The sequence below is a fragment of the Nerophis lumbriciformis genome, linkage group LG22, assembly GCF_033978685.3.
Source record: "Nerophis lumbriciformis linkage group LG22, RoL_Nlum_v2.1, whole genome shotgun sequence".
NCBI classification, from domain to species: domain Eukaryota; kingdom Metazoa; phylum Chordata; class Actinopteri; order Syngnathiformes; family Syngnathidae; genus Nerophis; species Nerophis lumbriciformis.
Window position 1 is genome coordinate 39,509,959 of NC_084569.2, and position 140,000 is coordinate 39,649,958.

A 140,000-nucleotide genomic window follows, 5' to 3' on the forward strand; every position below is an offset into this window, starting at 1 on the left:
ATTTATATATATATATATATATATATATATATATATATGTATATATATATATATATATATATATATATATATATATATATATATATATATATACATACATACAGTATATAGTGGTATCAAAAAATGTATGAATCACGATTCTTTTTTGTAACAATTCTTAATCAATTCAAAGAAATCAATAAATGCAAAATATAAATAAATATTTATAAATAGGTTTTCAAATGAATCACAATTCCTATTAGATATATATATGTATTTTATTTATATATACATACATATATTTATTTTATATATGTATATATCTATATATACATATTTATGTCATATATATACATATATATATATATATACACATATATAAGCAAATAAAAGTATAAATAAATACAATAAAATACTTTTTTTAAATGTATAATTATAAATAATGAAAATAATATAAATATGAATATAAATAAATAAAAGAAAACAATTTTAAATGTATATACTGTACATAAATAAAATACAATATTTTTTAAATGTTTATAAGTATAAATGAATAAGATAATAAAATTAATTTTCAAAAATGTATAAATATTGATAAATAAAATTAATATGCTTTAAATATATAAATATAAATAAATAAAATACATTTAAAAATGCATAAATATAAATAAATACAATTATAATAAAAATCACAAAATAGGTCAAATCAGTAAAATAGATAAAACAATAAAAGACACAGGAGACCACAGGACTCAAAAATATCTAAAACCACATAAAAAAAAAAATTGTTGGTGATTTGTCATTTTTGTTATAACCTTTGTTATTTTCTTTTTCTTGTTCTTTCTGAAACGCTACAAATTTGGTCAACATTATTATTTTTGCATGCATCATCATTGCATTGACGTCTTTCACTCGGCACCAATCCAAACTTTTACTTGGCACACCACCAAATATTCCAACGTCCATTTTTTGTTGTTGTTTTATTTTTGTTCTGTGAATCTCCAACCCGACAAAAGAGGAAAAGTCCCGCGGGAGTAACATGGAGTAATCTATTACAATCCCAGCCCAAGACGTTCCCCGCTCGAAGTAAACGTCACGTTGGCTCGCACTGACCCGTTTCCATGGTTACCAGCCAGCGGGTTGTCATTCTTAGTTCACTTCCTCGCACCCCCCCAACCACCACGTCGTCATGACGACATTCAATTCCACTTTTCTTCTCACGTGATCGCGCAACCCTTTTTTTTTTTTTTTTTGTATTCTCGCTTCGACTCGAAACAAAACAACTCGGAGCTGTAGCTAGGCAACTCTAAAATGTGAGTCATCCAGCTGCCGCACCCATGTCACACACACACACACACACACACACACACACACACACACACACACACACACATACACACACACAACCGCAGACTGACACGTTAGTTCACCCAAACTACAAAAAAGTGTGTTTTGTTACTAGTTTGAATCACAGGATGACAGCAAAGCAATAATAATAATAATAATAATAATAATTTAGTACAATAATATTGATAGAGATCGACAAAACAGAAGGACATTCCACAGACGGCGGACACAGAACAGTCGAGCGCCCTCCAGTGGACACAAAGGGATGTTTTTCTCTTGCTTGGCTCACTTCCGGTGTTGTAAAAAAAAAATAAACACCCCCCAAAAAAACAGCAGAGGTTGTAAAATATGAACTCAAAGTTGTTTTTTGTTTGAAAAAAAAGAAAAAGGAATTAAATAGTCAGAAAAATGTGCATATTGTGTTTGTTTCTGACAATATCGGGCTAAGAATGACGTAAATAAATAAATAAAGACTGACTAACAATGTTTGTTTTTTGCAGCGTTACATTTGAAATAAGTCTCTTTTTTGTTTGTGAAATGATTTAATTAATTCAATTATATTTTTTCATTGTATTGATATTATTATCTATTATTATTATTAGCATTGTCATTATTATGATACTGTTTTTATCATTACTAATATTTGTATTTTTTATTCATTCAGTCCATTTTTAACATTTTTATTATTTATTATTAGCATTATCATTATGATACTGTTCATTACTAATATTTGTATATTTTTTATTCACTAAGTCCATTTTTTAAAATGTTATTATGCATTATTATTATTAGCATTAGCATTATTATGATACTGTTTTTATCGTTACTAATATTTGTAAATTTTTGATTAATTCAATCCATTTTTTAAATGTTATTATTATTATTATTATTAACATTATCGTTGTTATATTGTTTTTATCATTACTAATATTTGTATATTTTTATTCATTCAGTGCATTTTTTCAAATGTTATTATTATTATTTATTTTTTATTATTAGCATTATTGTTTTTATGACATTGTTTTTATCATTACTAATATTTGTATATTTTTGATTCATTCAGTCCATTTTTTTAAATGTTACTATTATTATTGTTACTTATTATTATTATTATTATTAGCATTATCGTTCTTATGATATTGTTTTTATCATTACAAATATTTGTATATTTTTTATTCATTCAGTTCATTTTTTATGTTATTATTATGTATTATTATTAGCATTATTATTAGGCAACTGTTAATATTATTACTAATATTTGTAAATTTTTGATTAATTCAATCCATTTTTTAAATGTTATTATTATTATTATTATTATTATTAACATTATCGTTATTATATTGTTTTTATTATTACTAATATTTGTATATTTTTATTAATTCAGTCCATTTTTTCAAATGTTATTATTATTATTTATTATTTTTTATTATTAACATTATTGTTATTATGATATTGTTTTTATCATTACTAATATTTGTATATTTTTTATTAATTCAGTCAATGTTTTTTAAAGTTACTATTATTATTGTTATTTATTATTATTATTATTATTATTAATATTAGCATTATCGTTCTTATTATATTGTTTTTATCATTACAAATATTTGTATATTTTTTATTCATTCAGTTCATTTTTTATGTTATTATTATGTGTTATTATTAGCATTATCATTAGGCTACTGTTAATATCATTACTAATATTTGTATATTTTTTGATTAATTCAGTAAATTTTTTAAATTTTTATTATTATTATTTATTATTATTATCATTATTGTTGTTATGATTCTGTTTTTATCATCACTAATATTTGTATATTTTTGATTTATTCAGTCCATTTTTTATATGTTATTATAATTATGTTGTCGTTTTGATGACAAATAAAAATAAAAATATAATGAAATGCAACAATATAAAAATCCCTCCACCCCTTAAAAACAAATAAAGAAAAAATAATTGAAAAGTATCGATTTCACCACGCTGGTATCGACTCGATACAGACATGATATAGAGATCGATATTGTAGGTGATCCACCACTATCAGTTACTAAACAAGTGTGTTTTTTTAGTTTTTGTTTCTTTTTTCTTTTGATTTTGTAGTATTTACAATTTTAATAATTCTTATTTTTATATAAAGTCTGAAAGAGAGTATATTATTTGATTCTTTAGGTCTTTTTTTACATTATTATTATTATTATTACTATCATTATATTATTATTATTATTTATCATTTTTGATTCATTTAGTTATGTTCTAAAAGTTATTATTATTGTTAATATTATAATTATCGTTGTTGTTACACAATGTGACGACAAATAAATATGAAAGTATAATAAAATGCAACAACATGAAAATATGAACGTCCCTCCAACCCCGAGAAAGAACTGAAAAATATCGATTTTACCACACTAGTATCAACCCAATAGCGATATTGCCTTGGTATCAATATAGTGGTCGATGTTGGAATCGGTCCACCCTACAAATTACTAAACAGGTGTGCTGTTTTTTTAAAAAAGTAATTGTTTGAACATTTTATTTAGACTTTAATAATTGTAATTTTGTACCTGAAGTCTGTGATATTAAATGCATGAAAGACAGTTAATTATTTAATTCATTTGTTTATTTAACTTGTACTATTATTTTTTATTAGCATTATAGTTATTATTATTGTTATATTATCATCATTATTTTTGTACTGTTACTAATCTTAATATTTACATATTTTTTTTAGTTAATCAGTATTTTTAAATGTTGCTATTATTATTGTTGTTGTTGTTGCTGCACAATATGACAGTAAATAAATATGAAAATATAATAAAATGCAGCAAAGTAAAAGTATGGACACCCCTAAAAAAACATGTGTAACAAATACCGTAAAAAGAACTTAGAAATATCGATTTCACCATGCTAGTATCGACCCGATACCGATACTAACTTTGGTATCGATATAGTGATCGCTATTGAAATTGATTTTCCCCTACAAATTACTATTTAATTACTACAAATTAGGTGTGTTTTAAAAAAGGTCATTTTTATATTTTAAATATATTTTATTTATATGTATTTACATTTCAAATCATTGTTAGTTGTATCTAAAGTCTGTGATTTTAAATACGTAAAAGAGGGTTATTTATTTAATTAATTTGTTTAATTTAATGTTTATTATTATTATCAGAGTTATTATTATTATCAACATAATAATAATAATGTTGATAATAATAATAATCTGAATATTTACATGTATTTTTTATTTAATCCCTTTTTTTTAAATGTTATTATTATTATTATTAATATTATCGTTGTTGCTACACAACAAAATAATAAAAGAATATGTAAATATTATGAAATGCAACAAAGTGAAGGGATAAAAAAAAAACATGGATAACAAAGAAACTAAAAAGAAGAGAAAAACATCGATTTCACCTTTTTAGTATCGACCTGATACTGATACTAACCTTGGTATTGATATAGTGGTCGATATTGGAATCGATCTTCCCTACAAATTACTGAACAGGTGTGTTTTAAAAAAGATCAAAAGCCTTTTTCATATATATTTTATTTAGATGTATTTACATAAAAGGGGGTTATTTTATAATTGATTTGTTTAATTAAAATATTATTATGATTTTTTTATTATCAACATTATTATTATTATTATTATTATTATACTGGTAATGATAATAATATTGACATGTTTTTTTTTAATGTAATCCCTATTTTTTAAATGTTATTATTATAATTAATAATAAATAATAATGTAAATAATAAATACATATGTAAATGTAATTAAATGCAACAATATGAAAGATTAAAAAAAAAAACATGGATAACAAAGAAACTAAAAAGAAAAGAAAAATATTAATTTCATCTCTTTAGTATTGACCTGATACCGATACTAACCTCGGTGATCGATATTGGAATCGATCTTCCCTACAATTTACTGAACACGTGTGTTTTAAAATAGATCAAAAGCCTTTTTCAAATATATTTTATTTAGATGTATTTACATAAAAGATGGTTAATTTTATAATTGATTTGTTTTATTAAAATATTATTATAATTTTTTATTATCAACATTATTATTATTATTATTATTATACTGGTAATGATAATAAAATTGACGTGTTTTTTTAATTTAATCCCTATTTTTTAAATATTATTATAAATAATAATAAATAATAATGTAAATAATAAATACATATGTAAATATAATTAAATGCAACAATATGAAAGATTTAAAAAAAAGAAACTAAAAAGAAGAACTGATACCGATACCAACCTCGGTATCGATATAGTGATCGATATTGGAATCGATCTTCCCTACAATTTACTGAACAGGTGTGTTTTAAAAAAGCATTTTTCAAATATGTTTTATTTAGATGTATTTACATTTCAATGTTAGTTGTGTCTATAGTCTGTGCTTTTAAATACATAAAATAGGGTTAATTATTTAATTAATTTGTTTAATTAAAACATTATTATTATTATTATAGTTATTAGTATTATCAACATTATTATTGATATTATACTGGGAACCATTTTAATATTTACATGCTTTTTTTTTTAATTTAATCCCTATTTTTTAAATGTTATTATTATAATTAATAATAAATAATAATGTAAATAATAAATACATATGTAAATATAATTAAATGCAACAATGTGAAAGATTAAAAAAAAAAAACATGGATAACAAAGAAACTAAAAAGAAGAGAAAAATATTAATTTCATCTCTTTAGTATTGACCTGATACCGATACTAACCTCGGTATGGATATAGTGATCGATATTGGAATCGATCTTCCCTACAATTTACTGAACAGGTGTGTTTTAAAAAAGCATTTTTCAAATATGTTTTATTTAGATGTATTTACATTTCAATGTTAGTTGTGTCTATAGTCTGTGCTTTTAAATACATAAAATAGGGTTAATTATTTAATTAATTTGTTTAATTAAAACATTATTATTATTATTATAGTTATTAGTATTATCAACATTATTATTGATATTATACTGGGAATCATTTTAATATTTACATGCTTTTTTTAATTTAATCCCTATTTTTTAAATGTTATTATTATAATTAATAATAAATAATAATGTAAATAATAAATACATATGTAAATATAATTAAATGCAACAATGTGAAAGATTTAAAAAAAAAAACCATGGATAACAAAGAAACTAAAAAGAAGAGAAAAATATTAATTTCATCTCTTTAGCATTGACCTGATACCGATACTAACCTCGGTATCGATATAGTGATCGATATTGGAATCGATCTTCCCTACAATTTACTGAACAGGTGTTTTAAAAAAGATCAAAAGCCTTTTTCAAATATATTTTATTTAGATGTATTTACATAAAAGATGGTTAATTTTATAATTGATTTGTTTAATTAAAATATTATTATAATTTTTTATTATCAACATTATTATTATTATTATTATTATTATTATTATACTGGTAATGATAATAAAATTGACATCTTTTTTTAATTTAATCCCAATTTTTTAAATGTTATTATTATAAATAATAATAAATAATAATGTAAATAATAAATACATATGTAAATATAATTAAATGCAACAATATGAAAGATTAAAAAAAAAAAAAAACTAAAAAAACTAAAAAGAAGAGAAAAATATTAATTTCATCTCTTTAGTATCGACCTGATACCGATACTAACCTCGGTATCGATATAGTGATCGATATTGGAATCGATCTTCCCTACAATTTACTGAACAGGTGTGTTTTAAAAAAAGCATTTTTCAAATATGTTTTATTTAGATGTATTTACATTTCAATGTTAGTTGTATCTATAGTCTGTGCTTTTAAATACATAAAATAGGGTTAATTATTTAATTAATTTGTTTAATTAAAACATTATTATTATTATAGTTATTAGTATTATCAACATTATTATTGATATTGTACTGGGAATCATTGTAATATTTACATGCTTTTTTTAATTTAATCCCTATTTTTTAAATGTTATTATTATAATTAATAATAAATAATAATGTAAATAATAAATACATATGTAAATATAATTAAATGCAACAATGTGAAAGATTTAAAAAAAAAAAAAACATGGATAACAAAGAAACTAAAAAGAAGAGAAAAATATTAATTTCATCTCTTTAGTATTGACCTGATACCGATACTAACCTCGGTATCGATATAGTGATCGATATTGGAATCGATCTTCCCTACAATTTACTGAACAGGTGTGTTTTAAAAAAGCATTTTTCAAATATGTTTTATTCATATGTATTTACATTTCAATATTAGTTGTGTCTATAGTCTGTGCTTTTAAATACATAAAATAGGGTTAATTATTTAATTAATTTGTTTAATTAAAACATTATTATTATTATAGTTATTAGTATTATCAACATTATCATTGATATTATACTGGGAATCATTGTAATATTTACATGCTTTTTTTAATTTAATCCCTATTTTTTAAATGTTATTATTATAATTAATAATAAATAATAATGTAAATAATAAATACATATGTAAATATAATTAAATGCAACAATGTGAAAGATTTAAAAAAAACAAAAAAACATGGATAACAAAGAAACTAAAAAGAAGAGAAAAATATTAATTTCATCTCTTTAGTATTGACCTGATACCGATACTAACCTCGGTATCGATATAGTGATCGATATTGGAATCGATCTTCCCTACAATTTACTGAACAGGTGTGTTTTAAAAAAGCATTTTTCAAATATGTTCTATTCAGATGTATTTACATTTCAATATTAGTTTTATCTATAGTCTGTGCTTTTAAATACATAAAATAGGGTTAATTATTTAATTAATTTGTTTAATTAAAACATTATTATTATTATTATAGTTATTAGTATTATCAACATTATTATTGATATTACACTGGGAATCATTTTAATATTTACATGCTTTTTTTAATTTAATCCCTATTTTTTAAATGTTATTATTATAATTAATAATAAATAATAATGTAAATAATAAATACATATGTAAATATAATTAAATGCAACAATGTGAAAGATTAAAAAAAAAAAAAAACATGGATAACAAAGAAACTAAAAAGAAGAGAAAAATATTAATTTCATCTCTTTAGTATTGACCTGATACCGATACTAACCTCGGTATCGATATAGTGATCGATATTGGAATCGATCTTCCCTACAATTTACTGAACAGGTGTGTTTTAAAAAAGCATTTTTCAAATATATTTTATTTAGATGTATTTACATTTCAATGTTAGTTGTGTCTATAGTCTGTGCTTTTAAATACATAAAATAGGGTTGATTATTTAATTAATTTGTTTAATTAAAACATTATTATTATTATAGTTATTAGTATTATCAACATTATTATTGATATTATACTGGGAACCATTTTAATATTTACATGCTTTTTTTTATTTAATCCCTATTTTTTAAATGTTATTATTATAATTAATAATAAATAATAATGTAAATAATAAATACATATGTAAATATAATTAAATGCAACAATGTGAAAGATTTAAAAAAAAAAAAAACATGGATAACAAAGAAACTAAAAAGAAGAGAAAAATATTAATTTCATCTCTTTAGTATTGACCTGATACCGATACTAACCTCGGTATCGATATAGTGATCGATATTGGAATCAATCTTCCCTACAATTTACTGTGAACAGGTGTGTTTTAAAAAAGCATTTTTCAAATATATTTTATTTAGATGTATTTACATTTCAATATTAGTTTTATCTATAGTCTGTGCTTTTAAATACATAACATAGGGTTAATTATTTAATTAATTTGTTTAATTAAAACATTATCATTATTATAGTTATTAGTATTATCAACATTATTATTGATATTATACTGGGAATCATTTTAATATTTACATGCTTTTTTTAATTTAATCCCTATTTTTTAAATGTTATTATTATAATTAATAATAAATAATAATGTAAATAATAAATACATATGTAAATATAATTAAATGCAACAATGTGAAAGATTTTTAAAAAAACAAAAAAAACATGGATAACAAAGAAACTAAAAAGAAGAGAAAAATATTAATTTCATCTCTTTAGTATTGACCTGATACCGATACTAACCTCGGTATCGATAAAGTGATCGATATTAGAATCGATCTTCCCTACAATTTACTGAACAGGTGTGTTTTAAAAAAGATCAAAAGCCTTTTTCAAATATATTTTATTTAGATGTATTTACATAAAAGATGGTTAATTTTATAATTGATTTGTTTAATTAAAATATTATTATAATTTTTTATTATCAACATTATTATTATTATTATTATTATTATTATTATACTGGTAATGATAATAAAATTGACATCTTTTTTTAATTTAATCCCAATTTTTTAAATGTTATTATTATAAATAATAATAAATAATAATGTAAATAATAAATACATATGTAAATATAATTAAATGCAACAATATGAAAGATTTAAAAAAAATAAATAAATAAAAACTAAAAAGAAGAGAAAAATATTAATTTCATCTCTTTAGTATTGACCTGATACCGATACGAACCTCGGTATCGATAAAGTGATCGATATTGGAATCGATCTTCCCTACAATTTACTGAACAGGTGTGTTTTAAAAAAGCATTTTTCAAATATATTTTATTTAGATGTATTTACATTTCAATGTTAGTTGTGTCTATAGTCTGTGCTTTTAAATACATAAAATAGGGTTAATTATTTAATTAATTTGTTTAATTAAAACATTATTATTATTATTATAGTTATTAGTATTATCAACATTATTATTGATATTATACTGGGAATCATTTTAATATTTACATTCTTTTTTTAATTTAATCCTTATTTTTTCAAATGTTATTAATATAATAATATTTTATAAATAAATATGTAAATATAATGAAATGCAACAATGTGAAAAGATTAAAAAAAAACTAAAACAAAGAAATTAAAAAGAAGAGACAAATATCGATTACCTTGGTATCGATATAGTGATCGATATTGGAATCGATTCTCCCCTACAAATGACTGAACAGGTGTGTCTAAAAAAATGTTTGGAAATATTTTGTCTTATTGTCATTTATATTATGCACTATTACATTTCTAATAATTGGTATTTGTATGTCGAGTCTGTGATTTTAAATTGAAATTATTACCGAGAAGACGTTCACTTCCTGTCAAAGGTCAGGTGGTCAATTAACAACCAATCACTGGAGGGCTTTTCTTTAAAGAGTTAGAAGAAGAAAAAATGATACTGCACATTTTAATATCCGATACCAAGTCAAGGACAGCATTGGGAAAGAACTAAACAAATATCGATTTCACCACACAAGTATCGACCCTTGGTAGTGGATAGGAGTGGAATGGCTCCGCCCACCTCCACCAATTACCCAACAGGTGTGTCTTTAAAAAAAAAAAAATCGCCGTTTTTGTGTCCTCTTTGTCGTTTGGAGCAAAGAAAGTCGACTTGGCGATGGATTTCAATTTAAACTTTGTCGCTCTTTTCCTCGTCGCCGTGCCGACGATTACGCCGCCACACCTGAGCTGGTGTCTCCCCGCCTCCTCGCCGCACCTGGACCGCCACAAAAACTGCACGCTTGGTGAAATCCGGAATATCATACCTGGGAAGTTTTTCATGGCCGGTCCCCAGGGGGGCTGGGACCCCCCCGTCACAGGTGAGATCCTACCTGTCCAAATATTACCCAAAAGTTGAATAAAAGAGAAAAGTAAGTGTTTTTTTTTTTCAACTTCCTGTTGCTTTCAGATGATTGTTTTTTTCTTATTTTTACTAAAAACTCCACACTTGTTTTTTTTCTTGCACATTTTTTGTTATAGCTTTATTTTTGTTTGTGTAAATTCACTTTGCTGCTGTAATCAATGTCCTTGTTTTATTATATTATAAACCCCTAACTTCTTTATAAATATAATATGTAGTTTTTTTTAAATTTAATGTTTATTGGAGTTTTTCAGAATAGACTTGATTGGAAAAATATCTATATTTGAAATAATTTAAATTGAGATAATTCATTTAAATAATCTAATAAAATTATTTAGATAAATTAAATAAGCGGTAGAAAATGGATGGATTTAAAAAAATAATATTTTAAATAAATTTAAAATATATATATATATATATATATGTACCACCAAAATGGTCGACATTAAAATACAGTAGTAGGCCTAAATATTCATTAAGTACCACCATAATGACATTAAAATACAGTAGTGTAGTAGGCCTAAGTATTCATTAAGTACCACCATAATGACATTAAAATACAGTATTGTAGTAGACCTAAGTATTCATTAAGTACCACCAAAATGGTCGACATTAAAATAAAGTAGTAGGCCTAAGTACTCATTAAGTACCACCATAATTACATTAAAATACAGTAGTGTAGTAGGCCTAAGTATTCATTAAGTACCACCATAATGACATTAAAATACAGTATTGTAGTAGACCTAAGTATTCATTAAGTACCACCAAAATGGTCGACATTAAAATAAAGTAGTAGGCCTAAGTACTCATTAAGTACCACCATAATGACAACATTAAATACAGTAGTGTAGTAGACCTAAGTATTCATTAAGTACCACCATCATGACAACATTAAAATACAGTAGTGTAGTAGACCTAAGTATTCATTAAGTACCACCATAATGACATTAAAATACAGTACTGTAGTAGACCTAAGTATTCATTAAGTACCACCAAAATGGTCGACATTAAAATAAAGTAGTAGGCCTAAGTATTCATTAAGTACCACCATAATGACAACATTAAAATACAGGAGTGTAGTAGGCCTAAGTATTCATTAAGTACCACCATAATGACAACATTAAATACAGTAGTGTAGTAGACCTAAGTATTCATTAAGTATCACTATAATGACATTAAAATACAGTAGTGTAGTAGACCTAAGTATTTATTAAGTACCACCATAATGACAACATTAAATACAGTAGTGTAGTAGACCTAAGTATTCAAAAGTACCACCATAATGACATTAAAATACAGTAGTGTAGTAGGCCTAAGTATTCATTAAGTACCACCATAATGACATTAAAATACAGTAGTGTAGTAGACCTAAGTATTCATTAAGTACCACCATAATGACAACATTAAAATACAGTAGGGTAGTAGACCTAAGTATTCATTAAGTACCACCAAAATGGTCGACATTAAAATACAGTAGTGTAGTAGACCTAAGTATTCATTAAGTACCACCATAATGACAACATTAAATACAGTAGTGTAGTAGACATAAGTATTCATTAAGTATCACTATAATGACATTAAAATACAGTAGTGTAGTAGACCGAAGTATTCATTAAGTACCGCCATAATGACATTAAAATACAGTAGTGTAGTATACCTAAGTATTCATTAAGTACCACCATAATGACATTAAAATACAGTAGTGTAGTAGACCTAAGTATTCATTAAGTACCACCATAATTACAACATTAAATACAGTAGTGTAGTAGACATAAGTATTCATTAAGTATCACTATAATGACATAAAAATACAGTAGTGTAGTAGACCTAAGTATTCATTAAGTACCACCATAATGACAACATTAAAATACAGTAGTGTAGTAGACCTAAGTATTCATCAAGTACCACCATAATGACATTAAAATACAGTAGTGTAGTAGGCCTAAGTATTCATTAAGTACCACCATAATGACAACATTAAAATACAGGAGTGTAGTAGGCCTAAGTATTCATTAAGTACCACCATAATGACAACATTAAATACAGTAGTGTAGTAGACCTAAGTATTCATTAAGTACCACTATAATGACATTAAAATACAGTAGTGTAGTAGACCTAAGTATTCATTAAGTACCACTATAATGACATTAAAATACAGTAGTGTAGTAGACCTAAGTATTCATTAAGTACCACCATAATGACAACATTAAAATACAGTAGTGTAGTAGACCTAAGTATTCATTAAGTACCACCATAATAACATTAAATACAGTAGTGTAGTAGACCTAAGTATTCATTAAGTACCACCATAATGACAACATTAAATACAGTAGTGTAGTAGATCTAAGTATTCATTAAGTACCACCATAATGACATTAAAATACAGTAGTGTAGTAGACCTAAGTATTCATTAAGTATCACTATAATGACATTAAAATACACTAGTGTAGTAGACCTAAGTATTCATTAAGTACCACCATAATGACAACATTAAATACTGTAGTGTAGTAGACCTAAGTATTCATTAAGTACCACCATAATGACATTAAAATACAGTAGTGTAGTAGACCTAGGTATTCATTAAAAACAAGGCAGAGGTTCTAAGTGCATTTTTAGCAGTTTTAACAATCCACAACTTTAGTATTTATCACATGAAAGTAATCATATCACTGGAACGAGACCAAAAATCCAATCATCTTTTAAAGTGTTTGTTTACAACGGGCTCAGGGTCCTTTTTTTTAGCACGACTAAAAGAAAAGGGAGCGCTTGATTTGCACACCCAGACGCACCTACATATGTGCAAATCATTTTTAAAATCTATTTATTATTTATCGGTGTGACGTCACGATTCCGCGTTTATTATAATCATCACTCCATTTATCATTTGGGCTAAAAATCCAATTAGAAAACAAGTTGGATAAAAGATGAAATGGAAAGTAACGGGAAAAAGTTTAAATGTCATCGCTAAAAAAATACTTATTTTTTTGCTCGGCGTTCAAAACCCTTTCATGTGGGGGCTAAGGTTTGATGTGTTGAAGTGTGATGGGTTTTTTTTTTTGCCCTCCACGCAGAATCATTTAATTTTCCTTTCTTTTAACCAGGTAAAAACTCATTGAGATAAAAATCTTTCACAAGAGTGTCCTGGCCAAGAGTGCTGCAAAAAACCGGTTTCATGAATGCAACATTACGAAAATATCGATTTTACCACACTAGTATCAACCCAATAGCGATACTACCTTGGTATCGATATAGTGGTCGATATTGGAATCGGTCCACCCCTACAATTTACTGAACAGGTGTTTTAAAAAAAAAAAAAAAAGGAATTCTTTTAATATTTTATTTAGACTTATAATAATTTTTTATGTAAAGTGTGTGATTTTAAATGCATAAAAGAGGGTTAATTATTTAATTTGTTTTTTTAAACTTATTAGTATTAGCAATTGTGTTTATTATTTTTATATTATCATTATTTTACTGTTACTAATCTTAATATTTACATATTGTTGATTTAATCAGTTTTTTTAATTTTTGCTATTGTTGTTCTTGCTACACAATATAATAAATAAATATGAAAATATAATAAAATGCCGCAAAGTAAAAGTATGAACACCCCTAAAAAAAACCGTGTAACAAATACAGTAAAAAGAACTGAAAAATATCGATTTCACCACGCAAGTATCGACCTGATACCGATACCAACCTTGGTATCGATATAGTGGTCGATATTGGAATCAATCCTCTCTACAAATGACTGAACAGGTGTGTTTAAAAAAAAAAAAAAAAAAAAAAAAAAAAAAAAAAGGTCAAAAGCATTTTAAAATATATGTTGGTATTATCTTGGTAGACTTTCAAAACACCGTTGGAGCTATACTGCACTTTCATGTGGGGGCTAAGGTTTGATGTGTTGAAGTGTGATGTTTTTTTCCCCTCCGCGCAGAATCATTTAATTGTCCTTTCTTTTAACCAGGTAAAAACTTATTGAGATTAAAATCTTGCACAAGAGTGTCCTGGCCAAGAGTGCAGCGAAAACCAGGTTTAGTGAATGCAACATTATGAAATTATGAACGTCTCTCTACACCCCTAAAAAGAACTGAAAAACATTGATTTTACCACACTAGTATCAACCCAATAGCAATACTACCTTGGTATCGATATAGTGGTCGATATTGGAATCGGTCCACCCCTACAATTTACTGGACAGGTGTTTTTAAGAAGAAGAAAAAAGCAATTCTTTTAATATTTTATTTAGACTTTTTTTTTTTTTTTTTAAATCTAAAGTGTGTGATTTTAAATGCATAAAAGGTTAATTAATTAATTTGTTTTTTTTATAACTTTTATTAGTATTATTAGCAATTTTATTATTTTTTATATTATCATCAATATTATTGTACTGTTACTAATCTTAACATTTACATATTGTTGATTTAATCAGTTTTTTATATTTTTGCTATTGTTCTTGCTACACAATATGACAATAAATAAATATGAAAATATAATAAAATGCAGCAAAGTAAAAGTATGAACACCCCTAAAAAACCACGTATAACAAATACAGTAAAAAGAACTGAAAAATATCGATTTCACCACGCAAGTATCGACCGGATACCAATACTAACCTTGGTATCGACATAGTGGTCGATATTGGAATCGATCCTCCCTACAAATGACTGAACAGGTGTGTTTATAAAAAAAAAAAGAAGAAAAAAAAAAGGTCAAAAGCATTTTAAAATATATGTTGGTATTATCTTGGTAGACTTTCAAAACACCGTTGGAGCTATGCTGCACTTTCATGTGGGGGCTAAGGTTTGATGTGTTGAAGTGTGATGTTTTTTTTCCCTCCACGCAGAATCATTTCATTATCCTTTCTTTTAACCAGGTAAAAACTTATTGAGATTAAAATCTTGCACAAGAGTGTCCTGGCCAAGAGTGCAGCGAAAACCAGGTTTATTGAATGCAACATTATGAAATTATGAACGTCTCTCTACGCCCCTAAAAGGAACTGAAAAACATTGATTTTACCACACTAGTATCAACCCAATAGCGATACTACCTTGGTATCGATATAGTGGTCGATATTGGAATCGGTCCACCCCTACAATTTACTGAACAGGTGTTTTTAAGAAAAAAAAAGCAATTCTTTTAATATTTTATTTAGACTTATATTTTTTTTTTAAATCTAAAGTGTGTGATTTTAAATGCATAAAAGGTTAATTAATTAATTTGGTTTTTTTTAAACTTTTATTAGTATTATTAGCAATTTTATTATTTTTTTATATTATCAATATTATTGTACTGTTACTAATCTTAATATTTACCTATTGCTGATTTAATCAGTTTTTTATATTTTTGCTATTGTTCTTGCTACACAATATGACAATAAATAAATGTGAAAATATAATAAAATGCAGCAAAGTAAAAGTATGAACACCCCTAAAAAACCACGTATAACAAATACAGTAAAAAGAACTGAAAAATATCGATTTCACCACGCAAGTATCGACCGGATACCGATACTAACCTTGGTATCGATATAGTGGTCGATATTGGAATCGATCCTCCCTACAAATGACTGAACAGGTGTGTTTAAAAAAAAAAGGTCAAAAGCATTTTTAAAATATATTTTGGTATTATCTTGGTAGACTTTGAAAACACCGTTGGAGCTTTGCTGCACTTTCATGTGGGGGCTAAGGTTTGATGTGTTGAAGTGTGATGTTTTTTTTCCCCTCCACGCAGAATCATTTAATTTTCCTTTCTTTTAACCAGGTAAAAACTTATTGAGATAAAAATATTTCACAAGAGTGTCCTGGCCAAGATGGCAGCAAAAACCAGGTTTCATGAATGCAACATTATGAAAATATGAACGTCTCTCTACCCCCCTAAAAGGAACTGAAAATCATTGGTTTTACCACACTAGTATCAACCCAATAGCAATACTACCTTGGTATCGATATAGTGGTCGATATTGGAATCGGTCCACCCCTACAATTTACTGGACAGGTGTTTTTAAGAAGAAAAAAAAGCAATTCTTTTAATATTTTATTTAGACTTTTTTTTTTTTTTTTTTTTAAATCTAAAGTGTGTGATTTTAAATGCATAAAAGGTTAATTAATTAATTTGGTTTTTTTTAAACTTTTATTAGTATTATTATCAATTTTATTATTTTTTATATTATCATCAATATTATTGTACTGTTACTAATCTTAATATTTACATATTGTTGATTTAATCAGTTTTTTATATTTTTGCTATTGTTGTTCTTGCTACACAATATGACAATAAATAAATATGAAAATATAATAAAATGCAGCAAAGTAAAAGTAAAAGTATGAACACCCCTAAAAAACCACGTATAACAAATACAGTTAAAAAGAACTGAAAAATATCGATTTCACAACGCAAGTATCGACCTGATACCGATACTAACCTTGGTATCGATATAGTGGTCGATATTGGAATCGATCCTCCCTACAAATGACTGAACAGGTGTGTTTAAAAAAAAAAAAGGTCAAAAGCATTTTTAAAATATATTTTGGTATTATCTTGGTAGACTTTGAAAACACCGTTGGAGCTATGCTGCACTTTCATGTGGGGGCTAAGGTTTGATGTGTTGAAGTGTGATGTTTTTTCCCCCCTCCACGCAGAATCATTTCATTTTCCTTTCTTTTAACCAGGTAAAAACTTATTGAGATAAAAAATATTTCACAAGAGTGTCCTGGCCAAGATGGCACAAAAACCAGGTTTCATGAATGCAACATTATGAAAATATGAACGTCTCTCTACCCCCCTAAAAGGAACTGAAAATCATTGGTTTTACCACACTAGTATCAACCCAATAGCGATACTACCTTGGTATCGATATAGTGGTCGATATTGGAATCGGTCCACCCCTACAATTTACTGGACAGGTGTTTTTAAGAAGAAAAAAAAGCAATTCTTTTAATATTTTATTTACTTTTTTTTTTTTTTTTTTAAATCTAAAGTGTGTGATTTTAAATGCATAAAAGGTTAATTAATTAATTTGTTTGTTTTTTTAACTTTTATTAGTATTATTAGCAATTTTATTATTTTTTATATTATCATCAATATTATTGTACTGTTACTAATCTTAATATTTACATATTGCTGATTTAATCAGTTTTTTATATTTTTGCTATTGTTCTTGCTACACAATATGACAATAAATAAATGTGAAAATATAATAAAATGCAGCAAAGTAAAAGTATGAACACCCCTAAAAAACCACGTATAACAAATACAGTAAAAAGAACTGAAAAATATCGATTTCACCACGCAAGTATCGACCTGATACCGATACTAACCTTGGTATCGATATAGTGGTCAATATTGGAATCGATCCTCCTTACAAATGACTGAACAGGTGTGTTTTTAAAAAAAGGTCAAAAGCATTTTTAAAATTTATTTTGGTATTATCTTGGTAGACTTTCAAAACACCGTTGGAGCTATGCTGCACTTTCATGTGGGGGCTAAGGTTTGATGTGTTGAAGTGTGATGTTTTTTTCCCCCTCCACGCAGAATCATTTAATTTTCCTTTCTTTTAACCAGGTAAAAACTCATTGAGATTAAAATCTTTCACAAGTGTCCTGGCTAAGAGTGCAGCAAAAACCAGGTTTCATGAATGCAACATTATGAAATTATGAACGTCTCTCTACACCCCTAAAAAGAACTGAAAAACATTGATTTTACCACACTAGTATCAACCCAATAGCGATACTACCTTGGTATCGATATAGTGGTCGATATTGGAATCGGTCCACCCCTACAATTTACTGGACAGGTGTTTTTAAGAAGAAAAAAAAAGCAATTCTTTTAATATTTTATTTAGACTTTTTTTTTTTTTTTTTAATCTAAAGTGTGTGATTTTAAAAGCATGAAAGGTTAATTAATTAATTTGTTTGTTTTTTTAACTTTTATTAGTATTATTAGCAATTTTATTATTTTTTATATTATCAATATTATTGTACTGTTACTAATCTTAATATTTACATATTGTTGATTTAATCAGTTTTTTATATTTTTGCTATTGTTCTTGCTACACAATATGACAATAAATAAATGTGAAAATATAATAAAATGCAGCAAAGTAAAAGTATGAACACCCCTAAAAAACCACGTATAACAAATATAGTAAAAAGAACTGAAAAATATCGATTTCACCGCGCAAGTATCGACCGGATACCAATACTAACCTCGGTATCGATATAGTGGTCGATATTGGAATCGATCCTCCCTACAAATGACTGAACAGGTGTGTTTAAAAAAAAAAAAAAAAGGTCAAAAGCATTTTTAAAATATATTTTGGTATTATCTTGGTAGACTTTGAAAACACCGTTGGAGCTTTGCTGCACTTTCATGTGGGGGCTAAGGTTTGATGTGTTGAAGTGTGATGTTTTTTTTCCCCTCCACGCAGAATCATTTAATTTTCCTTTCTTTTAACCAGGTAAAAACTCATTGAGATTAAAATCTTTCACAAGTGTCCTGGCTAAGAGTGCAGCAAAAACCAGGTTTCATGAATGCAACATTATGAAATTATGAACGTCTCTCTACACCCCTAAAAAGAACTGAAAAACATTGATTTTACCACACTAGTATCAACCCAATAGCGATACTACCTTGGTATCGATATAGTGGTCGATATTGGAATCGGTCCACCCCTACAATTTACTGGACACGTGTTTTTAAGAAGAAAAAAAAGCAATTCTTTTAATATTTTATTTAGACTTATATTTTTTTTTTTAAATCTAAAGTGTGATTTTAAAAGCATAAAAGGTTAATTAATTAATTTGTTTTTTTTAAACTTTTATTAGTATTATTAGCAATTTTATTATTTTTTATATTATCATCAATATTATTGTACTGTTACTAATCTTAATATTTACCTATTGCTGATTTAATCAGTTTTTTATATTTTTGCTATTGTTCTTGCTACACAATATGACAATAAATAAATGTGAAAATATAATAAAATGCAGCAAAGTAAAAGTAAGAACACCCCTAAAAAACCACGTATAACAAATATAGTAAAAAGAACTGAAAAATATCGATTTCACCACGCAAGTATCGACCTGATACCGATACTAACCTTGGTATCGATATAGTGGTCGATATTGGAATCGATCCTCCCTACAAATGACTGAACAGGTGTGTTTAAAAAAAAAAAAAGGTCAAAAGCATTTTTAAAATATATTTTGGTATTATCTTGGTAGACTTTGAAAACACCGTTGGAGCTTTGCTGCACTTTCATGTGGGGGCTAAGGTTTGATGTGTTGAAGTGTGATGTTTTTTTTTCCCCTCCACGCAGAATCATTTCATTTTCCTTTCTTTTAACCAGGTAAAAACTCATTGAGATCAAAATCTTTCACAAGCGTCCTGGCCAAGAATGCAGCAAAAACCAGGTTTCATGAATGCAACATTATGAAAATATGAACGTCCCTCTACCCCCCTAAAAAGAACTGAAAAATATCAATTTTACCACACTGGTATCAACCCAATAGCGATACTACCTTGGTATCGATATAGTGGTCGATATTGGAATCGGTCCACCCCTACAATTTACTGAACAGGTGTTTTAAAAAAAAAAAAATGTTTAAAAAAGCAATTCTTTTAATATTTTATTTAGACTTATAATATTTTTTTATGTAAAGTGTGATTTTAAATGCATAAAAGACGGTTAATTATTTAATTCATTTGTTTTTTTAAATGTATTATTAGTATTAGCAATTTTGTTTATTATTTCTATATTATTATTTTACTGTTACTAATCTTAATATTTACATATTGTTGATTTAATCTTTTTTTTTTTTTTTTTTTGCTATTCTTGCTGCACAATATAATAAAAACTCATTGAGATAAAAATCTTTCACAAGTGTCCTGGCCAAAAGGGCTAGCAAAAACCAGGTTTCATGAATGCAACATTATGAAAATATGAACGTCCCTCTACCCCCCTAAAAAGAACTGAAAAATATCGATTTTACCACACTAGTATCAACCCAATAGCGATACTACCTTGGTATCGATATAGTGGTCGATATTGGAATCGGTCCACCCCTACAATTTACTGAACAGGTGTTTTAAAAAAAAAAATTTTTTTTTAAAAAGCAATTCTTTTAATATTTTATTTAGACTTATAATATTTTTTTTATGTGAAGTGTGTGATTTTAAATGCATAAAAGAGGGTTAATTATTTAATTCATTTGTTTTTTTAAATGTATTATTAGTATTAGCAATTTTGTTTATTATTTTTATATTATCATCATTATTTTACTGTTACTAATCTTAATATTTACATATTGTTGATTTAATCAGTTTTTTTTTTTTTTTTTGCTATTGTTCTTGCTACACAATATAATAAAAACTCATTGAGATAAAAATCTTTCACAAGTGTCCTGGCCAAAAGGGCTAGCAAAAACCAGGTTTCATGAATGCAACATTATGAAAATATGAACGTCCCTCTACCCCCCTAAAAAGAACTGAAAAATATCGATTTTACCACACTAGTATCAACCCAATAGCGATACTACCTTGGTATCGATATAATGGTCGATATTGGAATCGGTCCACCCCTACAATTTACTGAACAGGTGTTTTTAAAAAAAATTAAAAAAAAAAAAAAAAGCAATTCTTTTAATATTTTATTTAGACTTATAATATTTTTTTTATGTAAAGTGTGATTTTAAATGCATAAAAGACGGTTAATTAATTCATTTGTTTTTTTAAATTTATTATTAGTATTAGCAATTTTGTTTATTATTTTTATATTATCATCATTATTTTACTGTTACTAATCTTAATATTTAAATATTGTTGATTTAATCTTTTTTTTTTTTTTTTGCTATTGTTCTTGCTACACAATATAATAAAAACTCATTGAGATAAAAATCTTTCACAAGTGTCCTGGCCAAAAGGGCTAGCAAAAACCAGGTTTCATGAATGCATCGAACAACAAACAATATCAGTCACACACGTGTTAAAAGCACAAATTACAACATAAACACCCAATAGGTAAATAAATGAAATGGTTCAATAAAAACAATTTAAAAACATGTACTTTAGAAACAGCTCTTTTAAAATGGCCTGAAATTCCCCCAAAGTGATGAGTTCAGGTAACCTCAGATTATTTTGTAATTCAAGACCATGGAGCAGCAAATCTGAAGACTTTTTTTTTTTTCTTTTTTTTTCTTTTAACCAAGACTTGTGTTGGCTCTTGGAACCAACGCAAAAATCAGAAATGGCACTGTCGACCCTGAGAAAAACCCTGGAGCTTCTGTTTCTTCATGCTGTTAACTATCTGTCTAGCTGCACAAACAGTTTCAAGGGAATTGAACCTGCAAACGTCCACATTTCAATGTCCGGCCCCTGGGGTCTTGAAACCGCTGCCCTTTTTGTGATGTAGTTGAGGTGTATAGTGTAAGTATGACAGTAACTTTTTTGACTGTCGCTGGCTAAAATAGTTGAATTCGCAGAAGCTTTTTCAAAAAGTGGCAGCAAAAGTTGCCAAATTTTTAAGCTTTTTTTTTCCCCCAACATGAAATGTTTAATACATTTATTAAAATTTTACTATTAGTATTTTTAGCATTATAGTTGTATTATCATCATTGTTATTGTACTGTCACTAATCTTAATATTTACATATTGTTGATTTAATCAGTATTTTTGAAATGTTGCTATTATTTCTGTTATTGTTGCTACACAATTTGACAATAAATAAATATGAAAATAAAATAAAATGCAGCAATGTAAAAGTATGAACCCCCAACCCCCCACCAAAGTGTGTAACAAATACAGTAAAAAGAACTGAAAAATATCGATTTCACCACGCTAGTATCGACCTAATACCGATACTAACCTTGGTATCTGTATAGTGATCGATAGTGGAATCGATCCTCCCCTACGCGAACCTCCTCCAACCTCCGAGGACAAAGCTACGAACAATGGGAGACCGGGCTTTCTGCTCCGCCGCTCCCAGTCTGTGGAACGCTCTCCCTGACCACCTGAGGGCACCACAGACTGTGGATGCTTTCAAAAAAGGCTTTAAAAACCCTTCCTTTTAAAAAAGCCATTTTTTTCTTTCTTTTTTTGATAAATGCATACTAGTTTTAGCTATTTGGCTGTTCTAGTTTTTATTTATTTATTTTTTTTATTATCTTTTTATTTTATTTTTTTAATACACTGTAGCACTTTGAGGTTGTTTACTCAATGTAAAGTGCTTTTTACAAATCTATTACAAATTACTGAACAGGTGTGTTTTTTTAAAAAAGGTCAAAAGCATTTTTTTAATATATTTTATTATATTTCAGTATTTACATTTCACATCCTTGTTAGTTGTATCTAAAGTCTGTGATTTTAAATACATGAGGCAAATGTGTCACAAGGAAGCAGTGAGTAGAAGACTCCTCCTTATTTATATTAAAAAAAAAAAAATGGCACTCTTGACCCTGAGAAAAATCCTGGAGCTTCTGTTTCTTCATGCTGTTAACTATCTGTCTAGCTGCACACGCTGGCAACGAGTAGCGAGGGCAGGATAATACATTTATTGACCGTCCAGTGTGAAAGTCGACTCTGCAATGAAGTAAACGCAGTCTCAAGGGAATAGAACCTGCAAACATCCACTTTTCAATGTCCGGGCCCTTGGGTTCTTGAAACGGCGGCCCTCTTCATGATGTAGTTGAGGTGTGTAGTGCAAGTACGATAAGTAGCTTTTTTGTGACTGTCCCTGGCTAAAATGGTTAAATTCGCAGAAGCTTTTTCAAAAAGTGGCACCAAAAGTTGCCAAGTTTTGAAGCTTTTTTTTTTTTTTTTTTTTTTTTGGCTCACGTCGATGTTTTGTCTTCATCAGTCCCACCGCGACGCCGCGGCCAGCTGAGGGTCGGAGGTCAGCGGCGCGGCGGAGCAGAGGCGCTGCGGCGGAGGCTGCAGCCCGAGGTTGAATGCCGAGACCACGTCATGACCCTGACTGTCAGGCGCAGACCAGCCGGTCAGCTCCTGCTGGACCGAGGTGAGGATCCAGGTTTAGTTTAGGTTAGGTTAGGGCAGGGGTCGGCAACCCGCGGCTCTAGAGCCGCATGGCGCCGCCCTAGTGGCTCTCTGGAGCTTTTTCAGAAAATGTATGAAAAATGGAAAAAGATGAGTGGAAAAAAATCTATTTTTGTTTTAATATGATTTCTGTAGGAGGACAAACATGACACAAATCTCCCCAATTGCTACAAAGCACACTGTTTATATTAAACATGCTTCACTGATTCGAATATTTGGAGAGCGCCGTTTTGTCCTACTAATTTTGGCGGTCCTTGAACTCACCTTAGTTTGTTTACATATATAACTTTCTCCGACTTTCTAGGACGTGTTTTATGCCACTTCTTTTTCTGTCTCATTTTGTCCACTAAACTTTTAAGGTTGTGCATGAAAGGTGAGTTTTGTTGATGTTATTGACTTGTGTGGAGTGCTAATCAGACATATTTGGTCACTGCATGACTGCAAGCTAATCGATGCTAACATGCTATTTAGGCTAGCTATATGTATTTGTAGCTATATTTGAGGTCATTTAGTTTCCTTTAAGTCCTCTTAATTCAATTTATATCTCATGACACACTATCTGTATGTAATATGGCTTTTAATTTTTTGCGGCTCCAGACAGATTTGTTTTTGTAATTTTGGTCCAATATGGCTCTTTCAACATTTTGGGTTGCCGACCCCTGGGTTAGGGGATATGTTCCCACATTTTCACACCACGGGTGTCAAACTCAAGGCCCACCACATCATTTTATATAACCGTGGATAAAATATGCATTAATTAAGTAACTTATATTTTCTTATTAAATGTACCGTATTTTCCGCACTATTAGCCGCACCTAAAAACCACAAATTTACTCAAAAGCTGACAGTGCGGCTTATAACCCGGTGCGCTTTATATATGGATTAATATTAAGATTCATTTTCATAAAGTTTCGGTCTCGCAACTACGGTAAATAGCCGCCATCTTTTTTCCCCGTAGAAGAGGAAGTGCTTCTTCTTCTACGCAAGCAACCGCCAAGGTAAGCACCCGCCCCCATAGAACAGGAAGCGCTTCTTCTTCTACTGTAAGCAACCACCCGCCCCCGTAGAAGAAGAAGAAGAAGAAGCGCGCGGATATTACGTTTCATTTCCTTTGTGTGTTTACATCTGTAAAGACCACAAAATGGCTCCTACTAAGCGACAGGTTTCCGGTTCATGAAAAGACGCAATCTCTCCATCCGCACACGGACTACTATTTCACAGCAACTGCCTAAAGACTTTCAAGAAAAGCTGGCTACTTTCCGTGCATATTGTAAAAACAAGATAGCTGAAAAAAAAGATCCGGCCAGAGAACATTATCAACATGGACGAGGTTCCACTGACTTTTGATATTCCTGTGAACCGCACTGTGGATACAACGGGAGCACGTACGGTGAATATTCGCACCACAGGGAATGAGAAGTCATCCTTCACTGTGGTTCTAGCTTGCCATGCTAATGGCCAGAAACTTCCACCCATGGTGATATTCAAAAGGAAGACCTTGCCAAAAGAGACCTTTCCAGCCGGCGTCATCATAAAAGCTAACTCGAAGGGATGGATGGATGAAGAAAAGATGAGCGAGTGGTTAAGGGAAGTTTACGCGAAGAGGCCGGGTGGCTTTTTTCACGCAGCTCCGTCCATGTTGATATACGACTCCATGCGCGCCCACATCACGCTGGTTTTTGATATATTATTAAAGTTTGACTGACCTATCTGACTGTTTTTTTGACATTCCCTTTAGCGCAGTTAGATGCGGCTTATAACACGGGGCGGCTTATAGGTGGACAAAGTTTTGAAATATGCCGTTCATTGAAGGCGCGGCTTATAACCCAGGGCGCCTTATGGTGCGGAAAATACGGTACTTGTTTTTTCCATTTTGACAGAAAATATCAACTTTGAGAGTATCCAATATTGCAATAAATATACTTCTCAAGCAATTTTTGTGTCAAAATATAACATTAGAAAGTTACTCATCAAATTGTACATTGTAAAAAAAAAAATATAAAAAATAGTGGTATTTTTATTTTTATTTTTTTTTAATAATAAAAACAGTGGTAAAATTGACGGTGGTTTTTACGGCGTATTACTGTAAATATAATTGTTTTTACAGTACATTTCTATCAACTGAGCTGCCAGTTTATTACCGTAAAATGTAGAGTTTATACGGTGTATTGCTGTAAATGGAAAAATATTACATTTCTTTCAAGGTAAAAATAATAAACTGGCAGCTTTAGTTACCATAAATAATAACAATAAAGAAAAGGGTAGTATTGTAAAAACTTCTGTGAATTTTACAGTAAAATTCTAGTAATTAAGCTGCCAGGTTTTTTTAATGTAAAAATGTTTTTTACAGTGTACTATATACGTATGTATGTGTATATATGTATGTATTAGGGCTGGGAGATATGGCTTTTTTTTTTTTAATATCTTGATATTTTTAGGCCATGTCACCATACACTAGTGATGGGTCCGGCAACACCGATGCATCGGCGCATGCGTCGAGCTCATAGAGCAAAACCCTGTGTCGGTGCGCGTACCGCTTTTAGAAAGTCACGTGACCGATCATGAGCTGTTTTGGTCACGTGACCGATACGCCAACTGTGTCGCACTGACGTCTCCTCTGTGCCCTGTGAGCGTGTCTTCTCTACAGCCGGAGAAATAATAACTAAGAAAAATCGTCTAAAATGTAATACGTCGGAAAAACTTTTTTTTTTTTTTTTTTAACAAAAATGTGTAAAAAAATAAAATAAAAAAAATTCACAGTCCACAATCATCCACAACACGTTCTCTTAGATTTCCATGTTATGATACATGTTCACATTATTTATTGACTGTATCTAAAAAAGATAAAAATATATTTTTATTTAAATGAAGATATGAAATAATCCTAAATGACTTGGTTTATATTATTGTATATACTAGGGCAGGGGTCACCAACGCGGTGCCCGCGGGCACCAGGTAGCCCGTAAGGACCAGATCAGTCGCCCGCTGGCCTGTTCTAAAAAATAGCTCAAAGAGCAGCACTTACCAGTGAGCTGCCTCTATTTTTTAAATTGTATTTATTTACTAGCAAGCTGGTCTCGCTTTGCTCGACATTTTTAATTCTAAAAGAGACAAAACTCAAATAGAATTTGAAAATCCAAGAAAATATTTTAAAGACTTGGTCTTCACTTGGAATAAGCAGTAGAAAATGGATGGATGGATGGGTCTTCACTTGTTTAAATAAATTCATTTATTTTCTACTTTGCTTCTTATTACTTTTAGAAATACAATTTTAGAGAAAAATACAACCTTAAAAATGATTTTAGGATTTCTAAACAAATATACCTTTTTACCTTTTAAATTTCTTCCTTTTCTTTCCTGACAATTTAAATCAATGTTCAAGTAATTTTTTTTTTATATTATTGTAAAGAATAATAAATATTTTAGCTTCTGGTTTTTCGATGAAGAATATTTGTGAAATATTTCTTCAAACTTACTATGATTAAAATTCAAAAAAATTATTCTGGCAAATCTAGAAAATCTGTAGAATCAAATTTAAATCTTATTTCAAAGTATTTTGAATTTCTTTTAAAATTTTTGTTCTGGAAAATCTAGAAGAAATACTGATTTGTCTTTGTTGGAAATATAGCTTGGTCCAATTTGTTAAATATTCTAACAAAGTGCAGATTGGATTTTAACCAATTTAAAACATGTCATCAAAATTCTAAAATGTATCTTAATCAGGAAAAATGACTAATGATCTTCCATAAATTCTTTTTTTTAATTTTTTCAAAAAGATTCAAATTAGCTAGTTTTTCTCTTCTTTTTGTCGGTTGAATTTTGAATTTCAAAGAGTCGAAATTGAAGATAAACTACGTATGTTTCAAAATTTTATTTTAATTTTTTTCGTGTTTTCTCCTCTTTTAAACCGTTCAATTAAGTGTTTTTTTTTCATCATTTATTCTCTACAAAAACCTTCCGTAAAAGGGAAAAAAAAAAATGTACGACGAAATGACAGACAGAAATACCCATTTTTTTATATATATAAATGTATTTATTTAGCTATTCTTGTTTAAATCACACTTACATGTAACTTACAAATGACAATATATTTATTTATTTAAGTGTGTATCAAACTGGTAGCCCTTCGCATTAATCAGTACCCAATAAGTAGTTTTTGGTTTCAAAAAGGTTGGTGACCCCGGTACTAGGGCATAAAACCAGTGTCAGTTGAGTCGGTCCATAGGTTGCCTGTAGGGATCTTTAATGTCCAGCAGATGTCAGTATTTAGTGACACAGTATCGACACAGTATCAATACAGTTTTGCAATGTGTCGAAAGTTGGTATGGCAACAGAGATGTTGACATGTAAAGACATATTCCCGCTTGAAGCCAAACCACCGTCAGACGATGGACCCCGTGCTGTTTTTCTTGGGAATTAATTATTCCTCCATTTGTTACCAGATTCGCACCTTCTTTCTCTCGTATTCCCCCTCAAACCACACCGTTAGCTGTTAGCATCACAGCTAACGTCACCATGTTGCTACCTCTCGCTCTGCGGGAGCGTGTGACGTATTTAAGAATGTGCGCTTGTTTTATGTCTCTGTGAAAAGGAGAGACAAGAAGAGGCTGTAGTGTAATGCCCGCAGCTAAAAGAAACTACGTGAGAACGTACACTTAAAGGGGAACATTATCACAATTTCAGAAGGGTTAAAACCATTAAAAATCAGTTCCCAGTGGCTTATTATATTTTTCGAAGTTTTTTTCAAAATTTTACCCGTCACGCAATATCCCTAAAAAAAAGCTTCAAAGTGCCTGATTTTAACCATCGTTATATATACCCGTCCATTTTCCTGTGATGTCACATAGTGAAGCCAACACAAACAAACATGGCGGAAAGAACAGCAAGCTATAGCGACATTAGCTCGGATTCAGACTCGGATTTCAGCGGCTTAAGCAATTCTTCGTGTCCTTGTCCTGTCTGAACTTTTTTGAAGCCTCTTTCTTTGTGGTGTCCTCAAATCTAAACATCAAACATGGATATGGTCAGCTGGACCCTCGACGCAAATGACAAAGTCTTTTCGACAAGGAAAAGAGGTTCGGGGGAGCCTGGCTGCCCTGATGGAACCATTGCTGTGGGGTACGTGAGAGACTCCTGGGATAAATGGAGAATCATGTGCCTCTCAGTCCTTTCCATCGAGGACGTGGAAGACATCTACCTATTTGGAACCGTGATCGCGGGGCACCTGCTGATTGGGTTGGGCATTGCTCTGGTGTATCGTCAATTTCGGAAGATGATGGCAGCCACTCAAGGAGCCCAACGGCTGTTCGTCACAATGGAAGGATTGGGCCGGGCTGTGGGAACACAGACTGTGGCGATTTCTGATTTGAATCGCAAAATGGATCTCATCATGGAGAAGCTTGCTGAGAAGGAAGAATTAAATTGAATTTGAGAGAACCAGCATGGACACAGAGCAGGAATGTCATTGTTTTGACTGCTCGAAGAAAACATCTTAATCTACGATTTGACTCCCTCGAATGGCCTTGACGCTATCAGGAACAGGCTGTTCTGAAAAAACTCCCCCAAGGACTCCTCAACGATGGACGCTTTTGAACTTCCTTTTTTTCAACAACACCTGGTGTCGAACTTTGAGATCGGCCCCAGTCCACAAAATCATTTCAACATCTCACCCATGTTAATTGGGCATACATGCACGCACCCGCCCCTCCCCCAATCAACGCCTTCACCACTGCTTAATTCCTCTTCGGGGTTGTGGACGGCTGAGTAGCGTTTTATAGCGGCGGCCGGCTTCCAGGGCCCCAAATCCCCCCCTCTGTTGCGAGTTGTTGTGATTACATGTATCATGTTTGTGTGCTATGCTATGTGAGGTTTTTTCTTTGGACTCAGTCTGGAGCCCCTCCCAAGGGTCCAGCCTTAGACTGATATTTTTTTTACTCTTCCCCCTTTCCTAATGTCACCTTTTTCCCCACATTTTTTAAGGAGCACTGTAAGTGGCTGACCCGTTGGCGGTCCCGTCTTGTCCCCTTGCAACGTATGTCTGCTCTTAGTGGGACTGTGCCGAAAATGAAATTTCAGTTCTTATGTGTCTTGTACATGTTAAAGAATGGACAATAATAAAGCATCATCTTGAATCTTGAATAAAGAAATTTCCAGAGAAAGCTAAGTATTTTTTGAGGGCATTAATAACCTTGGGTTAGAGAAAAGCAAGTCTACGCTGCTAACAAAGAAAAGACAGTGAGAGAGAGAGGGTGAGAGAGGGTGAGAGTGAGAGAGATATCTTTGTTTGCCTTGGGAATGTAAGAAAAAAGGGATTGAGGCAAAGTGGCCCTATTTGTGTGAACTGGAATGTTTTGGTCAAACCTTGGGAAAGGCAGTAATACAGCATCAATCACATAGTGAAGTATTCAATCATTAAGGGATTGACAGAAACTACACTAAGACATTTTTCTCAAGAGAGTATCTCAGTTAATATTTGAGCGTTTCCTCCATTTGTTCAATTAAAATAAATGTTTTTCTCTCAGAGAATGACTCGTCCGTTCACCTCGCCCAGCTGCCCCGTCAGTGCGGCTACGCTGTGGAGACCACCAGGGGACACCTCCACCTGGCGGCTCGGTACGACGCCTGCCACGTCACACGACAGGTACGACATCGTCGGCACGGAATATACTTTTTCATGTCCAAGTGTAGTAAAAAAAGTATGCAGTAGGGAAGGGATTCATTTGGCCCAGTTCCTGGGTGGATCTTGCGTGAATCATTCTGCAATGCAGTCTGCTGAAAAGGATGGAAAGCGCCACCGTACGTAGCAAGTGATGCTGTGGTCAAAGTTGGAATGGCCACAAAACACTTGAAGATAACGCAGCACTCTACTGCCATCTGGCGGCTAAAGTGGATAGTGCGCGCCCCAATTCGTCACGTTTCATGTCAGGTAAACCGTGACAAATGGGGCCACAGGAATATGAATATATATATATATATTATTTTTATAAATGTATTTGTGTGTGTGTGTATGTATGTATGTATGTATATGTATGTGTGTATATATATATATATATATATATATGAATATTTATACATATGAATATTTATACATATAAATCTATTAATTGTGTGTGCGTGTATATATATATATATATATATATATATATATAGACACACATTATTTATATATATATTTAAATACATAAATATATATTTATGCATTTATGTGTGTATATATATATGTATATATATATATATATATATGAATATTTATAAATATAAATCTATTATATATATATATATATATATATATGCATATATATAAAATAAATATATTTATTATATATATATATATATATAATAAATATATTTATTTTATATATATGCATATATATAAAACAAATTACATATATATGTAATTTATATATTACATATTTATTTTATATATATATATATATATATATACACACACATATATATGTAATTTATATATATGTATGTATATAAAATAAATATATTTATTATATATAATATATAAATATATATATATACATATATATGTAATTTATTTGTTTTATATATATGCATATATATAAAATAAATATATTTATTATATATATATAATAGATTTATATGTATAAATATTCATATATATGTATGTAATTTATATATATATATTTATATATATATATACATATATATACACATATAAATGCATAAATATATATTTATGTATTTAAATATATATATATAAATAATGTGTGTCTATATATATATACACATACACATACACATATATATATATATATATATATATACATATATATATATATATATATATATATATTTATATGCATAAATATATATCCATCCATCCATTTTCTACCGCTTATCCCTTTTGGGGTCGCGGGGGGCACTGGAGCCTATCTCAGCTACAATCGGGCGGAAGGCGGGGTACACCCTGGACAAGTCGCCACCTCATATATATGTATTTGTTTATTTATATATATATATATATATATATATATATATATATATATATAATTTTTTTTTTTTTAATTTTTTTTTTAATGTATTTATTTATATACTTATTTATTTATTAAGAGTGGCAGTTATGTTTTGGCCCTGCTGTGGAGAGGGACTCCGGTCAAGATGTCCTGCCCGGTCTCTCCTATCAAGTCTGTGTCCAAGGGCCCGTCTTCACTCTGCTGCTCCCCGTATGGTTTCAACGTCAGACTGCCCGCTGTCCAGGAGCTGAGCATTAAAGGTGAGACCAGGGAACAACGCGAGCGCAACCTTCATGAATAATTTGAATACAATAAAATAAAATTTGTTTTGCAGTCGGAGGAGAATGGACCCCCATGTTGTCTGCTCAGCAGTGTGGTTACACGTTAGACCGCCAAGGTGCACACCTGCTGCTTGCTGCTCCCTTCATGACGTGTGGCATCGCAGTCAAGGTCCGTCTTCGCTTTACTCTTCATTATTGATCGGGGTGTTATTGATATCGGCTATCGGCTAAAATCTGCGATACAAGCGGTCCTGCAGAGTTGACGTTGACGTGTCCTCCAATAAGCACACACACACACACACACACACACACGGTTGGTCTTTTCGTGTGTTCCAGTAAAGTCATTTCACAAAAAGTAAACATGGCAGGCTGTAGGCTACTAGTGGTAGCTACACGGCAGCTAAGCACACAATAGCACACACGCTAGACGTACCTGATAAGTGTCTTGAATTGAAGAATATTGCAATCTAAAACGGCACATTTGTCAATATAAACAAGTATAATTGTGTCTCTCGAATGAATCGCGATTCTTACCGTATTTTCCGCACCATAAGGCGCCCTGGGTTATAAGCCGCGCCTTCAATGAACTGCATATTTCAAAACTTTGTCCACGTATAAGCCGCCCCGTGTTGTAAGCCGCATCTAACTGCGCTAAAGGAATGTCAAAAAAACAGTCAGATAGGTCAGTCAAACTTTAATAATATATTAAAAACCAGCGTGATGTGGGCGCGCATGGAGTCGTATATCAACATGGACAGAGCTGCGTGAAAAAAGCCACCCGGCCTCTTCGCGTAAACTTAAACTTACCTTAACCACTCGCTCATCTTTTCTTCATCCATCCATCCCTTCGAGTTAGCTTTTATGATGACGCCGGCTGGAAAGGTCTCTTTTTGGCAAGGTCTTCCTTTTGAATATCACCATGGGTGGAAGTTTCTGGCCATTAGCATGGCAAGCTAGAACCACAGTGAAGGATGACTTCTCATTCCCTGTGGTGCGAATATTCACCGTACGTGCTCCCGTTGTATCCACAGTGCGGTTCACAGGAATATCAGTTGCTGTGAAATAGTAATCCGTGTGCGGATGGAGAGATTGCGTCTTTTCATGAACCGGATCCCTGACGCTTAGTAGGAGCCATTTTGTGGTCTTTACAGATGTAAACACACAAAGGAAATGAAACGTACGGTGATATCCGCGCGCTTTTTCTTCTTCTACGCGGGCGGGTGGTTGCTTACAGTAGAAGAAGCGCTTCCTGTTCTATGGGGGCGGGTGCTTACCTTGGCGGTTGCTTGCGTAGAAGAAGAAGCGCTTCCTGTTCTACCGGGAAAAAAGATGGCGGCTGTTTACCGAAGTTGCGAGACCGAAACTTTATGAAAATGAATCTTAATATTAATCCATATATAAAGCGCACCGGGTTATAAGGCGCACTGTCAGCTTTTGAGAAAATTTGTGGTTTTTAGGTGCGCCTTACAGTGCGGAAAATACGGTACTTATAACAATTCTTAATCGATTAAAAAAATCCCGATATTTGTTTTTAATCGATTAAGAATCGCGATTGATTAAAAAACAAAACATTTTGACACCCCTAATGTTAATTAATATTAAATAATTATTTAAGACAGATGCGTATTAGAAAGTATCCAGTAACAAGCGTGTCCGCATCATTCAACTTACGGCGTCGTGAGCTTAATTTAATGAATTGTTCTTTTTTGAACATTCCACGCTACTAATGAACAAGTACAAACCCCGTTTCCATATGAGTTGGTTAAATACACAAATATGTATATTTATTTATGCATTTATATATAGTAAATATATTTGTGTTTATATATATATATATATATATATATATATAATAGTTTTGTGTATAAATATTTATATATATATATGTAATTTATTTATATATATATATATATATATATATATATATATATATATATATATATATATATATATATATATATATGTGTGTGTATATGTGTGTGTTAGATGTAAATATAAACGGAATACAATGATTTGCAAATCCTTTTCAACCCATATTCAGTTGAATATGCTACAAAGACAACATATTTGATGTTCAAACTCATAAACTTTATTATTATTTTTTTGCAAATAATAATTAACTTAGAATTTCATGGCTGCAACACGTGCCAAAGTAGTTGGGAAAGGGCATGTTCACCACTGTGTTACATGGCCTTTCCTTTTAACAACGCTCAGTAAACGTTTGGGAACTGAGGAGACACATTTTTGTAGCTTCTCAGGTGGAATTCTTTCCCATTCTTGCTTGATGTACAGCTTAAGTTGTTCAACAGTCCGGGGGTCTCCTTCGTGCTATTTTAGGCTTCATAATGCGCCACACATTTTCAATGTCTGGACTACAGGCAGGCCAGTCTAGTACCCGCACTCTTTTACTATGAAGCCACATTGATGTAACACGTGGCTTGGCATTGTCTTGCTGAAATAAGCAGGGGCGTCCATGGTAACGTTGCTTGGATGGCAACATATGTTGCTCCAAAACCTGTATGTACCTTTTAGCATTAATGGCACCTTCACAGATGTGTAAGTTACCCATGCCTTGAGCACTAATACACCCCCATACCATCACAGATGCTGCCTTTTACACTTTGCACCTATAACAATCTGGATGGTTCTTTTCCTCTTTGGTCCGGAGGACACGACGTCCACAGTTTCCAAAAAACAATTTGAAATGTGGACTCGTCAGACCACAGAACACTTTTTCCACTTTGTATCAGTCCATCTTAGATGAGCTCAGGCCCAGCGAAGCCGACGGCGTTTCTGGGTGTTGTTGATAAACGGTTTTCGCCTTGCATAGGAGAGTTTTAACTTTCACTTACAGATGTAGCGACCAACTGTAGTTACTGACAGTGGGTTTCTGAAGTGTTCCCGAGCCCATGTGGTGATATCCTTTACACACTGATGTCGCTTGTTGGTGCAGTACAGCCTGAGGGATGGAAGGTCACGGGCTTGGCTGCTTACGTGCAGTGATTTCTCCACATTCTCTGAACCCTTTGATGATATTACGGATAGTAGATGGTGAAATCCCTAAATTCCTTGCAATAGCTGCTTGAGAAAGGTTTTTCTTAAACTGTTCAACAATTTGCTCAGGCATTTGTTGACAAAGTGGTGACCCTCGCCCCATCCTTGTTTGTGAATGACTGAGCATTTCATGGAATCTACTTTTATACCCAATCATGGCACCCACCTGTTCCCAATTAGCCTGCTCACCTGTGGGATGTTCCAAATAAGTGTTTGATGAGCATTCCTCAACTTTATCAGTCTTTTTTGCCACCTTTCCCAACTTCTTTGTCACGTGTTGCTGGCATCAAATTCTAAAGTTAATGATTATTTGCAAAGAAAAGTTTGAACATCAAATATGTTGTCTTTGTAGCATATTCAACTGAATATGGGTTGAAAATGATTTGCAAATCATTGTATTCCGTTTATATTTACATCTAACACAATTTCCCAACTCATATGGAAACGGGGTTTGTAATATGTTTGGTTCGGGCTGATATCAAGTCTCGATCAATGAAAGTTTATTTGCACAGCACATTACTATTAAAAAAACAAATCCAGACTGAGGATTGAAGATAAATGTCACCTTTAGGCAGGCCCGGCCCTAACCAATCTGGCGCCCTAGGCAAGATTTTAGGTGGCGCCCCCCCCCACATCGGCAGTGAAGTGCATATACTCACAAGAAACCGAATAGCTTTGTCTTTGACCTTTTTTTTACTTAAAGAAAGCAAATTAACAATCAGAATAGTTAACAAGATAAAAAAAAAAATGAATAAATAAATGAATGTAAAAAATAAAAAATGAATATATGAAATACAATATTTTTTACATACATATTGCTTAATTTACATTAATGATGTGCACTTTAACAACTAGGCTTACAACTATACCTAATATATAAAGGGGTGGAAAAGTGACTATTACCTGCAGGGCAAACATTAGCTAACCAGAAGGCAATAACAATGTAAACAAAAAACACCTGCTTAAAAGATCTAATACAAATGTCCCTGAGGAATGTAAGGTGGGAGTACTGTAATTACCTAACGTTACATTATTATTTTCCATAACAATTTAGCCCCCTCCACAATATTAACCCGACGTTAAAGCAGAACTAGCTATTTATTGATTAGCAATTGCCGAATCATGTAACATTAGCTTAATGCTAAAAAGCCAGGTTACTATCACATTCTGTAACAGACAAATAATTTCATGTAGGCTAACGTTACCTACCTGCTACCTCTTGTCTTTTTCTCATTTCTCCTCCTCTTCTTTTCTCTTATTTCTTCCCTGGGCACCTGACAGTTTTGGCCGTTTTGACATCTTGTGTTGATTTTTTGATGTGGTGACGTCCAAAAAGAGTCATGATACGGGAAGGGAGGGGGCGGGGGTGGGGGGCGTAATGTTGTAACAAATATTTCTATTATATAGGCTTTACTTTGCATTTTAATTAATGTGGGATTATTTTTTGTATTTAGAAATAATAGTACCAACTTTTTTTTTTTTTTTCTCCAACATTTGTGGCACTGGCGTGGCGCCCCCTGATGGACGGCGCCCTTAGCATTTGCCTATACGGCCTATGCCACGGGCCGGCCCCGCCTTTAGGGCGTCCACATTGGAGAACAACTAAAATCGAACGTCATCTAAAAAAAGAATGTAAAAAATGTTATGTAAAAATTTTTACAAATAAAAAATTGACAAATTAGAACTTAAAATAGTGAGAATAATAGTAATATTAGCAATACAGAAAATTTAAAATAACAAGAAGCGCCTAACCTGATTAGTAAAATGTCGGATTAAAAACGTGTGCCTTTTGGCCTCTTTTTAAAACTTTTTAACAAGTCTGCAGTTCTGAGGTTCCATGGCAGGCGTTTTTCCACAGGTGGGGGCGTAGTGGCTAAATGGGTGGGATCTTTGTTCTGGTATTTGGGAAAGATGCCAGAGGACCTCACGATCCGTGCGGGTTGATAGGGTCAAAGCAGGTCAGATAAGAAAACCATTAAAAAGCAATAATACAACCTAAGAATTGTTTATTGTTTATTGAATGGATCCCCATTAGCTGACGCCAAGGCGACTGCTAGTCTTCCTGGGGTCCATATAGGAGCATACAAAAATGAAAAATGCAAAGAATACATGCAATAACAGACATTATACAATGGAAAAATACAACATAAGATAAAAAGCTAGTTAAAACCAGTATTAAAAATTCTCGTCATGTGGGCAGCTGCAATAGGTGTATCTTCAAAGCTGTCTTGAATGACAATTTACTTTGTGAGAGATTAATGTGAGATGGCAACCCATTCCAAAATGATGTACATCTATACATGACTGTATGTTTGAGGAGATTGGTCCTGGGAGCAGGAAGTGCCAAATAGCCATTGCTGGCATTCCTAGTGTCATGAATATGTGTGTTAGTTGATTTTAAAAACTGTTTGTAAAAGTAATCTGGTGATTGATCTAAAATGATAGTTCTAAAGAACATAAGGAGACTACAATACATATTTTGTTCAACAGACAACCAGGACAGGCGTGAATGCATAAATGAAATATTAGTGTGCAAAGAACATTTACCGTATTTTCCGCACTATAAGGCGCACCGGATTATTAGCCGCACCTTCAATGAATTACATATTTCATAACTTTGTCCACCAATAAGCCGCCCCGGATTATAAGCCGCGCCTACGCTGCGCTAAAGGGAATGTCAAAAAAACAGTCAGATAGTTCAGTCAAACTTTAATAATATATTGAAAACCAGCGTTCTAACAACTCTGTCCCAAAATGTACGCAAATGTGCAATCACAAACATAGTAAAATTCAAAATGGTGTAGAGCAATAGCAACATAATGTTGCTCGAACGTTAATGTCACAACACACAAAATAAACATAGCGCTCACCTTCTGAAGTTATTCTTCATTCGTAAATCCTTCGAATTCTTCGTCTTCGGTGTCCGAATTGAAAAGTTGCGCAAGAGTGGTATCCAAAATGGCCGGTTCCGTCTCGTCGAAGTCATCGGAGTCAGTGTCGCTGTTGTTCTGTGAATCCTGCCTTCCGGAAAGCTCGGACCACAGTTGTGACCGAAATATCTGCCCAGGCATTTACGATCCACTGGCAAATGTTGGCGTATGTCGTCCGGTGCTGTCTGCCCGTCTTAGTGAAGGTGTGTTCGCCTTCGGAGCTGTGTGAAAAAAGCCACCCGGCCTCTTCGCGTAAACTTCCCTTAACCACTCGCTCATCTTTTCTTCATCCATCCATCCCTTCGAGTTAGCTTTTATGATGACGCCGGCTGGAAAGGTCTCTTTTGGCAAGGTCTTCCTTTTGAATATCACCATGGGTGGAAGTTAGCATGGCAAGCTAGAACCACAGTGAAGGATGACTTCTCATTCCCTGTGGTGCGAATATTCACCGTACGTGCTCCCGTTCCACAGTGCGGTTCACAGGAATATCAGTTGCTGTGAAATACGGTAGTAATCCGTGTGCGGATGGAGAGATTGCGTCTTTTTATGAACCGGATCCTTGTCGCTTAGTAGGAGCCATTTTGTGGTCTTTACAGATGTAAACAGGAAATGAAACGTACGGTGATATCCGCGCGTTTTTTCTTCTTCTTCCGGGGGCGGGTGGTTGCTTACAGTAGAAGAAGAAGCGCTTCCTGTTCTATGGGGGCGGGTGCTTTCCTTGGCGGTTGCTTGCGTAGAAGAAGAAGCGCTTCCTGTTCTACCGGGAAAAAAGATGGCGGCTGTTTACCGAAGTTGCGAGATCGAAACTTTATGAAAATGAATCGTAATAAAGCGCACTGGGTTATAAGGCGCACTGTCAGCTTTTGAGAAAATGTGTGGTTTTTAGGTGCGCCTTATAGTGCGGAAAATACGGTAAGTACCAGTCCAGCCGCTCTGTTCTGAACAAGTTGCAGTTTGTTCAGGTCAGACTTAGTCGTAGCGGACCATATTATAGGACAGTAATGAAGATGACAGAAAACCAAGGACTGTATGACTTGAGCCATTGTTGAGGATGTCAAGAAGGTGGAGCACTTCCTGACCATGGCTAAACCTCTTCCCATTTTCATTGAAATACCATCAATATGATCGGACCATGACAGTTGACTGTCTAATAGCACACCAAGCAATTTTGCTTTTTTGACCTGCTCAATACGTATGTCTGACATTAAAATATGAAGCTGTGGGTCATCAACAAGCATATGCCTGGATCCAAAAAGAATGCTTTTTGTTTTGTCAATATTCACAACAAGTTTACTATCATTTACCCAGCGGGACACTCTCTCCAGGTCCTGATTTAAGTTGTTTTCTAGGTCATTTAAGGTAGAGGCAGTACTGTATAGAGTTGCGTCATCTGCATACATAACCATATTGGTGTTTGTTGTAACACAGGGAAGATCATTAGTAAAAATAATAAAAAGTAAAGGACCTAAGCAGCTTCCTTGAGGCACGCCGCAGTAATTGTACTTGCGTTCAGACAGGCTACCATTAAAACACACTCTCTGTGATCTTGCTGATAGATAGCTCAACATCCAAGAAAAATACATACTATTAAAACCATATTTTCTCAGTTTGGAGATCATTATGTTGTGATCTATGACATCGAATGCCGCACTAAAGTCAATCAGGACAGTACCAAGCATCTTCTTGACATCCATTTGTGACAGCCAGTCATCAGATGTTGAGTGACCTTGCCTATAAGCATGCTGGGAACCCGACATCAGTTTGTTGTAGGTAAAGTAATCTTGAATTTGTTTGAAAACAACTTTTTCCATCAATTTACTAAGAACAGGAAGTATGCTTATTGGTCTACTGTTTTTACCAGTAAAATCTTTATTTTTGTCCTTGGGTAGAGGGATGACCTTGGCCTCCTTCCAAACCCCAGGAAAGACTCCATATCTTAATGATTTATTAAATATATGACAAATCGGAGTTGATACATGGCATGCCGCAATTCTTAACAATTTGCCATCTAGCATGTCCGTCCCAGCAGGTTTATCAGATGGCAGTGATAACAACAATTTCTCAATATCAGAACTACTAACTGGTACAAAATCGAACCTGCAGTTTTTACCCTTCATTATATGATTTTCAATTAATGTGCATGAGGAGGAGCATTTAACTTCCATGACGAAAGTTTGCAGTTGAATGAAATGACTTTAATGGTCTATCTTATTTAAAAATGTTCCTTAATGCAACAACCACAACTGGAAAGTCAGTAAAAAAAAAAGATAAATAAAAAGAGAATACAACAAATTCTTATATTCAATTGAATAGACTGCAAAGACGAGATATTTCATGTTCACACTGAGAATCGTTGTTCTTTTTTACAAATATTAGCTCATTTGGAATTTGATGCCTGCGACATGTTTCAAAGAAGCTGGCACAAGTGGCAAGAAAGACTGAGAAAGTTGATAAACGCTCATCAAAGACTTATTTGGAACATCCCACAGGTGAACATGGCTAATTGGGAACAGGTGGGTGCCATGATTGGGTATAAAAGCAGCTTCCGTGAAATGCTCAGTCATTCACAAACAAGGACGGGGCGAGGGTCACCACTTTGTCAACAAATGCCGGAGCAAATTGTTTGAGAACAACATTTCTCAACAAGGAATTTAGGGATTTCACCATCTACGCTCCGTAATATCATCAAAAGGTTCAGAGAATCTGGAGAAATCACTGCACGTAAGCCATGATATTACACACCTTGGATCCCTCAGGTGGTACTGCATCAAAAAGCCACATCAGTGTGTAAAGGATATCACCACATGGGCTCAGGAACACTTCAGAAAACCACTGTCAGTAACTACAGTTGGTCGCTACATCTGTACCGTATATTCCGCACTATTAGCCGCACCTAAAAACCACAAATTTACTCAAAAGCTGACAGTGCGGCTTATAACCCGGTGCGCTTTATATATGGATTAATATTAAGATTCATTTTCATAAAGTTTCGGTCTCGCAACTACGGTAAACAGCCGCCATCTTTTTTCCCCGTAGAAGAGGAAGTGCTTCTTCTTCTACGCAAGCAACCGCCAAGGTAAGCATCCGCCCCCATAGAAGAGGAAGCGCTTCTTCTTCTACTGTAAGCAACCACCCGCCCCCGTAGAAGAAGAAGAAGCGCGCGGATATTACGTTTCATTTCCTTTGTGTGTTTACATCTGTAAAGACCACAAAATGGCTCCTACTAAGCGACAGGTTTCCGGTTCATGAAAAGACGCAATCTCTCCATCCGCACACGGACTACTATTTCACAGCAACTGCCTAAAGACTTTCAAGAAAAGCTGGCTACTTTCCGTGCATATTGTAAAAACAAGATAGCTGAAAAAAAGATCCGGCCAGAGAACATTATCAACATGGACGAGGTTCCACTGACTTTTGATATTCCTGTGAACCGCACTGTGGATACAACGGGAGCACGTACGGTGAATATTCGCACCACAGGGAATGAGAAGTCATCCTTCACTGTGGTTCTAGCTTGCCATGCTAATGGCCAGAAACTTCCACCCATGGTGATATTCAAAAGGAAGACCTTGCCAAAAGAGACCTTTCCAGCCGGCGTCATCATAAAAGCTAACTCGAAGGGATGGATGAAGAAAAGATGAGCGAGTGGTTAAGGTAAGTTTACGCGAAGAGGCCGGGTGGCTTTTTTCACACAGCTCCGTCCATGTTGATATACGACTCCATGCGCGCCCACATCACGCTGGTTTTTAATATATTATTAAAGTTTGACTGACCTATCTGACTGTTTTTTTGACATTCCTTTAGCGCAGTTAGATGCGGCTTACAACACGGGGCGGCTTATAGGTGGACAAAGTTTTGAAATATGCCGTTCATTGAAGGCGCGGCTTATAACCCAGGGCGCCTTATGGTGCGGAAAATACGGTAAGTGCAAGTTACAACTCTACTATAAAAAGCGAAAGCCATTTATCAACAACACCCAGGAAATGCCGTCGACTTCGCTGGGCCTGAGCTCATCTAAGATGGACTGATACAAAGTGGAAAAGTGTTCTGTGGTCTGATGAGTCCACATTTCAAATTGTTTTTGGAAACTGTGGACGTCGTGTCCTCCGGGCCACAGAGGGAAAAGAACCATCCGGATTGTTCTAGTCGCAAAGTGTAAAAGGCAGCATGTGTGATGGTATGGGGGTGTATTAGTGCCCAAGACATGGGTAACTTACACATCTGTGAAGGCACCATTAGTGCTGAAAGGTACATACAGCTTTTGGATTAACATATGTTGCCGTCCAAGCAACGTCTTTTTCATGGACGCCCCTGCTTATTTCAGAAAGACAATGCGAAGCCCCATTCTGCACGTGTAACCACAGCGTGGCTTCGTAGTAAAAGAGTGCGGGTACTCGACCGGCCCGCCTGCAGTCCAGACCTGTCTCCTATTGAAAATGTGTGGTGCATTATGAAGGCTAAAGTAGCACAACAGAGAGTGTTGAACAACTTAAGCTGTACATCAAGCAAGAATGGGAAAGAATTCCACTTCAAAAATGTGTCTCCGCAGTTCCCAAACGTTTACTGAGTGTTGTTAAAAGGAAAGGCCATATAACACAGTGGTAAAAATGCCCCCTGTGACAACTTTTTTGCAATGTGTTGCTGCCGTTAAATTCTAAGTTAATGATTATTTGCAAAAACAACAAAGTTTCTCAGTGTGAACATGAAATATCTTGTCTTTGGAGTCTATTCAATTGAATATAAGTTGAAATTTACACAACGTGACAACTTCACTGGTTAGTAGAGATGCGCGGATAGGCAATTATTTCATCCGCAACCGCATCACAAAAGTCGTCATCCATCCGCCATCCGCCCGAACTAACATTTTATCAAAACCGCACCCACCCGTTGTTATATATCTAATATAGACGATGCAAGGCATTAGTGAGGTTATACAGCTTTTGCCTGTTAAAGAAAGGAGACTGATCCAATGCAGCAGAGACATTCAATGCGTGCCACGCTGTCACGGCCCAGACGCACACCAGCGCGCAATCATCTGGGAGCCGCGCCGAGCGCACCTCCAAGCGCGCTCGCGCCACTCAAACTGCTGCAGGCAGCTGCGTTCTATCTTGTTTTAACATCCTGTGGCACTCTTCTGGGATCACGGCGGACGAAACTGCTCATGCTCAGGGTGTTTGTGGAGGTTCGGGGTTTTGCACAAATGTGATGCACCATGTTAGATGTCCCGGTTTTGTGACTGTCGTAGACATAAACAGCGTCGCAGCTCTTGCAAATCACGTAGCCAGCATTACTATCATCCTGATTTACAACCTCATTAAAAACGAGTCCACGCTGAACTTTTCTGGCCTTTTTTTCCCCCTGGTCTTTAGTATTCCCTTTTTTAGTTTGTCGCGTACCACGTTTGCTGCCGGCGTTGCCATCTTTTTTTTTTTTTTTTCTTCTGTTGTGGCATATGCTGCAGGTGCCTGCTCGTTTTTCGTATGTGGGTAACAACATTTAACTATGTACAGGTAAAAGCCAGTAAATTAGAATATTTTGAAAAACTTGATTTATTTCAGTAATTGCATTCAAAAGGTGTAACTTGTACATTATATTTATTCATTGCACACAGACTGATGCATTCAAATGTTTATTTCATTTAATTTTGATGATTTGAAGTGGCAACAAATGAAAATCCAAAATTCCGTGTGTCACAAAATTAGAATATTACTTAAGGCTAATACAAAAAAGGGATTTTTAGAAATGTTGGCCAACTGAAAAGTATGAAAATGAAAAATATGAGCATGTACAATACTCAATACTTGGTTGGAGCTCCTTTTGCCTCAATTACTGCGTTAATGCGGCGTGGCATGGAGTCGATGAGTTTCTGGCACTGCTCAGGTGTTATGAGAGCCCAGGTTGCTCTGATAGTGGCCTTCAACTCTTCTGCGTTTTTGGGTCTGGCATTCTGCATCTTCCTTTTCACAATACCCCACAGATTTTCTATGGGGCTAAGGTCAGGGGAGTTGGCGGGCCAATTTAGAACAGAAATACCATGGTCCGTAAACCAGGCACGGGTAGATTTTGCGCTGTGTGCAGGCGCCAAGTCCTGTTGGAACTTGAAATCTCCATCTCCATAGAGCAGGTCAGCAGCAGGAAGCATGAAGTGCTCTAAAACTTGCTGGTAGACGGCTGCGTTGACCCTGGATCTCAGGAAACAGAGTGGACCGACACCAGCAGATGACATGGCCCCCCAAACCATCACCCAACCATGCAAATTTTGCATTTCCTTTGGAAATCGAGGTCCCAGAGTCTGGAGGAAGACAGGAGAGGCACAGGATCCACATTGCCTGAAGTCTAGTGTAAAGTTTCCACCATCAGTGATGGTTTGGGGTGCCATGTCATCTGCTGGTGTCGGTCCACTCTGTTTCCTGAGATCCAGGGTCAACGCAGCCGTCTACCAGCAAGTTTTAGAGCACTTCATGCTTCCTGCTGCTGACCTGCTCTATGGAGATGGAGATTTCAAGTTCCAACAGGACTTGGCGCCTGCACACAGCGCAAAATCTACCCGTGCCTGGTTTACGGACCATGGTATTTCTGTTCTAAATTGGCCCGCCAACTCCCCTGACCTTAGCCCCATAGAAAATCTGTGGGGTATTGTGAAAAGGAAGATGCAGAATGCCAGACCCCAAAACGCAGAAGAGTTGAAGGCCACTATCAGAGCAACCTGGGCTCTCATAACACCTGAGCAGTGCCAGAAACTCATCGACTCCATGCCACGCCGCATTAACGCAGTAATTGAGGCAAAAGGAGCTCCAACCAAGTATTGAGTATTGTACATGCTCATATTTTTCATTTTCATACTTTTCAGTTGGCCAACATTTCTAAAAATCCCTTTTTTGTATTAGCCTTAAGTAATATTCTAATTTTGTGACACACGGAATTTTGGATTTTCATTTGTTGCCACTTCAAATCATCAAAATTAAATGAAATAAAAATTTGAATGCATCAGTCTGTGTGCAATGAATAAATATAATGTACAAGTTGCACCTTTTGAATGCAATTACTGAAATAAATCAAGTTTTTCAAAATATTCTAATTTACTGGCTTTTACCTGTATATATATTTTCGAATTGGTTTAACTGCCACCCGCCTGAATCTATTTAAAATCAAATTTTTTTTTATTTCAACCACCCGACCCGACCCGCGGATAAAATCTAATTTTTTTTTATTTCAACCGCCCGACCCTCGGATAATCCGTGGACTCTGCGGTTGTGTCCACAAACCGCGCATCTCTACTGGTTAGGGTTGTGTAAATGAGTAGAAATACGGTGGTACTTCAACTCCAGAGTGTTTGGAGATAAGAACTGTCTTTCAACTAATTGTTATATTTTAAGTTGGGAATTTTTTTTTTTCAAGTGAACCGACCAAAACATCTGGTCTTACTTGCTAGCATTAGCTTATGCTAGCAATGGACATCACTTTGGGGAAAATGGAAAGTAAAGTTTTGAGTTAAGAGCTCTGTCACAGAACCCAAGTAATGATTGTCATGAAATAGAAACTTCTGTTCTTTGAGTTTTAACGCCGCTTCACAAAGAAAACATTTCCTCCCCAGGACGGACAACACGTACTTCACCTTCAAATTGGAGAAAGTATCTTTTCTTTGGCCTGCCCGGTGTTTTCCTCCAGTGATCCTCCTCTCCCGGAGACCGTGGAGTCATTCCCTTGGGATCCGCCTTTCTACCTGGCCCCGCCTTACTACCCGCACCCACCCAATCACCACGAGAATTCCGGTCCCCAGGGGGAAGAGATCCCTCCGATTTTCCCGTCTCTAACTCCTGAACCTGCTTTTGAACTCGCCATGGATGCACAGCCGCTCCCTCTTGACGCCCCCCGGCCAGACTCTGAAGACAACCGTTCTGTGGAGGATTCATTGGAGCGCTTCGGAGCTCACGCTTCTCCGGCGTCAACGGATGACATTTTTGGTTCAAGTCCGGCATATTTGGATTTACAAGAGCTGCATTCACCAGTTCAGGTCGACGCCCGGTCTTTCCAGCGCCCAGGCAATGCCTTCAATCCATACTACCACTACTACCATCACCCCAAAATCCCTAGTCCTCCTGAAGATTCAGATCCGGATCTTGTGCCTCCTTTCTCTCACTACTACTTTCCACGTATTACTTGGGCTGGGTCCCAAACATTACCGAAAAGTGATACACAATCCTCTGATGGTCCTGTCCAAACCACAATAAGCAGACTGGTTCCTACACCTCCATGGCCTTCAGTCCATCCGGACCATGACTCAGATCATCCGTTTTTAGTGGAGACTGGTACAAATGAACAGGATGATCCCCACGAATCTCATTCTGACGGCACCCAAAGTCCAAAATCCTCTGATGAAAAGGTAGAAATGATGAACGACATGGAGACCGAGTCCATGCCTGCGACTCCTCCAGTTCTCCTGTCATTAGACGCTCCTTATCCTGATCAATCTTCATTTCCTTCCCCTTGTAAATATCGCCATGATCCATATCACTACGATCAGACGCATTCATCCGAAGAAACCGTAGACCTGCATCTTCCCAACCACTCTCCGGTCGATCAATCCAACACCCGGACCACGGACGAGACGTACGACCTTCATGAAGTGCATCCTTACAACTTCTACTACTCTGCCAACGATGACGTGAACTCTGAAGGAAGCATGATCTCGGACTTGTCCCAGTCTTGGCCTCCGGACGTATCATTGGCTCAACTGAGTTTTCCTCAGCCACCACAAAGTCATTTCTACGATCTCTACCCCTCTGATATCAGTCAGCGGAATCTCCAACTCTTTGAGCACCCGGGTGTGGAAGCAGAAGTGGACCTCGATGAAACGATCGGTAAGTCCCTTTTTCGATTTGTTGGGGATTCAAGCACTGATGGTTGTGTATTGTCGCATAAACACTCCATGCGGGTGTTTAGTCCTATACCCACTAGAGGGGCCACTTGGTCATGGTCTGGGCTTTTATAAAGTTTTTTTTTTAAATTGTATTAAAATCCGACGATTCTGATAAAAATCAGTTTTGCGGCCAAAGTTCAATAAGATTGTTTGAATCAAACTAGGAACTATTCACTCAACACTACGGATGGGTCCCGAATTGAGTACTTTTATAGGCACGGATCGAATTCCTCTGGTACTACCGTGTATCGATTCACGTAAAATAAAACGGTGCCGTGTTTCGATACCTTTTTGTGGCATCCAGTCGCAGACTAAACAATCAGTCAAGTAGAACTCAGGGCGAACTTAGACAAACTCTCTCTAAGTCAGGGGTCGGCAACCCAAAATGTTGAAAGAGCCATATTGGACCAAAAATACATAAAACTATTTTGTCTGGAGTCGCAAGAAATGAAAAGTCTTATATAAGTGTTATAATGAAGACAACACATGATGTGTCTATATTAGCTATATTAGCCTACTATCAAAATGACTTTAAAAGTCTTATATAAGTGTTATAATGAAGACAACACATGATGTAAGTGTCTATATTAGCCTACTATCAAAATGACTTTAAAAGTCTTATATAAGTGTTATAAAGAAAACACATGATGTGTCTATATTAGCCTACTATCAAAATGACTTTAAAAGTCTTATATAAGTGTTATAATGAAGACAACACATGATGTAAGTGTCTATATTAGCCTACTATCAAAATGACTTTAAAAGTCTTTTATAAGTGTTATAATGAAGACAACACATGATGTAAGTGTCTATATTAGCCTACTATCAAAATGACTTTTAAAGTCTTATATAAGTGTTATAATGAAGACAACACATGATGTAAGTGTCTATATTAGCCTATTATCAAAATGACTTTAAAAGTCTTATGTAAGTGTTATAATGAAGACAACACATGATGTAAGTGTCTATATTAGCTATATTAGCCTACTATCAAAATGACTTTAAAAGTCTTATATAAGTGTTATAATGAAGACAACACATGATGTGTCTATTAGCCTACTATCAAAATGACTTTAAAAGTCTTATACAAGTCTTATAATGAAGACAACACATGATGTAAGTGTCTATATTAGCCTACTATCAAAATGACTTTAAAAGTCTTATATAAGTGTTATAATGAAGACAACACATGATGTAAGTGTCTATATTAGCTATATTAGCCTACTATCAAAATGACTTTAAAAGTCTTATATAAGTGTTATAATGAAGACAACACATGATGTAAGTGTCTATATTAGCTATATTAGCCTTCTATCAAAATGACTTTAAAAGTCTTTTATAAGTGTTATAATGAAGACAACACATGATGTGTCTATATTAGCCTACTATCAAAATTACTTTAAAAGTCTTTTATAAGTGTTATAATGAAGACAACACATGATGTAAGTGTCTATATTAGCCTACTATCAAAATGACTTTAAAAGTCTTTTATAAGTGTTATAATGAAGACAACACATGATGTAAGTGTCTATATTAGCCTACTATCAAAATTACTTTAAAAGTCTTTTATAAGTGTTATAATGAAGACAACACATGATGTAAGTGTCTATATTAGTCTACTATCAAAATGACTTTAAAAGTCTTTTATAAGTGTTATAATGAAGACAACACATGATGTAAGTGTCTATATTAGCCTACTATCAAAATGACTTTAAAAGTCTTTTATAAGTGTTACAATGAAGACAACACATGATGTAAGTGTCTATATTAGCCTACTATCAAAATGACTTTAAAAGTATTTTATAAGTGTTATAATGAAGACAACACATGATGTAAGTGTCTATATTAGCCTACTATCAAAATGACTTTAAAAGTCTTATATAAGTGTTATAATGAAGACAACACATGATGTAAGTGTCTATATTAGCTATATTAGCCTACTATCAAAATGACTTTAAAAGTCTTATATAAGTGTTATAATGAAGACAACACATGATGTGTCTATATTAGCCTACTATCAAAATGACTTTAAAAGTCTTTTATAAGTGTTATAATGAAGACAACACATGATGTAAGTGTCTATATTAGCCTACTATCAAAATGACTTTAAAAGTCTTATATAAGTGTTATAATGAAGACAACACATGATGTAAGTGTCTATATTAGCTATATTAGCCTACTATAAAAATGACTTTAAAAGTCTTATATAAGTGTTATAAAGAAAACACATGATGTGTCTATATTAGCCTACTATCAAAATGACTTTAAAAGTCTTATATAAGTGTTATAATGAAGACAACACATGATGTAAGTGTCTATATTAGCCTACTATCAAAATGACTTTAAAAGTCTTTTATAAGTGTTATAATGAAGACAACACATGATGTAAGTGTCTATATTAGCCTACTATCAAAATGACTTTAAAAGTATTTTATAAGTGTTATAATGAAGACAACACATGATGTAAGTGTCTATATTAGCTATATTAGCCTACTATCAAAATGACTTTAAAAGTCTTATATAAGTGTTATAATGAAGACAACACATGATGTGTCTATATTAGCCTACTATCAAAATGACTTTAAAAGTCTTTTATAAGTGTTATAATGAAGACAACACATGATGTAAGTGTCTATATTAGCCTACTATCAAAATGACTTTAAAAGTCTTATATAAGTGTTATAATGAAGACAACACATGATGTAAGTGTCTATATTAGCTATATTAGCCTACTATAAAAATGACTTTAAAAGTCTTATATAAGTGTTATAAAGAAAACACATGTGTCTATATTAGCCTACTATCAAAATGACTTTAAAAGTCTTATATAAGTGTTATAATGAAGACAACACATGATGTAAGTGTCTATATTAGCCTACTATCAAAATGACTTTAAAAGTCTTTTATAAGTGTTATAATGAAGACAACACATGATGTAAGTGTCTATATTAGCCTACTATCAAAATGACTTTAAAAGTATTTTATAAGTGTTATAATGAAGACAACACATGATGTAAGTGTCTATATTAGCTATATTAGCCTACTATCAAAATGACTTTAAAAGTCTTATATAAGTGTTATAATGAAGACAACACATGATGTAAGTGTCTATATTAGCCTACTATCAAAATGACTTTAAAAGTCTTATATAAGTGTTATAATGAAGACAACACATGATGTCTATATGAGCTATATTAGCCTACTATCAAAATGACTTTAAAAGTATTATATAAAAACACCATAAACTATTCACTACTGCCATCTAAAGTCTTGGACTTGCAACTGCAACTGCAATTGCAATTGAAACATATTAAAAAAATATGAAATAACAAATTAAAAAAAATATATAATTATTTAAAAAATGAGCTGATTGTACGGAGAAACTTTATAAAGTTATAAAAAAAAAAATTTTTTTTTTTGTTTGTTTAATTTTTTTAGACATGTATCTGAGATACATGTCTAAAAAATAAAAATAAATACATTTTATTTTTTATATATATATTTTTTAGACATGTATCTCGTGTCTAAATTTTTTTTTTAAATTTTAAACATTTTTAAATGTTTTTATAACTTTATAAAAAGTGTGTCTTGCGCACGAGAAAGTTTGTCGTGCGCACGAGATACATGTCTAAAAAAAATAAAATAAATAAATACATTATTTTTTATATATATATATTTTTTTAGACATGTATCTTGTGCGCACGAGAAACTTTCTCGTGCGCACGAGATACATGTCTAACAAAATAAAATTAAAAAATGCTAAAAAAAAATTTTTTTTTATAACTTTATAAAAAGTTTCTCGTGCGCACGAGATACATGTCTAAAATAAATAAATACATTATTTTTTATATATATATTTTTTTAGACATGTATCTTGTGTGCACGAGAAACTTTCTCGTGTGCACGAGATACATGTCTAACAAAATAAAATTAAAAAATGCTAAAAAAAATAATTTTTTTTATAACTTTATAAAAAGTTTCTCGTGCGCACGAGATACATGTCTAAAATAAATAAATACATTATTTTTTATATATATATTTTTTTAGACATGTATCTTGTGTGCACGAGAAACTTTCTCGTGTGCACGAGATACATGTCTAACAAAATAAAATTAAAAAATGCTAAAAAATTTTTTTTTTTTATAACTTTATGAAAAGTTTCTCGTGCGCACGAGATACATGTCTAAAATAAATAAATACATTATTTTTTATATATATATTTTTTTAGACATGTATCTTGTGTGCACGAGAAACTTTCTCGTGTGCACGAGATACATGTCTAACAAAATAAAATTAAAAAATGCTAAAAAAAAAAAAATTTTTTATAACTTTATAAAAAGTTTCTCGTGCGCACGAGATACATGTCTAAAAAAAATTAAATAAATACATTATTTTTTATATATATATATATTTTTTAGACATGTATCTTGTGTGCACGAGAAACTTTCTCGTGTGCACGAGATACATGTCTAACAAAATAAAATTAAAAAATGCTAAAAAAAAAAATTTTTTTATAACTTTATGAAAAGTTTCTCGTGCGCACGAGATACATGTCTAAAATAAATAAATACATTATTTTTTATATATATATTTTTTTAGACATGTATCTTGTGCGCACGAGAAACTTTCTCGTGCGCACGAGATACATGTCTAACAAAATAAAATTAAAAAATGCTAAATTTATAAAAAAATTTATAACTTTTTTATAAAAAGTTTCTCGTGCGCACGTGATACATGTCTAAAAAAATTATTACATTTTTTTCCCCCATGACCCTTTTAGAGCTCATTTTTAAGTGTTGCAATAAAAAATTATTGGTACCGTATCGGTTCAAATATGAACGGTCCTACAGGTGAGTACTGTAATTTACAGTAAAACCCACTCAAGGCTGCTATATTGGAATTGAAACAAGTGTAAAGATGTGCCGATCGATACTGAAATATTCGATACCGCTGATACCAGTTCCTTTTGCTCTAATATCGATCCTTGAAGAACAATATCAATAATTTTGATACTTGAGGTATTTGAGATACCGTATATCATTATTAGGAGCTAAATCAGTTGCCAAAAAGTCAGGGGTCGGCAACCCAAAATGTTGAAAGAACCATATTGGACCAAAAATACATAAAACTAATCCGTCTGGAGTCGCAAGAAATGAAAAGTCTTATATAAGTGTTATAATGAAGACAACACGTGTCTATATTAGCTATATTAGTCTCCTATCAAAATGACTTTAAAAGTCTTATATAAGTGTTATAATGAAGACAACACATGATGTGTCTATATTAGCTATATTAGCCTACTATCAAAATGACTTTAAAAGTCTTATACAAGTCTTATAATGAAGACAACACATGATGTAAGTGTCTATATTAGCTATATAAGCCTATCAAAATGACTTTAAAAGTCTTATATAAGTGTTATAATGAAGACAACACATGTCTATATTAGCCTACTATCAAAATGACTTTAAAAGTATTATATAAAAACACCATAAACTATTCACTACTGCCATCTAAAGTCTTGGACTTGCAACTGCAATTGCAATTGAAACAAATTTAAAAAATATGAAATAACAAATAAAAAAAAAATGTTATAATTATTTTTAAAATGAGCTGATTGTACGGAGAAACTTTATAAAGTTATAAAAAAAATATTATTTTTTTTTCTTGTTTGTTTAATTTTTTTAGACATGTATCTGAGATACATGTCTAAAAAATAAAAATAAATACATTTTATTTTTTATATATATATTTTTTAGACATGTATCTCGTGTCTAGAATTTTTTTTTAAATTTTAAACATTTTAAAATGTTTTTATAACTTTATAAAAAGTGTGTCTTGCGCACGAGAAAGTTTGTCGTGCGCATGAGAAACATGTCTAAAAAAAATAAAATAAATAAATACATTATTTTTTATATATATATATTTTTTTAGACATGTATCTTGTGTGCACGAGAAACTTTCTCGTGCGCACGAGATACATGTCTAACAAAATAAAATTAAAAAATGCTAAAAAAATTAATTTTTTTTATAACTTTATAAAAAGTTTCTCGTGCGCACGAGATACATGTCTAAAAAAAATTAAATAAATACATTTTTTATATATATATATATTTTTTAGACATGTATCTTGTGTGCACGAGAAACTTTCTCGTGTGCACGAGATGCATGTCTAACAAAATAAAATTAAAAAATGCAAACATTTTTTTTTTTTTTATAACTTTATGAAAAGTTTCTCGTGCGCACGAGATACTTGTCTAAAAAAATAAATAAAAAAATTTAAAATTCTAAACATTTTTTAAAATTTTTTTATAACTTTATAAAAAGTTTGTCGTGCGCACGAGAAAACTTTCTCGTGCGCACGAGATACATGTCTAAAAAAAATCAAATAAATACATTACTTTTTATATATATATATATTTATTTAGACATGTATCTTGTGCGCACGCACGAGATACATGTCTAACAAAATAAAATTAAAAAATGCTAAAAAAAAATTATTTTTTTTATAACTTTATAAAACGTTTGTCGTGCGCACGAGAAAACTTTCTCGTGCGCACGAGATACATGTCTAAAAAAATCAAATAAATACATTACTTTTTATATATATATATATTTTTTAGACATGTATCTTGTGCGCACGCACGAGATACATGTCTAACAAAATAAAATTTAAAAATGCTAATTTTTTTTTTTTTTTTTATAACTTTATAAAAAGTTTCTCGTGCGCACGAGATACATGTCCAAAAAAAAAAAAAAAAAACATTTTTTAAATTTTAAACATTAAAAAAATTTTTTTATAACTTTATAAAAAGTGTGTCTTGCGCACGAGAAAGTTTGTCGTGCGCACGAGATACATGTCTAAAAAAATAATAATAAATACATTATTTTTTATATATATATTTTCTTTAGACATACATGTCTAACAAAATAAAATTAAAAAATGCTAAAAATTTTTTTTTTTTTTATATAACTTTATAAAGAGTTTCTCGTGCGCACGAGTTACATGTCTAAAAAAAAAAATTTTTTCCCCCCCATGACCCTTTTAGGGGCTCCGTACAATCAGCTCATTTTTAAGTGTTGCAATGAAAAATTATTGGTACCGTATCGGTTCAAATATGAACGGTCCTACAGGTGAGTACTGTAATTTACAGTAAAACCCACTCAAGGCTGCTATATTGGAATTGAAACAAGTGTAAAGATGTGCCGATCGATACTGAAATATTCGATACCGCTGATACCAGTTCCTTTTGCTCTAATATCGATCCTTGAAGAACAATATCAATAATTTTGATACTTGAGGTATTTGAGATACCGTATATCATTATTAGGAGCTAAATCAGTTGCCAAAAAGTCAGGGGTCGGCAACCCAAAATGTTGAAAGAACCATATTGGACCAAAAATACATAAAACTAATCCGTCTGGAGTCGCAAGAAATGAAAAGTCTTATATAAGTGTTATAATGAAGACAACACGTGTCTATATTAGCTATATTAGTCTCCTATCAAAATGACTTTAAAAGTCTTATATAAGTGTTATAATGAAGACAACACATGATGTGTCTATATTAGCTATATTAGCCTACTATCAAAATGACTTTAAAAGTCTTATACAAGTCTTATAATGAAGACAACACATGATGTAAGTGTCTATATTAGCTATATAAGCCTATCAAAATGACTTTAAAAGTCTTATATAAGTGTTATAATGAAGACAACACATGTCTATATTAGCCTACTATCAAAATGACTTTAAAAGTATTATATAAAAACACCATAAACTATTCACTACTGCCATCTAAAGTCTTGGACTTGCAACTGCAATTGCAATTGAAACAAATTTAAAAAATATGAAATAACAAATAAAAAAAAAATGTTATAATTATTTTTAAAATGAGCTGATTGTACGGAGAAACTTTATAAAGTTATAAAAAAAATATTATTTTTTTTTCTTGTTTGTTTAATTTTTTTAGACATGTATCTGAGATACATGTCTAAAAAATAAAAATAAATACATTTTATTTTTTATATATATATTTTTTAGACATGTATCTCGTGTCTAGAATTTTTTTTTAAATTTTAAACATTTTAAAATGTTTTTATAACTTTATAAAAAGTGTGTCTTGCGCACGAGAAAGTTTGTCGTGCGCATGAGAAACATGTCTAAAAAAAATAAAATAAATAAATACATTATTTTTTATATATATATATTTTTTTAGACATGTATCTTGTGTGCACGAGAAACTTTCTCGTGCGCACGAGATACATGTCTAACAAAATAAAATTAAAAAATGCTAAAAAAATTAATTTTTTTTATAACTTTATAAAAAGTTTCTCGTGCGCACGAGATACATGTCTAAAAAAAATTAAATAAATACATTTTTTATATATATATATATTTTTTAGACATGTATCTTGTGTGCACGAGAAACTTTCTCGTGTGCACGAGATGCATGTCTAACAAAATAAAATTAAAAAATGCAAACATTTTTTTTTTTTTTATAACTTTATGAAAAGTTTCTCGTGCGCACGAGATACTTGTCTAAAAAAATAAATAAAAAAATTTAAAATTCTAAACATTTTTTAAAATTTTTTTATAACTTTATAAAAAGTTTGTCGTGCGCACGAGAAAACTTTCTCGTGCGCACGAGATACATGTCTAAAAAAAATCAAATAAATACATTACTTTTTATATATATATATATTTATTTAGACATGTATCTTGTGCGCACGCACGAGATACATGTCTAACAAAATAAAATTAAAAAATGCTAAAAAAAAATTATTTTTTTTATAACTTTATAAAACGTTTGTCGTGCGCACGAGAAAACTTTCTCGTGCGCACGAGATACATGTCTAAAAAAATCAAATAAATACATTACTTTTTATATATATATATATTTTTTAGACATGTATCTTGTGCGCACGCACGAGATACATGTCTAACAAAATAAAATTTAAAAATGCTAATTTTTTTTTTTTTTTTTATAACTTTATAAAAAGTTTCTCGTGCGCACGAGATACATGTCCAAAAAAAAAAAAAAAAAACATTTTTTAAATTTTAAACATTAAAAAAATTTTTTTATAACTTTATAAAAAGTGTGTCTTGCGCACGAGAAAGTTTGTCGTGCGCACGAGATACATGTCTAAAAAAATAATAATAAATACATTATTTTTTATATATATATTTTCTTTAGACATACATGTCTAACAAAATAAAATTAAAAAATGCTAAAAATTTTTTTTTTTTTTATATAACTTTATAAAGAGTTTCTCGTGCGCACGAGTTACATGTCTAAAAAAAAAAATTTTTTCCCCCCCATGACCCTTTTAGGGGCTCCGTACAATCAGCTCATTTTTAAGTGTTGCAATGAAAAATTATTGGTACCGTATCGGTTCAAATATGAACGGTCCTACAGGTGAGTACTGTAATTTACAGTAAAACCCACTCAAGGCTGCTATATTGGAATTGAAACAAGTGTAAAGATGTGCCGATCGATACTGAAATATTCGATACCGCTGATACCAGTTCCTTTTGCTCTAATATCGATCCTTGAAGAACAATATCAATAATTTTGATACTTGAGGTATTTGAGATACCGTATATCATTATTAGGAGCTAAATCAGTTGCCAAAAAGTCAGGGGTCGGCAACCCAAAATGTTGAAAGAACCATATTGGACCAAAAATACATAAAACTAATCCGTCTGGAGTCGCAAGAAATGAAAAGTCTTATATAAGTGTTATAATGAAGACAACACGTGTCTATATTAGCTATATTAGTCTCCTATCAAAATGACTTTAAAAGTCTTATATAAGTGTTATAATGAAGACAACACATGATGTGTCTATATTAGCTATATTAGCCTACTATCAAAATGACTTTAAAAGTCTCATATAATTGTTATAATGAAGACAACACATGATGTAAGTGTCTATATTAGCTATACAAGCCTATCAAAATGACTTTAAAAGTCTTATATAAGTGTTATAATGAAGACAACACATGATGTCTATATTAGCTGTATTAGCCTACTATCAAAATGACTTTAAAAGTATTATATAAAAACACCATAAACTATACACTACTGCCATCTAAAGTCTTGGACTTGCAACTGCAATTGCAATTGAAACAAATTTAAAAAAAATATGGAATAACAAATAAAAAAAATGTTATAATTATTTTAAAAATGAGCTGATTGTACGGAGAAACTTTATAAAGTTATAAAACAAATATTAAATTTTTTTTTTTTTTAAGACATGTATCTGAGATACATGTCTAAAAAAATAAAAATAAATACATTTTATTTTTTATATATATATTTTTTAGACATGTATCTCGTGCGCACAAGAATTTCTCGTGCGCACGAGATACTTGTCTAAAAAAATAAATAAAAAAATGTAAAATTCTAAACATTTTTTTAATTTTTTTTATAACTTCATAAAAAGTTTGTCGTGCGCACGAGAAAACTTTCTCGTGCGCACGAGATACATGTCTAAAAAAAATCAAATAAATACATTACTTTTTATATATATATATATTTATTTAGACATGTATCTTGTGCGCACGCACGAGATACATGTCTAACAAAATAAAATTAAAAAATGCTAAATTTTTTTTTTTTTTTTTATAACTTTATAAAAAGTTTGTCGTGCCCACGAGAAAACTTTCTCGTGCGCACGAGATACATGTCTAAAAAAAATCAAATAAATACATTACTTTTTATATATATATATATTTATTTAGACATGTATCTTGTGCGCACGCACGAGATACATGTCTAACAAAATAAAATTAAAAAATGCTAAAAAATTTTTATTTTTTTTATAACTTTATAAAAAGTTTGTCGTGCGCACGAGAAAACTTTCTCGTGCGCACGAGATACATGTCTAAAAAAAATCAAATACATTACTTTTTATATATATATATATTTTTTTAGACATGTATCTTGTGCGCACGCACGAGATACATGTCTAACAAAATAAAATTAAAAAATGCTAAATTTTTTAAATTTTTTTTGTAACTTTATAAAAAGTTTGTCGTGCGCACGAGAAAACTTTCTCGTGCGCATGAGATACATGTCTAAAAAAAATCAAATACATTACTTTTTATATATATATATTTTTTTTAGACATGTATCTTGTACGCACACACGAGATACATGTCTAACAAAATAAAATTAAAAAATGGTAAATTTTTTTTATTTTTTTATAACTTTATAAAAAGTTTGTCGTGCGCACGAGAAAACTTTCTCGTGCGCATGAGATACATGTCTAAAAAAAATCAAATAAATACATTACTTTTTATATGTATATTTTTTTTTAGACATGTATCTTGTGCGCACGCACGAGATACATGTCTAACAAAATAAAATTAAAAAATGCTAATTTTTGTAATTTTTTTTATAACTTTATAAAAAGTTTCTCGTGCGCACGAGATACATGTCCAAAAATTTTTTTTAAAATTTTAAACATTTTAAAAACATTTTTATAACTTTATAAAAAGTGTGTCTTGCGCACGAGAAAGTTTGTCGTGCGCACGAGATACATGTCTAAAAAAAATAAAATAAATACATTATTTTTTATATATATATATTTTTTAGACATACATGTCTAACAAAATAAAATTAAAAAATGCTAAAAAAATTTTTTTTTTTTTTATAACTTTATAAAAAGTTTCTCGTGCGCACGAGATACATGTCTAAAAAAATTATTAATTTTTTTTTTCCTCCATGACCCTTTTAGGGGCTCCGTACAATCAGCTCATTTTTAAGTGTTGCAATGAAAAATTATTGGTACCGTATCGGTTCAAATGTGAACGGTCCTACAGGTGAGTACTGTAATTTACAGTAAAACGCACTCAAGGCTGCTATATTGGAATTGAAACAAGTGTAAAGATGTGCCGATCGATACTGAAATATTCGATACCGCTAATACCAGTTCCTTTTGCTCTAATATCGATTCTCGAAGAAAAAGATCAATAATTTTGATACTTGAGGTATTTGAGATACCGTATATCATTATTAGGAGCTAAATCAGTTGCCAAAAAGTGTCTCAGCAGCGGTACTCGGTTGTAATACACTTTTCCACCACTTGTGGCAGTAATGACATCAGACAGAATAAGTCATCATTTTCTCAAGTGCCAAAATTATGACTACAGTGGTGAAACAGCAAGACTTAAAATACACTACTTTTTGAATTTGAGGTATTTTTGCACAAAGTATCGGATCAGTATCGGATGGAAAATAATCGGTGGTATCGCACATAGTCTAGACTATGTAACAAGGTAAATATTACATTTGTCAACAATGTGTGCTCACATTGTCTGTGCAGTTATTTGATAAATATCATCTTTGCTCTCCAAGCTGTACACTGACTACTCTAAGTCAGGTCCCAGTTTAGTTTAGAAGTTATGTTCAAATCTTAATTGATTACCGTTTGTCTTGTTTGGCAGACTGCAGGACGGGACTTCAGTTTTTCCTCGTGACGCCCGGCGACGCGGTGCAGATGACCTCTGACCCCGACGTCCACACAGCGGTCCTGGGTGGCTGCGACGCCAGCGACCAGGTAAGACGACGTGCACGTGACGAGCGAGGATTTGTCTTCCACGTATATGAAAATATGAATCTCGCCGGTAGGTCTTGGACTTCCGTTCTCTTCAGGAAGATTCTGCTGATGAAAACACACCTGTCAGGTGCGTCCTCCGTTTTAATGGGACACTAGTGAGTGATGTGCCATACCACTGCTTTTCTTACCAATCTGATGCCAAGTACAATTCAGGCTGGTATCGGCGATACCGATACTTTGTGCAAATATACCTAATGAGTCTGCTAAAATAGTAACTTGTGTATTTTCAAATTTCATATCTAAAAACCGTAAAAATGTTAGAAAAAAAGAGCAAAACATTGAAATGCAGTGGAAAAAAGGTAACATTTTTCCAACCAGCAATTGGCTTGTCTTTAATATGTATATTTTTAGCATTCCTTTTATTTATTTATTTTTATGTTTATTTTTTTTTGTACATATATTTTTTTAGCATTTTTTAAGATAAAAACTATCAAAATTATGTTGGCATTCCTTTTATTTTTTGATTGTTTATATTTTATGTATATAAATATTTTAAAAAAATGTTTAAGATAAAAACTATCAATTATTTTTAACATTCCTTTTATGTATTTTTTATTATGTTCATTTTATTATGTATATATACTTTTTGCATTTTTTATAGACAAACTATCAAAATATTTTTTTAGCATTTTATTTATTTTTATGTTATTTTATTATGTATGTATATATATTTGCATTTTATTTAAAATATAAACTATCAAAATTATTTTTAGCGTTCCTTTTATTCATTTTTATTATGTTTATATTTTATTATATATGTATATATATGTTTGCATTTTTAAGATAAAAACTCACAAAATTATTTTTAGCATTCCTTTTATGTTTTTGTTTATATTTTATTATTTATATAAAGTTGTCTTTTTATAGATAAAAACCATCAAAATTATTTGTAGCATTCCTTTTATTTATTTTTTAAAGTATGTTTATATTTTATTATGTATATATATTTTTTGAATTTCTTTCAAAGATAAAAACTATCAAAATATTTTTGTAGCATTTTATTTATTTTTATTATGTTTATTTTATTATGTATGTATATATATTTGCATTTAAAAAAAATTAAACTATCAAAATATTTTTTAGCGTTCCTTTTATTTATTTTTATTATGTTTATGTTTTATTATATATATATATATATATATATATATATATATATATATATAGTTTGCATTATTAAGATAAACTCACAAAATTATTTTTAGCATTCCTTTTATTTTTTTTGTTTATATTTTATCATGTATATAAAGTTTTGCCTGTTTATAGATTAAAAACCATAAAAATTATTTTTAGCATTCCTTTTATATTTTTTGTTTATATTTTATTATGTAAATATATTTGTTATGTATTTTTTAAGGATAAAAACTATCAAAATGACCATTTAGTCATCCCTGTTCTAAAATATTAGAAGCTCTCAAAATAAAATATACTTAAGATATAAACAAGGTTTAGTTAGTTGAAAAATAAAATAACTTATGAATTAATGAATTAGAAAAAGGACAACAAAAACAAACTGTTAAATATATAACTGAATTTTAATATTTTTGTACAGGCAGAATTTCTCACACACTAGGTTATGCAGTTCCATCTTTCTTCCATGCTTGTCCCTTTCAGGGTCGCGGGGTGTGCTGGAGCCTATCTCAGCTGCATTTGGGCGGGAAAAAATCATATTCATTTTATTCTTATATGGGAGAAAAATAGTAAAAATGTAAGGAAAAAAAATCAGTATGTAATGAGAAAAAGCTGAAATATTCTAACTAATAATAATATACTCGGTCAAAAAAACTCAGGGAGTGGCATTAAGCCGAACAGTCGTGTAAAGCGAACCAAAATCCTGCAAGGACTGACAGGCGAAATGGACATACAAAGGGGAGTGATTAGTGGCTGCAGCAGGTGGTGACACTCAACAGAAACAGGTGTGTGAGCTCACCTAAAGGACGGCAAGTAACGCAAGAAACAGAATTAAACACAAAACCTAGGAAAATACCAAACGCACCGGTCATGACGACTAATGCTAATCAGTTGCCTATCAGTAGCAGAGCCAATGTATATTAGCATCAAGTTAGCACATTTTTATATTTAAAATATAAACAAGGTTTAGTTAGTTGAAAAATAAAATAACTTATGAATTTGAAAAATGACAACAATAACAATAAACTGTTAAATGTGTAAGTTAATGTTTTTGTACAAGCAGAATTTCTGATGCAGTTAAACAATCATATTAATTTTATTCTTATATGGGAGAAAAATAGTACAAATTTAAGAAAAAAATTGGTATCTAATGAGAAATATTCTAAATAATAATTATTAATATACTTGGTCGCCTATAATACATAGCTGACACAATATCTGTTTTTAGCATTTTTTTAATAAAAAAAAAATATCAACATGGAAGCCGCATACTTTGACTTTTTAGTATGCGGCTTTTGGACACCCCTGATCTAAGATATTAGAAGCCCTCAAAATAAAAATGAAATGTATTTAAAATAATAATACTAGCCTATTAATTTGAAAAATGACAACCATAATAAACACTGTTAAATATTTAACTGAACATGAATATTTTCATACAGGCAGAATTTTGAACACCCTAGTTTATGCAGTAACTGTCTCATGGGGAAAGAATCAGTATGTAATGAGAAAAAGCTGAAATGTTGTTATAATAATAATAATAATAATAATAATCTTGGTCACCTACAATACAAAGCTGACACAATATAGCATTTTTTTTTTAAATATATCAATATAGCTGCCACATACGTTGCCTTTTCAGTATGCGGCCTTTGGTGGGAAAAGTGTAAACACCCCTGAACTAAAGTATCAAAAGTATCGACGTTTTGATTTGAGAAAATCGATATCAGAGCGCAAATATCGAGTATCGGATAATTCAGTATCAATCCGCACATCTCTTGTGACACCATGCATTGTACAGTAGCAGTATCGTCCTGTCTGACCCGACTATTGACCTGTGCTTTCATGTCAAATGTCCCTGATGCACAGGTGGGTGACGGACTGGAGGTGGCCTGCAGCTTCCCTGGGGGATCCCAGTCTCCCTGGGACCCAGTTCCCTCAACCTGCACCTCTTCAGGATCTACCAACCACTGCCACTGTGCAGCTGAGGATTGCTACAGGTCTCACACACATACAGTACATTTACACATATACATTTACACATACAGTACATTTACATACAGTATAAACAGTACATTTACACATATTAGCGATTAGTGGCGGCAGCAGGTGGAGACACTCATCAACAGAAACAAGTGTGTGAGCTCACCTATAGGGCGGCAAGGAACGCCACAAACAGAACTAAACACAAAACCTCGGAAAATACCAAACAACGCAGCGGTCATGACTGTATGCTAATCAGTTGCCTATCAGTAGCAGAGCCAATGTATATTAGCATTTTTGGAAAAGTGGAGCCCTACTTGACTTGCGTTGGGAGCGTTTTTTGAGTCAAGTTCTTTGTTGGCATTGAAAATTGCAACATTACCTAGAGGTAGTTTGGCAGAGTCCGTTCTCAGTGCTGCTGGAGTGATCGCTAAAGTGCAAGGAGTCCGCAACCGGGCCTGACGTTACGCACAATCCAGGTACACATAATCGCTACACAAAGCTGTCTGTGACAGTTATCCAAACATTGCATTTCGCCGTCAAAATCGGAGGCTCCTGATTGGGCGGAGGCCCGTGGGGTTGAACTCAGAGAGGCGGCCATGCTTACAGTATAACACTTTGTAGGGCGCAACAAAAGAAACCACACCACATAGACTGTACACTACTCCCGTATAATAATGTGCAACTGTAATTGCAAATTAATGTCATATTTGCAAATGAGATAAAAAATATTAAAACAAGATATTCCAACTGGACAGCAGGTATCATAATCGGGTCATTTAAAAAAAATATATATTTTATTATCAAAACAATATTTATTAACACGCACTAAAGTGTCAAGAATGGTTCTGTTGATGGACGTGTAAAGGGGATGGATAATAATAATAATAATATATTTTATTTGTAAAATGCACTTTACATTGAGCAAACAACCTCCAAGTGCTATATATATATATATATATATATATATATATATATATATATATATATATATATATATATATATATATATATATATATATATATATATATATATATATATATATATATATTCAGGTAAAAGCCAGTAAATTAGAATATTTTGAAAAACTTGATTTATTTCAGTAATTGCATTCAAAAGGTGTAACTTGTACATTATATTTATTCATTGCACACAGACTGATGCATTCAAATGTTTATTTCATTTAATTTTGATGATTTGAAGTGGCAACAAATGAAAATCCAAAATTCTGTGTCACAAAATTAGAATATTGTGTAAGGGTTAAATTTTGAAGACACCTGGTGCCACAAACTAATCAGCTGATTAACTCAAAACACCTGCAAAGGGCTTTAAATGGTCTCTCAGTCCAGTTCTGAAGCCTACACAAACATGGGGAAGACTTCAGATTTGACCGCTGTCCAAAAGGCAACCATCGACACATTGCACAAGGAGGGAAAGACACAAAAGGTTATTGCTGAAGAGGCTGGCTGTTCTCAGAGCTCTGTGTCCAAACACATTAATGGAGAGGCAAAGGGAAGGAAAAACTGTGGTCAGAAAAAGTGTACAAGCGATAGGGATCACCGCGCCCTGGTCAAGATTGTGAAAAAAAACCCATTCAAAAATGTGGGGGAGATTCAGAAGGAGTGGACAGCTGCTGGAGTCAGTGCTTCAAGATCCACCACCAAGAGACGCTTGAAAGACATGGGTTTCAACTGCCGCATACCTCGTGTCAAGCCACTGTTGACCAAGAAACAGCGCGAAAAGCGTCTCACCTGGGCTAAGGAAAAAAAGAGCTGGACTGCTGCTGAGTGGTCCAAAGTCATGTTTTCTGACGAAAGCAAATTTTGCATTTCCTTTGGAAATCGAGGTCCCAGAGTCTGGAGGAAGACAGGAGAGGCACAGGATCCACGTTGCCTGAAGTCTAGTGTAAAGTTTCCACCATCAGTGATGGTTTGGGGTGCCATGTCATCTGCTGGTGTCGGTCCCCTCTGTTTCCTGAGATCCAGGGTCAACGCAGCCGTCTACCAGCAAGTTTTAGAGCACTTCATGCTTCCTGCTGCTGACCTGCTCTATGGAGATGGAGATTTCAAGTTCCAACAGGACTTGGCGCCTGCACACAGCGCAAAATCTACCCGTGCCTGGTTTACGGACCATGGTATTTCTGTTCTAAATTGGCCCGCCAACTCCCCTGACCTTAGCCCCATAGAAAATCTGTGGGGTATTGTGAAAAGGAAGATGCAGAATGCCAGACCCAAAAACGCAGAAGAGTTGAAGGCCACTATCAGAGCAACCTGGGCTCTCATAACACCTGAGCAGTGCCAGAAACTCATCGACTCCATGCCACGCCGCATTAACGCAGTAATTGAGGCAAAAGGAGCTCCAACCAAGTATTGAGTATTGTACATGCTCATATTTTTCATTTTCATACTTTTCAGTTGGCCAACATTTCTAAAAATCCCTTTTTTGTATTAGCCTTAAGTAATATTCTAATTTTGTGACACACGGAATTTTGGATTTTCATTTGTTGCCACTTCAAATCATCAAAATTAAATGAAATAAACATTTGAATGCATCAGTCTGTGTGCAATGAATAAATATAATGTACAAGTTACACCTTTTGAATGCAATTACTGAAATAAATCAAGTTTTTCAAAATATTCTAATTTACTGGCTTTTACCTGTGTGTGTGTGTGTGTGTGTGTGTGTGTATATATATATATATATATATTTATAAAGTATTTAGTCAGCCACCGATTGTGCAAGTTCTCCCACTTAAAATGATGACAGAGGTCTGTAATTTTCATCATAGCTACACTTTAACTGTGAGAGACAGAATGTGAAAAAAAAATCCAGGAATTTACATTGTAGGAATTTGAAAGAATTTATTTGTAAATTATGGTGGAAAATAAGTATTTGGTCACTTCAAACAAGGAAGATCTCTGGCTCTCACAGACCTGTAACTTCTTCTTTAAGAAGCTCTTCTGTCCTCTACTCGTTACCTGTATTAATTAATAAACCTGTATGAACTCGTTATCTGTATAAAAGACACCTGTCCACAGCCTCAAACAGTCAGACTCCAAACTCCACTATGGCCAAGACCAAAGAGATGTCGAAGGACACCAGGAAAAGAATTGTAGACCTGCACCAGACTGTGAAGAGTGAATCTACAATAGGCAAGCAGCTTGGTGTGAAAAAATCAACTGTGGGAGCAATTATCAGAAAGTGGAAGACATACAAGACCACTGATAATCTCCCTCGATCTGGGGCTCCACGCAAGATCTCATCCCGTGGGGTCAAAATGATCATGAGAACGGTGAGCAAAAATCCCAGAACCACATGGGGGGACCTGGTGAATGACATGCAGAGAGCTGGGACCAAAGTAACAAAGGTTACCATCAGTAACACACTACGCCGACAGGGAATCAAATCCTGCAGTGCCAGACGTGTCCCCCTGCTTAAGCCAGTGCATGTCCAGGCCCGTCTGAAGTTTGCCAGAGAGCACATGAATGATACAGCAAAGATTGGGAAAATGTCATGTGGTCAGATGAAACCAAAATAGAACTTTTTGGTATAAACTCAACTCGTCGTGTTTGGAGGAAGAAGAATACTGAGTTGCATCCCAAGAACACCATAACTACTGTGAAGCATGGGGGTGGAAACATCATGCTTTGGGGCTGTTTTTCTGCTAAGGGGACAGGCCGACTGATCCGTGTTAAGGAAAGAATGAATGGGGCCATGTATCGTGAGATTTTGAGCCAAAACCTCCCTCCATCAGAGAGAGCTTTGAAGATGAAACGTGGCTGGGTCTTCCAGCATGACAATGATCCCAAACACACCGCCCGGGCAACGAAGGAGTGGCTCCGTAAGAAGCATTTGAAAGTCCTGGAGTGGCCTAGCCAGTCTCCAGACCTCAACCCCATAGAAAATCTGTGGAGGGAGTTGAAAGTCCGTGTTGCTCGGCGACAGCCCCAAAACATCACTGCTCTCGAGAAGATCTGCATGGAGGAATGGGCCAAAATACCAGCTACTGTGTGTGCAAACCTGGTAAAGACCTATAGTAATCGTTTGACCTCTGTTATTGCCAACAAAGGTTATATTACAAAGTATTGAGTTGAATTTTTGTTATTGACCAAATACTTATTTTCCACCATAATTTCCAAATAAATTCTTTAAAAATCCTACAATGTGAATTCCTGGATTTTTTTTCACATTCTGTCTCTCACAGTTGAAGTGTACCTATGATGAAAATTACAGACCTCTGTCATCATTTTAAGTGGGAGAACTTGCACAATTGGTGGCTGACTAAATACTTTTTTGCCCCACTGTATATATATATATATAAAGGCTTTTTTAAAAAGAAAGGTTTTTAAGCCTTTTTTAAAAGCATCCACAGTCTGTGGTGCCCTCAGGTGGTCAGGGAGAGCGTTCCACAGACTGGGAGCGGCGCAGCAGAAAGCCCGGTCTCCCATTGTTCGTAGCTTTGTCCTCGGAGGTTGGCGGAGGTTAGCCTGTCCGGAGCGGAGGTGTCGTGTGGAGGATTTGGGGGGTGAGCAGTTCTTTGAGGTAGAGGGGGGGCATTTCATGGAGGCGCTGGTGGGTTAGTAGGGAGACTTTGTATTCAAGCCTCAGTGGAACAGGAAGCCAGTGAAGGGATTTGAGAATTGGTGTGGATTAGTGGTGGCAGCAGGTGGAGACACTAATCTACAAACGGGTGTTTCCTAGCAACAAGAATGTAAACAAAGAGAGGAAAATGCCAAACCGACGTAGGTCATGGCAGCTAATGCTAATCGATAGCATGTCAATCAAGCTCGCCCATTTTTTTGGAAAAGTAGAACCTCACTTGACTAAACAATGTAGATGTAAACAAATAATTACAGTTACACATACCATGTCTCCAAGAGAGTATTAGAAAGCATCCAGTAACAAACGAGTCCGCATCATTCAATTTACTGCGTCACAGCCCTAATCTAATGAAGTATTGTTACCACACAACAACTACTTCCAGTCCCAAGTAGCAAAGAGATGTGACTTGATGACTTCCTCGTAGACGAGTCCTTCGGCAGCTACCACCCTGAGGCCCGCCTGCCTCTCAGCTCCCTGCAAGGAAGACCGGTCTACCTGGAAGTGGGACTGCTGGAGCCTCAGGATCCTGACCTGCAGCTGCTGGTTCACTCCTGCCTGGCCTACACTCAAGGTCCATCTACCCCGCCCACGCGTGTCTATGACGGGTATGTGCTGGAGAACTTGGGCCGGGGTCCCACTTTCCAGGAAAAGATGACATTTGTCTTCCTTTTTATGAAGCTGTCCCGGCCGTGGTGATTCTCAGCTGCTTCCTTCTCCACACATCCACCCTCGCCACACCCGGAGGATCCTGATCTCTCACTTCCTGCATACTTCCTCTCTGGACTACGGCAACCTGTCTCACCTGGAGGACCCTGAGGTACCTCCACCATGTTCACTATTATACTTCCTGTGTCACATTTATACATGCACTTATTATAGTCCATCTACTTCCTGTGTCACATTTATACATGCACTTATTATAGTACATCTACTTCCTGTGTCACATTTATACACGCTCTTATTGTAGTCCATCTACTTCCTGTGTCACATTTATACATGCACTTATTATACAGTATCTACTTCCTGTGTCACATTTATACATGCACTTATTATAGTCCATCTACTTCCTGTGTCATTTATACATGCACTTATTGTAGTCCGTCCTTAGATCTACTTCCTGTGTCACATTTATACACGCACTTATTATAGTCCATCTACTTCCTGTGTCACATTTATACATGCACTTATTATAGTCAGTCTACTTCCTGTGTCACATTTATACATGCACTTATTATAATCTACTTCCTGTGTCACATTTATACACGCACTTATTATAATCTACTTCCTGTGTCACATTTATACATGCACTTATTATAGTCCGTCTACTTCCTGTGTCACATTTATACATGCACTTATAGTCCATCTACTTCCTGTGTCACATTTATACACGCACTTATTATAATCTACTTCCTGTGTCACATTTAAACATGCACTTATTATAGTCCATCTACTTCCTGTGTCACATTTATACATGCACTTATTATAATCTACTTCCTGTGTCACATTTATACATGCACTTATTATAGTCCATCTACTTCCTGTCACATTTATACATGCACTTATTATAGTCCATCTACTTCCTGTGTCACATTTATACATGCACTTATTATAGTCAATCTACTTCCTGTGTCACATTTATACATGCACTTATTATAGTCCATCCTTATCTCTACTTCCTGTGTCATATTTATACATGCACCTATTATAGTCCATCCTTATCTCTACTTCCTGTGTCACATTTATACACGCACTTATTATAATCTACTTCCTGTGTCACATTTATACATGCACTTATTATATTCCTTCCGTAGCTCTACTTCCTGTGTCACAATTATACATGCACTTATTATAGTCCATTTACTTCCTGTGTCACATTTATACATGCACTTATTATAGTCCATCCTTATCTCTACTTCCTGTGTCACATTTATACATGCACTTATTATAGTCCATCTACTTCCTGTGTCACATTTATACATGCACTTATTATAGTCCATCTACTTCCTGTGTCACATTTATACATGCACTTATTATAGTCCATCCTTATCTCTACTTCCTGTGTCACATTTATACATGCACTTATTATAGTCCATCCTTATCTCTACTTCCTGTGTCACATTTATACATGCACTTATTATAGTCCATCCTTATCTCTACTTCCTGTGTCACATTTATACATGCACTTATTATAGTCCATCTACTTCCTGTCACAATTGTACATGCACTTATTATAGTCCATCCTTATCTCTACTTCCTGTGTCACATTTATACATGCACTTATTATAGTCCGTCTACTTCCTGTGTCACATTTATACATACACTTATTATAGTCCATCTACTTCCTGTGTCACATTTATACATGCACTTATTATACAGTATTTACTTCCTGTGTCACATTTATACATGCACTTATTATAGTCCATCTACTTCCTGTGTCATTTATACATGCACTTATTGTAGTCCATCTTCCTGTGTCACATTTATACACGCACTTATTGTAGTCCATCTACTTCCTGTGTCACATTTATACATGCACTTATTATACAGTATCTACTTCCTGTGTCACATTTATACATGCACTTATTATAGTCCATCTACTTCCTGTGTCATTTATACATGCACTTATTGTAGTCCATCTTCCTGTGTCACATTTATACATGCACTTATTATACAGTATCTACTTCCTGTCACAATTGTACATGCACTTCTTATAGTCCATCCTTATCTCTACTTCCTGTGTCACATTTATACATGCACTTATTATAGTCCGTCTACTTCCTGTGTCACATTTATACATGCACTTATTATAATCTACTTCCTGTGTCACATTTATACATGCACTTATTATAGTCCATCTACTTCCTGTGTCACATTTATACATGCACTTATTATAGTCCATCTACTTCCTGTGTCACATTTATACATGCACTTATTATAGTCCATCTACTTCCTGTCACAATTGTACATGCACTTATTATAGTCCACCTACTTCCTGTCACATTTATACATGCACTTATTATACAGTATCTACTTCCTATGTCACATTTATACATGCACTTATTATAGTCCATCTACTTCCTGTGTCACATTTATACATGCACTTATTATAGTCCATCTACTTCCTGTGTCATTTATACATGCACTTATTGTAGTCCATCTTCCTGTGTCACATTTATACACGCACTTATTATAGTCCGTCCTTAGATCTACTTCCTGTGTCACATTTATACACGCACTTATTATAGTCCATCTACTTCCTGTGTCACATTTATACATGCACTTATTATAGTCCATCTACTTCCTGTGTCACATTTATACATGCACTTATTATAGTACATCTACTTCCTGTGTCACATTTATACATGCTCTTATTGTAGTCCATCTACTTCCTGTGTCACATTTATACATGCTCTTATTATAGTCCATCTACTTCCTGTGTCACATTTATACATGCACTTATTATAGTCCATCTACTTCCTGTCACATTTATACACGCACTTATTATAATCTACTTCCTGTGTCACATTTATACATGCACTTATTATATTCCTTCCTTAGCTCTACTTCCTGTGTCACATTTAAACATGCACTTATTATAGTCCGTCCTTAGATCTACTTCCTGTGTCACATTTATACACGCACTTATTATAGTCCGTCCTTAGATCTACTTCCTGTGTCACATTTATACACGCACTTATTATAGTCCATCTACTTCCTGTGTCACATTTATACATGCACTTATTATAATCTACTTCCTGTGTCACATTTATACATGCACTTATTATAATCTACTTCCTGTGTCACATTTATACATGCACTTATTATAGTCCATCTACTTCCTGTGTCACATTTATACATGCACTTATTATAATCTACTTCCTGTGTCACATTTATACATGCACTTATTATAGTCCATCTACTTCCTGTCACATTTATACACGCACTTATAATCTACTTCCTGTGTCACATTTATACATGCACTTATTATAGTCAGTCTATTTCCTGTGTCACATTTATACATGCACTTATTATAGTCCGTCCTTAGATCTACTTCCTGTTTCACATTTATACACGCACTTATTATAGTCCATCTACTTCCTGTGTCACATTTATACATGCACTTATTATAATCTACTTCCTGTGTCACATTTATACATGCACTTATTATAGTCCATCTACTTCCTGTGTCACATTTATACACGCACTTATTATAATCTACTTCCTGTGTCACATTTATACATGCTCTTATTATAGTCCATCTACTTCCTGTGTCACATTTATACATGCTCTTATTATACAGTATCTACTTCCTGTGTCACATTTATACATGCACTTATTGTAGTCCATCTACTTCCTGTGTCACATTTATACATGCACTTATTATAGTCCATCTACTTCCTGTGTCACATTTATACATGCACTTATTATAGTCCATCTACTTCCTGTCACAATTGTACATGCACTTATTATAGTCCATCCTTATCTCTACTTCCTGTGTCACATTTATACATGCACTTATTATAGTCCGTCTACTTCCTGTGTCACATTTATACATGCACTTATTATAGTCCATCTACTTCCTGTGTCACATTTATACATGCACTTATTGTAGTCCATCTACTTCCTGTGTCACATTTATACATGCACTTATTATAGTCCATCTACTTCCTGTGTCACAATTATACATGCACTCGTAGTCCGTCCTTATATCTACTTCCTGTGTCACAATTATACATGCACTTATTATAGTCCATCCTTAGATCTACTTCCTGTGTCACATTTATACATGCACTTATTATAGTCCATCTACTTCCTGTGTCACAATTGTACATGCACTTATTATAGTCCGTCCTTATATCTACTTCCTGTGTCACAATTATACATGCACTTATTATAGTCCATCCTTATCTCTACTTCCTGTGTCACATTTAAACATGCACTTACTATAGTCCGTCCTTAGATCTACTTCCTGTGTCACATTTAAACATGCACTTACTATAGTCCGTCCTTAGATCTACTTCCTGTGTCACATTTAAACATGCACTTATTATAGTCCGTCTTTAGATCTACTTCCTGTGTCACATTTATACATGCACTTATTATAGTCCATCCTTATCTCTACTTCCTGTGTCACATTTATACATGCACTTTTTATAGTCCATCTACTTCCTGTGTCACATTTATACATGCACTTATTATAGTCCATCCTTATCTCTACTTCCTGTGTCACATTTATACATGCACTTATTATAGTCCATCCTTATCACTACTTCCTGTGTCACATTTATACATGCACCTATTATAGTCCATCCTTATCTCTACTTCCTGTGTCACATTTATACATGTACTTATTATAGTCCATCCTTATCTCTACTTCCTGTGTCACATTTATACACGCACTTATTATAATCTACTTCCTGTGTCACATTTATACATGCACTTATTATATTCCTTCCGTAGCTCTACTTCCTGTGTCACATTTAAACATGCACTTATTATAGTCCGTCCTTAGATCTACTTCCTGTGTCACATTTATACATGCACTTATTATACAGTATCTACTTCCTGTGTCACATTTATACATGCACTTATTATAGTCCATCTACTTCCTGTGTCATTTATACATGCACTTATTGTAGTCCATCTTCCTGTGTCACATTTATACACGCACTTATTATAGTCCGTCCTTAGATCTACTTCCTGTGTCACATTTATACATGCACTTATTATAGTCAGTCTACTTCCTGTGTCACATTTATACATGCACTTATTATAGTCCATCTACTTCCTGTGTCACATTTATACATGCACTTATTATAGTCAGTCTACTTCCTGTGTCACATTTATACATGCACTTATTATAGTCCATCTACTTCCTGTGTCACATTTATACACGCACTTATTATAATCTACTTCCTGTGTCACATTTATACATGCACTTATAGTCCATCTACTTCCTGTGTCACATTTAAACATGCACTTATCATAGTCCGTCCTTAGATCTACTTCCTGTGTCACAATTATACATGCACTTATTATAGTCCATCTACTTCCTGTGTCACATTTATACATGCACTTATTATAGTCCATCTACTTCCTGTGTCATATTTATACATGCACCTATTATAGTCCATCTACTTCCTGTGTCACAATTATACATGCACTTATTATAGTCCATCTACTTCCTGTGTCATATTTATACATGCACTTATTATAGTCCATCTACTTCCTGTGTCACATTTATACATGCACTTATTATAGTCCATCTACTTCCTGTGTCACATTTATACATGCACTTATGATAGTCCATCCTTATCTCTACTTCCTGTGTCACATTTATACACGCACTTATTATAATCTACTTCCTGTGTCACATTTATACATGCACTTATTATGGTCAGTCTACTTCCTGTGTCACATTTATACATGCACTTATTATAATCTACTTCCTGTGTCACATTTATACATGCACTTATTATAGTCCATCTACTTCCTGTGTCACATTTATACATGCACTTATTATATTCCTTCCTTAGATCTACTTCCTGTGTCACATTTAAACATGCATTTATAATAGTGCATCTACTTCCTGTGTCACATTTATACACGCACTTATTATAATCTACTTCCTGTGTCACATTTATACATGCACTTATTATATTCCTTCCGTAGCTCTACTTCCTGTGTCACATTTATACATGCACTTATTATAGTCCATCTACTTCCTGTGTCACATTTATACATGCACTTATTATAGTCCATCCTTATCTCTACTTCCTGTGTCACATTTATACATGCACTTATTATAGTCCGTCCTTAGATCTACTTCCTGTGTGTGACACAAGTGTGCGCTACCACAGAAGGCGACTGCGTTGTTGGCTGCATCAACAGTGAGTTTAAAACATTTTTTACAATATATATATTAGTAGTAGTATTTTTTTTTTTTTTACATATTTAAATTTTATGAGAAAGCTACTAATCTAGCCCACAAATTGAAAAGCATGACGGCGTTTTCTCTTCATCCTCACAGGTCCCCATAATGATGTATGAACATGAAAATAAAAGCACTAATACACACATGCCATCTTCTTATGCTGCTTTTTGGCAAGAACAAAATACATAACTCATTGGTTACATGAGACATTTAAAAAGATTTTTCTTTTTTGTGAGGGGGACAAAAATTGAATTTTATTGTCAAAATGTCAAACAGGATTTTTTTTTTAAGCTTTACGTAAGTACACTTTATTTGCTTAAAACTTGTAACAGTTTAATCTAAAGACAAATCAGGGTTTATTTATTTTTAAATATTTGTTTATTGGGTTTTTAGTCACAATTGACAGAAATGGTCAAATACAACAAGTAACAAAAAAAACAATAATAAATAACTTGACTTAAAATAAATGTATTTAAAAAATCATAAATACATTTTAGTCATGAACAATTGACAGGAATGCTCAAAAATAAAACAAATGCTTTTCCAACAAGTAATAAAAAAAAAAAAATTAATTAATTAATAACTTGATTTAAAATGTAAATATATTTGATAAAATACAAATGCATTTTAGTCAAACAATTCACAGGAAAGGTCGAAAATAAATCAAATGCTATTCTCTTCCAACAAGTAACAAAAAAAAAACAGGAAAAAAAAACTTGATTTAAAATAAAAAAATCATAAAAAAAAAAAAAAATTAATTAAATCAATTTTAGTCATGAACAATTAATGTTGTCATTATGGTGGTACTTAATGAATACTTAGGTCTACTACACTACTGTATTTTAATGTTGTCATTATGGTGGTACTTGATGAATACTTAGGTCTACTACACTACTGTATTTAATGTTGTCATTATGGTGGTATTTAATGAATACTTAGGTCTACTACACTACTGTATTTAATGTTGTCATTATGGTGGTACTTAATGAATACTTAGGTCTACTACACTACTGTATTTAATGTTGTCATTATGGTGGTACTTAATGAATACTTAGGTCTACTACACTACTGTATTTAATGTTGTCATTATGGTGGTATTTAATGAATACTTAGGTCTACTACACTACTGTATTTAATGTTGTCATTATGGTGGTATTTAATGAATACTTAGGTCTACTACACAAAAGCAATGGTTGCTTTGTTTGAAAGTAGATCTGCTGCCTCAATTAAGTACTTTCAATCCTTTCATTTTGTCAAAGTAGCTTGAATAAGGATGAAAAAATTCACTTTACTGAAATAAAATACGCAAATAAAAATGTTTTAATAAAAAATGTGAGATAATGTCTCCTAATATGTGCCATTTTGTGGTCCTTATACACACACCATAATACTTGTACGTTGAAGCACAGTACGTCTGACTATGGTAGCCGTAATGCTCCGCGTTCAAAGTCGAACTAAAACATTTTGACAGATTTGTGTGCGCCGTGCGTAATGTTTTATATTCCCAATGAAACGTCAAAGTTTTGGTGTTGCTTGCTTACGGGTACTTGCAAGTGTCATTTATTGAACAGACCTGTAGTTCACACATGTATCTCTTATGTGTGACTGCCATCTACTGGTCACACCATGTATCAAATAAAATAGCTTTGAGGTCGGTAAGCACGACCAGAATTATTCGGTACATTAGGCGCACTTTTTGAGAAAATGAAAGGATTTTAAGTGAGCCTTATAGTTTGAAAAATACGGTAGCTGGCGCGTACTAATTTTCAGGACTTATGCAGATCCCAAATACACATCAGCAGGTACCAATAGTTAAGAAAAGTTGGTTTTGCATAACATTGCCAAACTAAACGCCAGATAATGTCTCCTAATAGGTGCCATTTTGGGGTCTTATACACACACCATAGTAATACCACATGTGGGATCTGAGCCGAGGATGTCGTTGTGGCTTGTGCAGCCCTTTGAGACACTTGTGATTTAGGGCTATATAAATAAACTTTGATTGATGGTATGTTGAAGCACAGTACGTCTGACTATGGTAGTTGTAATGCTCCGATAATCCATCAAGCGGTGCATATTCATAGCTTACCAAGGTCATACATTTTGACAGATTGTAATGTTCTATATTCCCAATGAAACATCAAAGTTTTGGTGTTGCTTGCTTACGAGTATTTTCTCGCGTCATTTATTGAACAGGCGTCAACCTGCAGTCCACATTATTATGGAATTCCTGGAATTTTGGAACAAACGGTAAAGTTTCTGGTTACTAAGTCCTGACTAAGAAAAATGTTTTGACAGTGGAACTGTTGAAATGGGATGAAAAATGTAAAAGGAGTAGTCAAACGAAAAAGGTTGGAAATAGGGTTAGAAAAAATACAGTAATTCCTGGAAATGTGTCGAAGGTGGAAAAATAATAGTTTGAATTTCCAGGATGAGTTGAATGTGTTGAAGGTGCAATGGTTCATCGGTTGAAAAATGTGGGAATTATGGAAGGTTGAAAAATGGACAATTCATTTTGAATGGGGAAAAATGTCCCTGAAAACTGGGAATCTTGGAAATCCGGGAATTTTTTTTTAAATTGTTGAAGTAGAGCACACAATTTTGAACAGGTTGATTATTTTGGAGTTGGAACCGTTTGAATCGGATGAAAAATGTGGGAATTGTGGAAGTTTTGAAAAAAAAATTCCATTATTTTCAATGAGAATTTCATGAGAATTTGGGGAAAAGCGGGAATTTTTTAAGAAAATGTTAAAAGACTTGAATCTTTTGGAATGAGTTGAAATTGTTGGTGTTGGAATTTTTCAAAACGGTCAAAAAAATCTTGAAGTAGTAAAGTTTTTTTAATTGAGGAATGGTATTATGGAATTCCTGGAATTTTTGGAAAAACCGGTAAAGTTTCTCGTTACTAAGTACTGACTAAGAAAAATGTTTTGACAGTGTAACAGTTAAAATGGGATGTAAAAGGAGTGGGATTTTAAGTGAGCCTTATAGTTTGAAAAATACGGTAGCTGGCGCGTACTAATTTTCAGGACTTATGCAGATCCCAAATACACATCAGCAGGTACCAATAGTTAAGAAAAGTTGGTTTTGCATAATATTGCCAAACAAACCGCCAGATAATGTCTCCTAATAGGTGCCATTTTGGGGTCTTATACACACACCATAGTAATACCACATGTGGGATCTGAGCCGAGGATGTCGTGGCTTGTGCAGCTCTTTGAGACACTTGTGATTTAGGGCTGTATAAATAAACTTTGATTGATTGATGGTATGTTGAAGCACAGTACGTCTGACTATGGTAGTTGTAATGCTCCGATAATCCATCAAGCGGTGCGTATTCATAGCTTACCAAGGTCATACATTTTGACAGATTGTAATGTTCTATATTCCCAATGAAACATCAAAGTTTTGGTGTTGCTTGCTTACGGGTACTTTCTCGCGTCATTTATTGAACGGGCGTCAACCTGCAGTCCACATTATAATGGAATTCCTGGAATTTTGGAACAAACGGTAAAGTTTCTGGTTACTAAGTCCTGACTAAGAAAAATGTTTTGACAGTGGAACTGTTGAAATGGGATGAAAAATGTAAAAGGAGTAGTCAAACGAAAAAGGTTGGAAATAGGGTTAGAAAAAAAACCGTAATTCCTGGAAATGTGTCGAAGGTGGAAAAATAATAGTTTGAATTTCCAGGATGAGTTGAATGTGTTGAAGGTGCAATGGTTCATCGGTTGAAAAATGTGGGAATTATGGAAGGTTGAAAAATGGACAATTCATTTTGAATGGGGAAAAATGTCCCTGAAAACTGGGAATCTTGGAAATCCGGGAATTTTTTTTTTAATTGTTGAAGTAGAGCACACAATTTTGAACAGGTTGATTATTTTGGAGTTGGAACCGTTTGAATCGGATGAAAAATGTGGGAATTGTGGAAGTTTTGAAAAAAAAATTCCATTATTTTCAATGAGAATTTCATGAGAATTTGGGGAAAAGCGGGAATTTTTTAAGAAAATGTTAAAAGACTTGAATCTTTTGGAATGAGTTGAAATTGTTGGTGTTGGAATTTTTCAAAACGGTCAAAAAAATCTTGAAGTAGTAAAGTTTTTTTAATCGAGGAATGGTATTATGGAATTCCTGGAATTTTTGGAAAAACCGGTAAAGTTTCTCGTTACTAAGTACTGACTAAGAAAAATGTTTTGACAGTGTAACAGTTAAAATGGGATGTAAAAGGAGTAGGATTTTAAGTGAGCCTTATAGTTTGAAAAATACGGTAGCTGGCGCGTACTAATTTTCAGGACTTATGCAGATCCCAAATACACATCAGCAGGTACCGATAGTTAAGAAAAGTTGGTTTTGCATAATATTGCCAAACAAACCGCCAGATAATGTCTCCTAATAGGTGCCATTTTGGGGTCTTATACACACACCATAGTAATACCACATGTGGGATCTGAGCCGAGGATGTCGTTGTGGCTTGTGCAGCCCTTTGAGACACTAAATAAACTTTGATTGATTGATGGTATGTTGAAGCACAGTACGTCTGACTATGGTAGTTGTAATGCTCCGATAATCCATCAAGCGGTGCGTATTCATAGCTTACCAAGGTCATACATTTTGACAGATTGTAATGTTCTATATTCCCAATGAAACATCAAAGTTTTGGTGTTGCTTGCTTACGGGTACTTTCTCGCGTCATTTATTGAACGGGCGTCAACCTGCAGTCCACATTATTATGGAATTCCTGGAATTTTGGAACAAACGGTAAAGTTTCTGGTTACTAAGTCCTGACTAAGAAAAATGTTTTGACAGTGGAACTGTTGAAATGGGATGAAAAATGTAAAAGGAGTAGTCAAACGAAAAAGGTTGGAAATAGGGTTAGAAAAAAAACAGTAATTCCTGGAAATGTGTCGAAGGTGGAAAAATAATAGTTTGAATTTCCAGGATGAGTTGAATGTGTTGAAGGTGCAATGGTTCATCGGTTGAAAAATGTGGGAATTATGGAAGGTTGAAAAATGGACAATTCATTTTGAATGGGGAAAAATGTCCCTGAAAACTGGGAATCTTGGAGATCCGGGAATTTTTTTTTTTAATTGTTGAAGTAGAGCACACAATTTTGAACAGGTTGATTATTTTGGAGTTGGAACCGTTTGAATCGGATGAAAAATGTGGGAATTGTGGAAGTTTTGAAAAAAAAATTCCATTATTTTCAATGAGAATTTCATGAGAATTTGGGGAAAAGCGGGAATTTTTTAAGAAAATGTTAAAAGACTTGAATCTTTTGGAATGAGTTGAAATTGTTGGTGTTGGAATTTTTCAAAACGGTCAAAAAATCTTGAAGTAGTAAAGTTTTTTTAATTGAGGAATGGTATTATGGAATTCCTGGAATTTTTGGAAAAACCGGTAAAGTTTCTCGTTACTAAGTACTGACTAAGAAAAATGTTTTGACAGTGTAACAGTTAAAATGGGATGTAAAAGGAGTAGGATTTTAAGTGAGCCTTATAGTTTGAAAAATACGGTAGCTGGCGCGTACTAATTTTCAGGACTTATGCAGATCCCAAATACACATCAGCAGGTACCAATAGTTAAGAAAAGTTGGTTTTGCATAATATTGCCAAACAAACCGCCAGATAATGTCTCCTAATAGGTGCCATTTTGGGGTCTTATACACACACCATAGTAATACCACATGTGGGATCTGAGCCGAGGATGTCGTTGTGGCTTGTGCAGCCCTTTGAGACACTTGTGATTTAGGGCTGTATAAATAAACTTTGATTGATTGATGGTATGTTGAAGCACAGTACGTCTGACTATGGTAGTTGTAATGCTCCGATAATCCATCAAGCGGTGCGTATTCATAGCTTACCAAGGTCATACATTTTGACAGATTGTAATGTTCTATATTCCCAATGAAACATCAAAGTTTTGGTGTTGCTTGCTTACGGGTACTTTCTCGCGTCATTTATTGAACGGGCGTCAACCTGCAGTCCACATTATTATGGAATTCCTGGAATTTTGGAACAAACGGTAAAGTTTCTGGTTACTAAGTCCTGACTAAGAAAAATGTTTTGACAGTGGAACTGTTGAAATGGGATGAAAAATGTAAAAGGAGTAGTCAAACGAAAAAGGTTGGAAATAGGGTTAGAAAAAAAACAGTAATTCCTGGAAATGTGTCGAAGGTGGAAAAATAATAGTTTGAATTTCCAGGATGAGTTGAATGTGTTGAAGGTGCAATGGTTCATCGGTTGAAAAATGTGGGAATTATGGAAGGTTGAAAAATGGACAATTCATTTTGAATGGGGAAAAATGTCCCTGAAAACTGGGAATCTTGGAAATCCGGGAATTCTTTTTTTAATTGTTGAAGTAGAGCACACAATTTTGAACAGGTTGATTATTTTGGAGTTGGAACCGTTTGAATCGGATGAAAAATGTGGGAATTGTGGAAGTTTTGAAAAAAAAATTCCATTATTTTCAATGAGAATTTCATGAGAATTTGGGGAAAAGCGGGAATTTTTTAAGAAAATGTTAAAAGACTTGAATCTTTTGGAATGAGTTGAAATTGTTGGTGTTGGAATTTTTCAAAACGGTCAAAAAATCTTGAAGTAGTAAAGTTTTTTTTAATTGAGGAATGGTATTATGGAATTCCTGGAATTTTTGGAAAAACCGGTAAAGTTTCTCGTTACTAAGTACTGACTAAGAAAAATGTTTTGACAGTGTAACAGTTAAAATGGGATGTAAAAGGAGTAGGATTTTAAGTGAGCCTTATAGTTTGAAAAATACGGTAGCTGGCGCGTACTAATTTTCAGGACTTATGCAGATCCCAAATACACATCAGCAGGTACCAATAGTTAAGAAAAGTTGGTTTTGCATAATATTGCCAAACAAACCGGCAGATAATGTCTCCTAATAGGTGCCATTTTGGGGTCTTATACACACACCATAGTAATACCACATGTGGGATCTGAGCCGAGGATGTCGTTGTGGCTTGTGCAGCCCTTTGAGACACTTGTGATTTAGGGCTGTATAAATAAACTTTGATTGATTGATGGTATGTTGAAGCACAGTACGTCTGACTATGGTAGTTGTAATGCTCCGATAATCCATCAAGCGGTGCGTATTCATAGCTTACCAAGGTCATACATTTTGACAGATTGTAATGTTCTATATTCCCAATGAAACATCAAAGTTTTGGTGTTGCTTGCTTACGGGTACTTTCTCGCGTCATTTATTGAACGGGCGTCAACCTGCAGTCCACATTATTATGGAATTCCTGGAATTTTGGAACAAACGGTAAAGTTTCTGGTTACTAAGTCCTGACTAAGAAAAATGTTTTGACAGTGGAACTGTTGAAATGGGATGAAAAATGTAAAAGGAGTAGTCAAACGAAAAAGGTTGGAAATAGGGTTAGAAAAAAAACAGTAATTCCTGGAAATGTGTCAAAGGTGGAAAAATAATAGTTTGAATTTCCAGGATGAGTTGAATGTGTTGAAGGTGCAATGGTTCATCGGTTGAAAAATGTGGGAATTATGGAAGGTTGAAAAATGGACAATTCATTTTGAATGGGGAAAAATGTCCCTGAAAACTGGGAATCTTGGAAATCCGGGAATTTTTTTTTTTAATTGTTGAAGTAGAGCACACAATTTTGAACAGGTTGATTATTTTGGAGTTGGAACCGTTTGAATCGGATGAAAAATGTGGGAATTGTGGAAGTTTTGAAAAAAAAATTCCATTATTTTCAATGAGAATTTCATGAGAATTTGGGGAAAAGCGGGAATTTTTTAAGAAAATGTTAAAAGACTTGAATCTTTTGGAATGAGTTGAAATTGTTGGTGTTGGAATTTTTCAAAACGGTCAAAAAAATCTTGAAGTAGTAAAGTTTTTTTAATTGAGGAATGGTATTATGGAATTCCTGGAATTTTTGGAAAAACCGGTAAAGTTTCTCGTTACTAAGTACTGACTAAGAAAAATGTTTTGACAGTGTAACAGTTAAAATGGGATGTAAAAGGAGTAGGATTTTAAGTGAGCCTTATAGTTTGAAAAATACGGTAGCTGGCGCGTACTAATTTTCAGGACTTATGCAGATCCCAAATACACATCAGCAGGTACCAATAGTTAAGAAAAGTTGGTTTTGCATAATATTGCCAAACAAACCGCCAGATAATGTCTCCTAATAGGTGCCATTTTGGGGTCTTATACACACACCATAGTAATACCACATGTGGGATCTGAGCCGAGGATGTCGTTGTGGCTTGTGCAGCCCTTTGAGACACTTGTGATTTAGGGCTGTATAAATAAACTTTGATTGATTGATGGTATGTTGAAGCACAGTACGTCTGACTATGGTAGTTGTAATGCTCCGATAATCCATCAAGCGGTGCGTATTCATAGCTTACCAAGGTCATACATTTTGACAGATTGTAATGTTCTATATTCCCAATGAAACATCAAAGTTTTGGTGTTGCTTGCTTACGGGTACTTTCTCGCGTCATTTATTGAACGGGCGTCAACCTGCAGTCCACACGCATCTCTTGCCATCTACTTGTCACACTTATCATTACACCATGTACCAAATAAAATAGCTTTGAGGTCGGTAAGCACGACCAGAATTATTACGTACATTAGGCGCACTTTTTGAGGAAATGAAAGGATTCTAAGTGCGCCTTAAAGTCCGCAAAACACGGTAGCTGTTTTGCCGAAGTAGACCCCTGCTTTTAAAGATTAGTTTGGAGTCTTGTGTGGAATTAATCTGAAATTGTCACTTTTTGAATCAAGAACAGTCCAAGCTGGAGTGTAACAAAGTGGAATGTTTATTTGTATAAAAACAAGCTGTTAAAAAAATGCAACATACTTAAATCTAATTCAATGCAAATAGCAGCAATAGGAACTTTAGCAGGGATGTCTTCTGTGGAATGTTGTCAAATCTGACTTTTTACCAGGAAACACACACATTGTCATTTGAAGGCACAATACAACTTCATCCAAAATACCAGATGAGGCAATTCCTGAAGGAACTGCGTATGAATACTCCAATGCTGAAGTTGACCTGAAATGCTGACAGAATGTAGCATGAATGTAAGAATAGTTTGAATGTTGGAATAGGTTGAAAAATGTGGGAAATGTGCTCTTGGAAAAATGTCCCCATTCCTTTCAATAGGAACTTCCTGGAAATTTTGGGAAAAGCGGGATTTTTTTGAAAATGTTTCGGAGCACGAATGTTCTGAAGGAGTTGAGATGGTTGGTGTTGGAATTTTTCAAATCGGTCAAGAAATGTTGAAGTAGTAACATTTTTTTAATTGAGAAATGGTATTATGGAATTCCTGGAATTTTGGAAAAAAACGGTAAAGTTTCTAGTTACTAAGTCCTGACTAAGAAAAATGTTTTGACAGTGTAACAGTTGAAATGGGATGTAAAAGGAGTAGTCAAAAAAGGTCTGAAAAAACCCAGTAATTCCTGGAAATGTGTTGAACGTGGAAACATAATAGGTTGAATATTGAGGATGTGTTGAAGGTGGAATGGTTTGTATCGGTTGAAAAATGTGGGAATTATGGAAGGTTGAAAAATGGACAATTCATTTTGAATGGGGAAAAATGTCCCTGAAAAGTGGGAATCTTGGAAATCCGGGAATTTTTTTTGAATTGTTGAAGTAGAGCACACAATTTTGAACAGGCTGATTATTTTGTTTGAATCAGATGCAAAATGTGGGAATTGTGGAAGGTTGAAAAATGGACAATTCATTTTGAATGGGGAAAAATGTCCCTGAAAACTGGGAATCTTGGAAATACGGGAATTTTTTTTAAATTGTTGAAGTAGAGCACACAATTTTTAACAGGCTGATTATTTTGGAGTTGGAACAGTTTGAATCAGATGCAAAATGTGGGAATTGTGGAAGTTTGAAAATGTTTTGCATTCTTTAAAATGGGAATTTCGGGAAAAGCGGGGATTTTTTAAGAAAATGTTAAAAGACTTGAATCTTTTGGAATTAGTTGAAATGGTTGGTGTTGGAATTTTTCAAATCGGTCAAAAAATCTTGAAGTAGTAAAGTTTTTTTAATTGAGAAATGGTATTATGGAATTCCTGGAATTTTGGAAAAAACGGTAAAGTTTCTGACTAAGAAAAATGTTTTGACAATGGAACAGTTAAAATGGAATGTAAAAGGAGTAGTCAAACGAAAAAGGTTGGAAATAGGGTTAGAAAAAAACCCAGTAATTCCTGGAAATGTGTTGAACGTGGAAAAATAATCGTTTGAATATCGACGATAAGTTGAATGTGTTGAAGATGGAATGGTTTGTATCGGTTGAAAAATGTGGGAATTGTGGAAGGTTGAAAAATGGACAATTCATTTTGAATGGGGAAAAATGTCCCTGAAAACTGGGAATCTTGGAAATACGGGAATTTTTTTTAAATTGTTGAAGTAGAGCACACAATTTTGAACAGGCTGATTATTTTGGAGTTGGAACAGTTTGAATCAGATGCAAAATGTGGGAATTGTGGAAGTTTGAAAATGTTTTGCATTCTTTAAAATGGGAATTTCGGGAAAAGTGGGGATTTTTTAAGAAAATGTTAAAAGACTTGAATCTTTTGGAATTAGTTGAAATGGTTGGTGGTGTTGGTTGTTTCAAAATCGGTCAAAAAATCTTGAAGTAGTAAAGTTTTTTTAATTGAGAAATGGTTTTATGGAATTCCTGGAATTTTGGAAAAACCGGTAAAGTTTCTAGTTACTAAGTCCTGACTAAGAAAAATGTTTTGACAGTGTAACAGTTGAAATGGGATGTACAAGGAGTAGTCAAACAAAAAAAGTCGGAAATAGGGTCCGAAAAAAAACAGTAATTCCTGGAAATGTGTTGAACGTGGAAAAATAATAGTTTGAATATTGAGGATGTGTTGAAGGTGGAATGGTTTGTATCGGTTGAAAAATGTGGGAATTATGGAAGGTTGAAAAATGGACAATTCATTTTGAATGGGGAAAAATGTCCCTGAAAACTGGGAATCTTGGAAATCCGGGAATTTTTTTTTTAATTGTTGAGGTAGAGCACACCATTTTGAACAGGCTGATTATTTTGGAGTTGGAACAGTTTGAATCAGATTCAAAATGTGGGAATTGTGGAACTTTGAAAATGTTTTCCATTCTTTTCAATGGGAATTTCGGGAAAAGCGGGAATTTTTTAGAAATTGTTAAAAGACTTGAATGTTCTGAATGAGTTGAAATTTTTCAAAATCGGTCGAGAAATGTTGAAGAAACATTTTTAATTGAGAAATGGTATTACAGAATTTCAGGAAAACCGGGAAATTTTCCAGTCCGAAAAACTACTTTGTTTTTTGTCCTGATTAAGAGGAATGTTTGGACTGTGGAACAGTTGAAATGGGTTGGAAAATGTGGAAGTTGTCGACGGAAAAAAGGGTTTCAAAGAAACGGGAATTCCTGGAATTTTTTGGAATTTGGAAAAATGATCGTTTGAATTTCCAGGATGAGTTGAATGTGTTGAAGGTGGAATGGTTTGTATCGGATGAAAAATGTAGGAATTATGGAAGGTTGGAAATAGACAATTAATTTTGAATGGGAAAAATGTCCCTGAAAACTGGGAATTCTTGGAAATCCGGGAATTTTTTTTAAATTGTTGAAGTAGAGCACACAATTAATTTTGAACAGGCTGATTATTTTGTTTGAATCAGATGCAAAATGTGGGAATTGTGGAAGGTTGAAAAATGGACAATTCATTTTGAATGGGGAAAAATGTCCCTGAAAACTGGGAATCTTGGAAATACGGGAATTTTGAATTTTGAACAGGCTGATTATTTTGGAGTTGGAACAGTTTGAATCAGATGCAAAATGTGGGAATTGTGGAAGTTTGAAAATGTTTTGCATTCTTTAAAATGGGAATTTCGGGAAAAGCGGGGATTTTTTAAGAAAATGTTAAAAGACTTTAATCTTTTGGAATTAGTTGAAATGGTTGGTGTTGGAATTTTTCAAATCGGTCAAAAAATCTTGAAGTAGTAAAGTTTTTTTAATTGAGAAATGGTATTATGGAATTCCTGGAATTTTGGAAAAAACGGTAAAGTTTCTGACTAAGAAAAATGTTTTGACAATGGAACAGTTAAAATGGAATGTAAAAGGACTAGTCAAACGAAAAAGGTTGGAAATAGGGTTAGAAAAAAACCCAGTAATTCCTGGAAATGTGTTGAACGTGGAAAAATAATCGTTTGAATATCGACGATGAGTTGAATGTGTTGAAGATGGAATGGTTTGTATCGGTTGAAAAATGTGGGAATTATGGAAGGTTGAAAAATGGACAATTCATTTTGAATGGGGAAAAATGTCCCTGAAAACTGGGAATCTTGGAAATCCGGGAATTTTTTTTTTAATTATTGAGGTAGAGCACACCATTTTGAACAGGCTGATTATTTTGGAGTTGGAACAGTTTGAATCAGATTCAAAATGTGGGAATTGTGGAACTTTGAAAATGTTTTCCATTCTTTTCAATGGGAATTTCGGGAAAAGCGGGAATTTTTTAGAAATTGTTAAAAGACTTGAATGTTCTGAATGAGTTGAAATTTTTCAAAATCGGTCGAGAAATGTTGAAGAAACATTTTTAATTGAGAAATGGTATTACGGAATTTCAGGAAAACCGGGAAATTTTCCAGTCCGAAAAACTACTTTGTTTTTTGTCCTGATTAAGAGGAATGTTTGGACTGTGGAACAGTTGAAATGGGTTGGAAAATGTGGAAGTTGTCGACGGAAAAAAGGGTTTCAAAAAAACGGGAATTCCTGGAATTTTTTGGAATTTGGAAAAATGATCGTTTGAATTTCCAGGATGAGTTGAATGTGTTGAAGGTGGAATGGTTTGTATCGGATGAAAAATGTAGGAATTATGGAAGGTTGGAAATAGACAATTAATTTTGAATGGGAAAAATGTCCCTGAAAACTGGGAATTCTTGGAAATCCGGGAATTTTTTTTTTAATTGTTGAAGTAGAGCACACAATTTTGAACAGGCTGAATATTTTGGAGTTGGAACAGTTTGAATCAGATGAAAAATTGTGGAACTTTGAAAAAAATGTTTAATTCTTTTCAATGGGAATTTGTGGAAAAGCGGGAATTTTTAAGAAAATGTTAAAAGACTTGAATGTTTTAAATGGGATGAAATGTTTGGTGTTGGAATTTTTCAAATCGGTCGAGAAATATTGAAGTAGTAAAAATGTTTTAATTGAGAAATGGTATTATGGAATTCCTGGAATTTTGGAACAAACGGTAAAGTTTCTAGTTACTAAGTCCTGACTAAGAAAAATGTTTTGACAGTGGAACTGTTGAAATGGGATGAAAAATGTAAAAGGAGTAGTCAAACGAAAAAGGTTGGAAATAGGGTTAGAAAAAAAACAGTAATTCCTGGAAATGTGTCGAAGGTGGAAAAATAATAGTTTGAATTTCCAGGATGAGTTGAATGTGTTGAAGGTGGAATGGTTCATCGGTTGAAAAATGTGGGAATTATGGAAGGTTGAAAAATGGACAATTCATTTTGAATGGGAAAAATGTCCCTGAAAACTGGGAATCTTGGAAATCCGGGATTTTTTTTTTTTTTAATTGTTGAAGTAGAGCACACAATTTTGAACAGGTTGATTATTTTGGAGTTGGAACCGTTTGAATCGGATGAAAAATGTGGGAATTGTGAAAGTTTTGAAAAAAAATTCCATTCTTTTCAATGAGAATTTCCTGGGAATTTGGGAAAAAGCGGGAATTTTTTAAGAAAATGTTAAAAGACTTTAATTTTTGGAATTAGTTGAAATGGTTGGTGTTGGAATTTTTCAAATCGGTCAAAAAAATCTTGAAGTAGTAAAAAATTTTTAATTGAGAAATGGTGGTATGGAATTCCTGGAATTTTGGAAAAACTGGTAAAGTTTCTAGTTACTAAGTACTGACTAAGAAAAATGTTTTGACAGTGTAAAGTTGAAATGGGATGTAAAAGGAGTAGTCAAACGAAAAAGGTTGGAAATAGGGTTAGAAAAAAAACTCAGTAATTCCTGGAAATGTGTTGAACGTGGAAAAATAATCGTTTGAATATCGACGATGAGTTGAATGTGTTGAAGGTGGAATGGTTTATCGGTTGAAAAATGTAGGAATTATGGAAGGTTGAAAAATGGACAATTCATTTTGAATGGGAAAAATGTCGCTGGAAACTGGGAATTCTTGGAATTCCTGGAATTTTGGAACAAACGGTAAGGTTTCTAGTTACTAAGTACTGACTAAGAAAAATGTTTTGACAGTGTAAAGTTGAAATGGGATGTAAAAGGAGTAGTCAAACGAAAAAGGTTGGAAATAGGGTTAGAAAAAAAACTCAGTAATTCCTGGAAATGTGTTGAACGTGGAAAAATAATCGTTTGAATATCGACGATGAGTTGAATGTGTTGAAGGTGGAATGGTTTATCGGTTGAAAAATGTAGGAATTATGGAAGGTTGAAAAATGGACAATTCATTTTGAATGGGAAAAATGTCCCTGGAAACTGGGAATTCTTGGAATTCCTGGAATTTTGGAACAAACGGTAAAGTTTCTAGTTACTAAGTCCTGACTAAGAAAAATGTTTTGACAGTGTAACAGTTGAAATGGGATGTAAAAGGAGTAGTCAAATGAAAAAGGTTGGAAATAGGTTTAGAAAAAAAAAACAGTAATTCCTGGAAATGTGTTGAACGTGGAAAAATAATCGTTTGAATATCGACGATGAGTTGAATGTGTTGAAGGTGGAATGGTTTATCGGTTGAAAAATGTAGGAATTATGGAAGGTTGAAAAATGGACAATTCATTTTGAATGGGAAAAATGTCCCTGGAAACTGGGAATTCTTGGAAATCCGGGAATTTTTTTTATTGTTGAAGCATAGCACTCAATTGTGAACAGGCTGATTATTTTGGGGTTGGAACAGTTTGAATCAGATGCAAAATGTGGGAATTGTGGAACTTTGAAAATGTTTTCCATTCTTTTCAATGGGAATTTCGGGAAAAGTGGGAATTTTTTAGAAAATGTTAAGACTTGAATGATCTGAATGAGTTGAAATGGTTGGTGTTGGAATTTTTCTAATCAGTCGAGAAATGTTGAAGTAGTAAAAATGTTTTAATTGAGAAATGGTATTACGGAATTCCTGGAATTTCGGGAAAACCGGGAAATTTTCCAGTCCGAAAAACAACTTAGTGTTTTGTCCTGATTAAGAGGAATGTTTGGACTGTGTAACGGTTGAAGTGGGTTGGAAAATGTGGAAGGAGTTGTCGACAGAAAAAAAGGGTCAAAAAAGGGTTTGAAAAAAACGGTAATCCTGGGGATTCCTGGAATTTTTTGGAACTTGGAAAAATTATCGTTTGAATTTCCAGGATGAGTTCAATGTGTTGAAGGTGGAATGGTTTGTATCGCTTGAAAAATGTGGGAATTATATAACGTTGATAAATGGACAATTCATTTTGAATGGGAAAAATGTCCCTGAAAACTGGGAATTCTTGGAAATCCGGGAAAAAAAATGTAATTGTGGAAATAGAGCACACAATTTTGAACAGGGTGAATATTTTGGAGTTGGAACAGTTTGAATCAGATGAAAAATGGGGGAATTGTGGAAGTTTTGAAAAAAAAATTCCATTCTTTTCAATGAGAATTTCATGGGAATTTGGGGAAAAGCGGGAATTTTTTAAGAAAATGTTAAGACTTGAATCTTTTGGAATGAGTTGAAATGGTTGGTGTTGGAATTTTTCAAATCGGTCAAAAAATATTGAAGTAGTAAAGTTTTTTCTTTAATTGAGAAATGGTGGTATGGAATTCCTGGAATTTTGGAAAAACCGGTAAAGTTTCTAGCTACTAAGTACTGACTAAGAAAAATGTTTTGACAGTGTAACAGTTGAAATGGGATGTAAAAGGAGTAGTCAAACGAAAAAGGTTGGAAATAGGGTTAGAAAAAAAAACAGGAATTCCTGGAAATGTGTTGAACGTGGAAAAATAATTGTTTGAATATCGACGATGAGTTGAATGTGTTGAAGGTGGAATGGTTTGTATCGGTTGAAAAATGTGGGAATTATGGAAGGTTGAAAAATGGACAATTCATTTTGAATGGGGAAAAATGTCCTTGGAAACTGGGAAATTTTCCGGGAATTTATTTTTATTGTTGAAGCAGAGCACTCAATTGTGAACAGGCTGATTATTTTGGAGTTGGAACAGTTTGAATCAGATGCAAAATGTGGGAATTGTGGAACTTTGAAAATGTTTTCCATTCTTTTCAATGGGAATTTCGGGAAAAGTGGGAATTTTTTAGAAAATGTTAAGACTTGAATGATCTGAATGAGTTGAAATGGTTGGTGTTGAAATGTTTCTAATCAGTCGAGAAATGTTGAAGTAGTAAAAATGTTTTAATTGAGAAATGGTATTACGGAATTCCTGGAATTTCAGGAAAACCGGGAAATTTTCCAGTCCGAAAAACAACTTTGTGTTTTGTCCTGATTAAGAGGAATGTTTGGACTGTGGAACGGTTGAAGTGGGTTGGAAAATGTGGAAGGAGTTGTCGACAGAAAAAAAGGGTCAAAAAAGGGTTTGAAAAAAACGGTAATCCTGGGGATTCCTGGAATTTTTTGGAACTTGGAAAAATTATCGTTTGAATTTCCAGGATGAATTGAATGTGTTGAAGGTGGAATGGTTTGTATCGGTTGAAAAATGTGGGAATTATATAACGTTGATAAATGGACAATTCATTTTGAATGGGAAAAATGTCCCTGAAAACTGGGAATTCTTGGAAATCCGGGGGAAAAAAATTTAATTGTTGAAATAGACCACACAATTTTGAACAGGGTGAATATTTTGGAGTTGGAACAGTTTGAATCAGATGGAAAATGTGGGAATTGTAGAACTTTGAAAATGTTTTCCATTCATTTCAATGGGAATTTCGGGAAAAGCGGGAATTTTTTAGAAAATGTTAAAAGACTTGAATGTTCTGAATGAGTTGACATTTTTCAAATCGGTCGAGAAATGTTGAAGTAGTAACAATTTTATTTGAGAAATGGTATTACGGAATTCCTGGAATTTCGGGAAAACCGGGAAATTTTCCAGTCTGAAAAACAACTTAGTGTTTTGTCCTGATTAAGAGGAATGTTTGGACTGTGGAACGGTTGAAGTGGGTTGGAAAATGTGGAAGGAGTTGTCGACAGAAAAAAAGGGTCAAAAAAAGGGTTTGAAAAAAACGGGAATCCTGGGAATTCCTGGAATTTTTTGGAACTTGGAAAAATTATCGTTTAAATTTCCAGGATGAGTTGAATGTGTTGAAAAATGTGGGAATTATGAAAGGTTGAAAAATGGACAATTCATTTTGAATGGGAAAAATGTCCCTGAAAACTGGGAATTCTTGGAAATCCGGGAAAAAATTTTTTTTTTTAATTGTTGAAGTAGAACACACAATTTTGAACAGGCTGAATATTTTGGAGTTGGAACAGTTTGAATCAGATGAAAAATGTGGGAATTGTGGAACTTTGAAAATGTTTTCCATTCTTTTCAATGGGAATTTCGGAAAAAGCGGGAATTTTTTAGAAAATGTTAAAAGACTTTAATGTTCTGAATGAGTTGACATTCTTCAAATCGGTCGAGAAATGTTGAAGTAGTAACAATTTTAATTGAGAAATAGTATTACGGAATTCCTGGAATTTCGGGAAAACCGGGAAATTTTCCAGTCCGAAAAACAACTTAGTGTTTTGTCCTGATTAAGAGGAATGTTTGGACTGTGGAACGGTTGAAGTGGGTTGGAAAATGTGGAAGGAGTTGTCGACAGAAAAAAAAAAAGGGTTTTAAAAAAAACGGGAATCCTGGGAATTCCTGGAATTTCGGGAAAAGTGGGAATTTTTTAGAAAATGTTAAGACTTGAATGTTCTGAATGAGTTGACATTTTTCAAATCGGTCGAGAAATGTTGAAGTAGTAACAATTTTAATTGAGAAATAGTATGACGGAATTCCTGGAATTTCAGGAAAACCGGGAAATTTTCCAGTCCGAAAAACAACTTAGTGTTTTGTCCTGATTAAGAGGAATATTTGGACTGTGGAACGGTTGAAGTGGGTTGGAAAATGTGGAAGGAGTTGTCGACAGAAAAAAACGGTCAAAAAAGGGTTTGAAAAAAACGGTAATCCTGGGGATTCCTGGAATTTTTTGGAACTTGGAAAAATCATCGTTTGAATTTCCAGGATGAATTGAATGTGTTGAAGGTGGAATGGTTTGTATCGGTTGAAAAATGTGGGAATTATATAACGTTGATAAATGGACAATTCATTTTGAATGGGAAAAATGTCCCTGAAAACTGGGAATTCTTGGAAATCCGGGGGAAAAAAATTTAATTGTTGAAATAGAGCACACAATTTTGAACAGGGTGAATATTTTGGAGTTGGAACAGTTTGAATCAGATGAAAAATGTGGGAATTGTAGAACTTTGAAAATGTTTTCCATTCATTTCAATGGGAATTTCGGGAAAAGCGGGAATTTTTTAGAAAATGTTAAAAGACTTGAATGTTCTGAATGAGTTGACATTTTTCAAATCGGTCGAGAAATGTTGAAGTAGTAACAATTTTATTTGAGAAATGGTATTACGGAATTCCTGGAATTTCGGGAAATTTTCCAGTCTGAAAAACAACTTAGTGTTTTGTCCTGATTAAGAGGAATGTTTGGACTGTGGAACGGTTGAAGTGGGTTGGAAAATGTGGAAGGAGTTGTCGACAGAAAAAAAAAAGGGTTTGAAAAAAAACGGGAATCCTGGGAATTTCTGGAAAAGTGGGAATTTTTTAGAAAATGTTAAGACTTGAATGTCCTGAATGAGTTGACATTTTTCAAATCGGTCGAGAAATGTTGAAGTAGTAACAATTTTAATTGAGAAATAGTATGACGGAATTCCTGGAATTTCGGGAAAACCGGGAAATTTTCCAGTCTGAAAAACAACTTAGTGTTTTGTCCTGATTAAGAGGAATGTTTGGACTGTGGAACGGTTGAAGTGGGTTGGAAAATGTGGAAGGAGTTGTCGACAGAAAAAAAAAAGGGTTTGAAAAAAAACGGGAATCCTGGGAATTCCTGGAATTTCGGGAAAAGTGGGAATTTTTTAGAAAATGTTAAGACTTGAATGTCCTGAATGAGTTGACATTTTTCAAATCGGTCGAGAAATGTTGAAGTAGTAACAATTTTAATTGAGAAATAGTATGACGGAATTCCTGGAATTTCGGGAAAACCGGGAAATTTTCCAGTCCGAAAAACAACTTAGTGTTTTGTCCTGATTAAGAGGAATGTTTGGACTGTGGAACGGTTGAAGTGGGTTGGAAAATGTGGAAGGAGTTGTCGACAGGGGGAAAAAAAAGGGTTTGAAAAAAACGGGAATCCTGGGAATTCCTGGAATTTCGGGAAAAGTGGGAATTTTTTAGAAAATGTTAAGACTTGAATGTCCTGAATGAGTTGACATTTTTCAAATCGGTCGAAAAATGTTGAAGTAGTAACAATTTTAATTGAGAAATGGTATTATGGAATTTCGGGAAAACCGGGAAATTTTCCAGTCCGAAAAACAACTTAGTGTTTTGTCCTGATTAAGAGGAATGTTTGGACTGTGGAACGGTTGAAGTGGGTTGGAAAATGTGGAAGGAGTTGTCGACAGAAAAAAACGGTCAAAAAAGGGTTTGAAAAAAACGGTAATCCTGGGGATTCCTGGAATTTTTTGGAACTTGGAAAAATTATCGTTTGAATTTCCAGGATGAATTGAATGTGTTGAAGGTGGAATGGTTTGTATCGGTTGAAAAATGTGGGAATTATATAACGTTGATAAATGGACAATTCATTTTGAATGGGAAAAATGTCCCTGAAAACTGGGAATTCTTGGAAATCCGGGGGGAAAAAATTTAATTGTTGAAATAGAGCACACAATTTTGAACAGGGTGAATATTTTGGAGTTGGAACAGTTTGAATCAGATGAAAAATGTGGGAATTGTGGAACTTTGAAAATGTTTTCCATTCTTTTCAATGGGAATTTCGGGAAAAGCGGGAATTTTTTAGAAAATGTTAAAAGACTTTAATGTTCTGAATGAGTTGAAATTTTTCAAATCGGTCGAAAAATGTTGAAGTAGTAACAATTTTAATTGAGAAATGGTATTACGGAATTCCTGGAATTTCGGGAAAACCGGGAAATTTTCCAGTCCGAAAAACAACTTAGTGTTTTGTCCTGATTAAGAGGAATGTTTGGACTGTGGAACGGTTGAAGTGGGTTGGAAAATGTGGAAGGAGTTGTCGACAGAAAAAAAGGGTCAAAAAAAGGGTTTGAAAAAAACGGGAATCCTGGGAATTCCTGGAATTTTTTGGAACTTGGAAAAATTATCGTTTAAATTTCCAGGATGAGTTGAATGTGTTGAAAAATGTGGGAATTATGAAAGGTTGAAAAATGGACAATTCATTTTGAATGGGAAAAATGTCCCTGAAAACTGGGAATTCTTGGAAATCCGGGGAAAAAAATTTTTTTTTTAATTGTTGAAGTAGAACACACAATTTTGAACAGGCTGAATATTTTGGAGTTGGAACAGTTTGAATCAGATGAAAAATGTGGGAATTGTGGAACTTTGAAAATGTTTTCCATTCTTTTCAATGGGAATTTCGGAAAAAGCGGGAATTTTTTAGAAAATGTTAAAAGACTTTAATGTTCTGAATGAGTTGACATTCTTCAAATCGGTCGAGAAATGTTGAAGTAGTAACAATTTTAATTGAGAAATAGTATTACGGAATTTCGGGAAAACCGGGAAATTTTCCAGTCTGAAAAACAACTTAGTGTTTTGTCCTGATTAAGAGGAATGTTTGGACTGTGGAACGGTTGAAGTGGGTTGGAAAATGTGGAAGGAGTTGTCGACAGGAAAAAAAAGGGTTTGAAAAAAAACGGGAATCCTGGGAATTCCTGGAATTTCGGGAAAAGTGGGAATTTTTTAGAAAATGTTAAGACTTGAATGTTCTGAATGAGTTGACATTTTTCAAATCGGTCGAGAAATGTTGAAGTAGTAACAATTTTATTTGAGAAATGGTATTACGGAATTCCTGGAATTTCGGGAAAACCGGGAAATTTTCCAGTCCGAAAAACAACTTAGTGTTTTGTCCTGATTAAGAGGAATGTTTGGACTGTGGAACGGTTGAAGTGGGTTGGAAAATGTGGAAGGAGTTGTCGACAGAAAAAAAAAAGGGTTTGAAAAAAAACGGGAATCCTGGGAATTCCTGGAATTTCTGGAAAAGTGGGAATTTTTTAGAAAATGTTAAGACTTGAATGTCCTGAATGAGTTGACATTTTTCAAATCGGTCGAGAAATGTTGAAGTAGTAACAATTTTATTTGAGAAATGGTATTACGGAATTCCTGGAATTTCGGGAAAACCGGGAAATTTTCCAGTCCGAAAAACAACTTAGTGTTTTGTCCTGATTAAGAGGAATGTTTGGACTGTGGAACGGTTGAAGTGGGTTGGAAAATGTGGAAGGAGTTGTCGACAGGAAAAAAAAGGGTTTGAAAAAAAACGGGAATCCTGGGAATTCCTGGAATTTCGGGAAAAGTGGGAATTTTTTAGAAAATGGTAAGACTTGAATGTTCTGAATGAGTTGACATTTTTCAAATCGGTCGAGAAATGTTGAAGTAGTAACAATTTTAATTGAGAAATAGTATGACGGAATTCCTGGAATTTCGGGAAAACCGGGAAATTTTCCAGTCCGAAAAACAACTTAGTGTTTTGTCCTGATTAAGAGGAATATTTGGACTGTGGAACGGTTGAAGTGGGTTGGAAAATGTGGAAGGAGTTGTCGACAGGGGAAAAAAAGGGTCAAAAAAGGGTTTGAAAAAAAACGTGAATCCTGGGAATTCCTGGAATTTTTTGGAACTTGGAAAAATTATCGTTTGAATTTCCAGGATGAGTTGAATGTGTTGAAAAATGTGGGAATTATGAAAGGTTGAAAAATGGACAATTCATTTTGAATGGGGAAAAATGTCCCTGAAAACTGGGAATTCTTGGAAATCCGGGAATTTTTTTTTTTTTTTTAATTGTTGAAGTAGAGCACACAATTTTGAACAGGCTGAATATTTTGGAGTTGGAACAGTTTGAATCAGATGAAAAATGTGGGAATTGTGGAACTTTGAAAATGTTTTCCATTCTTTTCAATGGGAATTTCGGGAAAAGTGGGAAATTTTCCAGTCCGAAAAACAACTTAGTGTTTTGTCCTGATTAAGAGGAATGTTTGGACTGTGGAACGGTTGAAGTGGGTTGGAAAATGTGGAAGAAGTTGTCGACAGGAAAAAAAAAAAGGGTTTGAAAAAAAACGGGAATCCTGGGAATTCCTGGAATTTCGGGAAAAGTGGGAATTTTTTAGAAAATGTTAAGACTTGAATGTTCTGAATGAGTTGACATTTTTCAAATCGGTCGAGAAATGTTGAAGTAGTAACAATTTTAATTGAGAAATAGTATGACGGAATTCCTGGAATTTCGGGAAAACCGGGAAATTTTCCAGTCTGAAAAACAACTTAGTGTTTTGTCCTGATTAAGAGGAATGTTTGGACTGTGGAACGGTTGAAGTGGGTTGGAAAATGTGGAAGGAGTTGTCAACAGGAAAAAAAAAGGGTTTGAAAAAAAACGGGAATCCTGGGAATTCCTGGAATTTTTTGGAACTTGGAAAAATGATTGTTTGAATTTCCAGGATGAGTGGAATATGATGAAGTTGGAACGGTTTGAATAGGTTGAAAAATGTGGAGAAGAAGAAGAAGAACTGCATGAATGTTTGTGTATAAAAGCATGTGTGAATGTTTGGAGCATTCACACAGTTAGTGACATCATTAGTGACATCATTAGTGACATCATTAGTGACATCATTCATGACATCATTAGTGACAACATAAATGACAACAAATGGTAAAAGTTTGACCTAATGAAACAAAAATATCAAGAAGTGATTCTTGCACAAAGCGGCGATGACTTCTTCAAAATAAAAGACTTAAAAAAAAAAATAAAAAAAAGTACCACATTACAGTATTTTCTGCCTGTATTTGTTTCAGGGATTTCACAGTAAAATACTGTCACAATTGTAAAGTTAGCATATCATGTAAATTCCGGACTATAAGCCTCAACTTTTTTTCCCTACGCTTTGAACCCCGCAGCTTATAAAACGGTGCGGCTAACTTACGGATTGTTCCACGCTGACGGCCGTTATGCGAATGGTTTAAAAAGGTGTGTTATGGTTTGTGTTTTGGCGCCACCTTTTGGACGAGTCCGCTCACTCCAGGCGCCGCGGTGTTCTGGCATGGAGCGCTATCAACTGCAAGTAGAAGTGCCATTCTGTCTTCCAGCCATCTAGGGCGTTTCTACTCGAATGGATTCTTCATTCGTCACTCCAAGCAACGTTTGTAAGTTTTACAATATAACTACAACAATTCTTATTTACTAAAGTGTCCCGTGTGTGATGTCTGTAGGAGTGTTTTCACGCATATTTGTACGTGCTGTTAAAGTAATTAAGATAGCATTATTAGCTAATACAGCTGGGCGAATGCCAACAAGTGATTCCTCCTGTTTAAAGCTTCGAGCCGGAAGTAGAAGTGCCATTCGGTCTTCTAGCCGTCCATAGCGTTTTTACTCTTAAGGATTCTTCATGTAAGTTTTACAATATAACTAAAACAATTCTTACTTGCTAAAGGAGTGTTTTCTCGCATATTTGTACGTGCTGTCGTAATGTAGTCAAGCTAGCGTCGTTAGCATTAGCTAACATGTCTACGAGTGTCTGTGTTAGTATTACCTTACAATTACATTCTTTTTGTATTGTTACATAAATTCACCAAAATGTCACCGCGGAATTGTCTGTTTAGCTGATTGGAGAGCGAACTTGCGCAGCTAGTGGGTCCATGACGATGGCTTCTGTTTTGTTTGATCGGCCGTTTTACTGCCCGTTTGGAAACAATGTATTTAAATAAACAGATTTTTTTGTGTGTAAATAACTCCCTTTAGTGGGTGTGGCTTATACCCCGGAAAATACCTAATCCTCTAAAATGCCAAGTGAACTTTTGTAACCGTCACAGTCAATGACTGTAAAATGTGAAAGTCATGCTAACGTTAGCCAGTCTTTACGAAGAACATTTTCACAGGGTGGTTCGAACCGGGACGGCTGTAGAACCCTGCTAGTACACCACCTGGTATCGGGTGCCGTTGTCCATCTGGTCCCTGCGGAGCTTCTTGATGAGGACCAGCGTGCACCCCAGCGCGGTGATCTGCCGGGCGGACGCACAAGGTGAGTGATGCGAGCACCCCTGAGAAGTCCTAGATTTTTGTTTACGTTAGCATGCTAACAGTACAGTGCTCGCTTTCTGAGCTAATTTTGCCACCGTTAACCCGAGAGTCAAAAAACTTGGCATGTGACGCTCGTTAACTGCTAGCATGCTAATGTTAGCATACTAGCATAAACCCTGAAGAGTTGAACATGTCAGCGTTAGCATGCTAACAGTTAACACGAACAATAGCATGGTAACTTTTAACTGTTACCATGCTAACGTTAACATTCTAGCACACGAACAATAGCATGGTAACTATTTTTAGCCAATTTTCCAGCGAAACACTTCCGTCATATAACATGGTAACTGACACATGCTAACTGTTAGCATGTTAATGTTAACGTTCTGGCATAATAACATTAGCATGGTAACTTTTTTAGACAATTTTACAGCTGAACACCTCAGTCATATAATTTGGTACTTGATACATGTTAACTATTAGCATGCTAATGTTAACATTCTAGCATAATAACATTAGCATGGTAACTTTTTTTAGCCGAATTTTACAGCCGAACACCTCAGTCATTAACTTGGTACTTGATACATGTTAAAATTAGCATGCTAACAGTTAACACGAACAATAACATGGTAACTATTTTTAGCCAATTTTCCAGCGAAACACCTCAGTCATATAACATGGTGACTGACACATGCTAACTGTTAGCATGTTAATGTTAACATTCTAGCATAATAACATTAGCATGGTAACTATTTTTAGCCGAATTTTACAGCTGAACACCTCAGTCATTAACTTGGTACTTGATACATGTTAATGTTAGCATGCTAACAGTTAACACGAACAATAGCATGGTAACTATTTTAACTGTTACCATGCTAACAATAACATTCTAGTACACGAACAATAGCATGGTAAATATTTTAACTGTTACCATGCTAACGTTAACAAACTAGCACATGAACAATAGCATGGTAACTATTTTAACTGTTACCATGCTAACGTTAACAAACTAGCACACGAACAATACCATGGTAACTATTTTAACTGTTACCATGCTAACGTTAACATTCTAGCACACGAACAATAGCATGGTAACTATTTTAACTGTTACTATGCTAACGTTAACATTCTACGTTAACTATTTTTAGCCAATTTTCTAGCAAAACACCTCAGTCATATAACATGGTAACTGACACATGCTAACTGTTAGCAAGTTAATGTTAAAGTTCTGGCATAATAACATTAGCATTAACATTTTAGCCAATTTTGCAGCTGAACACCTCAGTCATATAACTTGTTACTTGATACATGTTAACTGTTAGCATGCTAATGTTAACATTCTAGCATAACATTAGCATGGTAACTTTTTTAGCCAATTTTCTAGAGAAACACCTCCGTTATATAACATGGTAACTGACACATGCTAACTATTAGCATGCTGATGTTAACATTCTGGCATAATAACAATAGTATGGTAACTTTTTTTTTTGCCAATTTTACAGCCAAACACCTCAGTCATATAATTTGGTACTTGATACATGTAACGTTAGCATGCTAACAGTTAACACGAACAATAGCATGGTAACTATTTTAACTGTTACCATGCTAACGTTAATATTCTAGCAAACGAACAATAGCATGGTAACTATTTTGAGCCAATTTTCCAGCGAAACACCTCAGTCATATAACATAGTAACTGACACATGCTAACTGTTAGCATGTTAATGTTAACATTCTGGCATAATATTAGCATGGTAACTTTTTTTTTTTGCCAATTTTACAGCTGAACACCTCAGTCAAATAACTTGGTACTTGATACATGTTAACTGTTAGCATGCTAATGTTAACATTCTAGCATAACATTAGCATGGTAACTTTTTTAGCCAATTTTCCAGAGAAACACCTCCGTTATATAACATGGTAACTGACACATGCTAACTATTAGCATGCGGATGTTAACATTCTGGCATAAAAACAATAGTATGGTAACTTTTTTTTTAGCCAATTTTACAGCCAAACACCTCAGTCATATAATTTGGTACTTGATACATGTAACGTTAGCATGCTAACAGTTAACACGAACAATAGCATGGTAACTATTTTAACTGTTACCATGCTAACGTTAATATTCTAGCAAACGAACAATAGCATGGTAACTATTTTGAGCCAATTTTCCAGCGAAACACCTCAGTCATATAACATAGTAACTGACACATGCTAACTGTTAGCATGTTAATGTTAACATTCTAGCATAATATTAGCATGGTAACTTTTTTTTTTAGCCAATTTTTTTAGCCAATTTTACAGCTGAACACCTCAGTCATATAACTTGGTACTTGATACATGTTAACTGTTAGCATGCTAATGTTAACATTCTAGCATAACATTAGCATGGTAACTTTTTTAGCCAATTTTCCAGAGAAACACCTCCGTTATATAACATGCTAACTATTAGCATGCTGATGTTAACATTCTGGCATAATAACATTAGCATGGCAACTTTTTTTTTAGCCAATTTTACAGCCAAACACCTCAGTCATATAATTTGGTACTTGATACATGTAACGTTAGCATGCTAACAGTTAACACGAACAATAGCATGGTAACTATTTTAACTGTTACCATGCTAACGTTAATATTCTAGCAAACGAACAATAGCATGGTAACTATTTTGAGCCAATTTTCCAGCGAAACACCTCAGTCATATAACATAGTAACTGACACATGCTAACTGTTAGCATGTTAATGTTAACATTCTGGCATAATATTAGCATGGTAACTTTTTTTTTTTGCCAATTTTACAGCTGAACACCTCAGTCAAATAACTTGGTACTTGATACATGTTAACTGTTAGCATGCTAATGTTAACATTCTAGCATAACATTAGCATGGTAACTTTTTTAGCCAATTTTCCAGAGAAACACCTCCGTTATATAACATGGTAACTGACACATGCTAACTATTAGCATGCTGATGTTAACATTCTGGCATAATAACAATAGTATGGTAACTTTTTTTTTAGCCAATTTTACAGCCAAACACCTCAGTCATATAATTTGGTACTTGATACATGTAACATTAGCATGCTAACAGTTAACACGAACAATAGCATGGTAACTATTTTAACTGTTACCATGCTAACGTTAATATTCTAGCAAACGAACAATAGCATGGTAACTATTTTGAGCCAATTTTCCAGCGAAACACCTCAGTCATATAACATAGTAACTGACACATGCTAACTGTTAGCATGTTAATGTTAACATTCTGGCATAATATTAGCATGGTAACTTTTTTTTTTAGCCAATTTTTTTAGCCAATTTTACAGCTGAACACCTCAGTCAAATAACTTGGTACTTGATACATGTTAACTGTTAGCATGCTAATGTTAACATTCTAGCATAACATTAGCATGGTAACTTTTTTAGCCAATTTTCTAGAGAAACACCTCCGTTATATAACATGGTAACTGACACATGCTAACTGTTAGCATGTTAATGTCAACATTCTGGCATAATAACATTAGCATGGCAACTTTTTTTTAGCCAATTTTACAGCCAAACACCTCAGTCATATAATTTGGTACTTGATACATGTAACGTTAGCATGCTAACAGTTAACACGAACAATAGCATGGTAACTATTTTAACTGTTACCATGCTAACGTTAATATTCTAGCAAACGAACAATAGCATGGTAACTATTTTGAGCCAATTTTCCAGCGAAACACCTCAGTCATATAACATAGTAACTGACACATGCTAACTGTTAGCATGTTAATGTTAACATTCTGGCATAGTATTAGCATGGTAACTTTTTTTTTTTGCCAATTTTACAGCTGAACACCTCAGTCAAATAACTTGGTACTTGATACATGTTAACTGTTAGCATGCTAATGTTAACATTCTAGCATAACATTAGCATGGTAACTTTTTTAGCCAATTTTCCAGAGAAACACCTCCGTTATATAACATGGTAACTGACACATGCTAACTGTTAGCATGTTAATGTCAACATTCTGGCATAATAACATTAGCATGGCAACTTTTTTTTAGCCAATTTTACAGCTGAACACCTCAGTCATATAACTTGGTACTTGACACATGTTAAAATTAGCATGCTAACAGTTAACACGAACAATAGCATGGTAACTATTTTAACTGTTACCATGCTAACGTTAATATTCTAGCAAACGAACAATAGCATGGTAACTATTTTGAGCCAATTTTCCAGCGAAACACCTCAGTCATATAACATAGTAACTGACACATGCTAACTGTTAGCATGTTAATGTTAACATTCTGGCATAATATTAGCATGGTAACTTTTTTTTTTAGCCAATTTTTTTAGCCAATTTTACAGCTGAACACCTCAGTCAAATAACTTGGTACTTGATACATGTTAACTGTTAGCATGCTAATGTTAACATTCTAGCATAACATTAGCATGGTAACTTTTTTAGCCAATTTTCCAGAGAAACACCTCCGTTATATAACATGGTAACTGACACATGCTAACTATTAGCATGCTGATGTTAACATTCTGGCATAATAACAATAGTATGGTAACTTTTTTTTTAGCCAATTTTACAGCCAAACACCTCAGTCATATAATTTGGTACTTGATACATGTAACGTTAGCATGCTAACAGTTAACACGAACAATAGCATGGTAACTATTTTAACTGTTACCATGCTAACGTTAATATTCTAGCAAACGAACAATAGCATGGTAACTATTTTGAGCCAATTTTCCAGCGAAACACCTCAGTCATATAACATAGTAACTGACACATGCTAACTGTTAGCATGTTAATGTTAACATTCTGGCATAATATTAGCATGGTAACTTTTTTAGCCAATTTTCTAGAGAAACACCTCCGTTACATAACATGGTAACTGACACATGCTAACTATTAGCATGCTGATGTTAACATTCTGGCATAATAACATTAGCGTGGTAACTTTTTTTTTAGCCAATTTTATAGCTGAACACCTCAGTCATATAACTTGGTACTTGATACATGTTTACTGTTAGCATGCTAATGTTAACATTCTATCATAATAATATTAGCATGGTAATTTTTTTAGCCGAATTTTACAGCCAAACACCTTAGTCATATAACGTGGTAACTGACACATGCTAACTGTTAGCATGTTAATGTTAACATTCTGGCATAATAACATTAGCATGGTAACTTTTTTTTTTTAGCCAATTTTATAGCTGAACACCTCAGTCATATAATTTGGTACTTGATACATGTCAACGTTAGCATGCTAACAGTTAACACGAACAATAGCATGGTAACTATTTGTAGCCAATTTTACAGACGAACACTTCAGTCATATTATTACTTGGTACTTGATACATGTCAACTGTTAGCATGCTAACGTTAACATTCTAGTACACAAACAATAGCATGGTAACTATTTTTAGCCAATTTTGCAGCTGAACACCCCAGTCATAAAACTTGGTACTTGATACATGTTAACTGTTAGCATGCTAATGTTAACATTCTGGCATAATAACAATAGCATGGTAACTATTTTTAGCCGAATTTTACAGCTGAACACCTCAGTCATAAAACTTGGTACTTGACTCCTCCCTTCACAGTTTGTCTTGTTTTGTATATTCCGGATAACAGTAGACATTTGAATTTTGTCAGTTCCAGAATCGCTCTGCTGTTTTTAAGTACTTAGAGCAAAAATGTGAGTAGTTGTTGTTTTTAACTGAAGTTGTGGGACACCAGTTGAACAGCACAAATCATAAAAAAAAAGTGGACCTATAATGGAACCTTGAGGAACACCGCTAGTATAACTAAAGAAGTTGAACAAATGACTGAATCTATAGAACATGTTAAAACATGTGCAAAAAATGTGCAACTACAGCCATTTTTTGTGGTCCCCTTTATTTAGAAAAGTATCAAAATAAATTTTGGTACCGGTACCAAAATATTGGTATCTGGACAACCCTACTTCAGATGCAGTCATTTGTTCAACTTCTTAAGTTGGTGTTCCTCAAGGTTCCATTTGAAGTCCTCTCTCTTTTTGTCATCTGGGCCATTCAACTGCCAGTTCCGTTCCAAAAAGTCAAGACCCACATTTTTGCAGCAGATTCTAAAAACCACTAGTGCCGTCCTAAAGATGACTAGTTTGTTTTGCAGAAGGTTCTTAAAAACTGGACTCCTCCCTTCACAATTTGTTTTGTATATTCTGGAGAACAGTAGACATTTGAACTTTGTCAGTTCTAGAATTGCTCTGCTGATTTTAAGTACCTAGAGCAAAAATGTGAGTAGTTGTTTTAACTGAAGTTGTGGGACACCAGTTGAACAGCACAAATGATAAAAATAAAAAAAGAAGACGTATAATGGAACCTTGAGGAACATCGCTAGTACAATTAAAGTTGAGTAAATGACTGAATCTATAGAACATGTTAAAAAATGTGCAACTATGCAAATAAAACCATTTTTGTGGTCCCCTTTATTTAGAAAAGTATCAAAATACATTTTAGTAACGGTATCTGGACAACTCTACTTCAGATGCAGTCATTTGTTCAACTTCTTAAGTTGGTGTTCCTCAAGGTTCCATTTGAAGTCCTCTCTCTTTTTGTCATCTGGGCCATTCAACTGCCAGTTCCGTTCCAAAAAGTCAAGACCCACATTTTTGCAGCAGATTCTTAAAACCACTAGAGTGCCGTCCTAAAGATGACTACCGTATTTTCCGGACTATAAGTCGCAGTTTTTTTCATAGTTTGGCCGGGCTCCAGTGCGACTTGTATATGTTTTTTTCCTTTTTTATTATGCATTTTCGGCAGGTGCGACTTATACTCCGAAAAATACGGTAGTTTGTTTTGCAGAAGGTTCTTCAAAACTTGACTCCTCCTTTCACAATTTGTCTTGTTTTGTGTATTCCGGATAACAGTAGACATTTGAATTTTGTCAGTTCCAGAATCGCTCTGCTGTTTTTAAGTACTGAGAGCAAAAATGTGAGTAGTTGTTTTAACTGAAGTTGTGGGACACCAGTTGAACAGCACAAATGATTTAAAAAAAAAAAGAAGACGTATAATGGAACCTTGAGGAACATCGCTAGTACAATTAAAGTTGAGTAAATGACTGAATCTATAGAACATGTTAAAAAATGTGCAACTATGCAAATAAAACCATTTTTGTGGTCCCCTTTATTTAGAAAAGTATCAAAATACATTTTAGTAACGGTATCTGGACAACTCTACTTCAGATGCAGTCATTTGTTCAACTTCTTAAGTTGGTGTTCCTCAAGGTTCCATTTGAAGTCCTCTCTCTTTTTGTCATCTGGGCCATTCAACTGCCAGTTCCGTTCCAAAAAGTCAAGACCCACATTTTTGCAGCAGATTCCTAAAACCACTAGAGTGCCGTCCTAAAGATGACTTACCGTATTTTGCGGACTATAAGTCGCAGTTTTTTTCATAGTTTGGCCGGGCTCCAGTGCGACTTATATATGTTTTTTTCCTTTTTTATTATGCATTTTCGGCAGGTGCGACTTATACTCCGAAAAATACGGTAGTTTGTTTTGCAGAAGGTTCTTCAAAACTTGACTCCTCCTTTCACAATTTGTCTTGTTTTGTATATTCCGGATAACAGTAGACATTTGAATTTTGTCAGTTCCAGAATCGCTCTGCTGTTTTTAAGTACTTATAACAAAAATGTGAGTAGTTGTTGTTTTTAACTGAAGTTGTGGGACACCAGTTGAACAGCACAAATCATTAAAAAAAAGTGGACCTATAATGGAACCTTGAGGAACACCGCTAGTATAACTAAAGAAGTTGAACAAATGACTGAATCTATAGAACATGTTAAAACATGTGCAAAAAATGTGCAACTACAGCCATTTTTTGTGGTCCCCTTTATTTAGAAAAGTATCAAAATAAATTTTGGTACCGGTACCAAAATATTGGTATCTGGACAACCCTACTTCAGATGCAGTCATTTGTTCAACTTGGTGTTCCTCAAGGTTCCATTTGAAGTCCTCTCTCTTTTTGTCATCTGGGCCATTCAACTGCCAGTTCCGTTCCAAAAAGTCAAGACCCACATTTTTGCAGCAGATTCTTAAAACCACTAGAGTGCCGTCCTAAAGATGACTACCGTATTTTTCGGACTATAAGTCGCAGTTTTTTTCATAGTTTGGCCGGGCTCCAGTGCGACTTATATATGTTTTTTTCCTTTTTTATTATGCATTTTCGGCAGGTGCGACTTATACTCCGAAAAATACGGTAGTTTGTTTTGCAGAAGGTTCTTCAAAACTTGACTCCTCCTTTCACAATTTGTCTTGTTTTGTGTATTCCGGATAACAGTAGACATTTGAATTTTGTCAGTTCCAGAATCGCTCTGCTGTTTTTAAGTACTGAGAGCAAAAATGTGAGTAGTTGTTTTTAACTGAAGTTGTGGGACATCAGTTGAACAGCGCAAAAGATAAAAAAAAAAAAAAGAGGACCTATAATACCGCTAGTATAACTAAAGAAGTTGAACAAATGACTGAATTTATAGAACATGTTAAAACATGTGCAAAAAATGTGCAACTGTGCAAATAATGCAATTTTTTTGTGGTTCCCTTTATTTAGAACCCTCAATCGAAATACATTTTAGTACCATTACCAAAATATTGGTATCTGGACAACTCTACTTCTTAAGTTGGTGTTCCTCAAGGTTCCATTTGAAGTCCTCTCTATTTTTGTCATCTGGGCCATTCAACTGCCAGTTCGGTTCCAAAAAGTCAAGACCCACATTTTTGCAGCAGATTCTTAAAACCACTAAAGAAGACTAGTTTGTTTTGCAGAAGGTTCTTAAAGGGGAACATTATCACAATTTCAGAATGGTTAAAACCATTAAAAATCAGTTCCCAGTGGCTTATTATATTTTTCAAAATTTTACCCATCACGCAATATCCCTAAAAAATAGCTTCAAAGTGCCTGATTTTAACCATCGTTATATACACCCGTCCATTTTTCTGTGACGTCACATAGTGAAGCCAACACAAACAAACATGGCGGAAAGAACAGCAAGCTATAGCGACATTAGCTCGGATTCAGACTCGGATTTCAGCGGCTTAAGCGATTCAACAGATTACGCATGTATTGAAACGGATGGTTGTAGTGTGGAGGCAGGTAGCGAAAACGAAATTGAAGAAGAAACTGAAGCTATTGAGCCATATCGGTTCGAACCGTATGCAAGCGAAACCGACGAAAACGACACGACAGCCAGCGACACGGGAGAAAGCGAGGACGAATTCGGCGATCGCCTTCTAACCAACGATTGGTATGTGTTTGTTTGGCATTAAAGGAAACTAACAAATATGAACTAGGTTTACAGCATATGAAATACATTTGGCAACAACATGCACTTTGAGAGTGCAGACAGCCCAATTTTCATGAATTAATATATTCTGTAGACATACCCTCATCCGCTCTCTTTTCCTGAAAGCTGATCTGTCCAGTTTTGGAGTTGATGTCAGCAGGCCAGGGAAGCTAGGGTCGATAGGGGGTTAATCTCGCTCGTCTGCGGGAACAAACTGCCGCCATTGCTTGCCATGCTAGCGAGGCCCTTTGTCCCTGAATTGCTCACACACTCCGGCAGATTCAATGGGGGTCTGGCGGCAGATTTCTTTGACTTTATCGTTGGAAATGCATCTGCTTTGAGTGTCGCAGGATATCCACACATTCTTGCCATCTCTGTCGTAGCATAGCTTTCGTCGGTAAAGTGTGCGGAACAAACGTCCAATTTCTTGCCACTTTGGCATCTTTGGGCCACTGGTGCAACTTGAATCCGTCCCTGTTCGTGTTGTTACACCCTCTGACAACACACCGACGAGGCATGATGTCTCCAAGGTACGGAAAACAGTCGAAAAAACGGAAAATAACAGAGCTGATTTGACTCTGTGTTTGAGAAAATGGCGGATTGCTTCCTGAAACTTGCTGGTAGACTGCTGCGTTGACCCTGGATCTCAGGAAACAGAGTGGACCGACACCAGCAGATGACATGGCACCCCAAACCATCACTGATGGTGGAAACTTTACACTAGACTTCAGGCAACGTGGATCCTGTGCCTCTCCTGTCTTCCTCCAGACTCTGGGACCTCGATTTCCAAAGGAAATGCAAAATTTGCATGGTTGGGTGATGGTTTGGGGTGCCATGTCATCTGCTGGTGTCGGTCCACTCTGTTTCCTGAGATCCAGGGTCAACGCAGCCGTCTACCAGCAAGTTTTAGAGCACTTCATGCTTCCTGCTGCTGACCTGCTCTATGGAGATGGAGATTTCAAGTTCCAACAGGACTTGGCGCCTGCACACAGCGCAAAATCTACCCGTGCCTGGTTTACGGACCATGGTATTTCTGTTCTAAATTGGCCCGCCAACTCCCCTGACCTTAGCCCCATAGAAAATCTGTGGGGTATTGTGAAAAGGAAGATGCAGAATGCCAGACCCAAAAACGCAGAAGAGTTGAAGGCCACTATCAGAGCAACCTGGGCTCTCATAACACCTGAGCAGTGCCAGAAACTCATCGACTCCATGCCACGCCGCATTAACGCAGTAATTGAGGCAAAAGGAGCTCCAACCAAGTATTGAGTATTGTACATGCTCATATTTTTCATTTTCATACTTTTCAGTTGGCCAACATTTCTAAAAATCCCTTTTTTGTATTAGCCTTAAGTAATATTCTAATTTTGTGACACACGGAATTTTGGATTTTCATTTGTTGCCACTTCAAATCATCAAAATTAAATGAAATAAACATTTGAATGCATCAGTCTGTGTGCAATGAATAAATATAATGTACAAGTTACACCTTTTGAATGCAATTACTGAAATAAATCAAGTTTTTCAAAATATTCTAATTTACTGGCTTTTACCTGTATATTGACGCTTACATAGGTCTGGTGATAATGTTCCCCTTTAAAAAACAGCCGAGCGCTCTTCTGACTCACAAAATGATTTGACCAAAATCAAAAGACGACCGTAGAGGACCTTGGTTCTCCAGAATACACCAAATTAAGTCCATCCTCGGTCTTTGGCTTTCTGGAATTAAGTTCCCTCGCCTACACGTTCTTCGTACTTTCAACATGTCTGCTTACCAAAAAAGCTCCGGTCAAGAGGAGGAAGACCATCAGGAAGGTGAGGTTCTGGTGGAAGGCATCGGAGATGACCCCCGGACACGTCTGAAACACGCGGCAAGAAACTGAGCAGGCTTCAAATGTCAAGCAGACTCTCATGGGGGTGGACTTACGGGCATGGCAATGCGCGCCAAGAAGCCATTTGGTTTGGGGCAGGTCTGGACCATTGACTCCAACACGGGGATCCCGGTCAGGCCGCAGCAATAAAGCTAACGGTGGAGGAAGACCAAGGTGAGCTCAAGCACAAAGTCAACACATTCAAAATAGTTTTAACGATCTGATTGAACTTCAAATACCTTTTGAAATAATCACAATGACTGAACGTGTAAAATATGTCCGATAATATCACACCGCCGATATTATCGGCCGATAAATGCTTTAAAATGAAATATCGGAAATTATCGGTATCGGTTTCAAGATTATCGGTTTCCAAAAGTAAAATTTGTGACTTTCCTAAAATGCCGCTATGTGCACGGACGCAGGAAGATGTACAGGGTGCCAATTAATCCTTGAAGGTACTGGCCCAGTCACATAATATCTACGGCTTGACACACGCACTAGCGAAATGGTCAATAGCCATACAGGTCACACTGATGGTGGATGTACAGTGGGGCAAAAAAGTCTTTAGTCAGCAACCGATTGTGCAAGTTCTCCCACTTAAAATGATGACAGAGGTCTGTAATTTTCATCATATGTACACTTCAACTGAGAGAGACAGAATGTGGGAAAAAAAATCCAGGAATTCACATTGTAGGAATTTTAAAGAATTTATTTGTAAATTATGGTGGAAAATAAGTATTTGGTCACTTCAAACAAGGAAGATCTCTGGCTCTCACAGACCTGTAACTTCTTCTTTAAGAAACTCTTCTGTCCTCCACTCGTTACCTGTACTAATGGCACCTGTTTGAACTCGTTATCTGTATAAAAGACACCTGTCCACAGCCTCAAACAGTCAGACTCCAAACTCCACTATGGCCAAGACCAAAGAGCTGTCGAAGGACCCCAGGAAAAGAATTGTAGACCTGCACCAGACTGAAGTTTGCCAGAGAGCACATGGATGATACAGCAAAGGATTGGGGGAATGTCATGTGGTCAGATGAAACCAAAATAGAACTTTTTGGTATAAACTCAACTCGTTGTGTTTGGAGGAATAAGAATACTGAGTTGCATCCCAAGAACACCATACCTACTGTGAAGCATGGGGGTGGAAACATCATGCTTTGGGGCTGTTTTTCTGCTAAGGGGACAAGCCGACTGATCCGTGTTAAGGAAAGAATGAACGGGGCCATGTATCGTGAGATTTTCAGCCAAAACCTCCTTCCATCAGTGAGAGCTTTGAAGATGAAACGTGGCTGGGTCTTCCAGCATGACAATGATCCCAAACACACCGCCCGGGCAACGAAGGAGTGGCTCCGTAAGAAGCATTTGAAAGTCCTGGAGTGGCCTAGCCAGTCTCCAGACCTCAACCCCATAGAAAATCTGTGGAGGGAGTTGAAAGTCCGTGTTGCTCGGCGACAGCCCCAAAACATCACTGCTCTCGAGAAGATCTGCATGGAGGAATGGGCCAAAATACCAGCTACTGTGTGTGCAAACCAGGTAAAGACCTATAGTAATCGTTTGACCTCTGTTATTGCCAACAAAGGTTATATTACAAAGTATTGAGTTGAATTTTTGTTATTGACCAAATACTTATTTTCCACCATAATTTACAAATAAATTATTCAAAAATCCTACAATGTGAATTCCTGGATTTTTTTTTCACATTCTGTCTCTCACAGTTGAAGTGTACCTATGATGAAAATTACAGACCTCATCATTTTAAGTGGGAGAACTTGCACAATTGGTGGCTGACTAAATACTTTTTTGCCCCACTGTACAAACAACTTTAACACTGTTACAAATATGCGCCGCACTGTGAACCCACACCAAACAAGAATGACAAACACATTTCGGGAGAACATCCGCACCGTAGCACAACATAAACACAACAGAACAAATACCCAGAATCCCATGCAGATGCTTGTTTTCATTCAGAAAAATCTACCTCTCACACGTGATGACAAGGAGAAAAAGAATTGGCCCACTCTTTGAGCTTCATCTGTTGCACAAATAGACTTAATAGTCTGGACTGAGTGAAGCTGTTTTATTTATGTTTTGTGCCTTTTTTTCCCCATGCACTTTAAAGGATGGCTGTGTTATCTACTAGTCTAGACTGAAGCAGTTTTATTAATGTTCATGCACTTTAAAGGATGGCTGTGTTATCTACTAGTCTAGACTGAAGCAGTTTTATTAATGTTCATGCACTTTAAAGGATGGCTGTGTTTTCTACTAGTCTAGACTGAAGCAGTTTTATTAATGTTCATGCACTTTAAAGGATGGCTGTGTTATCTACTAGTCTAGACTGAAGCAGTTTTATTAATGTTCATGCACTTTAAATGATGGTTGTGTTATCTACTAGTTTAGACTGAAGCAGTTTTATTAATGTTCATGCACTTTAAAGGATGGCTGTGTTATCTACTAGTCTAGACTGAAGCAGTTTTATTAATGTTCATGCACTTTAAATGATGGTTGTGTTATCTACTAGTCTAGACTGAAGCAGTTTTATTAATGTTCATGCACTTTAAAGGATGGCTGTGTTATCTACTAGTCTAGACTGAAGCAGTTTTATTAATGTTCATGCACTTTAAAGGATGGCTGTGTTATCTACTAGTCTAGACTGAAGCAGTTTTATTAATGTTCATGCACTTTAAAGGATGGCTGTGTTTTCTACTAGTCTAGACTGAAGCAGTTTTATTAATGTTCATGCACTTTAAAGGATGGCTGTGTTATCTACTAGTCTGGACTGAAGCAGTTTTATTAATGTTCATGCACTTTAAAGGATGGCTGTGTTTTCTACTAGTCTAGACTGAAGCAGTTTTATTAATGTTCATGCACTTTAAAGGATGGCTGTGTTATCTACTAGTCTAGACTGAAGCAGTTTTATTAATGTTCATGCACTTTAAAGGATGGCTGTGTTTTCTACTAGTCTAGACTGAAGCAGTTTTATTAATGTTCATGCACTTTAAAGGATGGCTGTGTTATCTACTAGTCTAGACTGAAGCAGTTTTATTAATGTTCATGCACTTTAAAGGATGGCTGTGTTATCTACTAGTCTAGACTGAAGCAGTTTTATTAATGTTCATGCACTTTAAAGGATGGCTGTGTTATCTACTAGTCTAGACTGAAGCAGTTTTATTAATCTTCATGCACTTTAAAGGATGGCTGTGTTATCTACTAGTCTAGACTGAAGCAGTTTTATTAATGTTCATGCACTTTAAAGGATGGCTGTGTTATCTACTAGTCTAGACTGAAGCAGTTTTATTAATGTCCATGCACTTTAAAGGATGGCTGTGTTTTCTACTAGTCTAGACTGAAGCAGTTTTATTAATGTCCATGCACTTTAAAGGATGGCTGTGTTTTCTACTAGTCTAGACTGAAGCAGTTTTATTAATGTCCATGCACTTTAAAGGATGGCTGTGTTATCTACTAGTCTAGACTGAAGCAGTTTTATTAATGTCCATGCACTTTAAAGGATGGCTGTGTTATCTACTAGTCTAGACTGAAGCAGTTTTATTAATGTTCATGCACTTTAAAGGATGGCTGTGTTATCTACTAGTCTAGACTGAAGCAGTTTTATTAATGTTCATGCACTTTAAAGGATGGCTGTGTTATCTACTAGTCTAGACTGAAGCAGATTTATTAATGTTCATGCACTTTAAAGGATGGCTGTGTTATCTACTAGTCTAGACTGAAGCAGTTTTATTAATGTTCATGCACTTTAAAGGATGGCTGTGTTATCTACTAGTCTAGACTGAAGCAGTTTTATTAATGTTCATGCACTTTAAAGGATGGCTGTGTTATCTACTAGTCTAGACTGAAGCAGTTTTATTAATGTTCATGCACTTTAAAGGATGGCTGTGTTATCTACTAGTCTAGACTGAAGCAGTTTTATTAATGTTCATGCACTTTAAAGGATGGCTGTGTTATCTACTAGTCTAGACTGAAGCAGTTTTATTAATGTTCATGCACTTTAAATGATGGCTGTGTTATCTACTAGTCTAGACTGAAGCAGTTTTATTAATGTTCATGCACTTTAAAGGATGGCTGTGTTATCTACTAGTCTAGACTGAAGCAGTTTTATTAATGTTCATGCACTTTAAAGGATGGCTGTGTTTTCTACTAGTCTAGACTGAAGCAGTTTTATTAATGTTCATGCACTTTAAAGGATGGCTGTGTTTTCTACTAGTCTAGACTGAAGCAGTTGTATTAATGTTCATGCACTTTAAAGGATGGCTGTGTTTTCTACTAGTCTAGACTGAAGCAGTTGTATTAATGTTCATGCACTTTAAAGGATGGCTGTGTTTTCTACTAGTCTAGACTGAAGCAGTTTTATTAATGTTCATGCACTTTAAAGGATGGCTGTGTTATCTACTAGTCTAGACTGAAGCAGTTTTATTAATGTTCATGCACTTTAAAGGATGGCTGTGTTATCTACTAGTCTAGACTGAAGCAGTTTTATTAATGTTCATGCACTTTAAAGGATGGCTGTGTTATCTACTAGTCTAGACTGAAGCAGTTTTATTAATGTTCATGCACTTTAAAGGATGGCTGTGTTATCTACTAGTCTGGACTGAAGCAGTTTTATTAATGTTCATGCACTTTAAAGGATGGCTGTGTTATCTACTAGTCTAGACTGAAGCAGTTTTATTAATGTTCATGCACTTTAAAGGATGGCTGTGTTTTCTACTAGTCTAGACTGAAGCAGTTTTATTAATGTTCATGCACTTTAAAGGATGGCTGTGTTATCTACTAGTCTAGACTGAAGCAGTTTTATTAATGTTCATGCACTTTAAAGGATGGCTGTGTTATCTACTAGTCTAGACTGAAGCAGTTTTATTAATGTTCATGCACTTTAAAGGATGGCTGTGTTATCTACTAGTCTAGACTGAAGCAGTTTTATTAATCTTCATGCACTTTAAAGGATGGCTGTGTTATCTACTAGTCTAGACTGAAGCAGTTTTATTAATGTTCATGCACTTTAAAGGATGGCTGTGTTATCTACTAGTCTAGACTGAAGCAGTTTTATTAATGTCCATGCACTTTAAAGGATGGCTGTGTTTTCTACTAGTCTAGACTGAAGCAGTTTTATTAATGTCCATGCACTTTAAAGGATGGCTGTGTTTTCTACTAGTCTAGACTGAAGCAGTTTTATTAATGTCCATGCACTTTAAAGGATGGCTGTGTTATCTACTAGTCTAGACTGAAGCAGTTTTATTAATGTCCATGCACTTTAAAGGATGGCTGTGTTATCTACTAGTCTAGACTGAAGCAGTTTTATTAATGTTCATGCACTTTAAAGGATGGCTGTGTTATCTACTAGTCTAGACTGAAGCAGTTTTATTAATGTTCATGCACTTTAAAGGATGGCTGTGTTATCTACTAGTCTAGACTGAAGCAGATTTATTAATGTTCATGCACTTTAAAGGATGGCTGTGTTATCTACTAGTCTAGACTGAAGCAGTTTTATTAATGTTCATGCACTTTAAAGGATGGCTGTGTTATCTACTAGTCTAGACTGAAGCAGTTTTATTAATGTTCATGCACTTTAAAGGATGGCTGTGTTATCTACTAGTCTAGACTGAAGCAGTTTTATTAATGTTCATGCACTTTAAAGGATGGCTGTGTTATCTACTAGTCTAGACTGAAGCAGTTTTATTAATGTTCATGCACTTTAAAGGATGGCTGTGTTATCTACTAGTCTAGACTGAAGCAGTTTTATTAATGTTCATGCACTTTAAATGATGGCTGTGTTATCTACTAGTCTAGACTGAAGCAGTTTTATTAATGTTCATGCACTTTAAAGGATGGCTGTGTTATCTACTAGTCTAGACTGAAGCAGTTTTATTAATGTTCATGCACTTTAAAGGATGGCTGTGTTTTCTACTAGTCTAGACTGAAGCAGTTTTATTAATGTTCATGCACTTTAAAGGATGGCTGTGTTTTCTACTAGTCTAGACTGAAGCAGTTGTATTAATGTTCATGCACTTTAAAGGATGGCTGTGTTTTCTACTAGTCTAGACTGAAGCAGTTGTATTAATGTTCATGCACTTTAAAGGATGGCTGTGTTTTCTACTAGTCTAGACTGAAGCAGTTTTATTAATGTTCATGCACTTTAAAGGATGGCTGTGTTATCTACTAGTCTAGACTGAAGCGGTTTTATTAATGTTCATGCACTTTAAAGGATGGCTGTGTTATCTACTAGTCTAGACTGAAGCAGTTTTATTAATGTTCATGCACTTTAAAGGATGGCTGTGTTATCTACTAGTCTAGACTGAAGCAGTTTTATTAATGTTCATGCACTTTAAAGGATGGCTGTGTTATCTACTAGTCTAGACTGAAGCAGTTTTATTAATGTTCATGCACTTTAAAGGATGGCTGTGTTATCTACTAGTCTAGACTGAAGCAGTTTTATTAATGTTCATGCACTTTAAAGGATGGCTGTGTTATCTACTAGTCTAGACTGAAGCAGTTTTATTAATGTTCATGCACTTTAAAGGATGGCTGTGTTATCTACTAGTCTAGACTGAAGCAGTTTTATTAATGTTCATGCACTTTAAAGGATGGCTGTGTTATCTACTAGTCTAGACTGAAGCAGTTTTATTAATGTTCATGCACTTTAAAGGATGGCTGTGTTATCTACTAGTCTAGACTGAAGCAGTTTTATTAATGTTCATGCACTTTAAAGGATGGCTGTGTTTTCTACTAGTCTAGACTGAAGCAGTTTTATTAATGTTCATGCACTTTAAAGGATGGCTGTGTTATCTACTAGTCTGGACTGAAGCAGTTTTATTAATGTTCATGCACTTTAAAGGATGGCTGTGTTTTCTACTAGTCTAGACTGAAGCAGTTTTATTAATGTTCATGCACTTTAAAGGATGGCTGTGTTATCTACTAGTCTAGACTGAAGCAGTTTTATTAATGTTCATGCACTTTAAAGGATGGCTGTGTTTTCTACTAGTCTAGACTGAAGCAGTTTTATTAATGTTCATGCACTTTAAAGGATGGCTGTGTTATCTACTAGTCTAGACTGAAGCAGTTTTATTAATGTTCATGCACTTTAAAGGATGGCTGTGTTATCTACTAGTCTAGACTGAAGCAGTTTTATTAATGTTCATGCACTTTAAAGGATGGCTGTGTTATCTACTAGTCTAGACTGAAGCAGTTTTATTAATCTTCATGCACTTTAAAGGATGGCTGTGTTATCTACTAGTCTAGACTGAAGCAGTTTTATTAATGTTCATGCACTTTAAAGGATGGCTGTGTTATCTACTAGTCTAGACTGAAGCAGTTTTATTAATGTCCATGCACTTTAAAGGATGGCTGTGTTTTCTACTAGTCTAGACTGAAGCAGTTTTATTAATGTCCATGCACTTTAAAGGATGGCTGTGTTTTCTACTAGTCTAGACTGAAGCAGTTTTATTAATGTTCATGCACTTTAAAGGATGGCTGTGTTATCTACTAGTCTAGACTGAAGCAGTTTTATTAATGTCCATGCACTTTAAAGGATGGCTGTGTTATCTACTAGTCTAGACTGAAGCAGTTTTATTAATGTTCATGCACTTTAAAGGATGGCTGTGTTATCTACTAGTCTAGACTGAAGCAGTTTTATTAATGTTCATGCACTTTAAAGGATGGCTGTGTTATCTACTAGTCTAGACTGAAGCAGATTTATTAATGTTCATGCACTTTAAAGGATGGCTGTGTTATCTACTAGTCTAGACTGAAGCAGTTTTATTAATGTTCATGCACTTTAAAGGATGGCTGTGTTATCTACTAGTCTAGACTGAAGCAGTTTTATTAATGTCCATGCACTTTAAAGGATGGCTGTGTTATCTACTAGTCTAGACTGAAGCAGTTTTATTAATGTTCATGCACTTTAAAGGATGGCTGTGTTATCTACTAGTCTAGACTGAAGCAGTTTTATTAATCTTCATGCACTTTAAAGGATGGCTGTGTTATCTACTAGTCTAGACTGAAGCAGTTTTATTAATGTTCATGCACTTTAAAGGATGGCTGTGTTATCTACTAGTCTAGACTGAAGCAGTTTTATTAATGTTCATGCACTTTAAAGGATGGCTGTGTTATCTACTAGTCTAGACTGAAGCAGTTTTATTAATGTCCATGCACTTTAAAGGATGGCTGTGTTATCTACTAGTCTAGACTGAAGCAGTTTTATTAATCTTCATGCACTTTAAAGGATGGCTGTGTTATCTACTAGTCTAGACTGAAGCAGTTTTATTAATGTTCATGCACTTTAAAGGATGGCTGTGTTATCTACTAGTCTAGACTGAAGCAGTTTTATTAATGTTCATGCACTTTAAAGGATGGCTGTGTTATCTACTAGTCTAGACTGAAGCAGTTTTATTAATGTTCATGCACTTTAAAGGATGGCTGTGTTATCTACTAGTCTAGACTGAAGCAGTTTTATTAATGTTCATGCACTTTAAATGATGGCTGTGTTATCTACTAGTCTAGACTGAAGCAGTTTTATTAATGTTCATGCACTTTAAAGGATGGCTGTGTTATCTACTAGTCTAGACTGAAGCAGTTTCATTAATGTTCATGCACTTTAAAGGATGGCTGTGTTATCTACTAGTCTAGACTGAAGCAGTTTTATTAATGTTCATGCACTTTAAAGGATGGCTGTGTTATCTACTAGTCTAGACTGAAGCAGTTTTATTAATGTTCATGCACTTTAAAGGATGGCTGTGTTATCTACTAGTCTAGACTGAAGCAGTTTCATTAATGTTCATGCACTTTAAAGGATGGCTGTTATCTACTAGTCTAGACTGAAGCAGTTTTATTAATGTTCACGCACTTTAAAGGATGGCTGTGTTACCTACTAGTCTAGACTGAAGCAGTTTTATTAATGTTCATGCACTTTAAAGGATGGCTGTGTTATCTACTAGTCTAGACTGAAGCAGTTTTAATAATGTTCATGCACTTTAAAGGATGGCTGTGTTATCTACTAGTCTAGACTGAAGCAGTTTTTTTATTTTTGTGCCTTTCTTGTTTTTATTTGCACATTTTTGTTACTCATACGAATACGTTAAGAACGGGGCAGATTGAGCCCAGTTTCTAGTATACTCTGGACTGAAGCTGTGTGCCTTCATTGTTTTTGTAGCTATTGTTTTGAGGCATGTTTAAAAAAAATGTTTTAAAAATGCACTTTGCGAAAGTGGAAAGAGGAAGCAGGGCCTGGGGAATCTGTGGTGGGCTCTCCTATTTCTGGGGCTGAGGTTGCCGAGGTAGTTAAAAAGCTCCTCGGTGGCAAGGCCCCGGGGGGGTAGATGAGATCCGCCCGGAGTTCCTTAAGGCTCTGGATGTTGTGGGGCTGTCTTGGTTGACAAGACTCTGCAACATCGCGTGGACATCGGGGACGGTGCCTCTGGATTGGCAGACCGGGGTGGTGGTTCCTCTCTTTAAGAAGGGGAACCGGAGGGTGTGTTCCAACTATCGTGGGATCACACTCCTCAGCCTTCCCGGTAAGGTCTATTCAGGTGTACTGGAGAGGAGGCTACGCCGGATAGTCGAACCTCGGATTCAGGAGGAACAGTGTGGTTTTCGTCCTGGTCGTGGAACTGTGGACCAGCTCTATACTCTCGGCAGGGTCCTTGAGGGTGCATGGGAGTTTGCCCAACCAGTCTACATGTGCTTTGTGGACTTGGAGAAGGCATTCGACCGTGTACCCCGGGAAGTCCTGTGGGGAGTGCCCAGAGAGTATGGGGTAACGGACTGTCTTATTGTGGCAGTCCGCTCCCTGTATGATCAGTGCCAGAGCTTGGTCCGCATTGCCGGCAGTAAGTCGGACACGTTTCCAGTGAGGGTTGGACTCCGCCAAGGCTGCCCTTTGTCACCCATTCTGTTCATAACCTTTATGGACAGAATTTCTAGGCGCAGTCAGGGCGTTGAGGGGATCTGGTTTGGTGGCTGCAGGATTAGGTCTCTGCTATTTGCAGATGATGTGGTCCTGATGGCTTCCTCTGGCCAAGATCTTCAGCTCTCGCTGGATCGGTTCGCAGCCGAGTGTGAAGCGACTGGGATGGGAATCAGCACCTCCAAGTCCGAGTCCATGGTTCTCTCCCGGAAAAGGGTGGAGTGCCATCTCCGGGTTGGGGAGGAGATCTTGCCCCAAGTGGAGGAGTTCAAGTACCTCGGAGTCTTGTTCACGAGTGGGGGAAGAGTGGATCGTGAGCTCGACAGGCGGATCGGTGCGGCGTCTTCAGTAATGTGGACGCTGTATCGATCCGTTGTGGTGAAGAAGGAGCTGAGCCGGAAGGCAAAGCTCTCGATTTACCGGTCGATCTACGTTCCCATCCTCACCTATGGTCATGAGCTTTGGGTCATGACCGAAAGGACAAGATCACGGGTACAAGCGGCCGAAATGAGTTTCCTCCGCCGGGTGGCGGGGCTCTCCCTTAGAGATAGGGTGAGAAGCTCTGTCATCCGGGAGGAGCTCAAAGTAAAGCCGCTGCTCCTCCACATGGAGAGGAGCCAGATGAGGTGGTTCGGGCATCTGGTCAGGATGCCACCCGAACGCCTCCCTAGGAAGGTGTTTCGGGCACGTCCGACCGGTAGGAGGCCACGGGGAAGACCCAGGACACGCTGGGAAGACTATCTCTCCCAGCTGGCCTGGGAACGCCTCGGGATTCCCCGGGGAGGAGCTGGACGAAGTGGCTGGGGAGAGGGAAGTCTGGGCTTCCCTGCTTAAGCTGCTGCCCCCGCGACCCGACCTCGGATAAGCGGAAGAAGATGGATGGATGGATGGATGGCACTTTGCGAAAGTCAAAGTTAAACAGTGTTTCCCATAGTTGTAGTGGGTATCAGGATTATTTCAGGGAGAGCACGTCCCACATTCCAAGCTGCTGTTTTGAGGCATGTTTAAAAAAAATAAATAATGCACTTTGGGACTTCAATAATAAATATGGCATTTTTCCATAACATGAGTTGATTTATTTTGGAAAACCTTGTTACATTGTTTAATGCATCTAGCGGGGCATCACAACAAAATTAGGCATGATAATGTGTTAATTCCATGACTGTATATATCGGTATCGGTAATTAAGAGTTGGACAATATCGGAATATCGGATATCGGCAAAAAAGCCATTATCGGACATCCCTAGTAAAATATATATATAATGTAATTAATATAATTGGATATTAAGAGTATGTGAAAGTTTGACTCCTACATTGTTTATTTCTGTGACGACCTTCTTAAAATTTTGTAAACAACCAGAAATATCAAGCCGCTAAAATGTGCCAAACATGGAAAAGTGTGGGGAGAGTTTTGTATTTTTCCCATCATGCTTTGTAATGGATTTAAATGGGTGTAATTTAGATTTTGTTTTTAATGGTGTTTGGACGTTTTTCATAATAACCACAATCTTCTTCTTGGTCAGTCGGCTGTTAAACACTTCTAATCTACCCTCTAATCAACATCTTTTATCCAACCAAGAAGAAGAAGAAGTGTGTTGACATTTGTTGGTTGCATTTTTTTTTTTTTTTTGCACCATGACTAGGGAAGGTTGTTTAGATTGTGTCAGTTTGGACCTTTTTTATAATATCCACAATATTCAGTGAGCAGGTTATGTGTGCCCATGTGTGTTGACATTTATCTTAGTTGCATTTTTCTTGCACTATGACTAGGGAAGGTTGTTTGGATTGTGTCAGTTGAAGTTTTTTTTATAATATCCACAAAGTTTAGTGAGCAGGTTGTGTTGTATGACCATGTGTGTTGACTTTTGTTAGTTGCACTTTTTTTTTTTTTTTTGCACCATGACTAGGGAAGGTTTCTTGGACCGTGTCAGTTTGGATGCTTTTTTTTTTATAATATCCACAATGTTCAGTGAGCAGGTTGTATGTATATTTATATCCACATGGGAATGGCGTGGCGCAGTTGGGAGAGTGGCCATGCCAGCAAACCTGAGGGATCCTGGTTCAATCTCTACCTTCTACCAACCTTGTCGTGTGTGTGTGTGTGTGTGTGTGTGTGTGTGTGTGTGTGTGTGTGTGTGTGTGTGTGTGTGTGTGTGTGTGTGTGTGTGTGTGTGTGTGTGTGTGTGTGTGTGTGTGTGTGTGTGTAAAAATGTTTGTATTTATATATAATTTAACACTTAAAATTAAGTGTGTGTGTGTGTGTGTGTAAAAATGTTTGTATTTATATATAATTTAACACTTAAAATTAAGTGTGTGTGTAAAAATGTTTGTATTTATATATAATTTAACACTTAAAATTAAGTGTGTGTGTGTGTGTGTGTGTAAAAATGTTTGTATTTATATATAATTTAACACTTAAAATTAAGTGTGTGTGTGTAAAAATGTTTGTATTTATATATAATTTAACACTTAAAATTAAGTGTGTGTGTGTGTGTGTGTGTGTGTGTGTGTAAAAATGTTTGTATTTATATATAATTTAACACTTAAAATTAAGTGTGTGTGTAAAAATTTTTGTATTTATATATAATTTAACACTTAAAATTAAGTGTGTGTGTGTGTGTGTGTGTGTGTGTGTGTGTGTAAAAATGTTTGTATTTATATATAATTTAACACTTAAAATTAAGTGTGTGTAAAAATGTTTGTATTTATATATAATTTAACACTTAAAATTAAGTGTGTGTGTGTGTGTGTGTGTGTGTGTAAAAATGTTTGTATTTATATATAATTTAACACTTAAAATTAAGTGTGTGTGTAAAAATGTTTGTATTTATATATAATTTAACACTTAAAATTAAGTGTGTGTGTGTAAAAATGTTTGTATTTATATATAATTTAACACTTAAAATTAAGTGTGTGTGTGTGTAAAAATGTTTGTATTTATATATAATTTAACACTTAAAATTAAGTGTGTGTGTAAAAATTTTTGTATTTATATATAATTTAACACTTAAAATTAAGTGTGTGTGTGTGTGTGTGTGTGTGTGTGTAAAAATGTTTGTATTTATATATAATTTAACACTTAAAATTAAGTGTGTGTAAAAATGTTTGTATTTATATATAATTTAACACTTAAAATTAAGTGTGTGTGTGTGTGTGTGTGTGTGTGTGTGTAAAAATGTTTGTATTTATATATAATTTAACACTTAAAATTAAGTGTGTGTGTGTAAAAATGTTTGTATTTATATATAATTTAACACTTAAAAGTGTGTGTGTGTGTGTGTAAAAATGTTTGTATTTATATATAATTTAACACTTAAAAGTGTGTGTGTGTGTGTGTAAAAATGTTTGTATTTATATATAATTTAACACTTAAAATTAAGTGTGTGTGTGTGTGTGTGTAAAAATGTTTGTATTTATATATAATTTAACACTTAAAATTAAGTGTGTGTGTAAAAATGTTTGTATTTATATATAATTTAACACTTAAAATTAAGTGTGTGTGTGTGTGTGTGTAAAAATGTTTGTATTTATATATAATTTAACACTTAAAATTAAGTGTGTGTAAAAATGTTTGTATTTATATATAATTTAACACTTAAAATTAAGTGTGTGTGTGTGTGTGTGTGTGTGTGTGTGTGTGTGTGTGTGTGTGTGTGTGTGTGTGTGTGTGTGTAAAAATGTTTGTATTTATATATAATTTAACACTTAAAATTAAGTGTGTGTGTGTGTAAAAATGTTTGTATTTATATATAATTTAACACTTAAAATTAAGTGTGTGTGTGTGTGTGTGTAAAAATGTTTGTATTTATATATAATTTAACACTTAAAATTAAGTGTGTGTGTGTAAAAATGTTTGTATTTATATATAATTTAACACTTAAAATTAAGTGTGTGTGTGTGTAAAAATGTTTGTATTTATATATAATTTAACACTTAAAATTAAGTGTGTGTGTAAAAATTTTTGTATTTATATATAATTTAACACTTAAAATTAAGTGTGTGTGTGTGTGTGTGTGTGTGTGTAAAAATGTTTGTATTTATATATAATTTAACACTTAAAATTAAGTGTGTGTAAAAATGTTTATTTATATATAATTTAACACTTAAAATTAAGTGTGTGTGTAAAAATGTTTGTATTTATATATAATTTAACACTTAAAATTAAGTGTGTGTGTGTGTGTGTGTGTGTGTGTGTGTGTGTGTGTGTGTGTGTGTGTGTGTGTGTGTGTGTGTAAAAATGTTTGTATTTATATATAATTTAACACTTAAAATTAAGTGTGTGTAAAAATGTTTGTATTTATATATAATTTAACACTTAAAATTAAGTTTGTGTGTGTGTGTGTGTGTGTGTGTAAAAATGTTTGTATTTATATATAATTTAACACTTAAAATTAAGAGTGTGTGCGTGTGTGTAAAAATGTTTGTATTTATATATAATTTAACACTTAAAATTAAGTGTGTGTGTGTAAAAATGTTTGTATTTATATATAATTTAACACTTAAAATTAAGTGTGTGTGTGTGTGTGTGTGTGTGTGTAAAAATGTTTATTTATATATAATTTAACACTTAAAATTAAGTGTGTGTAAAAATTTTTGTATTTATATATAATTTAACACTTAAAATTAAGTGTGTGTGTGTGTGTGTGTGTGTGTGTGTGTGTGTGTAAAAATGTTTGTATTTATATATAATTTAACACTTAAAATTAAGTGTGTGTGTGTAAAAATGTTTGTATTTATATATAATTTAACACTTAAAATTAAGTGTGTGTGTGTGTGTAAAAATGTTTGTATTTATATATAATTTAACACTTAAAATTAAGTGTGTGTAAAAATGTTTGTATTTATATATAATTTAACACTTAAAATTAAGTTTGTGTGTGTGTGTGTGTGTGTGTGTAAAAATGTTTGTATTTATATATAATTTAACACTTAAAATTAAGAGTGTGTGTGTGTGTGTAAAAATGTTTGTATTTATATATAATTTAACACTTAAAATTAAGTGTGTGTGTGTAAAAATGTTTGTATTTATATATAATTTAACACTTAAAATTAAGTGTGTGTGTGTGTGTGTGTGTGTGTGTGTGTAAAAATGTTTATTTATATATAATTTAACACTTAAAATTAAGTGTGTGTAAAAATGTTTGTATTTATATATAATTTAACACTTAAAATTAAGTGTGTGTGTGTGTGTGTGTGTGTGTGTGTGTAAAAATGTTTGTATTTATATATAATTTAACACTTAAAATTAAGTGTGTGTGTGTAAAAATGTTTGTATTTATATATAATTTAACACTTAAAATTAAGTGTGTGTGTGTGTGTAAAAATGTTTGTATTTATATATAATTTAACACTTAAAATTAAGTGTGTGTGTGTGTGTGTGTGTGTGTGTAAAAATGTTTGTATTTATATATAATTTAACACTTAAAATTAAGTGTGTGTGTGTAAAAATGTTTGTATTTATATATAATTTAACACTTAAAATTAAGTGTGTGTGTGTGTGTGTGTGTAAAAATGTTTGTATTTATATATAATTTAACACTTAAAATTAAGTGTGTGTGTGTGTAAAAATGTTTGTATTTATATATAATTTAACACTTAAAATTGTGTGTGTGCGTGTAAAAATGTTTGTATTTATATATAATTTAACACTTAAAATTAAGTGTGTGTGTGTGTGTGTAAAAATGTTTGTATTTATATATAATTTAACACTTAAAATTAAGTGTGTGTGTAAAAATGTTTGTATTTATATATAATTTAACACTTAAAATTAAGTGTGTGTGTGTGTGTGTGTGTGTGTGTGTGTGTGTGTGTGTGTGTGTGTGTGTGTGTGTGTAAAAATGTTTGTATTTATATATAATTTAACACTTAAAATTAAGTGTGTGTGTGTGTGTGTGTGTGTGTGTGTGTGTGTGTGTGTGTGTGTGTGTGTAAAAATGTTTGTATTTATATATAATTCAACACTTAAAATTAAGTGTGTGACTATCGCTATCTTATGTTTAGTTATGGCGGTGAGAAGATAAATGGTGGTGCATGGTAAAAATCGTCATGTGGCCCCTTTTCACTTTGGCCCTTGGAGGCAAAATGTTAGGGCACCCCTGATATAAAGTCAGCTTCTTTTGTGTCCAAACACCCAGAAGTGACATCATGTGACTAAAAACATTCCAACTTAAACCATAAACAGACTTCTAATAGTCTTTAAGTTGATTATAAATATTTGTTAGATCAAATGAATCCTATCTCCACTATTAACGTTGCTCAACCTCATTATCGGACTGAACTTTGGAGGAAACACTTCCTGAAGGTCTAACTTATGTCTTTCAATACGCTCACCATCTTCTGAATGAACATGATGGTGACCCCCAAGCCCGCGTCTCCAGTGGTTGCGTACAACGTGTACATGCTTCCGTAGAACTCAACAAACCCCTTCCCAACCTGGGGACGAAAACAGCATTTTGTTCAAAGAGCATACTTCATTTCTGACTGTTGTGCTCCGCCTCATTGTCGGTGTAACTCACCGTGTCGTTGTCGGTGTAAAGCAGCACTCACCGTGTCATTGTTGTTGTAAAGCAGCAGTCCGCCCACCGTGAGAGCCACCGCCAGCAGGAAGAGGAGCACTGAGAACTGGAAGAGTTAAGTCTATCAGACATACTGAGTCTTAGCTATGGGCTCAATTCACAAATATTGTCGCTCTACAGCGGTCTACTTAACACAAGGCCTGGGGGCCACGGGGCCTTATAGAAATAAGATGTAATGGAAAATACAACACAAAATTGCGCGTGGGTGTACGGGTATGGACTCGTGTGTGGACGGGTGTAGCTGGTGGGTGTAAGAGTTTAGACGCGTGTGTGTACAAGTGTAGACGCGTGTGTGTACGGGTGTAGCTGGTGGGTGTACGGGTGTGGACGCGTGTGTGTACGGGTGTAGACGCGTGTGTGTACGGGTGTAGCTGGTGGGTGTAAGAGTTTAGACACGTGTGTGTACGGGTGTAGCTGGTGGGTGTAAGAGTTTAGACGCATGTGTGTACGAGTGTAGACGCGTGTGTGTATGGGTGTAGCTGGTGGGTGTACGGGTGTGGACGCGTGTGTGTACGGGTGTAGACGCGTGTGTGTACGGGTGTAGCTGGTGGGTGTAAGAGTTTAGACACGTGTGTGTGTACGGGTGTAGCTGGTGGGTGTAAGAGTTTAGACACGTGTGTGTTCGGGTGTAGCTGGTGGGTGTAAGAGTTTAGACACGTGTGTGTACGGGTGTAGACGCGTGTGTGTACGGGTGTAGCTGGTGGGTGTAAGAGTTTAGACACGTGTGTGTACAGGTGTAGCTGGTGGGTGTAAGAGTTTAGACACGTGTGTGTACGGGTGTAGACGCGTGTGTGTATACGGGTGTAGACGCATGTGTGTACGGGTGTAGCTGGTGTGTGTACGGGTGTGGACGCGTGTGTGTACGGGTGTAGCTGGTGGGTGTAAGAGTTTAGCTACGTGTGTGTACGGGTGTAGACGCGTGTGTGTACGGGTGTAGCTGGTGGGTGTACGGGTGTAGACGCGTGTGTGTACGGGTGTAGCTGGTGGGTGTAAGAGTTTAGATACGTGTGTACGGGTGTAGACGCTTGTGTGTACGGGTGTAGCTGGTGGGTGTAAGAGTTTAGACGCGTGTGTGTACGGGTGTAGACGCATGTGTGTACGGGTGTAGCTGGTGTGTGTACGGGTGTAGACGCGTGTGTGTACGGGTGTAGCTGGTGGGTGTAAGGGTTTAGACACGTGTGTGTACAGTTGTAGCTGGTGGGTGTAAGAGTTTAGACACGTGTGTGTACGGGTGTAGACGCATGTGTGTACGGGTGTAGCTGGTGGGTGTACGGGTGTGGACGCGTGTGTACGGGTGTAGCTGGTGGGTGTAAGAGTTTAGACACGTGTGTGTACGGGTGTAGCTGGTGGGTGTAAGAGTTTAGACACGTGTGTGTTCGGGTGTAGCTGGTGGGTGTAAGAGTTTAGACACGTGTGTGTACGGGTGTAGACGCGTGTGTGTACGGGTGTAGCTGGTGGGTGTAAGAGTTTAGACACGTGTGTGTACGGGTGTAGCTGGTGGGTGTAAGAGTTTAGACACGTGTGTGTACGGGTGTAGACGCGTGTGTGTACGGGTGTAGACGCATGTGTGTACGGGTGTAGACGCATGTGTGTACGGGTGTAGCTGGTGTGTGTACGGGTGTGGACGCGTGTGTGTACGGGTGTAGCTGGTGGGTGTAAGAGTTTAGCTACGTGTGTGTACGGGTGTAGACGCGTGTGTGTACGGGTGTAGCTGGTGGGTGTACGGGTGTAGACGCGTGTGTGTACGAGTGTAGACACGTGTGTGTACGGGTGTAGCTGGTGGGTGTAAGAGTTTAGATACGTGTGTACGGGTGTAGACGCTTGTGTGTACGGGTGTAGCTGGTGGGTGTAAGAGTTTAGACGCGTGTGTGTACGGGTGTAGACGCATGTGTGTACGGGTGTAGCTGGTGTGTGTACGGGTGTAGACGCGTGTGTGTACGGGTGTAGCTGGTGGGTGTAAGGGTTTAGACACGTGTGTGTACAGTTGTAGCTGGTGGGTGTAAGAGTTTAGACACGTGTGTGTACGGGTGTAGACGCATGTGTGTACGGGTGTAGCTGGTGGGTGTACGGGTGTGGACGCGTGTGTACGGGTGTAGACGCGTGTGTGTACGGGTGTAGCTGGTGGGTGTAAGAGTTTAGCTACGTGTGTGTACGGGTGTAGACGCGTGTGTGTACGGGTGTAGACGCGTGTGTGTACGGGTGTAGACGCGTGTGTGTACGGGTGTAGACGCGTGTGTGTACGGGTGTAGACGCATGTGTGTACGGGTGTAGACGCGTGTGTGTACGGGTGTAGCTGGTGGGTGTAAGAGTTTAGCTACGTGTGTGTACGGGTGTAGACGCGTGTGTGTACGGGTGTAGCTGGTGGGTGTACGGGTGTAGACACGGGTGTAGACGCGTGTGTGCACGGGTGTAGACGCGTGTGTGTACGGGTGTAGCTGGTGGGTGTAAGAATTTAGCTACGTGTGTGTACGGGTGTAGACGCGTGTGTGTACGGGTGTAGCTGGTGGGTGTACGGGTGTAGACGCGTGGGTGTACGGGTGTAGACGCATGTGTGTACGGGTGTAGCTGGTGGGTGTACGGGTGTGGACGCGTGTGTACGGGTGTGGACGCGTGTGTGTACGGGTGTAGACGCGTGTGTGTACGGGTGTAGCTGGTGGGTGTAAGAGTTTAGATACGTGTGTACGGGTGTAGACGCATGTGTGTACGGGTGTAGCTGGTGGGTGTAAGAGTTTAGATACGTGTGTACGGGTGTAGACGCTTGTGTGTACAGGTGTAGCTGGTGGGTGTAAGAGTTTAGACGCGTGTGTGTACGGGAGTAGACGCGCGTGTGTACGGGAGTAGACGCGTGTGTGTACGGGTGTGTGTACACACACAGTTTAAGCGAGTGTGTTTGAGTGAGTTTAAGTGTGTGGGTTTGAGTTTGAGTGAGTGAGTTTAATTGAGTGTGTTTTAGTAAGTGAATTGGGTAAGTTTAAAGTGAGTGAGGGAGTTTGATGATTGAGTGAATTTGATGAGTGAGTGTGTTCGAATGGGTTTAAGTGAGAGTGTTTAAGCGAGTGTGTTTGAGTGAGTTTGATTGTGTTTGAGTAAGTTTGATTGTGAATGAGTGAGTGGGTGATCGTGGGGGAGTAAGTCAGTGAGTTTAAGTGAGTGAGTTTGAAAGTTAGTGTGTCAGTTAAATTCAGTGCGCGAGTTTAATTGCATGACTTTATTGAGTATGTTTAAGTTTGAGTGTTTCTAAGGTCATTTAAGTGTACGTTTTGAGTTTAAGTGAGAGAGTGAAATTAAGTGAGTGAGTTTGAGTATAGTTGGGGGAACATTCTCACCACTTGAAGAGCACATCTTTTCTCGCCGCAGGCGCCATAATCTCCGAACACCACCACGACCAGCAGCACCGTACCCAGCACTATCAGCACGGTCACACCTACACACCAACACATGAAACACTACAATGTCAGTCTTCGCACATACACATGAAACACTACAATGTCAGTCTTCACGCCAACACATGAAACACTACAATGTCAGTCATGTAAACAAATGCAGTGGATAAAAAAATCAAACTCACCAAAGACAAAATAGCTGGAGTTGAAAGCGCTTATTTCAAAGATGGTTCTGGTGTTGGGACTAAATCTCAACCACAGGCCCAGACCCAAGAAGGCGAAGCCCAGGAGCTGACCATGGAATAAAAACAAGATATGCCATTAATTAACGTCATGTACAATTGTTATTTAATAGATAGATAGATAGATAGGTCTTTATTGTCATTGCACAAGTACAACAAAACTTTGTTTTCAGCACAAACCCGTTCAAGATGAGACAAACAAACAGTGTACAGGGTTACAGAACAGGAACGCTGAAGGGTCGCCACAAGGCGCCCTGTAAAAGATGGGGAAAAAAGGAAAACGCTGGGGAAGGATGAGTAAAAAAAAATACAATCTAGACTGGGCTCCTAAGGGGGGCCCAGTCTGGAGTGGGAAAAAACCTCCATAGCAAAGCACATAGACAAACCCTGTTTCCATATGAGTTGGGAAATTGTGTTAGATGTAAATATAAACGGAATACAATGATTTGCAAATCCTTTTCAACCCATATTCAGTTGAATATGCTACAAAGACAACATATTTGATGTTCAAACTGATAAACATTTTTTTTTTTTGCAAATAATCATTAACTTAGAATTTGATGCCAGCAACACGTGACAAAGAAGTTGGGAAAGGTGGCAATAAATACTGAATAAGTTGAGGAATGCTCATTAAACACTTATATGGAACATCCCACAGGTGTGCAGGCTAATTGGTAACAGGTGGGTGCCATGATTGGGTATAAAAAGAGCTTCCCAAAAAATGCTCAGTCTTTCACAAGAAAGGGGTCTCCGTTGTCATATTTTAGGCTTCATAATGCGCCACACATTTTCAATGGGAGACAGGTCTGGACTACAGGCAGGCCAGTCTAGTACCCACACTCTTTTACTATGAAGCCACGCTGTTGTAACTGTGGCTTGGCATTGTCTTGTTGAAATAAGCAGGGGCGTCCATGATAACGTTGCTTGGATGGCAACATATGTTGCTCCAAAAGCTGTATGTACCTTTCAGCATTAATGGTACCTTCACAGATGTGTAAGTTACCCATGTCTTGGGCACTAATACACCCCCATACCATCACACATGCTGGCTTTTCAACTTTGCGCCTATAACAGTCCGGATGGTTCTTTTCCTCTTTGTTCAGGAGGACACAGTTTCCAAAAACAATTTGAAATGTGGACTCGTCAGACCACAGAACACTTTTCCACTTTGCATGAGTCCATCTTAGATGATCTCGGGCCCAGAGAAGCCGGCGGCGTTTCTGGATGTTGTTGATAAATGGCTTTCGCTTTGCATAGTAGAGTTTTAACTTGCACTTACAGATGTAGCGACCAACTGTATTTAGTGACAGTGGTTTTCTGAAGTGTTCCTGAGCCCATGTGGTGATATCCTTTAGAGATTGATGTTGGTTTTTCATACAGTGCCGTCAGGGATGGAAGGTCACGGTCATTCAATGTTGGTTTCCGGCCATGCCGCTTACGTGGAGTGATTTCTCCAGATTCTCTGAACCTTTTGATGATATTATGGACCGTAGATATTGAAATCCCTCAATTTCTTGCAATTGCACTTTGAGAAACGTTGTTCTTAAACTGTTTGACTATTTGCTCACGCAGTTGTGGACAAAGGGGTGTACCTCGCCCCATCCTTTCTTGTGAAAGACTGAGCATTTTTTGGGAAGCTGTTTTTATACCCAATCATGGCACCCACCTGTTCCCAATTTGCCTGTTCACCTGTGGGATGTTCCAAATAAGTGTTTGATGAGCATTCCTCAACTTTATCAGTATTTATTGCCACCTTTCCCAACTTCTTTGTCACGTGTTGCTGGCATCAAATTCTAAAGTTAATGATTATTTGCAAAAAAAAAAAAAGTTTATCAGTTTGAACATCAAATATGTTGTCTTTGTAGCATATTCAACTGAATATGGGTTGAAAATGATTTGCAAATCATTGTATTCCGTTTATATTTACATCTAACACAATTTCCCAACTCATATGGAAACGGGGTTTGTACATATTACAACGTACATCTCGAGATATCTAGCAACAGAGGGAAGGGAGTGCGAGGTAATGGTGGCAGGCCGCAGCTCTCGGCGCTGACCATCCTTCCATCACCCCTATGGGATTTGCGTCGAGGGCGTGGGTTGGGGGGTATGTATATGTGTGGCGTTTATTTTTGTGGATGTAGCCTGCAGTGTCTCTCTGTTCCGCGGCCTTGATCTTGTGCAGCCGATAAGTCCAAAGTCAACAACAACAACAGGTGTGTGTCCATGAGAGACAAGAAGGGAGTTTGTTGTGTCTTCGCTGCACTGTCCTTCAGGAGAGTCTCCAAGCCAGGGAAACAATCCAAGTTAGAATGTTTTGTATGCGAGTGAAAATAAAATTAGCTTTTCACTCTAAATTGTCTATGACTAGTCCTCAAAAATCCTGCGGGGCGGACAGTCCGATGTGATCCAAATCACAAGAGTGTCCACGGTTCTTCCCGCATCCTCCAATCATTTGTGGCAGCTTTGGAGTACTTTGAAAACTGCCAGCAACTTCCAATTTGTGGACAAAGCAGAGCAATGCTTACTCCAATCAGCAGATGTCCTGTTGTCATAATTCCCAATAGGTGGATATCTTCACGTCCTCGACAGAAAAGGGTCATCAGGCACGCGGCACTCCTTCTCCCAAGAGTCCGTCGCGTGTCCAGCAACAACCGCTCCGTCACGACAAGCAGGTTCCCCCAAACCCAAGATCTTGTCAATTTCGTTGAGGCCAGTTAAATAGTTCCAATGTTTAGATTTGGAGAGCAGTGCAAAAAGAGGCAACAAGAAAGTTACAAGACAAAGAAGCAAGCAGGAGAGATAAGGGAGAGGGAAGGGGAGCGTCCGCCCTCGATGAGTGCCAGAGAGAAAAACTTCATTAACATTGAATTTTTTTCACAGTTTATTTCACATTTTATTTCAAGATTTATTTTTAAAACATTGATTTAAAATGTTTTAAATCAATCATTCAGATCCTCTGCAGGCCACGGAAAGGCCAGAATTAGGCCCACTCGTTTATTTTTCTTTATATTTGAGGACATTTCAACTGACAGGAAAAACGGGGGGTCCCAAAAGGCACAAGACGTTGAAACAACGTTGACAACTTGCATGAGTTATGAATACACAAACTTAACGTTGGTACAACACGCTTTTTGACCACGTTTAATCAATGTTGGGTTCTGACGTTGATTTGATCATTGAATTTTGGTCATTTCCCAACCAATATTCTACAACACAAATGCAACGTAGAAACAACATGCTTTTTGACGACATTTAATCAATGTTGGGTTCTGACATTGATTTGACCGTTGAATTTTGGTCATTTTCCACCCAATATTCTACAACACAAATACAACGTTGAAACAACATGCTTTTTGATGACGTTTAATCAATGTTGGATTCTGACGTTCATTTAATATTGAATTTTGGTCATTTCCCAACCAATATTCTACAACACAAATACAACGTTGAAAAAACATTCTTTTTGACAACGTTTAATCAATGTCAGGTTGTGACGTTGATTTGACCGTTGAATTTTGGTCATTTTCCAACCAATATTCTACAACACAAATACAACGTTGAAACAACATGCTTTTTGACGACGTTAAATCAATGTTGGATTCGGACGTTGATTTGACCATTGAATTTTGGTAATTTCCCAACCAATATTCTACAACACAAATACAAGATTGAAACAACATGCTTTTTGATGACGTTTAATCAATGTTGGATTCGGACGTTGATTTGACTATTGAATTTTGGTAATTTCCCAACAAATATTCTACAACACAAATACAACGTTAAAAAAACATGCTTATTGACAACGTTTAATCAATGTCAGGTTGTGACATTGATTTGACCGTTGAATTTTGGTAATTTCCCAACCAATATTCTACAACACAAATACAACGTTGAAAAAACATGCTTTTTTACGACGTTTAATCAATGTCAGGTTGTGACGTTGATTTGACCATTGAATTTTGGTCATTTCCCAACCAATATTCTACAACACAAATACAACGTTGAAACAACATGCTTTTTGACGACGTTACATCAATGTTGGATTCGGACGTTGATTTGACCATTGAATTTTGGTCATTTCCCAACCAATATTCTACAACACAAATACAACATTGAAACAACATGCTTTTTGACGACGTTACATCAATGTTGGATTCGGACGTTGATTTGACCATTGAATTTTGGTAATTTCCCAACCAATATTCTACAACACAAATACAACGTAGAAAAAACATGCTTTTTCACGACGTTTAATCAATGTCAGGTTGTGACATTGATTTGACCGTTGAATTTTGGTCATTTTCCAACCAATATTCTACAACACAAATACAACATTGAAACAACATGCTTTTTGACGACGTTACATCAATGTTGGATTCGGACGTTGATTTGACCATTGAATTTTGGTAATTTCCCAACCAATATTCTACAACACAAATACAACGTTGAAAAAACATGCTTTTTTACGACGTTTAATCAATGTCAGGTTGTGACGTTGATTTGACCGTTGAATTTTGGTCATTTTCCAACCAATATTCTACAACACAAATACAACATTGAAACAACATGCTTTTTGACGACGTTAAATCAATGTTGGATTCGGACGTTGATTTGACCATTGAATTTTGGTAATTTCCCAACCAATATTCTACAACACAAATACAAGATTGAAACAACATGCTTTTTGATGACGTTTAATCAATGTTGGATTCGGACGTTGATTTGACTATTGAATTTTGGTAATTTCCCAACAAATATTCTACAACACAAATACAACGTTAAAAAAACATGCTTATTGACAACGTTTAATCAATGTCAGGTTGTGACATTGATTTGACCGTTGAATTTTGGTCATTTTCCAACCAATATTCTACAACACAAATACAACGTTGAAACAACATGCTTTTTGACGACGTTAAATCAATGTTGGATTCGGACGTTGATTTGACCATTGAATTTTGGTAATTTCCCAACCAATATTCTACAACACAAATACAACGTTGAAAAAACATGCTTTTTTACGACGTTTAATCAATGTCAGGTTGTGACGTTGATTTGACCATTGAATTTTGGTCATTTCCCAACCAATATTCTACAACACAAATACAACGTTGAAACAACATGCTTTTTGACGACGTTACATCAATGTTGGATTCGGACGTTGATTTGACCATTGAATTTTGGTCATTTCCCAACCAATATTCTACAACACAAATACAACATTGAAACAACATGCTTTTTGACGACGTTACATCAATGTTGGATTCGGACGTTGATTTGACCATTGAATTTTGGTAATTTCCCAACCAATATTCTACAACACAAATACAACGTTGAAAAAACATGCTTTTTCACGACGTTTAATCAATGTCAGGTTGTGACATTGATTTGACCGTTGAATTTTGGTCATTTTCCAACCAATATTCTACAACACAAATACAACATTGAAACAACATGCTTTTTGACGACGTTACATCAATGTTGGATTCGGACGTTGATTTGACCATTGAATTTTGGTAATTTCCCAACCAATATTCTACAACACAAATACAACGTTGAAAAAACATGCTTTTTTACGACGTTTAATCAATGTCAGGTTGTGACGTTGATTTGACCGTTGAATTTTGGTCATTTTCCAACCAATATTCTACAACACAAATACAACGTTGAAACAACATGCTTTTTGACGACGTTAAATCAATGTTGGATTCGGACGTTGATTTGACCATTGAATTTTGGTAATTTCCCAACCAATATTCTACAACACAAATACAAGATTGAAACAACATGCTTTTTGATGACGTTTAATCAATGTTGGATTCGGACGTTGATTTGACTATTGAATTTTGGTAATTTCCCAACAAATATTCTACAACACAAATACAACGTTAAAAAAACATGCTTATTGACAACGTTTAATCAATGTCAGGTTGTGACATTGATTTGACCGTTGAATTTTGGTCATTTTCCAACCAATATTCTACAACACAAATACAACGTTGAAACAACATGCTTTTTGACGACGTTAAATCAATGTTGGATTCGGACGTTGATTTGACCATTGAATTTTGGTAATTTCCCAACCAATATTCTACAACACAAATACAACGTTGAAAAAACATGCTTTTTTACGACGTTTAATCAATGTCAGGTTGTGACGTTGATTTGACCATTGAATTTTGGTCATTTCCCAACCAATATTCTACAACACAAATACAACGTTGAAACAACATGCTTTTTGACGACGTTACATCAATGTTGGATTCGGACGTTGATTTGACCATTGAATTTTGGTCATTTCCCAACCAATATTCTACAACACAAATACAACATTGAAACAACATGCTTTTTGACGACGTTACATCAATGTTGGATTCGGACGTTGATTTGACCATTGAATTTTGGTAATTTCCCAACCAATATTCTACAACACAAATACAACGTTGAAAAAACATGCTTTTTCACGACGTTTAATCAATGTCAGGTTGTGACATTGATTTGACCGTTGAATTTTGGTCATTTTCCAACCAATATTCTACAACACAAATACAACATTGAAACAACATGCTTTTTGACGACGTTACATCAATGTTGGATTCGGACGTTGATTTGACCATTGAATTTTGGTAATTTCCCAACCAATATTCTACTACACAAATACAACGTTGAAAAAACATGCTTTTTTACGACGTTTAATCAATGTCAGGTTGTGACGTTGATTTGACCGTTGAATTTTGGTCATTTTCCAACCAATATTCTACAACACAAATACAACGTTGAAACAACATGCTTTTTGACGACGTTAAATCAATGTTGGATTCGGACGTTGATTTGACCATTGAATTTTGGTAATTTCCCAACCAATATTCTACAACACAAATACAAGATTGAAACAACATGCTTTTTGATGACGTTTAATCAATGTTGGATTCGGACGTTGATTTGACTATTGAATTTTGGTAATTTCCCAACAAATATTCTACAACACAAATACAACGTTAAAAAAACATGCTTATTGACAACGTTTAATCAATGTCAGGTTGTGACATTGATTTGACCGTTGAATTTTGGTCATTTTCCAACCAATATTCTACAACACAAATACAAGATTGAAACAACATGCTTTTTGACGACGTTGAATCAATGTTGGATTCGGACGTTGATTTGACCATTGAATTTTGGTAATTTCCCAACCAATATTCTACAACACAAATACAACGTTGAAAAAACATGCTTTTTTACGACGTTTAATCAATGTCAGGTTGTGACGTTGATTTGACCGTTGAATTTTGGTAATTTCCCAACCAATATTCTACAACACAAATACAAGATTGAAACAACATGCTTTTTGATGACGTTTAATCAATGTTGGATACGGACGTTGATTTGACCATTGAATTTTGGTAATTTCCCAACAAATATTCTACAACACAAATACAACGTTAAAAAAACATGCTTATTGACAACGTTTAATCAATGTCAGGTTGTGACATTGATTTGACCGTTGAATTTTGGTCATTTTCCAACCAATATTCTACAACACAAATACAACGTTGAAACAACATGCTTTTTGACGACGTTGAATCAATGTTGGATTCGGACGTTGATTTGACCATTGAATTTTGGTAATTTCCCAACCAATATTCTACAACACAAATACAACGTTGAAAAAAACATGCTTTTTTACGACGTTTAATCAATGTCAGGTTGTGACGTTGATTTGACCGTTGAATTTTGGTCATTTTCCAACCAATATTATACAACATTGAAACAACATGCTTTTTGATGACGTTACATCAATGTTGGATTCGGACGTTGATTTGACATTGAATTTTGGTAATTTCCCAACCAATATTCTACCACACAAATACAACGTTAAAAAAACGTGCTTATTGACAACATTTAATCAATGTCAGGTTGTGACCTTGATTTGACCATTGAAATTTGGTCATTTCCCAACCAATATTCTACAACACAAATACAACGTTGAAACAACATACTTTTTGACGACGTTTAATCAATGTTGGGTTCTGACGTTGATTTAATATTGAATTTTGGTTATTTCCCGACCAATATTCTACAACACAAATACAACGTTGAAAAAACATGCTTTTTGACGACGTTTAATCAATGTTGGATTCGGACGTTGATTTGACCATTGAATTTTGGTAATTTCCCAACCAATATTCTACAACACAAATACAACGTTGAAAAAACATGCTTATTGACAACGTTTAATCAATGTCAGGTTGTGACGTTGATTTGATCGTTGAATTTTGGTCATTTTCCAACCAATATTATACAACATTGAAACAACATGCTTTTTGACGACGTTACATCAATGTTGGATTCGGACGTTGATTTAATATTGAATTTTGGTTATTTCCCGACCAATATTCTACAACACAAATACAACGTTGAAACAACATGTTTTTTGACATTTATTCAATGTCAGTGGTGACGTTGATTTGACATTGAAATTAAACTAAATTAAAAAGAGCAGTTCCCCTTTAAATGCTAATATTATTATAATACTGCAAAAGGATTCCTTCATGTTTTTATTTCAAATCTGCAAGGTACAGAGTGTGGTGGCCCTGTCACCGCCATTTATCAACCAAAATGAAAAGGAAAAAAAGTCACTGATGCAGTACCTCTGCAGACCCCTAGGAGTCACAAACCCCCTGTTGAAAACTTCTCAAACTGTAGCTCCATCTATTGGCAAGTCAAAGAACCACTTTATAAAAAGTACAGTGTTTTATTTTTTTATATTTAAAGACAGTGTTACTGTTCGAACTGTGTGTAATGGTACACTGGCCAAAATATACTTGTTAAATAAAACATCTTCCTTGTTTAGTGAATACTTAGGCTTACTAGTACTACGCTACTGTAGTTTAATGTCAGGCATTATGCTGGTACTTAATGAATACTTAGGTCTACTACACTACTGTATTTTAATGTTGTCATTATGGTGGTACTTAATGAATACTTAGGTCTACTACACTACTGTATTTTAATGTTGTCATTATGGTGGTACTTAATGAATACTTGGGTCTACTACACTACTGTATTTAATGTTGTCATTATGGTGGTACTTGATGATTACTTAGGTCTACTACACTACTAATGTTGTCATTATGGTGGTATTTAATGAATAGTTAGTCCTACTACACTACCAATGTTGTCATTATGGTGGTAGTTAATGAATACTTAGTCCTACTACACAACTACTGTTGTCATTATGGTGGTATTTAATGAATACTTAGTCCTACTACACTACTAATGACGTCATTATGGTGGTACTTAATGAATACTTAGTCCTACTACACTACTAATGACGTCATTATGGTGGTACTTAATGAATACTTAGTCCTACTACACTACTAATGTTGTCATTATGGTGGTACTTAATGAATACTTAGTCCTACTACACTACTAATGTTGTCATTATGGTGGTAGTTAATGAATACTTAGTCCTCCTACACTACCAATGTTGTCATTATGGTGGTAGTTAATGAATACTTAGTCCTACTACACTACTAATGTTGTCATTATGGTGGTAGTTAATGAATACTTAGTCCTACTACACTACTAATGTTGTCATTATGGTGGTACTTAATGAATACTTAGTCCTACTACACTACTAATGTTGTCATTATGGTGGTACTTAATGAATACTTAGTCCTACTACACTACTAATGTTGTCATTATGGTGGTAGTTAATGAATACTTAGTCCTCCTACACTACTAATGTTGTCATTATGGTGGTAGTTAATGAATACTTAGTCCTACTACACTACTAATGTTGTCATTATGGTGGTACTTAATGAATACTTAGTCCTACTACACTACTAATGACGTCATTATGGTGGTAGTTAATGAACACTTAGTCCTACTACACTACTA

The 140,000-nt window shown here is 34.7% G+C and overlaps 2 protein-coding genes across 2 annotated transcripts in view; one reads left to right on the top strand and one right to left on the bottom strand.

Annotated features, from left to right (window-relative positions):
• Positions 1–10,739: 10,739 nt before the first annotated feature.
• LOC133615324 (uncharacterized) lies at positions 10,740–74,723 on the top strand. The gene is made up of 13 exons (XM_061973842.2): positions 10,740–10,999; positions 23,894–24,052; positions 30,612–30,730; positions 32,173–32,335; positions 32,410–32,525; positions 45,935–47,201; positions 59,713–59,825; positions 59,897–59,952; positions 62,883–63,013; positions 68,024–68,204; positions 68,278–68,416; positions 74,420–74,489; positions 74,630–74,723. The coding sequence occupies exons 1-13, from the start codon at positions 10,798–10,800 to the stop codon at positions 74,647–74,649; spliced, it is 2,736 nt and encodes a 911-aa protein (XP_061829826.2). The 5' UTR covers positions 10,740–10,797; the 3' UTR covers positions 74,650–74,723.
• An 18,127-nt stretch (positions 74,724–92,850) lies between these two features.
• The window catches only part of LOC133615328 (CD9 antigen-like), a 48,543-nt gene continuing 1,393 nt past the window's right edge, over positions 92,851–140,000 (bottom strand). Inside the window, exons 3-9 of the mRNA XM_061973847.2 lie at positions 130,038–130,143; positions 129,796–129,893; positions 126,441–126,515; positions 126,225–126,326; positions 110,031–110,126; positions 109,879–109,962; positions 92,851–98,759 (exon numbers count right to left, since the gene is read on the bottom strand). Coding sequence (XP_061829831.2) covers positions 98,670–98,759; positions 109,879–109,962; positions 110,031–110,126; positions 126,225–126,326; positions 126,441–126,515; positions 129,796–129,893; positions 130,038–130,143 — 651 coding nt within the window. The 3' untranslated portion in view covers positions 92,851–98,669. The remainder of the gene's footprint in view (positions 98,760–109,878; positions 109,963–110,030; positions 110,127–126,224; positions 126,327–126,440; positions 126,516–129,795; positions 129,894–130,037; positions 130,144–140,000) is intronic.

Coding starts and splice junctions, on each gene's coding strand:
- LOC133615324 (XM_061973842.2), top strand. CDS start 10,798: ATGGATTTCAATTTAAACTTTGTCGCTCTTTTCCTCGTCGCCGTGCCG. Junction 30,731..32,172: donor CCTGCCACGTCACACGACAG/GTACGACATCGT, acceptor TTATTTATTAAG/AGTGGCAGTTATGTTTTGGC. Junction 68,205..68,277: donor CCCACGCGTGTCTATGACGG/GTATGTGCTGGA, acceptor CTTTTTATGAAG/CTGTCCCGGCCGTGGTGATT.